Here is a 142,433-nt window from a genome sequence, read left to right as displayed (position 1 = left end):
TAACAAAAGACAAAGCAAAAGTAGACACGCACATGATCGCATGTCACTCACAGCTCCTGTTGATGGCTTATTCATATGGAACCCTGGGCTGTGAACCAAATATTTGCACACATTATTCATCCCACTTTCCTCACAGCCAGAGTGTTGAGAAATAACCAGACACCATTGTGTCTGCACGTGTGTGTGTGTGTCTGTGTGTGTGCTCTCCCATCATTTTACAAGCTCATATTCACAACCACACACGCCCAGTCACCAGAGGGCCAAGCAGAATAACACAGCAGGGTGGGTGAATACCCTTGCAGGTGTCTTTCTAATCTGTGTCTCTTCATGTGTACAAATGATTTAGTTTAGCTCATCTCATCCTCACCTATAGCTGTTTTTATCCAATTATTAAACACATTCTACACACTTTCTTTTAGAATCATTGACAAAATACAGTTAGATTTAAAGTTGTGTCCTTAATACTAAGAAAAATCATCCCCTAATCTTAGGTATGCAGGTTTAACAAGAGTTACACCAACACTCAGGAAAAATAAAAAATGGTATGGGAGTCACTGTTCAACCCATTAGTCCTGATCTAACAGGAGTGTACTTGTGTCTTCAGGGGATGCCTCAAGTGTTAAGGGGTTCAAATGGGTTATTTTAAAATTCTGTTGAAAAATGTGCAGTAAGTTGTGCAGGTTAAATCCATGTGCTCTGCAGTAAAAAATAAAATAAAAATACCAAATAGATACTTTTCCACAGCAGTCAATCCTCAAGAGGAGTCCCAAGGACTAACTGAACATGTTTTTAATTTCTGGCTTTACCCCCTTCTATTCTTATTCAGCGGATGATCATCATTTACATAAAAATGCCCTCGAGCTCTATCTTTTCTTCCCCTTCTTCTGACACAGTATTTAGAATTTGACCTTATTTCTTCTTCTGGGGTTTTGGGGAAGAACCCTCCTGACACACCCTGTCATCCCTTAACTCACACAAACACACAAACTCCCTTCTCACCCCACCGACCTCCAGGCAATGCACCTGGGTACAACTCTCACACATGTAAAGACACATAGATATATGTACTCACACACACACACACACACACACACACACACACATTCCCCACACATATACATGGACAAGGACATAAAGGCGCACATGTATGTCCTCACACTCATAAAGTAGGTCAGTCCAGTCTCCAACAGCCACTCAAGATTGTTTGTTAAATCCAGTGTTTGTGGTCATTCATTGTCAGGTGGTCTCCCATTAGGTCTTATAACAGCTACAACACCATGACCACCTGGGAAATGACACACACACACACACAGAAACACACAATTTTAAAACCTCTGAGAGGCGCACAGCAGGATTGATCTCCCTCCGCGGTATTGATTGGCCAACCCCCAACTCAGACCAGAAGATACCAGCTGTGTCAAGCCATTTAGTTCCTGGAGCGTCCGTCTCCTGCGTGGAAGATGAAAATAACGATGCTGCGAGCTTCTCCTCTCTGAGAAATTCTGCCGACTGCAAAAGGGCAAAAAGTCCACAGGGACACAGTTACTGCAGATGAAGACAGCTTCAAGCCATCTTTTAACCCCTACCCTGGTCTTACTAAATGTGTGTGTCCAATGCCGTTTCCTGTGCAATTTATAACATGTAACTCTACGGAGAGAGTGGACATACAACAAATGCAAGCAACTCTTTTTAATAATAATGTTGTTAATTTGTCTGTAATTTACATTTAGAATTTACACACACAGAGCCTCACACAACTGGTAATATCATCGTTGTCGTCGTCGTCATGATTTATACAAAAATCAGTAAGTTTCTTTTGCAAAGCTACAGCTTCAACATAAAACAATCTTGCTTATAAATCTTTACCAAGAATGATAAAAAGTTAATTCAATGAACTATCTGAGATACTTCACAGTTCAGCATCATACATCTTTTACTTTCTGTCCTCTTTAAAATCTGATTATATTGCTTCAACTAAAATCAGGGCAAAAAATAAAATTTTCATTCAAACCAAAAATTGTCCTTACAGATGAGGTGAAACTTTGTAAAAGCTCATTTCACAGAACTGAGATTCAAGTAAAGAGGGTTGTGTGGAATGTTATCAATTGAATATGCTGTTGAGTAATTAGTAAATAAGTTACTTTTCGATGATCAATATGTAAACTATGATATCATATTAAGTAACTTACACCATAATACCGACTCATATCCAAATAATTAGCTGTACTTGCTTTCCAGTAACCTCAAGCTGCAGAGTTTAGTTTTCCCTGAACCCCTGTCTGTTCCTTATTCATTTAATGTTTATAACCTAATCCCATGTGTAGAGACTAATATACAAAGCTTATACAAAATACCATCATTTTCTTCATTGTTATCATGTAGGAAAGTAAGAATTCCTGTTCCTTTGAACCAGCTTCACTTTGGAAGAAATTCTAAATGAATTACATAAACATATATTTTACCAGGCAGCATGTGCAGTAAATCACATTCAGTCGCTTGTGGCATTGCAAGAATCTGTGCATATTCAGCAAGCATGCGTGGCAATCTGAGAGCCCATTTGTCATGATAAATATACCTGAAATATACCTGGATACAAAGATAGGACCAATGTGTTCATTTTTTCTGCGCAGCTGCAGCTTCCCTTTCCACCTCAGCTCTTCAAACATCTCTCTGATGTGACAGACTGCTGTTTGGGTCTGAGACAGCCGTCCATTTCTCCGATGTCCAACTCAGCATGTCTCTCTGCTCTTCTGTAGTGTCTCTCTCCACACTTTGCCCTCTCTGTATTTTTGACAAGCTGGCGCACTCAAAGGGACTTTGTCAAACTGTCAAACTTCGTGAACTATAGAAACAGAAATAGATGTAGGGAGACTGAGGAAAGACGGAAGGAAGATGAATAACAGGAATACGAGAGAAGTGTAAAAAAAAAAGAAGACGACAGATTGAAAGTGTGGGAAAAGAGATATGAGCTCTCTGTGGTGAAAGACAATAAAGTGTGAAAGATTCTTTCTTTGCTGGATGTCCTCCCCTCGGGGCAGTGCGACAGAGAGCGCTGGAGAGCCCCAGTTAAAAGAGGAAAAATGACAGGAGCCATTTCTCTCTTTCTCTCTCTGCGGCTCTTCAGGGTGAGGGTTGTGTGTGTGTGTGTCAGAGAGAGTGAGTATGAGGCAGACAGAAAAAGCAAGACAGGAAGCCCTTGGGGCCTAGTAAATCAGGCCTGCAGTGAACAGGAGAGTCCTGGAGGATCTTGCGTGAGAAGACAGGTGTCCGTAGCATTCTGGGTCAGAGGTTATGGTCAGACCCACCAGTCATCTCATGCAATACACACATCCACACAGGCTGAAAGTACCTCGAAACAAAACCAATTTCCTCCTCTTGTACCCCTTTACTATGTCACAGCTCTCTGCTTCATATTTGGTTTTGCTTTTAAACGTGAGATACTGCTGTGATCAAATGATGAGAACAAACAGCAATGCCAGCCGCTTTTGTAAACAGTTTATCATTGATTATTCCAAAGCGTATTGTGTTTCACAGTGTTTTTCTTTTAGTTTATACAGAAGCGAGGATGGCACCTCTGAGCGCAATGTTTCCCTGACAACATTAGCATAACAATATTTCACAGGCAGGAGTTATGGAAATGAAATAAGATATTGTTCTTTCATTTTGCAGAATAGAATTCCTTCAAGACATCCAGTTATTAGATACGAAAAATATAGATTAAAAATGGGTGGAATGAAGGTCTGTCAGTGTCCAAGAAATCCCATCTTGGACACCGCCTCTCTACTGTCAGTGTGTGACTGGCAGTGTGTGTTTGCTCAGACATAATCATAATCTTTGAAAACTGAGCCGTCAGAACAGAATTGGAAATATTTTCAGAAATAAGTGCAAATAAATCAGTTTTAGTGTCATTTCAATATAATGATTTAAAAAAAAGCAATTCTTTAAATGATTTTTAATACTACAAGTACGATTAATGATCATTGTAATAAAAAAAACTACTTTTAATAATGATTACTTTCCATCAATGTTCCGAAGCTATGCATTCAAGCTTTTTTAAGTTTGCAAAGGTCCCGTATTGGATGGGCGACTCTCGGATGCCTGGCAGAGTGGTGGTTAACGCCGTCGCCTCACAGCAAAAGGGGGCTTGGTTTCAAGCTGGGGTATGCACATTGAAAAAAGCACATTGAGTTGCCTGTGGTATGAAATGCGCTATATAAATAAAGATGCCTTGCCTTGCCTTGCACGTTCTCACTGTGAATGCATGCGTTCTCTCCAGGTACTCCAGCTTCCTCCCACCATCCAAAAACGTGCCTGTTAGGTTCATTGGTTATACTGAACTGACCCTAAGAGAGTGTGAGGTTGTTTTTCTCCTCTGTCTCTGTGCTGGCCCTGTGATGGACCAGCGACCTTTTAGGTTGTGTTCTGCCTCTCACCCAAAGGCAGATGTGATGGGCCCCGGTGACCCTGACCTGGATTGGTTGCATTGATTTTCAGCTCTCTCCAGTGGTGTCAGTGGAACTTAGGTCTCATTTCTGGACAGTTTAAAGGAGTCCAGAACACTCTAGTGTTCTGCTGCTGGATGCGTGCCTGAGATCTTTGATTTCTGGCCCATTGTGCGTTAATATTTCTTGGAAATCTTCTGATTTCTTCAGTTCTCATTTAGCAAGGGAGCTGTCTCACATTAAGACAGAACCTCAACTATGTTTTGCTGTGGTTAGGGTATTCTTTTCCTGTTTTTGTCACATTTACCGAAGATCTCCACTGTGGTTTTCTGTGTCCTTGACACAACACTATACCAGAAATACTGTGGCTTTTCTGGGAAAGTTTTTATTTGACATCATCCACCTTTTTGTGCCTTTTTCAATAGTGTTGTCATACTTGGCGTCATACTAGGTTTAGTGTGCAAACCACCACCACTTAGTGTCCTCCAATCAGCCTGAAGCTTTTTAAATGTCTTGTAGTGCTTTCTAATAATTCACACACACTTTCATAGATATTGTGCCTTCTTAGCATCATATCCATTAAGCTTCTTAACGGCTGACTATGCAACAATTTTTGATAAGGTTTGCAAAAACAACATCAGAAAGTAAGGTGGAACAGCATTGTTGTTCATGTGAGCTGTAAAAAGTGAAATTAAAAGAGAGGCTGCTGCCAGTTGCGGGAAAAAAGGAGCAAATCAGAGACATAAAAGCTTCTTTACCAATTATTTCACAGCTGTTAGGTTCTAAAGCACAAATAAACACATTCACACCACTGCACAATCCCACACTGCAGGTGTCACATAGCAGTATGTCTGTTGCACAGATAAGTACAAAGACAGAGCAGAGAGGGAGGAAGTTCAGACATTTGAACGTTTTTACAGTCCTCACCCCCACACTCTGAGATGTAGTCAAAACACCCAAAAGTTTGTAGCACAAAAATGACTCCGACACAACAAAATAAGTGGAAAACACAGGCAGAATTATAATTTGTTTGATAGTTTGGTTCAGTTTTAAAAGCATTTGTAATGCTTTTAGACATCCTCCTTTTTTTCATGGTTGTGAAAAAGAAACTGGAAAAAAACAGCCTGGTTTTATGCAGTAAAGCCACCTTTTTTTCAATTTAGGGCACAAGAACACTGAGTACATTTACATGATGATGGGAAAAGTCTGACCAAAACTGGACTTTTAAACTAATCAAAACTATATGAAACTCAGCTTCTCAAAACTGGACACACACATACAAATAATGCAGTTGAGGGTCGAATCAATCTGCATGTAAATACTCTGAAAGACTCAAATGGGCCTAAGCGCTCCACACATATTTATTTTTGTAAAATCAAAAAAGCATATTAATACAGCCTTATTTCTGTTAAAGGTGCTCTCATTTACATATTTTTCTGTTTCAATTGTCAGACGGGTAAATGTAACTGAAACTCAGTCCATTAAGACTACTGTGCAGTACCCTGTGAATTAGGCATCTCATCTCATCTCATCTCATCTCATCAGGGTCACCTAAAGCATTTCCAGGCTGTTGTTCTGCTCTAATAAAATCATAATTTTATAACCGCAGATTCATCAGACAAAACACCATCAAAGTGACCCAAAGACAAAGGCTGTGCAGTGAATTTGGCTATACTTACGTACAACGTTCCCCACAGAGGAAGTTACAAGCAGTAGAGTGCCTAAAGTGTTTACTCACAAAGTCCATCACATTTTTTGTGATAAAGTCCAGCTGGGTACCTGCAGCTCAATTGCTCAATATGCCTTCCTTGTTGGGACAAAAATCAGGTCTCAGTAACATACATTTTTAATTTCATGTTATCGTGACGTAACAGAATTACGGCTACGTATACAGGAAATGAATGTAAGTCAATGGAATGTCATCTGAAGACATGGATACACCAGAGTGTATGTAACTGTGCCCTCCGCCCTTCGCGTCCTTTTTTTCACCCTTACAGATGCAGAAAAATGAAACACACACACAAGCTCAAACTGTACACACACTGAAATACACACATACAGAAGTCAAAAAGTGAAGGGTCCTACAGAGTTCATAAGCTAGTGAATAATAAAGGCTCCACGCGGGTCTGGGTTGTCTGTCTGTTGTAAAGTTGGCCTGTCTGTGACATGAATATGATTTTTCCTGTGTATGTGTGTGCATGTGAGTGCATTATTACACATGTGTTTGAGTGTGCTCTCTATGGTAACAAGATGAATTATTCACTGCTTACAGATGAAGAAGCATTTAGGCTCCCAAGAGTAGTGTTCAGAAGCAGGCCTCACCTCAATCCACCTCATCTCCATCGTCCATGTGTCCTCTTGCTTTTTCCCACTCACCTCCACCACGCAGTCAACAACATCTCCTGTCTTGAATTTGTTGGTGCTCACGGGATGACTTTGCGCTTTTTCAGGAATGTTCCAGATCAAAATGTTCTGTTCTTGCAGCTCCACATCTCTGCCTGTCTGATCCCACTCTTCTAGTTGAGAAACAAAGAACTGATGGTGAAAAATCTGAACAGAGATTCAGTGAGTGCGTCTGTATTAAGCTGAGGGATGGGTTTCACTGCTTCCTCTTTGGCTTTACCATAGCTGAATTAGCATCACTTCACTGACTAGACTCAAATGTACAGAAATACCCACACAAACGCAAATCATTAAAAGCCTAATTCAATCTTCTTATATGCATAGAAAAGGGTACATGCAAATACACAACAGACACACACTTATAGACACACGCATTCACAGTGAGCTAAAACACAGTTAATATACACACTAATCAAGCTCCTATTAGCAGAAGCAGGCTTTCACACCTGAGGACCAAACTCCCTTCATCTAATTGGTCCACTGAGAAAACGACTAAGCTTTTCACATCTGCAGGGATATATGCACACAACACACACACAGGCACACGCACACAACACACACACACGCACATTCATTCTAAGCCAATCAGTGAGGAGCTCCTTGAACAGTGTGCACAATTCCATCCTTTCCTTTATCCATCCCTTATCCCCTGGTTCATCCCTCGCTTTCAGCTCCATCGGTCCCAATTACCACAGCCAGAGACCCCAATCCCTGGAACAGGACCTAAACACACTCTCAAACACACACACACACAAATATAGTGCACAACCTGGTCTTCACTTTTTACCCTCTTTTAGCCAATTTGTGTATTTCCTATGTGCTTATAGTGTTTTGCTAAGTATGTCTGTCTGTGTGTGTGTGTGTGTGTGTGTGTGTGTGTGTGTGTGTGTGCGCGTGTGTGTGTGTGTATGTGTTTTTGGAAGAAGGTGGCTTGCCATCCAGAGCAGCCTTTGTGCTGCATATTAAACCAATATGCCTGTTTAAAGCCCATTTAAAGCTGTTCTAATCCTTTCCCATTGCTATCCCTGACAAACCATATACAGCATGTATACACATCGAAAGAGACACACACATTTCTGAACGGATATTGGTGTCCAGCACTCAGCAACACATTTTCTCCTCCGTTTACACCAGCAGGCAGAGAGAGAAAAAGAGGGAAGAGATGGAGAGGACCAAAGACTTGATTTCTCACGCATGCACACGCATACACATAATCGCACACTGCTGCAAACACTAGTTTGCTGTTATCTTCGGTCCCAGATGGGCAACTTGCCACCCAACCCTTAAGACCTGGTGCTTTTCTGTGTGTGTGCAGTTGCAGAGTTTATGCCATTAAAAAAAAGCCTATTGCCAGCAACAAGCCAGGGGCAGCATTGGCCAGTGAGCATAGTCCTGGAATATGAAGGGAGCTAACTTTTCACGCACTCTCTGAATGATAGGCTCACTTTAGGAGACATGACATTAAAACCTAACAGACACATCCTAAAACAGACAGTAAAAACCCACCAATGTAGCTGCCAACTGTTCCAATATGCCCACTCGAATGCATGACTGCTGCTGTAGTAAATTTCTGTTTAGCCATTTAGGTTTTTTTGTGTGAGTTACTGCGTCTTGTATATGTTAGCAATATAGATATCTGACCACATTTTTTAAAAATAGCACTACAAAGTGCTCAGCTTGTGCCCGAAATATATTTTTAAAAAACGTAACAACTTTGTCTCTGTCCAGAAATCTTAAATCTCAGTTTTTCAGGAACGTATATGGAAAAATTGTTTCGATCGGTTTCAGAAAAGTACCATCTTTTGTCCGCCAAACTAAAACCGCACTGCCCCGTGCATATGTGGCTCATCCTTGTCACATACTGATTAGATGTAAACGATAATTGGCCGATCCTCATCCACTGGGCTGTAAATGAGCTACAAACTTACCTCTACAAGCTAGGTATGTCGGACTATGAGGAAGACAGATGGCTACATCTAGAGAAGAGCCAGAAGCAGTTGGTGCTAATGCTGCAGCTAACCTGGGGCACTGTGCAACATGCAGTTGGTGATGTCTTTTACAAAATTGCCAGCAAAAACCATCTAAAGACCGAGTGTCTTTCTTACAGTTATTTATACATCTTGCTCTAAATAAGGAAGGCTTTGATATCAAGGTTCTGACTTTATTAAGTGCTCCCATTTTCATATTTGATCACAGAGACCCCCGTGCTTAACAACAAAAGAGTTCAGGTACTGAGTACTGAGAGCTAACACTTCAGGTCTGCTGAGAAGGGAGAAAGTTTTACTTCTGTAGAGAAATTAGTGACAACAAAGATTGACAATGTTTTAGGCTAACCAGGTCTTGATTTCCAGACAGAAAAATGTCCGTTGAGTTTTTCAAGTGTATTTTGTTTTGGGGGAACATTCACTCATATACAGCACTTCTAAATCTATGCAGTGTTACAGGCTATTCAGTGATTTTTTTCCTCTATCATACGAATTCCAACACTGATGGATGCATAGTTCAGTGTCTTGCCCTTGGACACACTGTGGTCTAGAGAAGCCGGGGAATCAAACCAGCAATCTATTTGGCAGAAAACTGCTCTTCCTCTTGAGTTACAGTGACACCCGAGTAAATCATTATATTCTAAACAATTCCGACATCTCTACGGCCAGGGTCCAAAAATTCATACCAAAATAATCTTAATGGCTAATATCACAATAGGCTGAAATAAATAAATATAAAATCAAATAGATTTTATTATAAGCTAGAGGAAAATAAGTGTTATTTCTTGTTAGTTTGTTAAGCCACATAACAATGAATAAGGAATAACTGAAGCATAAAAAAGGCACTAACTCAAGGAATGAACCAGTGTTCTCTCTACACATAAGAGACATTTTGGCAAAAAACAGTATTAAATTGTATTTTTAAACACTTTCAGTTTATCCTCCTTTTCATCAAAGCCTCATCACAAATGGTGTCCATGGAATGATCGCAGTCAAGAAGCCATTCTTAAGGAACGGAAACAGGGAGAAAAAGCTGAGGTATGCTAAATGACACAAGATTTGGACTGAAAATTTTATGGCAACAGATCTCATGGAGTAATGAATCCGCCCCAGACCGTGGACCTCAACATTATCAAAGCAGTGTGGGATCATCGTGACAGAGAACGGCACAAAAGGCAGCCAGCATCCACAGAAGAGCTTTGAGATGTCCTTCAAGAAGCCTGGAGAACTATTTCTGATGAATACTTGAAGAGATTATAGGAATGACTGTCTAAGAGGATTCCGGCTGTGTGGAAGAATAAAACTGGTCATATAAAATATCGACCTTCAAGCTTGTTAGAATTGTACAATTTGTGTACAATTCAATGTCAATATTAAGTGTTTCGATAAATTGCTGCTTCTATTTAATGTTTTTCTGGCAATAAATGAGGGGTGGCTCAATATTTTTGCAAACAACTGCATTGTATGTATACTGTGCGACCTTTTGACGGTCACATTGTCAGACCTTTTTTGGAAACCTGCTGATGAAGTTTGATTATTTTGAAATTTCAGGATCACGGTCATGACAGCATCAGAATCTGTCTCACCATGCTTCAAGCTAGGTTTGTGGCTAAGACACAGTAGTTCAGACCAATCAGCAGCTATTGATTTGTTTAAGGTGTGGCAGCAGTCAACAATGTTGGCTCCAGAAAAGCTATTGCAATACCATCAATTATACCTGAACTGGGAAGAAAAAGTCTCTCAAATGGCTTTGACAGGAGTTAGGTTTATCATCTGGCTTTATCCTTTGGCTGCTTAGTGCTTTGTTTTTCTGTTTGATTAAAGTTTGATACAGCTAATCATCTAGTCTAAATAACAATAATAATTTAAACATTATGATGAAGGTAAGGCAAGTGGTGCTAAAGCTTATGATCATTCAAAATAATAGTAGAGACAAGTCTGTGTGTGTGTGAGACTAAGTATGTAACTGCATTTATGTAATGAGGCATGTGTTTGTGACTGTTTCCTCACTAAATGTATGAATGAGACTGGAAATGTGTTCAAATCTCTGTTTGTCCACGGCTGTTTGGTGCGATATTTCCAGCTATGGTTTATTATTGTTGTGTGTGTATATTGTGTGTGTGTGCCTTTGTGTAAAACTGACCAACAAAAGATATAACTATTTGAAAATATCTCTGCACTCTTGAGTAATCATTTATGAAGGTTACACCCCCTGCACAGGTTTCAAACATTAATGCGCCTACACACACATTCCCTTTACAAGCGCACTCACATTGAAATAGGTGTGATTTAAAAAGGCTGGGGCCTGTTTGAAGAGCTGCTTCAGACACATGCATCCCAAATAATTTCAATGCATTTCAATGAAGAGCCCTCAACATGGGCACAGCTGTCAAGCACACATACATGTATATAACACATATATTACAGTTTATATCATTGTATTTCTATCCACAAAGAATGTGGTGTGAAAATACTGCGGAGATAGACATTGATACTAGATGCAGAAGGCTATATAGGCCTCCTAAGACCAGATTTAGGTGGCCATATAGTCCTTTAAAATGGTGAAGGAAGTGACACACCAACAGCCAGCCCGTTCTCCCACTGAGAATCCAGACAATCAACCAGAACCAGCAGTCAGAAAGTTTCATTGCACACCAGAGCCATAAACAGTCCATAAACTATTCCGCCAATATAACAGCATTACAACACCTGAAGAAGATCAAAGACGGCAAGTTAATGGTTTCCATATACTGACTCGATCGAGTTACTGAACAGAAACAAGGATGCCTGGATCAATCTCATTACATAACTGATTCCCATCTCTTCATGTGGGCAGTTTTGCCATCTGTGGTTCCACTCAGCCCAAATGGTGTTAAATGCAAAAGATGTTGTGTTTTTCATCTTGATGGAGAGTATAAAATGCCTAAACACTTATGGATTAAGATAGGTAACGTGTGTGTGTGTGTGTTTTTTTTTAACAGTTTAGGACACTGAGCATTTCAGCTTAATGTCTGAATGAGATGAAAGACCTGGTCATTTTCTTTAAAAGTCATGACTGTACTCACAATTGGTCACAACTTCTAACATTCACATATCGCTTTCAATGACACAAGTCTGAAATCCATTCAGTCAAATTTCAGGATAAGCACAGACAGATAGAGGTGGGTCCAAATTTGGTAAATAATCAACTACTCTGAAGAATTTTACAGAATTTATCTTTGTTTTGTTAAATTACTTTCCTACCTCGTGTTTTTTCTCAATGATTATTCAATGTTAACACCTGAGACAAATTAACTGAACTGAATAAAACATATTCCTTTGAAATCCCTGCAGATACCAGTCAGCTATGAAGCAGCAGAGACGGTGAGCAATGGTGAAGCAAAAGAGAAGGTTTGTCTTGATTTGACAACAACTCTGCTCATTACTGTAAGTATGAATAAAGCTTTGCAAGTTAGAAGATAAAAGGAGTCCTTTATCACATCATCTGTTTTTGGATGTTCACATCCACTGCTGAATTTTTTTACCCATGCATAACTTTCACGGGTATGTCTGAATGAAGCAATATGGGACTTTGACATAAAAGTGAATGATTGATGATGATGATGACTAAATGTTATCGGTTTATGAAGCTGGCCAAGTTATGTATTCATTGTTTGATGAGCCTTAAAAGGACTCATGGAGAAGGGCAATTGGATGGGTTGAAGTCTGACTGGGCCGTGTGGTACGTCAACAACCTGAGAGGGCCGGATGGCCTTGATTTTTTTTTGGAAGATAAAAAGAAACAACCATATTTAACAGGCCTGACAACCATACCATGTTTACCATTTCCTCACTTCAGAGAATCCAAGAAGGATGTGAGCGGAACAGAGGAAAAGATGAAAGCATCACTTGTTTCCGAGATAGAGAGTAGGTCAAAGACATCATTAGTCGAGACTGCAACAGACGAACTCTTACGCACATCAAAGACACACTGTTTTCTGGATACTAATGCTATTGCTAGCAGGAGTTGTGGGCCTCAGATGCAGTCACTGAGCATGCATTAAGGAGAGCATTACTTGTTTCTGGCATACACACATAAAAACAGGAACATTTCAACCCAAAAGAAAAAAGTAAGAAAAGAGGAAGAGTCAAGGGTAACAGGTATGGAGAGGAAGCAGGAGTGAGAGATTTGTGTGCACATCTATTGTCCAGCTAGCACAAAGCTACAAAATACGGGCCACCTCTGTGACCTTTTCCTCATGCATCAAGGTATAAATCACTGTAAATTGTGTTTGTTCACACTAATCTAACCTTGGTGAAGCATGGAAATGTGAAGTCAGCACTTACTTCCACATAACCTTTTAAACACACACACGGTTGTGTGTCCATTGTGTTAGAGAACTTCAGATTGACTTATATTAATTTCCTGGAGACTTAACCCCACGGAAGTTACTTAAGCCTTACCTTATGGCCTAACCTTAAACCAAGTTTTCACAATCTATGCTTTCTTTGTGTCTTCAAAAGGAGCAAGTCCTTACAATGTAAACGTGTCAATAGGTTTATGACCTGACAACATGAGTAATACAAGTACACACATATAAATGTAAACTTGGATTCTTTACTCTTTAAATTCTCAGTTCAGTCACAGGTAAAGCTTCGATGTCCACCTTTAGCATCCCAAAAATGTAAGAAAGACTTCTTTGTGATTATACAAAAGCATTACACTTGAATAAAGAATATGCTATATTTTGCTTCAACTTTTACCGAAGTGATGCAGGTGCAGCAACACCATATTGTACAAGCTATTTGATGCTTTAATATTAACACCCACTGTTCTATCTCACTTTCCTTGTCCTCTATCCTTCCCCCTCTCTGCATGACTGCATGGTGTAATCCCATTCAGGGCAGAGGAATGCTCCGATGTTGTTCTGGTGTCTGAGTCTATATACACAACCACTGCACTGGAAAAGCAAAGGATAGCAGCTCAGACATATCCACACAAACTGAGGCTGTACTAATATAAGCACATTGCGGAAACACACACCAGAGAGGTGGAAAACCACCAGAGAGGGAGTGATGACAAAGAGATGTTACACCTCTCTGTCCCCCCTCCTCCCCACACAACTCTCCTCCCTTCCCCCATTGTTCATTCCCAGACATCAAGGTCGGACCGTGTTACAAATGAAGCACTGCTTCACCCCACTCCTATCCACTCTATAGACGCATAAACACACACACACACACAGGCTGGAGAATGCCTGCTGCTGTAACTCGTTTCTTGCTGTGACATCATTAATGCAACATACTGTCCACACTGACATCATTAATAAGAACCAGGGAGCTGACTCTACCTTAATGGCTCTCTAAATATGACAGGCTTGACATATTGACCGTGAGGTGGTCCTGTGTTGGTGTGTGAGAGCTTCTACATGTCCAGCAGAGAGGGCAGCTCACACAGTGCTACCTGATTTAAACTGCAGGCTGATGTTTGCAGGGTGCAAGCAAATGTCATCCTGGGCAGGCTCCCTGCTTTTTTTCAGCAATTAGGAAAACAATTTCTGTCCCATCCTGTGATGCATCAGCACACACCTACACACTAATACACACTCAGAGACTGGGCCTGTTCCCCCTTTGATGGCCTACACTGAGCTGAAGATGGATTGTGAATAATTAGGGAGATAATTGCCCAGGCAGGGGAGAAAGAGAAGATCAATGACCGATCTTTAAGTGAGGTTGTGTGTGTTCTCCAGTGAGAGCGGAAGGGTGAAAGTTGAAGGGCAAATATGTTTCTTTTTTTTGTTTTTAAAACTATATGCGGTTGGGTTCAGTTGCGTTTAAAAATGTTGCAAACACACTCAGAAATGTATATGAAAATAAAAGCAGTGGTGGGGAAGTCTTGGAAGTAAAAAATAAAATCGGTTTGAAAGCAGTGTGCACATAAAAGGCAACACTGCTATGGAAGAGTGTTTCATCCCGTGTCTTTGTTAAGCCTGACATCAGTGGAAACAGACTTCCTTGCTTTTGTTTGGCAGAGAGGAGAGATGGAATAGAAAAACCAAAGAGATGCAGTTGGGGCGGCAGAGTGTGGCAGGTCAGACTGCACCTGCTAAGCAACGGATATATTGTCATGGCAAAGCTTCTTCCCCCTCCTGTCTCGCTCCATCTCTGACACACACACCAACACACAAATCTATGACAAAAGCTTGATCAGAGCCTCCTGCTTCCTCTTCAACTTTTTCCAAATCTTCATCTCTCTCACGCTCCCGTTGCTCTCCTTCTGTGCTCCTCTTCTTCCCTCCTTCCTCCCCTCTCCTCCCTCAGACAAAGGTGAGCACATGCCAGACTCACAATCAGACAGGAGCTTGGAGCTTGCATATGATTAGTACACACACACACACACACACATACATACATACACGATGAGTCGCCTCCCATGGCAGCCAAACAATGAGCCCTTACTGACATTCATCTCCATCATATTTATCTACTGGCAGACTACAGAAACGCAGTCAGCCATGCTATCTGGGATGTCTTTTCTTTTCATTCTGTCTGTATCAGACATTTGCATTTTCAGCACACGGCTCTATTCACAGTGCCTGAATCTGGAATCATTCATTTAGTATCTGGTCTACCAATAAAGGCAAAACATCTGGGACAGCATCAGTGTCTTAACTATTTATAGAAGCTGGTCTGCAGTGCATATTGTTAAGGGTTATTTTAAAACATGGATCTGACACAGAGGGAGGAACAGTCTAACAGAGGAGGAAGAGAGGAAGGATAAGAGATATGTATTAAAGACAGCAGGGGCAGCTGTGGGTGTGATGCTGTACCAGATAGGCAATCGCAGGTTGAAGCCTGGATCCGTCAGATACATCTCCATATGAAAAGAGCTCTGTGCCTCTCTAAACACCGTGTATGCATCCGTAATACAGCTCAAACACAGGACTGGGAATTCACCCAGAGCTTCATGTAAGTGTGTAAGCAGGTGCTCAGAGGACAAATAGTAATCAATCTGAATTTGACTTGTCCTGTCTCCAGCTGGCACACATCTACCATCACAATCATTTTTTGAGCCATTTCAAACAGATAACAAAGGAACTGGGAGAACTGGGTGTCCACGCATGTAATTGCGCAACTACAGTGATATTAAGCAGTGACGTTATGACGTCTGCATTAGCTTTTCACAGCATGCTTTCCTGTTTGGATAATAGAGAGAGAATCCCCAGCAGTGCAGGTCTGTGTATCTTTGTGTCTCGCTGCCTGTGGGTGGATCTCAGACATAACAAGGGCAGCTTACAGTAAAACTGGCAGCTGAGTGACAGCTCAAGTCCAAAACATGAAATATGTTATGTCTCAGCATCTCCTGACAGATGACACGCTGGGGACGGATAGTTAACTTTAATGGTTTGTTTAGTTTGGAGGTCTGTTTGTGTGCACGTGTGTGTTTATTTTGAAGCGCCGGGGCATTAAACTCACAACAGGGCTCTGTGGGTTGATGACTTCACGCACAGTTAATTGGCCAACTTGGTTATTTCCTTGCAACACAAACCACAGCAGCCTGACCACACTTGCCTTTAGAAAGACACACCTGCTCAAATCTAAATCTAAACATAAAGTCCGCTTGTGCCAGATGTTACTTTCTCTTTCTTATATTGTGCAGATGAGAAACACTGTCATGGAATCTCCTAAAGACAAACAATTCTACTTTTTAGCCCAGAAAATATGTCTATCTATGATAGAACGACATCAGAGCGTACAACTACCGCAAGCAGATAGTTCCCTCGAAGCTTCAAATGGTGTTTTATGGATACAAGAACTTCCTGGAGCGTTTTCCCCCACACTTTCAGCTCTAAAGGCTTATGGAGCCGTAGATTTCCAGCTTTGAAATATTTTCTGCAAGGTGACACATTGAGATTTAAACATTGCCAGCAGTATCAGAGGAAACTCTATCAAACTTGATGGGGAAATGGCTTTTTCAGAGTAATAAAATGGTCACAGATGAAAAAAAATAAAAAAAATAACCACACATGGTGACAGAGTTGAGAAATAACACCATTATGCCTTCTCGGCAGAACACAATGCGCCATAATGGAATAATCTGCTAAACACATTAACTGAACATTATATTGTCACAAGGTGGTTGATATACTATTAACAACTAGCACTATTACTGAACTGCAGGGGCATTGTGATCGTCAGAGGGGGTTGTGCTTCGACAGAATTTAAATTCCTGAAGGGTTTCCGGGCACATACACCTGCAGGGACACACAAGAGTGCAGCTTATTGGTTGCTTGTGTTTTTGCCTTTTGTGTCCATAAGCAGATCTGTCAGGACAACAGAACACAACCGTCTGGCAAACCCAGTTATCCTCCATCCACAGAGGAAATGACCTGGGCCAGGCCATCTGTGAGTGGAAGTGTGTGTAACAGTGTGTGTAACAGTGTGTGTAAGAGTGTGTGTAACAGTGTGTGTGCGTTTGTATGCGTTTTAGCAAGTAAGAGGGAGCAGGATAGGGTGGGGATAAGAGTTTGCCGTTGATGCTCATGTGTTATTCATGAGAGCAAAGAGAATTTGTGGAATAAAAGCTCTTTCAAACATTAAGCAAAAAGAGCGGGCAGCAATGTATGGAAGGGGGGGGGGCAGATACAAGGCTGAAAGTATGACTTCAGTTGGCTTTTCTCTGTTTTATCTTTCTCTCTCCATCTTCTACTCTATCTTTTGTTTCCATTCTGAGACTGTCAGACAGAAGACAGCAATGTAAGGAGCGCCCGTCAAGAAGAGAAGGGCAGGGGAAGAATAGGAAGCAGACGGGGAAGAGCTTAAGGAGTGTTAAAGGAAAGGAAAGGAAAGGAGGGGGGGGGGTGAAGGTGTAAGGAGGGGGTACTGCGAGGCAAACGGGCTAAATGAGAACACATTTCAGAAAGAAAGGTAACATGTGAGACTGCCATCTCTTTGTTTCAGTCTAAACAGCGTAAGAAGAGCACTGACAACAAATTAGCTTGATTTTCCCTGGATTTGAAAGTCTTCCAAATGAAGATAAACAAACAACATCATACAAATATCAACATGCAAAAGCAAAGTAATATACTTGCAAACAAAACCAGGTCTAGCCAGACATGATTGTGTCATTGCACCAACCCTGATGTATTGTTGCAAGCAGCCACCTGCGCTTTTTTGCTCTTTTTGCTCAAGCTTATTTCCAAGTTTATAGTGTGCCCTTTCGGAGCTGCTGTAATAGAATTGTGTAATTAATTAAAATCTCATTAAATTTCAGCAACTAACTCTCTCTCTCTCTCTCCATAATGGAATTTTTAATTGCAGTGATTGGTCCCAAGTGATTGCTGCAGGGCGTGTGTGCATGATAAATGTTCTTGTTGAAGTTTTTCCACGTAAGAAAACACTCACTGAAGTAATCATTCACTGATAAGGCTAATCATTTTCTAATGCAATTTTCATTATAGAGGAACTCCAGTGCGTTTACTCTTCAAAGTCTGTTTATAGGTCACAGGGAGTCCTACCACATACAGTATGTGAAAAAAAAGTTGCACACAACTTTTTGTTGCTTCCAAGAGAGATGCATAAGTATCTGATGAAATGATTCCTGATGAAATAAATGGGCAGTAAAACAACAACAAAAGAAGCTTGGCCGTTGTGTTCTGTTTTCCTATAATTAATCACGGGAACAGTAGCAACAAAATCTAAAGGATAAATTCAGATTGTCTAGATTTTTGCTTGGGTGGCAAGAGAGTGAGATATACACGGTGACGGGAAAGAAAAACAACAAAGATTGAGTTTTAAAAACAAATACGGAGCAATTTGTCAGCATGAGACTTATTTATCATAATCATAAATTACTATGCAAGCCACTTGAAGAGTACACAGACCTAAAATTGCATTATACAAAGGTCAGATTTCATCAGGGGTGTTAATGGCAACAAGTTGAAATGGAAGACAAACGCTTTGAACAACAATGGTCCCTTTTTTTTGTCACACTTATGGTTTTACTATCAATTATGAATCCTAATGATATAGGAATGCAGTTCTGATCCAGAGAAGTCTTCTTTAAAGACACGCAAATAACAATACTGGTTAAACCACCTCAAAAGCACCTCTGCCTTTTTAATCAGTGAAATGGAAAAGTTCGAGTCTGTGGTAATGAATGAGGCGGCAAATGAAACAAACAGCCCTGCTTCAGGCGGCGTGGACTATTTTTCCATTTCACTACCACCAACAAAAAATGAGTGCATTAAACCTGGGGCACAGCGAGAGTGTGTCTGTGAGGTCAGTCCCATATAAGTGCAGCAGCAGGTGCCTGCTACACTACATCACACAGAATTACGCATTCAGTCATACACACACAGATACACACGCATACATGGTTGAGCAGACACATCCTGAGGTCTGACTCCTGGGCTTTGCGCCGCTCATTTCCTTAAATCACCTTTGGGAAAGGCAGATACAGTGAGACTTTCCATTTTTTTTATTTTTTTTTTAATTGTGTGATAATTCACAGCAATTAGCATGTTGCGTTAGCCGTAAGGGGCACCATAACCGATATGTACACTATACATGAAACCACGGAGGTAGGTCAGATGAGCGTAGGAGCTACAGATTTACTCCACGCAGATGTCTGTCTGATTAAGATGATACAGTGTTATGCTGCTTGGTTCTGCCAGGGGGGTCTGGTGAGGACTGTACTACAAGCTCTCTGATTGGCCGGCCTCTGGGTGACCTGGAGCGTGTGCGAGTCTTGAGATGACTCCAAGGAGAGCTGCATGTGGAGTCTGATATTCTGGGGTCGCAGAAAAAGCATTTGGGTTCGTGTCGACATTCTCACTTCCACCCGAAAAAGTGGGACAAAAGGGGCAGTATGCCATTATTCAGGAAAAGTGTGTGTCTGTGGTGTCTTCTGTGACAAATGTGCAACTTCTCTGTCATTACAGTACTTTCAGGTGGATCAGTGCTGCTTTGTTTCCCCCTTTAAGATCCTTTCACTGCTTTGAAATGACATCCCACTTCTATTTCCCTCAATTCTTAAACCAGTAGGGGTACCTGCAAATAGAAGTCAAACATGATATAACCTATTGTGAATCTAAAAAGGAGGTAAATGTGCCCACTGATAAAACCATTTAACAATATCAAGCTGAGCCGTTTTTCTTTTTTATCGAGCCCCGAGTCTCCCTCTGATTGGGTTGTTTAACACGCTGTCAGGAAACACTTAAGTTCCTGAGCTGAACCAGACAACAGCAGTATATCAAAATATATATCTATCTATATATATATATGTAATATATATAACACGGACACATGCCACATAAGCGGGACAGGGTGGAGAATGATGTCAATATATTGTTACATGGAACATCATTACCAGAGTGACGTGATTGTGGGAGTGCATGAGTGATGGCCAAATTATGTTGTGCAGCCATCTGTCAGAGCAAGGAAGATAAACTTTCATCTCTGTGGATGTAAAAAGTTCAGTCTTCCAGGAAAAAAGAGAAACTGTATGTACGGACGAATTGTCAGAGATAATAAAGGGAAGATTGAACTGCAATATTTAAGTTTCATTCCTTAGTCTCACTTTGGGAATTAAATTCTAAAACATGATTCGTGTTCATTTTAGGTCCATAACTTGCAGCATGATTTATTTATTTCTTATTTGAAAAAAGGGACAAAATTAACATAGTAAAGTTTTTAAAGTTTCAGTCAACACTTGGTAGCTACAGCCCTAAGATTTACAAAAAGCCTCAACTAAAAAGGCTCCATTTGTCATCCTCCACACCTCCAGCAAACGTGCAGAGTGCAGATTTTCAGTTTAGCTGTGTAGTGTCATGTTTCTCAATGGTAGTAACAGAATGAATTTTCCTTTTCTGTCCCTCACTCAACTTTTATTTTATTTTAGAAACCAGAATGAAATAGAATACATAAATATGTCATACACAAATCCTTAGAGTCAAAGGGAAGCTGCTCATCACGGACAAGTTTGTTTATTGCCTGTCTTTTATGTTGCATTAAATGTTGGGCATACAAAAATAATATAAGCAACATGAATTAAACTGTACATTTTACATGAAGAAGAAGTGGCCATAACAAGTACCCTTTCAAGGAACCCCTTATAAATACAATAAAATGTATTGCCAGGTTTGCCAAAAATACCCAAATGATAAAACTTTGTACACCAGAGTCTTGTTTTATTCTTCTACACATATTAAACGTACCAGTGAGAACCTGATCATGCAACAAACTTTTTTTGACAACCTTAAAGACCACTTTGTTTCATATCATCCCACAAGAGCTCCTCAATATCAGAGTATTGGATTGGTTGTTATTACCAGATTTTCCAAGACCAGAAAGGGAGGCAGAGCCTTTAGTTTTCAGGCTCGCCTACTATGGATTCAGATCTCTTTTCCGCTTAAGAGTAAGCTTAAAATTTTCACTAAATTTGTTCATCTCTGTGTTTCTTCTTTTCTTTTTGCTTGTATTTACACTTTTACTACTTTTGCTTTTTGCTATTACTGTTAACAATAAGGTTTCATTGCTATTTGAATATTGTTTTAGGCGTGTTCTTAATCTTTTAATCTTTCACTTGCATTACAAATGTTGGATGGGGCTCACACCATGAATACAAGATAAAAAGATGCTCACCAATGCTCCACATACATAGGGATGATGTCCACCTGGTGACGGCTTGGCTATTTGAAAGCAGCTGTCTCACTTTAGATAAAAGAACATAAGGCACATTCTTCTAGGTTTGCATTTTTCTTTCCTTTACTTCTTTTTTTTTTTTTTCAAATCTACGTGGTCTTCTGGTTTCCCTCATTGGAAAATATACAAACTACATTCCACACTGGCAAATTATGTCTTCTTGAGCAGGCACAGATTGTTCATACTGGCTGGCATGGAATTTGTCTTTGTGTTGTGTTCATGTGCTTTCTTGTTTCTTCAGATTTCAATGATGCAAAGAGATCCACGGGTGCCTCTAGTTGGCGCTGGTTCATAAGAGCTGGAAATTGATAAAGAGCTGATTTTTAATTTTTTTAATCACAATTCTGGGTACAACTACGTATTTACTAATGGCCAACACGACTGACAAACAATGATAAAAGAGAATCCCTCAAAAAAACAGAAAATTGCAGATGAAACATCATTGCAGCGTTGGTACGAACAATTTATTTATCTCCTGATATTACATAGCAAACGTAGCTAAGCAAGGATCACAAAACACTGACTGTCAGAGGCTCAGTTAAAGATTCAGTAATGGGTTGCTTCTTAGTCAACAGTGATCACTGTTGACTAAGGTTGAAAATGCAGTCGTGTGAGTGAAAGCTAATCCGACATAGCTGAAATGTTGTTCAGATTTCTGACTACAGAGATTTCACCAAACTGATCTTTTTTTTTTTTTTTTTTTTTTTTTGGCATAATATTAAGCAAACTCCCTGTTTCCATCCATAAACAGGCACATCTCTATCTCCACACTTGTCTGTCCACTGGACCATCCATCTGAGCGTCAAACTACCCCACAGCCATGCATACATTCACGTAAACATTCATAGAATCAGTCTATTTATCCAGGCAGAGCTGCTCTCTCCTGGGAGAGGCTCAGCTGGCTGCTGCAGCCTTCAGACATGTTTTAATAGTGAGCCGGAACTTTTGGCTCCTCTGGTTCTCCTGAGATGCACACACACAAGCATTGGATTGCATATATATCAGCAGTAAGGACATAACCAATGCCTCTATCTCATTTTTATTCTTTTGTTACTTATTCCTTGTATTTTAATTTAAAAAAATAGTTTCTGTTACACTTTTCATTGATTGTAGGTAGAGGCTATTTTCCCTCCGTAGCAACCTTTTTTGTCAAGTGCTTTCTTTTGTCCCTTAATACTCTGCTCCCCTTGTCTGTTTCTTCCTCTTCCTCCTCATAAACCTTGCCCCTCCTCTTCCTGTTCACGCACCATTATTTTCCCTCGATTTTAGACACTCACATTTCCCCAATTTCAGTCTGTACTGTCATCCTGCCCATAATGAGTGTCTTCGTGTAAATATGTGTGGACAGGATGTCTTACTGAAAGATAGCAGAAAAAGTTAACTGTGATCAGCACAGATGGAAGGACACCTGCTCTGTAATGATGTTTTGCTCACTGTCTCTTTCATGGTCTCATGCAAGCGCTCAAACACCCACAGTTATCTCAGAGAGGCAAACCTGGCCACAACATGAAGGGACATCCTCCTCCTCCTCCTCCCATGAAGCAACAGACAGAGAGTGACTGATGGGGAGGAGTGGGAGTCAGATGAAAGGACAATACTGAGCCATGGAGGCAGGTCCAATGAGGGGAAGAGGGGTGGTGAGAGATGGAAAGTGACAAAGAGGGAGAGACAGGGTGTGGTTCACACATTTGGCAGCTAAAACTAGCTGTGATTAATCCTGCAGACTGGCCTTATCTGTGTTCAATTGTGTGTTTGCCTGTGGTGATTGTTGTCCTGTGAGGCTGAGAGAGCCAATCTGTACAGCTACACGGTAGACAGGGAAACAGGTATGTAGGCCATGAAACCCTCGTAGTCCACTAAAGGGGCCTGAGGCCTGCCGCTGAGATGTGTGCAGATGTGATGCTGTGTTTGAGCTCTAGTATGTATTTATATATTATCCATAGAAAATACTAGATTGATAAATATCTAAAGCATTGAATTTAGGCATTGACATGATTCCCTTAAAGGTATTCTACCAGCTGACAGATTTAACATTTGGACTCTCAAGCTGATGCTCTTTATGTGGCCTTAACATACACAAAGATGTATGATTAACAGTTTAGTAGTCACTCCAGTCTGAGATAGATAAGGCTTCAAATTCAAATGCTGCAAGTAAGACAACTAAAACTCTTACAAAAGAGGATGGAATAGTTAGACACATTGGTAAATATGTATAGTCAATCTACTGCCACTAGTAAGCAGGAAAGTATGGCGCCAATCCTTTTCATCCGTCCTTCCAGCTGGTGTTACCAGCAGGTTTCCTAAGCAGCCTGACACACAGACTGGAATCTGAGGAAAACTGCTTCTGTGTCTAAAAATGAACTAAATCTGCTTGCTGGCAACAATGATACTCACTAACAGACCCATTTGTGTGTTTCAGGTGGTAAGACTGAGAAGGGCATGACTGAACCCAACCAACATTGTCCAGCACATACATTTGTTGTTTTTAACACTTCATTGTTGTTTTTTTATTTAAACCAAAAAAGAAATAATGTGTCGGCGAGCTTTGAAGTTTATAGTTGGCAGATTTTTATATTTGTTGGACAAATGAAGACAATTAAATCAAATTTATTAATCATATAGTTACATTCAAAAATATATTTGAATGTTATTCACGCTGGAACAAAAACAGCGTAGCGAATTTTAAATTACAGAGCAGTAGCCGTTGATTTAGCCGATGTGATGAAGCAATGTTTGGTAATTGGTTTTCTCTGATAGAAACTGATTAAATACAAAGTGGTGGAGCAGTTTTAGGCAAATAATAGTGATATGTTGCTTTTATAGGACCCTTAACTTCTAAATTCCTCCAGACACGAATACATTGTGTTGGTAGTGTCGTAGTCCCATATTTGTGATTGGACCACACATGCTGCAAGCACATGCTCAAGAAATGACCGAGAAAAACTAAAAATATTTGTCAGTTTCTTATGGAACCCACATCAAAGTAAACAGGAACTGACATTAAAGGAGAAGTTAGTTTTTTTTAAACCTGGACCTTATTTCTGGCATAAAATACGTTCATCTACTCACCAATAACAGTTTGGTGAAAGTCGGCATCCTTCAGAAGATATTATATCCCTCGAGATTAGCGTATATCCATATAACGGGAGTGAACAGGGCATAGAAAATACAGCCTCTAAATAAGGCATTATCTGTCTGTATCTCACCAATACTTTAAGCTGAATGAATGAATGAACGTGTAACTATTGCACTGTTAGCTCACAGCTGCCATGTTGTTGTTATCCGGGGCTATCGGGGGGCTTGTAGGAAACTTTCTACACACGAGTCCAATAGGATGTCCACGTTTAAAAAAAAAAAAAACTTCCCCTTTAAGTCAGACATGGCAGAGTCATGAAAAAGCTGGTCAATTTTCTACATAAACTACCTTGTGCAGACTCTTGATCATACATTACTAACATCAGCATATCCAGTGGCCAGAAATGAACAAATCAGAGGATTTTAATCATGGATATCAAGAGGTTGGGAAGTTCCACATATTGCAGTACTTTCAGTAGCACTTTAAGTAAAAGTATAACTGACTGTTGTTCAACATTTATGAGCTACCCACATAGTTATAGAAACAGAGTTACTCAAGAAACTTTCTCCATGTCACTATTGTTTGAAGAAGTGTCAGAAAACCCACCACCACCCTGGGTTTTTGCGGCAGACAGACATAAACACACAATACACAAGCATAAATGCTCGAGGGAGCGTAGGACACTCATGTAGGCTAACCTGTCGGCTCTGCATGAATTTGAAGTTTTAATCCCTTTATTCTACATTGTGTTGACATAACAGCAAAGTGGTTTGATCAAAGCTAGTTATTAATCCAGAAACAACACCACATGCCAATAATTCAAAGTTGTTGGTGGTGTAAGAGTAACACATTGATATGATGTAACCTTTCTCAAACAGAGGTGAGATACTGCTGGGTTAGATGGGAAGATTTAGTCTTATTTTTCAATGTTTTACACGCTGTATGCTAAGCTAAGCTAAGCTAACCACCTACTTGTGATTTACAGCTCAGATATGAAAGGTTTATCAGACTGGAAAGAAAATAATCCATCAGCCTAAATGACTGTAGGCTGCTGATTTGGCACTATGTAAATAAAACTGAATTGAATTGAACTGAATTGTGCAGTTTTACCATAAAACTATAGCTTGGTGTGTTCAAAGTAGACAATTGCTTTCAGCTTGTGAATAATTAGTTTGCATTTAGCTTAAGTGGATTTTTCTGCGGTGAAAAATGACAGGAAGAGGTGGTGTGGTGAATTTTCAAACAATGGGTTAGATCTAAAAAGACACAGAATAGTACAACCCAGCAGGCAAATACACAGCTAAGCCCATTACCAGTGGTTCAGATGAGGTTCCCGGCACCATCCATGTCAATGAGGGGAACTTGAAGCACAAGTGGATAAAAATACACACTGACATTCACTGTGTAGGCACACACACAGACTAAGCAAATCAACAAGGACACCCTCACTAGGAAAATCTGGTAACTCAAATACCCACAATTGCACGCACACATCCCTATCTCACTTTATTCACTTATGAGCAGATTCACTATAACATAGCCTACAGGTGTCATTAACATTTCAAACATGGAAAATTATGCAAACACCCTGCCATGCTGTGGGGTTAAGCAGCTCTGCCTATTTAACACACTCCTCCGGCCGCTCAAATGGAACTGTTTTCTCATCTGTCAATGTTTTGCAAAAACAAACATCTTGTCAACATCATGCACTTTCACATTTACATTAGTACACACAGCCAACGGGAGGATGAGACAGACAAAAAATAGCGCAACTAATGCTGCGAAGGAAAACCAATTTCGGAGGAAAAACACACACTTCAACATCTCACATATGAAAGATGGTATCAATGAACGTTTTCTGCTCCCATCATCTTTTCTGACCTGCTTGGATAGACTGTTCAACCCTTTGCCCAGCAAAAGCAATCTGCTCTTATTTTATTTCATCCCAATCAATTCTTGCTTGGATGAACTGACCACAGAGTGCGTGTCTACGTGCGTGTACACGCGTGTGTTTGTGTCCATCACGCCCAGTGGAGGTCTATATATATATATGTGCAGGGTCTCAGAATATGAGGTAATCAATCACATCACACAGCCTTAGATTAGAGCCACATCGATCTGGTCTCAGCTTTGACAAACAGCCTGACCCAGAATACGTCCACCTGGACAGGGCACACGCACACACACACACAAACACACAGCATCTTTTCTTTTTCTGCATTTCCTAGACGTCCCTCCCAGGAGCGTACACCACCACATCCACACATACCAGGAATATTTACGGAGAACCGCAGTCTCACACAGTGCGGTCCCTATGCAGTAAACATCCAAGGTGGGATGATTTTCCCCGTGGGTGGCTGTTCGTTTGTATGCCCCTTTCACTGTCCATCACCTTCCACTGCCTCTGTCCAGGAGAGTAAACATTGCTGTCGCAGCGTGACATTCTCCTCATAATTTTCAACTGACTTAGGAGTGTTAGACATTTTTCTACCTGTGTGAATGTGTGCACGTTTCATTTATTAATGCTCCATATCGTTCTAGGCAATGGTTTGTTGCTGTGATGAAGGTCCTTGCCTGAGGGGAGAGATACCAAATGGGAAAGGATCTGAGATGTGCAACGTTCACAGAATCATTAAGTCTGAGCTCATATGCCTTAGTGCATCTGAATATTCCTGTATGTGTGCATGTGTGTACGTGTATATTTGTGTGTGTGTGTGTGTGTTGTGCTTAACTAGAAATCATTAGCACTAGGAATGCGGTGAGGGTGTCAGAGTGTTATCCAGGCATTGTTTGAAGATCTCGAGCTGTCTACCCTGTAGTGCAGACTGCGTAAAATCAAAGCTCTGAACATCTAAGGATTTTGTGTGTGTGTGTGTGTGTGTGTGTGTGTGTGTGTGTGTGTGTTTGTGTGTGTGTGTGTGTGTGTGTGCGTGTGTGTGTGTGTGCGTGTGTGCGCGCGTGTGTATGTGTGTTCAAGTATGGGGACTTCTTCCAATGTGAAACTTTTCCAGCATCTGTGTTTAATAATCTGAAACACTTAAATAGTAAATCTGATTCAGTATCTAAATGAGTCTCCACAGTTAATCAAGACAAGTTGATTTGCAAATGCAAAGATGCTTTTCAAAATTAGATTATGGAAATGTATCTTAAGTTTTTATAAAAATTGAGATCTGATTTAAATTAATTCAACAAATGGACCACAGTTTAGGTGCTTTTTTTCAATATGTAGCCACTAGTTTTTTCTAGAACTTTTTTTTTTAGAGCTGTTTTCTTGTTTAGTTGATTGACGGATTAAGGAATTGATCAGCTCCAGGAGGCTTGCAGCTTTTAACCTTGCCCCACCCGAGTTTTTGTTTTAACTTTACTGAATAGAGTTCTGTGTGTAGATATAGCAAACAGATTGAGTGTAAAGCTGAAAAAAGTCTGAATTGGATCATACTGTATTGCTCTTTAGGTTTTTTTGTTCAATGTCTCTTTGTTCTAGTTTTCGATAATTTCCATGTTTTGTGTTTTAGGTTTGGCTCCTGTTGTATTTCGTTGAATTTCCTGCTGTTGTCTCACACTAAGTTACTGATTGCCACACACTGGCATTGACATCTCAACCAGGTTTCCTTTGTTCACAGACAGATACTTGTCTCCTTTTTTTTCATTGTTGCTGTGGGGGTAGTTTGGTTCTCTCTACACCAAGTCTTGCTCTGTTTCTGCCATGGTCAACTTAAATTTTGGATTTCTGCCTCTGGACACCCTGCCACTGAAGCACTTGCCTGTTTGGGTCATCTCCTCCCTAACTTCTTCACCACACCATGATACAAATTGCATTATTCTTTGATAGCATGTGTTTCCATAGTTCTTGAAATAGGAGTACCTCAGTGGGTTGCCGGACTACTAATGAGCCACATACTCTCTCTACACATCAGTGTCAACAAGGAAAACATTAAGCTGTTTTTACACTTTGGTTTTGAGTAGATTAAAAAAAAATAGTGATATCAATAATTTCATATAAAAACAGGTCTTTTTAAAAGTTTTAAAAAACAGACTGTCAAAGCTGATTGTATTCATCTTCTTTGGCTTGGTGTCATGAAGTTTTTCCTTACTTTGATTCTGGATGTTCATACTGTAGCCTGGAGGAGGTCAGCCTCAGCTGTGTCCTGTTGAGCAGCAGTTGAGCAGTGAGACTCACAGAGATACACAAGTGACCAATGGGGGTCTTCGGAAGGTGGGAGGATTGACCAATGAGAGAGCTGGACTGATTGGAGGTGATTTACGTTCCTGACATCTTTAACTAAATTACCCAGCATCCCTTGCGCTGTGATTGCTGTGATGCGCAGTCTCTGTTGGTGTGTAAAGTGTGTGTGCGGCTGTGTTATTTCACTTCTCCCAACTGATGCAGAACCACATGGTGGAACAAGTGAGAATCAAAACTAGCAGACGAGAAGAAAAAAAATCTCTGTTTTCGTGGATTCTGCTTTTGTCTGATTTCTGCTATCTCTGGCAGTCATCACAGTTAGCATGCCCACTGAACTGCAGGCGAGGCTTAGACAACATGTTCTTGGTTTAATGTACTAATCTCATTGATCGGATTGCTGCAGATTTTCATGAGCATATAACAAGCTTGTGTTTCCGTTTGATTCCAGTGCAAAATGATTTGACACAAAGATTTTCCTTCATATCAATTTGAACTATAATACATATTGATCTACGCATGCTCTGATGGAAAAATACAATAAAACTATGTTGACAAAGACTGAATCAGTGGTTTAAAGACATTAAGCTGAGATGGGTTAAGTCTTGCTTTGCAACCAGAAGTAGGTCATCTTAAAAACAATATGCAACCAGCAAGAATAAAGCAGGATCAATATGTGAGGATTTTTTTGTGGAAGTCTCTTTACTGAGACCAGCAGTGTTTCCATTACAGTTGAAAGGCTCATCTGACAGCCTGCATGATCCATTCCAGTTCATTTCAGCTGCTGCTCTCTCAGCCCTTAAAGACAGATAGTAGGAGACTGGCTCATTTCACGGTTGCAGTAGTTAATGTTATTAAACTAGACATACAGATAGATTCAAATGCACACATGTTCAGACACATGTGCAAACACACACCGACAAGATACAGCTACTATCTAATGGCCTGAGCATCCTCCCTCATAAATAGCAGTTTTCCTTTTCCCGTGACTCACACTCATTTTTAGCCCCTAAATGATGTGATGTGTGTGTGCCTTAGTGTGTGAGTACATGTTTGCACCACCGCTGTGACTGATGCCCAACCAATCTTTCAGTGATCCCATTACAAGAGTCTGACAAGCAAGGGTCGTGTGTGCGTGTGTGATGGAGAAGATCATCTTAGGACTGCTGTTAGTTAGCTGCACTCTCGATCACTGTGGCATGTTATTATCTGGCAAAAAGCTATGTTACATCATTCATGTTTACAGATACACACAAGCATATGTCTGAACACACATATTACCAGCACACAAACACATACACACAGTCATACAGATACACACTGATTTGTCTTTTTCTATGTATTATTCCTCCCCATCACCACCAAGCAGCAGCCTCCAGGCCTGAAAAATGCAGAGCCATCAAAAACTGCAGTTCCTCAAATGGCCACTCGAGGCTGGCTCAAAAAAGTGGTCGGGAGTCAGTCTAAGCAAACTGCTATGTTAAAGGGGAACTGCGGTATTTTCAACATTAAGCCTCTTTTCTGAGTCGTCTGCAATGTTTTAGAACCCCCCTCACCGCTTTTTTGATGTTTACTGCTGTCTCCGGTATTTGCCTAATTTTGATTCTTCTCAACCTGCTTCAGAATGGCAAGTCATGTGCAGGTCTAGAAAGGTCCGTAAAAGCACCATAAACGTCCGTTTTCAAAATAATCAACTCACCGGAGTGGTTACTGGTGTGCACTGGTAATCCATATCAAATTTCGTGGCGAAAAGTTGCTTCTGTCGTGTTTTATTTGGCAGCTCGTTCATGCTCGCACTATTTTCTTAGCGGTGGCGGAGTAATATCAATGAACATCCAGTACAAAATGTCAAATAAAACACGACAGAAGCAACTTTTCGCCACGAAATTTGATATGGATTACCAGTGCACACCAGTAACCACTCCGGTGAGTTGATTATATTGAAAACGGACGTTTATTGTGCTTTTACAGACCTTTCTAGACATGCGCATGACTTGCCATTCTGAAGCAGGTTGAGATGAATCAAAATTAGGCAAATACCGGAGACAGCAGTAAACATCAAAAAAGCGGTGAGGGGGGTTCTAAAACATTGCAGACGACTCAGAAAAGAGGCTTAATGTTGAAAATACCGCAGTTCTCCTTTAAGATGCTCAACTTTACAGCAGAAATAAACATAAAAGAAAAAAGAAAAGAAAATTTTGGTCTGTGTATCTAACACTGACGTTCATAACAACTTTTCAAGGGGGGAATATTTCATTTGACTCACTGTCATCGTCTATGGTTTCTGTTACTAGGTTTTGTTAGATCTTCTGGTTTTGTTTGGTTTGTCTCGGCTTTCTGAGTCAGTGTTTCGGTTTAACTCCTGTTCTGTGTGTGGAAAGTCTTTACTTTATTTCCGTGTTCTGCATCCTGTTTTTATTTTGCAGTCTTTTCCCTTCATCATCCCACGAAGTTTAGACTTATGCGCCTGTCACCAGGACCTAGTTTTCTAATTAACCCACCTGCATTGTGTCAGCCATCATCCTCCCACAGTGTATATATACACCAAGGTTCACATGGTTTCCACTGTCTGTTGCATGATCTCACTCTAAGTTTACTTTTGTTCCTTACACTCTCAGCTCTGAATTTTGGAATTTACATCCTAGAGAATTCCTGACACTGCAGCTTATTAGAAGTAATTGTTCTGATCAGGTGAGTTTTGTCTGTGGATACCCCTGCTTCCTCCCACAATCCAAATACACGGATTTTAGGTTAAGTGGTGATTATAAGTTGCCTGCACATGTGAGCGTGCTTGGTTGCTTGTCATGTTCGTCTCCGTGTTAGCCCTGCTACGAACGGGCCAAATGTGTTTGCCCATATGGGTTTCAAAGTGCAACTTGAAGGGTTAGGGTTTAGGGTTACCCTAAGCCTTAAATTATTCCAAAGGCAATACAGATGAACACATCACACAAAGTAAAAGAATGTTCACATTCAAATTGGCTAAATGCAAAGTCCACCTAAAGCCACACAGAGACTTGAAACCCATATGGGCAAGCACAGGTGGGGCCACCGTGGAAACTGCGGACAAACCCACAAGGGACCCTTATCTGCAGCCCAAATTTAAACCTTGTGGGCCCCACATGGACATGCTGGCTGGGGCAAGAGCCAGTTTGTGACACTAGGGATCGGCACGGCCTTGATTTTTCTCCCCGCGGGTGGTGAGCCCACCTAACTGATGCAGATACCCTCACATTTCAGCTCAACCACTTACATATCGACTGAGAACGATTAGAATTGTCTACCTATTCCAAAAAGAATCCCAAAAATACAACAGAATAATCCTTTATGAGCTGCAAAGTACTAAGATTGCATAGAACTAGGTATAATCCAGATGTGCCGACTGTGGTGAAATGTTTCACTGGAATTAGGGACAACTACAGAAATACAATTTTCCACACCAGCAGTTATGTTTCCTTGTTCTTTGCAAAAGTGAAACATCATGAATGTAAGTAAAAGGCAAACCCCTAATCCTAAGCCTTTTCTTTAAATGTCATCAAGTAAAAACAGCGAATAAAGAAGGTGACTATCATTGTATATTTATCATGAGCATGTCACAGCATTTATTAGAAGCACAATTTACAAAGCATATTAATTGGATGATTCCAAACTTTTGTATGACAGGTTAGACCTTATAGAAATAATACATATACATAATAATATGTGATGGAATTGAATCTTTTTTTTATTTCAAGACTTGAATTGTGATCTAAACTGTTTAAAAAACGTGTTTTGGATCTTGTTTTTATGTTCTTCTTCTTTACGGTCTTGGGTCCATGTGCTGATCTTTATATTCTTCTTCTGTCTCGTTGTTTTCTCCAAACCACGGCGGGATAGTCTTTTTCCAGAAGAGAGGGAATTGTGTTGGGTGTGTTTAAGGGGGGGTTTCAACAGACTGTTTAGGTTTTGTAGTTCTGCCTGAAATTGAGTCTCTCTCAGGTACGAAATTTGTCGCTGACCATTGATCTCCTGCTCCATTTGTTGTTACAGAGTGTTCTGCTCAGTTCTCAGCTGGTGGATCATCTGCTGGCCATTCCTTATAGTTTGTGTGTGAGAATGGATTTCATTGTCTAACTGCTGCCTCAGAGCAATGACATCAGTCTCATATTTGATTCTCAGGTCTTGGTATAAACTTTGGAAAGAATACTGTGCTGTCTCTTTCAAAGATTGTTTCTGGTGCGCCAGTTCCTGCTCCAAATGTTGTCGTAAAGTGTCCTGCTCGGTTCTCAGCTGTTGGATTTTCTCCTGGCCGTTCCTTATAGTTTGTGTGTGAGCATTTATTTCACTGTCTAACTGTTGTTTGAGTGCTTCAGTGTAATCCTTCTGAGCAGCAATGTCAGATTCATGCTTTTTGCTAAGTTCTTGGTTTGAAATTTTCATCTTATTTAGTTCCCCATTTAAATATGTCTCCATATCTCTTGAGGTTTGTTGTAGGCGTGTAATCTCCGCCATTTGTTGTTGTATAAACTGTTGGGCATTCTTCACAGTTTGTGCATGAGCCTTGACTTCCTCTTCCAGCTGTTGCTGATATGTTTCTGCTTGTTTGTTCAGTGCAAGAACATCAGCATCATATTTTATCTTGAGTTCTTGATATGCTAGCAGGTGGTCCTTCTCATCATGTGAATGCGTCTCCGTCTCCTTTGTAGCTTCTTGCAGAGACGCAGTTTTCTGCTTCATGCGTTGTTGTAGAGCGTCCAGCTCGGCTCTCAGGTCGTTTATTAAAGGATAAGACCGGTTTTTTGACATTGGGCCCTTGATTTCACATTATAACATGATGTTCTACTCACCCCTGCTTGTTGTTGGTCATTTGGAGCTGTTCCGAAGATATTCGAGAGGCGTCTGGCTGCTCTCTTGAGATATTCGGCCATGAAACGGTTTCCTATGGGCAAGCTTATACAGGCACAAACTATGCTGTTTATAATTTATTAATTACTCTACACTAGCACTGATAACGTGGAGGTGTGTCGCTTACTTAAAAAAATCCGGGTTATTGTAATTTTGATTTTTTTTGTCGTAAAGTGGGTGTTACTGACGTCCTCGTCGTGCTACTGCCACAGACAGCCCACAGACCTGCTGCCTGTTTATTCATTCGGCTAAAATTCAAAATTAGTAACCCGGATTTTTTTAAGTAAGCGACGCACCTCCACGTTATCAGTGCTAGTGTACAGTAATTAATAAATTATAAACAGCATCGTTTGTGCCTGTATAAGCTTGCCCATAGGAAACCGTTTCATGGCCGAATATCTCAAGAGAGCAGCCAGACGCCTCGCGAATATCTTCGGAACAGCTCCAAATGTTCAACAACAAGCAGGGGTGAGTAGAACATCATGCTATAATGTGAAATCAAGGGCCCAATGTAAAAAAACCGGTCTTATCCTTTAACTGTTGGTCATCCCTCACAGTTTGGGCGTGAGCCTTGACTTCCTTTTCCAGCTTTTGCTCAAACTGTTTTGCCTTCTTACTCAGAACAACAAAATCAGTTTCATACTTGCTGCTGAGTTTTTCATACGAAAGTTTGATATTCTTCAGCTCTGCCTGTAACTGCATCTCCGTAGCTTTTGATTTTTCTTTAAGGAGTTTGATCTCCTGCACCATTTTCTGCTGGGCATCTTCTTTCTCAGTGCTCGGGTCCTGCACTACTTTGTCCTTATTAGAATTGACCCCATTTACAGGTTCTTGTCGAAGTCTCTCAGCCTCCTTCTTTACTACGAGGATATCTGTTTCATATTTTAAGTTCAGCTCCTTGATGGAGTCTTTGGCTCTTTTCAATTCCTGTTTGAGAGCCTTGTTTTTGTCACTTTCCGCCAGGAGTGCAGTCCACTGATCCTGGGACGATGTTGCTGCTGTTTCAGTAGTATTATTTTTAGAATTGACCACATTTTCAGGTTCTTGTCGAAGTCTCTCAGCCTCCTGCTTTACAACAAGGATATCTGTTTCATATTTTAAGTTCAGCTCCTTGATGGCGTTTTTGGCACTTTTCAATTCCTGTTTGAGAGCCTTGTTTTTGTCACTTTCCGCCAGGAGTGCTGTCCACTGATCCTGGGATGATGTTCCTGCTGTTTCAGAAGTATCTGCTTCATCACAGTTCTGCAGTCTTCGTTCCCTGACTTTTTCTTTTGCCTGGTTTTTCATAACCAACCGTTTTTTCCGTTGAATCATATTAAATCTTAGAGCTTCTGCATGTTCTGACAGCTTGATTGGTTCTCTTCTCGACTGGTTGTCTTCTATGGATCTTTCCTTCTCTTTTTGCGGGATATTTGGCTTAGTCATTTTGTCTTGAAGCTTATTCGGCTCTTTCAATTTTTTATCTCCTCTTTCCTCCTTCTTTAGCTAATGTATTTATGCAAAAATTTGGGTATATTCGTGTAATTAGAATGTGCACAAAATGTACCAATGTAGAACTCCTGCTCACAACGCTAGTGTTTGTCTGAAATGATGTCTGCCCAAGTAGTATGTTCAGGTTCCAAAGAATGTGACATTGACCACTGGGTGAAGAAGTTTCAATGGCTGCTCCATTGTCAGCAGAGCACATGCAGTTGAAGGAAAACATACAGGTTTTAACAGAGATTTACTCCAATTCTGCCTAAAGGCAAACACAAAAGCATTCTGATGATTGTGATACAATGAAGACAGCTGACTCAGAATGCAGAGAGACTGAACACAAACTGAACTCCATTCTGTGGTTGGATTTAGGTGAAAGCACAGAGGTGTCCATCAAATGTAGTCACTTTGCAGTCAAATGGTTCTATTCTCTATCACTGTATATTAGGACTGGGCAAGTTAACTTGTTATTATCGCGTTAACTTGTTAATTATTTAACGCCGATAAATATTTTAGCGCGCATTAACGCAGGTTTTATTTTTGTAAAAGTCTGTTGAATGCATCGCATTCACACAGTTACAGCAAACACCACCAATAAGCTCTCTTAGTTTTATTAGGAAAGGTTCATTCTTTTCCTCACCTTCCTGCATCCAGCCTATTAGTCTGCATTTGGGTTCTCAACAACACACATTTGTGAATCTCTTTTAAATTGGATTAAAAGTTGGAGTTCCAGTATGTGACATTTAGGGAAATTTGTTAGCAATGATTAGTATGATATACATGGATGTAATTTAATTAGTATAATACTGTATAAATGTAAGAACTGTTGTGTTTTTATTACATTAGAAATTGTTGCTCACTCCATCTGCCATGTCATAGTGTATAGTCCAAAGTGGACAAACCATACGCTGGCTCTAGAGCTGGTCTTTCACATCTTTTGTTTTCAGCATAGCTTAAGGGTATGTTGGGATAAATGACTGTTTTTGTCCTGACCCTTGGCAGGTAGCTGTGTACTTGAACCATATCCAGTCCTGTGAGGCAGTGCTTGTATTTTCAATCTGTCGATGAAAAGAACAAAAAGTAGTGGCACAGCCAACTACACGCACCCTCTGGACAATATATGTATGTATGTAAGGAACTGGAAACTGGTATCTATTTTTGGTAAAAGTTTGTTTTTCAGCATTGAGTTATTTTTCTCAGTGGGTTACGTTGTTCCACAGCTATTATTTTTAATGGCCATCTTGAAATGAAAAAGGTTACTCTTAAATGTAACTTTACTCAACACCGATCACTACACAAACAATCACAGAACTTAAAGTTCCCATGGCATGGTATGGTAGTGGCGCTTTAAATGTGCTTGTGGAGGCTTCAGGATGTTATACCCCCAGGCGTTCTCAAAATTCACCCGAAAAACGCAGATTTGGCCTCTTAGAAGAAAGCCGCATTTCAGCGCTCTCTCCAGTGCCCTGCTTTCCTAATGAGAAGCAAGGAGGAGCGCGAGGGGTGTGTCATGGCTGAATGGGGGCGTGTCTGATTCTCTGTTTTGGCTCCGCGCATGTTAGCTGCCTGCTAGTAGGAAAAAAAAATAGAAATGGCAGGTGAGCAAACCATCGTACCTTTCGCCTTCGACCCGGAATCGGACCCTGAAGCGAGGCGCAGGCAGTTCAGCAACAAACTGCAGATCAGCAGCGCCTTCAGCAAAACGTCTCAGAATGGTGAGTTTGAAATGTTATGTCTGGAAACGTTTATAGTTGGGTCGGTCCGAACCACTGAGGTGCGCAGATACTAGCAGTGGCTTAGCCTACGGTAGCCTAATTAGAGCAGAAATTGTAGTCACTACATCAGGACTACCTAAAATATTATTTTTGCTTACAAAATGTATAAGTTCCCAACTTATTTTGCAATGTGGGCACGTATTTGCAGTGCTAACATTAGTGAGTATGGCTGCTGGCATCTCCAGTCTCTACACCAAGTAACTTTCTCAATGTCGCCTTGCATTGTACAACAGTAACACTGCCAAAGTATTTCCCATAGTACACATTGCCAACATGCAAATGATTCTCCACCCAGTGTTGACATAAGGGGAGCGATTTATAACCAAGTTTTCTAGACAAAAAGGTTTACATGCTGTAATATACAAAAAAAAAAAAAAACATACCTCATCATATCCTGACCAAGTGCTGGATCCAAAGTGTAACTACACGGAATGAAACTTATGCCACATATTTCTGTGTACACCTTTTTTAGTAGCCCATCTTCACTGGGAACAGCCAGCTGTGCGTTGCCCATGTAGTTATACAGTAGCCTATGGCATGCAAAAAACATGATAGTATTCTGACCAGCATGTAATTATTCTCATGCTCACCTGTTAACTCATTTACTTGCCACTAAAGATGTTTCATTGTTATATTTGCCGGCATTACCTGAAAACAGAATATCATTACACTGCCTTTTTTTTTTTTAAATAATAGGTGTCAATGTGGAATTTGCGAGATAATGCCCACAGAAAGGGAGAATAGATGCTGCATGGAGATCCCTCAGGTAACACTGTAAACATTTGGATCTACCTGTTTGGCAGTTTACGCCTGAGAAGAACCCATCGGTAAGCGTTGTAAAATAATCACTCATAGCCACATACATAAGAGTTTACAGTACACCCACCCAACAGAGCCTGATAATTCAACTATGCAGACAGTATGAAGAGTGTTTGTAGATTTATTTACAAGACATTATTAAAACACAATCAAGAATAATCCATAGGAATATGTAAATATGTACAACATAGCAATAACAGAAGAACAACAACATTCTCTTCAAGTGTCATTTTTTCTATCTGTTCTTCCAGGCGCTTCAGGTATTTGGCCTACAGGCAGTTTGTGGCGTGGTGCCGGGGCTTTTTGGGGTCGCCGGATCAGAGTGGTCTTTCCTGCCTGTGTGGTCCTGCGTATCCGTGCCGAGTACTCCGATGATGAAGGACACTGCACCGGGTTTAGACTGCCTCGCGTGTGAAAAATTAGGTCCATCAGAACATCCACATTCCCTTTTCACACAGAACATTCATCCACACTGTACACGCACAACATTTGTATATTTCAGTTAGTCATTTGTACATTTCAATGTTTATTTATATATTTATATTTGTTCTATATATATATTTATGTTTGTTTAGATTTCTATTTCTCACATTTTTTGTATTCCTATTTGTTGGAATTAACCTCAGTAAATTTGATAAAGGCAAAAGTAGTTGGACTTGAATTCTTGAACTTTTGAGGTCTTACCAAAGGTTGGCTTAGTCTTTTGACGTTTGACTGTCCACTCTCCCTTCTTGGATTTGGGAAAGGAGATTTTGAAGAGAGGTACACCGTCTGCTGTCTGGGCCTGTGGTCGGTTTGCATTTTCATTAAAGTGGATCGCTGCCAAGTACAGTCTGAAAGTACAAGAAACAATGTGTAAACGGTGTTTCTCACAGAATTTTCATTTGTCATGGTGGTGGGGGTTAGCTGGTAGAGACACATGCATCATCATGGGAGAGCATTTGAAAAGCTCTTTTCCAAAATGCTATAGAAGCTGTTCTCATTACTTTTTTTTTTAAATCTGATTTCAAGCATCAGGAAAGTGATATCAGCTGAGATAGCATTTGAAACATTTAAATGCTGCTTTTAATGGTAGTAACAAATAAAACAATATTTTTGAAAGTAGGTATAAAACATTTTGGAAAAAGCTTTTCATATATTGTGAAGTTTCATAGGAACTATGATCTGAAAACCCCCTAAAAGTATAAATTTTTTGGTAAATCAAATATAAATTACATTCACAAGACAATCTTTTCAGGGGACCTGGTCTAGGTGTTTCGTGCCTTATAGTGCTGGAGAAACCCGGCTCAATAATGACATTTCAGACTACAAAAACTTTCAACAACTACAAGGTAAACATCTCACCTGCAAAGCATTCCAATATAGGGAAAGACAACATTCTTCGGTGTGGCTGCAGTCCTAGTGACAATGGGCTCAGTCTGGCAGGCAGCATCCCTGGTCCGGGATGTCTGGACGTGAGCACTTGATGTGCAGGCCAGTGAAGAGTGAACCCGATGCAGACAGAGAGCACACATCTCATGGTTCGAAAGCCGAGCATTACACTCGTGATAATCTGACGTGTCACGACAGATTTGAAGTCAAAACTGTGTTTGAATTGACAGATACATAATGGTGTATGTTCGAGGGAAGTCAGCAAACGTTTGCTAAACACCCAGCCACAACACCCGATCACACACGAAAGACGCAGAAACGACTCAACGTTAAAAAAAAAAAAAGTCACCAAACCGTAACAAAGGCTTACAAAATATAAAGTCACCAATCTAAAGAAAGGCTTACAAAATATGAATTGTTATCGTCGGGCGGCATTTTCCGTGTAACAGACGTATTTAGCCGCAGAACATAACTAGACTTGCTTACCTAAGTATTCATGCTTTATGTAGTCCCCTACACGTAAGATACTTGGTCAAAAGACAAATGTCTTGTTTTACAACCAATTTTCCAAATCTAACCAGTTTAACAGAGTATTGGTTTTGTAGCGCAGTGTAGGTTTCATGGATAAATACCTCCACAGCTAATGTTGGCTAGTTAGCTGTCACCCATAAAGTAGCTAGCGGCTAGCAACTAATTATGACTTACTTGATCGGTGTGGGTAGCTGATGGACCGGCAAGGCTTGGCACTGATCCAGGCTTCAACTTCAGGTGTAGGGCAAAACCTGCCCTGTACTGTCCCAAGTTGTAAAAGCATTCCTCTGAAATGTGTCGCGCAAACACTGACGCTCTTTGGGACATGCATGGGCACCTGTCCCGTGTAAATGAAATTAGCCATTCCGTTTTCAAAGGGACAGAGGATGGAAGCGGAAACATATTCTTCTCTTCATCTTCACATCCTGGCACAGTACATTTCGCATGGTAAAGTCGTTTGGAAGCCATTCCTGTATCTTCTGTGACTGTCTTCAGTCGTGGCGAGTCTCGGTCTACTCCACATGAGTTGGGCGGGTAAGCTACAGGTAGTTTACCAGCAGTGGGTGGAGACAGAGGGCGTGGCGGAGAGAGGGGGTGGGAAATTTTGATGAGCTCTATCCTGGCATGACGTCATGCCAGGAGCCTTGAGTCAACGAGACACTTGGAGGCGCTCTGTTCAAAACACGGAGGAAATGCTGTACTGCTCAGTGAATACATTTCGCAATTTCTACTCACTGGGGTCACTAAAGGAGGCTAGAGAAACTCATTTTAAGGCTCAAAAACCTCTGAAAGTGATATTTTCATGCCATGGGACCTTTAACTGTTTGAGATTTTTGGACGTATGCAGTTCAATGCAGTTTCTCGTTTGGAGTTGACAATTGGTGATGTTTTCATATTTCCCTGTTTGATATAAAGCTAGATCTAGGAGGTAGCTTAGATTCAAACCTGGACTTGCTTGTGAATGCTAACCTAGTTAAACTTCAAGATGACAAATAATTGCACTTCTTAGCACATATCTAGTTTGTTTTTATAGGCTTGGACCGTTTATCCGTCAAGCCATTTTCCATTTTAAAGTTTAGTTGTTAATCTTGTAAAAGCAGCATCCCACAATTACTTTATGACATTGAAACCAGCCACATAAAAGGTATGATTATAACAACTGTGATGCATTCAGCACTTCTCACTGTAGCTTAACAGAGAATGCAAACACATATCACCGTAGATGTTATTAGATAGCAAAACAATGCATTTGTAAGCACACATCATTTTGAAAATGTCTTAAAATATCAATAAAACATGAGCCTAAAAGTACTGCACACCAGTCTTTATCTCTATGCAAACGTGACATCCCAAGGCTTTACTACTTCTGGCACTGCCATTTTGCCTGCCTGAAAATTGAGCACAGGTAAGCAAGTCAAGTATGCTCAGAGTGAGAGACATTTAGATGATATTGACTGTAAACCTACACACAAACAAACATAATCACATCAATTCCTAATACACTCACATATACACATAGGATATCACATGTTTAATGCTTTCTGTATATATTACACACTGATACGCAACCTGTTTTTATATGTTTTTTATGCTTTTTTGAACTGGAAAAGTTGCACACTTACAGTTGTGTCTACTAGTTTGTTTGTTTTTTCTCTAAAAACAGATCATATTGAACAGCACTTCTCTGACTGCTCGATCAAAGATTTCTATACATCCAAACAGTAAAATGTTTATAGAGGCAGAGGTAGAGATGATTAAGGATAAACTGTCTGTCACATGTGCCATTGTGTATCTCTGTCTCGGACCAGGTTATGTTTCCCCTCCTCACATTTCTCCTTAGGCCCCTCATTTACAAGCCACTTGTACTGGCACCTGAGAGTAGATTATTGTTTAGGAGATTGGCAGCAGAATGGGCAGAGAAAGTAGATCTCTTCTCCTCTCCTCTAATCTAATCAAATTTGATGTTTCCAAACACACAGCAGCTGGCTGAAGGCACAGTGATGATAACCCAGGAACAAAGCCCACGCTTGTTGTTGGAAACTTACCTAAGCTTCTCCAATTCCTGCTTCAATTTAGCATTCCCTCCCTGAAGCTTAGAGCTGGAACACAACAAGAAAGCAATTTACCGGCCTGACACTGTATGAGTGTGCGCTTACACATGTGCGTGTGTGTGTGCTTTACCCTCAAAATGGTTCATGTCTGTTTGTGGAGCAGACATCCTCTGTGGGCTGATGGGGGCAAGTCCTCCATGATCCCATGTTTACTCTGTAGAAAAACAGTAAGGGAAATTCAAACACCTGCAGACAGTGCAAACACAAACAACCCTGCAGGCCCTCCGAAAATACACCATCTTTTTACAAAGGTGCATCACATGTTCACATTGCAGATATACAACATGACCACATTATTTTTCTTGGTATTCTCTCTTGGTATTTATGTACAGTAATTATTATAAAATCTGTCAAATATGTTGATTCTGGAGGTCAAACTAAGATGAAGTGGTAGATATATGACAACCTTTAAGCTCTTGTACATTATTAAAACATCATAGGTGCTCCTTTTTCATGTGCACGTAATAATAGGGGAAGAGCCGATTACTTTGATATACTATGTGTTCATCAAACGTAGAGGTCACTTCAGTTTGTGCTGCAGAGGTCCTTTCATCACTTTGACCTACCCTGCTTTCACTTTCATCTTACACTAACGAGGGGCTCATTAATTTCTAATCAAAGGAGTCTTATGCACCGCAGGACCATAGATAATATTCAACTGTCCATACACAGAAAACTGATTGAATCATCGCATTTCAAACAATATGTCTGAAGAGCAGTGAGTGCTTCCATAAACGCAAAAGGTGGTGGGGAATCTGCCCCAGCCCACTTTTCAATGAGATGTACAAATATCTATGCAGCTGATAATGGGGTGAAATAAGGAAAAAAAAACAAATGGGACTGAAGACTGAAAAGAAAACTGCTTTGTGCTGAAGCAAAAAGTTCCCTCACCACATCTGGAAAGAAGACTGTTTCAGTGCACGTAGGTCTGTGTGCACACACACGCAGGAATGGCTGTTCCGCCACGTTCCAGCTAATTCCACACTCAGGCGGTTCCACACTCTCGCTCTATGCTTCCAGTCAAGCTCGGCTAACACCGTTGGCCACTTTGGTCTACTCTTGTGTGAAACCATCCAGACTCGGTGAAACTGATTACTGTGCCTGTTCGTCAAAGGCTGCATAACGAGAAAATTTGTGTCAAGACTTAAGCTCTGCAGCTGCTGAGAGCCATGGCCTTGAGCCTGTTCGATAAATCAATCAATCAAATGTCTACCTAGACCTATTGTAGCAGCAGAACATTAAGAGAAAGCTTATGAGAAATTGAGTTATGGGATGGTATGATGATTTAATCTAAATCAGACATGGTCTTTTATTACTGGTAGCCAATCAAGTTAGAGAGTTATCATGTGCTCTAGTTTGCTTCAAGCATGAAATGAGAGAAGAAAAATAGTTGAAAAAGTAAAGATGAGATGAACGGGATGATATGTGTATAGTTTATGCAGAGTATACGCACACAAGTCAAAACAAAGACGAGCTTTTTAACAAGTTTATAAAATGGAGCCTTTTATAAATCAAATTATGTGAAATTGTGTGCACAGTATTGGTCAATTGGGGGTCAAGGGGCATTCTGCTCCATTGCTGAGACTTGATATCTTAGCTTATAACTACATAACATATGAGGGTAAATGGCAGAATGCCTATTAAGACTAAAAATTCTACCTGTCTTTTAATGAAAAGCTTCTCACGTTTTAAAACATTATGCCTATTGATGCCTTTAACACACACACACACACGAACACACATACAAAAATCAGAAAACAATAGTGTTTGAGACAAAAGAAAGCAGGTTTGAAGCTTCTGTAATTTACTGGTGCTGCAGCGCCATCTAGCTTCAAAATAAAGAAATAAATGCCATCTGCAACTGCTGAATCACAGTCACGGTTTGTTGCTTACTTCTTAAAAGTAAAAGTTAAACATCTTTAGCATATATGAGTAACTTTGTGTGTAAAACACAGTGATGACATGGTGCAGTAAGGTTAAATACTCATTTGTCTAAATCCCTCACTGGGCATGGCTCTGTCCTACATTTTCTTTATCAGGATTTCAGTTTTACATGTCATGGGGTGATAGTATGTTTGGAGAAGCCATCTTTGTTTTACATATTTGACATGCAAGCTGTATGACTATGTGTAGACAGTATTGAAGAATACTCTCCCATCTCGTACACCAAGCAGGTGCTTCATTTAGGCTACTTTCAGACCCCCGAAAGAAATGTCCACCTAGAATTCTGCGCTCCAGCAACTCATGTCTTGTATAAAAAACGAAACAAAAACTGTGGTTATCACATCACCACTTTCACTGTCTCGAAAAATCAATCAGTCGGTGCCAGTGCAACTAAAGAAACGCAACTATACACACGTTTTGAACATGAAATTAAATGAGAGAGAACATGGTATTCATTAAAACTAATCAATACCTAACAAACATCTACACCCACGTAGGACCAGAAAAATGGGGGACAGGTAATGATGTTAATAATACATTTTAGTGAAAGCTCATTTCTAAACAGTCAAGGACACTGTACAAACAAGATATTAGAGAAAAACACAGGAATTAAAACATCATAATATATTAAAAATACACAGAGCGGAGCAATCAATGGAGGTAAGCACACTTGAACGGATGGGTTTTGAGTTCAGACTTGAACAGAGGGAGAGTGTCAGTATTGCAAATGTGGGGGGGTAGGGGGTCAAGATTGTGGATGGATGTGTACAGAAGAATTTTGACCTCTGTTTTTTCAGGCTGCTGCTCCACATTTACAGTAGCCGATAATGTAAAACAACCTACTGCCTGAAGTATTTGCATTAAGTTTATCATCTCCCTCAGGCTTCCCTAATGTTATCAGTGCACTACACTGTAGCCATGCACGCATCCAGGCCCCTGCTGGACCCGTGGAAGCTGACTACGTAAACTGAAAATTTTTCCATATCCTAAATGTACAGGTACACTTGGGCATAATTGTCCATAGACTCTGAACTGGATTTCTCATTTTGAAAAATACCACATCAGCCCCTTTGAGTAATGCTGAGCAATGTTACATTTATGCTCTGTGAAACCAAATACCTCATCATTGACTCCTATCCTCCGTGCATACAGGTGATCTGTGATGGAGGTCATTTGATTTCCAACATTGTGTCACGCCCACGGGACTCTGCCCATGTTTTTAGTTTAATTTTTTATGTGTTAATCATGTCTTAGTTTTTTAGTCCATGTTTAGTTTTTAGTTTTGCCATGTTTTAGTTTCCCTTCACTCAGTTCATTAGTTCATTCCCGTCACCTGTTAGTCATTGTCACCAGCTGCACCCTGTCTCCAATCACTCCCTTAAATTAATAGTATACTTCATATTTTATACATTTTGTCTTGTGAACAACTTTTCAGGCTCAAGTCTTTTCTTGCTTGAGTTCCTGCAGGTTCCAGTGCCTGAAAGGACTCAGTTTCTCCTGACACAGTGAGTGACCTACCTGTATACAGGGACACATACAGGTCCTTCTCAAAAAAATAGCATATTGTGATAAAGTTCATTATTTTCCATAATGTAATGATAAAAATTTAACTTTCATATATTTTAGATTCATTGCACACCAACTGAAATATTTCAGGTCTTTTATTGTTTTAATTCTGATGATTTTGGCATACAGCTCATGAAAACTCAAAATTCCTATCTCAAAAAATTAGCATATCATGAAAAGGTACTCTAAACGAGCTATTAACCTAATCATCTGAATCAACGAATTAACGCTAAACACCTGCAAAAGATTCCTGAGGCTTTTAAAAACTCTCAGCCTGGTTCATTACTCAAAACCGCAATCATGGGTAAGACTGCCGACCTGACTGCTGTCCAGAAGGCCATCATTGACACCCTCAAGCAAGAGGGTAAGACACAGAAAGAAATTTCTGAGCGAATAGGCTGTTCCCAGAGTGCTGTATCAAGGCACCTCAGTGGGAAGTCTGTGGGAAGGAAAAAGTGTGGCAGAAAACGCTGCACAACCCGAAGAGGGGACCGGACCATGAGGAGGATTGTGGAGAAGGGCCGATTCCAGACCTTGGGGGACCTGCGGAAGCAGTGGACTGAGTCTGGAGTAGAAACATCCAGAGCCACCGTGCACAGGCGTGTGCAGGAAATGGGCTACAGGTGCCGCATTCCCCAGGTCAAGCCACTTTTGAACCAGAAACGGCTGCAGAAGCGCCTGACATTGGCTATAGAGAAGCAGCACTGGACTGTTGCTCAGTGGTCCAAAGTACTTTTTCTGGATGAAAGCAAATTTTGCACGTCATTCGGAAATCAAGGTGTCAGAGTCTAGAGGAAGACTGGGGAGAAGGAAATGCCAAAATGCCTGAAGTCCAGTGTCAAGTACCCACAGTCAGTGATGGTCTGGGGTGCCATGTCAGCTGCTGGTGTTGGTCAACTGTGTTTTATCAAGGGCAGGGTCAATGCAGCTAGCTATCAGGACATTTTGGAGCATTTCATGCTTCCATCTGCTGAAAAGCAGCTTTTTCAGCACGACCTGCTCAGTGCCAAAACCACTGGTAAATGGTTTACTGACCAATGGTATTACTGTGCTCAATTGGCCTGCCAACTCTCCTCACCTGAACCCTATAGAGAATCTGTGGGATATTGTGAAGAGGAAGTTGAGAGACACCAGACCCAACACTGTGGATGAGCTTAAGGCCGCTATCGAAGGATCCTGGGCCTCATAACACCTCAGCAGTGCCACAGGCTGACTGCCTCCATGCCACGCCGCATTGAAGCAGTCATTTCTGCAAAAGGATTCCCGACCAAGTATTGAGTGCATACCTGAACACAATTATTTGAAGGTTGACTTTTTTTGTATTAAAAACACTTTTCTTTTATTGGTCGGATGAAATGTGCTAATTTTTTGAGATAGGAATTTTGAGTTTTCATGAGCTGTATGCCAGAATCATCAGTATTAAACCAATAAAAGACCTGAAATATTTCAGTTGGTGTGCAATGAATCTAAAATATATGAAAGTTAAATTTTTATCATTACATTGTGGAAAATGATGAACTTTATCACAATATGCTAATTTTTTGAGAAGGACCTGTATTTCCCTTGATCCTTATTGTTGTGACCTTTGAGTTAGAACTTCTTTTCATCTAGCATTGACACAGTAGCCGTTTAAGTTGGAGCAAGTGTAAGAAGGCTAAATGGACAGAGATGATTATAATTTTCCAAACGTTAGGCACCCCACTGTGAATATAAATGCATAAACAAATTTCTAACACTTTGCATGAACTGTGCAATAATGACAAGTTTGAGTTCAAGTTGTGTTGAATTGTTTAATTATCATTACATTTTCTCAAGCTGTGGAAAGAAAACAGAATTAAGTACAGTTCACACCACAAGCTTCTCCTTTATCGGAATTCATACTTACATCCCTCTCTAGTGTCCTAATCTCTAGCGTAATCTTTTATATTTTCAGTTTCTTGTATTCCATATCTCTTTATTGGACAAACACATTCCTTCAAAGGCTACTTACCACTGAAAATATTTTCCTGTACTTTACTTTCACCTGCTGCCAGGTACGCTTTTGGCTGTTAAAGGGGAACTCCGGGGCATTTGAAGCGCGTTTCCATTGCTAGAGGTTGTCAAATACTGATAGTAGGACACAGAGAGGTGCAAATCTGCGCTCCCTGTGTGGAGATTGCGCTGTTCGCACAGCATGTCATGCGAGGCTAATACGTGGTGGCTAAGGGGCAACTGCTAACCCTTCCACGTAAAACAACAACTTGCACACTGCAGAAACGTCACACCACTTTATAAACCATCCGACAATAAAGTCACAAGCCTTACCATCAAAACCATATGCATGGTTCTCACATTACTGGCATGGGGACGTTACAAAACAACTTTATAAACAGCATGTAACTCACCGGATAGTTGTAGGCTCGCGCATGTGAAAGCCCAAAAGAGTCGATGGAGGATAATCCCATATACAAAACAATCATCTTTTCTAGAAAAACTGCGTTCAAGTATTTAAAACATTACAAGAATATTACTGGGCATGTATTGTTGTAATGTTTTAAATACTTGAACGCAGTTTTTCTAGAGAATATAATTGTTTTGTATATGGGATTATCCTCCATCGACTCTTTTGGGCTTTCACATGCGCGAGTGTACAACTATCCGGTGAGTTACATGCTGTTTATAAAGTTGTTTTGTAACGTCCCCATGCCAGTAATGTGAGAACCATGCATATGGTTTTGATGGTAAGGCTTGTGACTTTATTGTCGGATGGTTTATAAAGTGGTGTGACGTTTCTGCAGTGTGCAAGTTGTTGTTTTACGTGGAAGGGTTAGCAGTTGCCCCTTAGCCACCACGTATTAGCCTCGCATGACATGTTGTGCGAACAGCGCGATCTCCACACAGGGAGCGCAGATTTGCACCTCTCTGTGTCCTACTATCAGTATTTGACAACCTCTAGCAATGGACACGCGCTTCAAATGCCCCGGAGTTCCCCTTTAAGATTGCGCCTGTTGGGATGTGAAGAATTAATATGTGGGTCACATACACAGGATAATATAGTCTAAAGTATGATGATGCGTGTTGATTATTAGGTTATTAATAAAGTGAGCAGGGACAGTATATTTGTGCTGCACATCTCATACAGAGACAATTCAGCATGCTTTATGTAAACAAATTATAACACAAAGGGGAGAGCATAAATACATGAGGACAGTAAAATAAATGTGTAACAATTGACAATGGTATGAAACTTTCATAACTTACGCATTTAGTCTGTCGGCAGTTGTTTGCCATGCCGTTTCCTCGCTTTATTGATCACAGCTAATTACCATTTCTGGTGATGACACTTTTAAAATCCTCATACAGCTCCATAAGCATTCTTTGTTCAGCTGGCGAAAAAATAACAGCTCTTGTCTTGCTCTACTTTTCTGCCATCTCCGTTTTTCCACCATCCACTCGTCAGGGCTTCTTACGTTCCTCGTGCACTCGCACATGCAGCTAAAATGTCTCGTGGGTCAACTTGAGGCTTAATTGGTAGATGGTGTTAGTTTAAGCGAGGCTTTCCTGATACAGCCTGGCTTTCTTTGGCTACGTTCGTGGAATACCCCTCTGCTCAGCACAGTTATTGTTTTATTTTTATTTATGTATTTAATTCAGAGGCAGCAAAGAGTGACCTGTCTGTCAAATGTGAGCCACTCCTCTCCCTCGTGTGATTTTCACAGCGTCACGCTGGAGAGGTGAAGGGCTGGTGCGAGAGACAGACGGCCATTTGCAGACAGAGCGTGAGGAAATGTGAGTAATTTCTCAACTTTAGTTTTTCTTCTGCTTTTCGATGGTTTAGGACAGCAAATCACTTGAAATGTGTTAATTTGTGTCCGTATTTAGTGATAAGTTGATGTTTTAAGTGTCTTTAATGTTATTTTGGTCGCGTTTTGTCGGGCGCCTTTATTAGCTTGTAACAAGCTAATAGGCTAATTAAATTCAAAACGCGACTGTTTGTTAAGAAAAATGCAGCCCGATCCGGATTCTTGTGTCCGTATTTAGTGATAAGTTGATGTTTTAAGTGTCTTTAATATTATTTTGGTCGCGTTTTGTCGGTCGACTTTTAACGGTCGCGTTTTGAATTTAATCATTAGCTTGTTAACAAAAAGGCGGCCCGATCCGGATTCTTATGCATACACTGTAAACCCGAATAAGTAAGCAGAACTTAAAAAAAGTGAGGCAATAAGTTACCAACATTTTTTTGAGTTCATAAACTTAAACATTTGAGTATGTCATAGCTTAAATATTTGGAGTTTATGTTAAACGTAATTTTAAAAAATAAAAATTCTTCAAAAAAATTCCTTCGTTAATAATTGGTCACACAGAACTTTATTGTATTAATATTCACATCTTCAAATGTCTTTACTTCTACAAAATACTATGCCATACTACATTTTGTATCAACAGCCTATTCCTTCATTGGTCATACACAACTTTATCATATTAATCAAACATTATTCACAAGCCATTCAAATGTCTTTACCTCTACAAAATACTATACTATACTACATTTTGTATAAACAGACTGCTTGCTGCAAAGTCTGCATGTTTTGTCAGAGCACCTGATTTTGCGGGGCTTGCTAAAAAAAGATTTGTCTCTTTTTCAATCGTGGAAAATATTTTTAAATACTCATCTGGATTGAAGCAGCAAACATTCAGTGTAAGACTTTAAAAAAACTACTTTATTTGATTCACAGCTGCTAGTGTTTTGACCTCGACAACCCAACTACATTTTTTTTTTACTGCAAACTTGCGACTAGTTAACTTTATAAAGAAGGAGTAATCGCTTGTTTGCTATGGGTCGGGACGGGACAACGTATTCAAAATATAAAATATTTTTATAGGACTTTTTAATGTGTGATTTTATAAAGGTGCATGTGATACCAACCTTGAATCGCAACGCACAGGTCCAGTGCCTGGTGAGACGCAGGAGGAGCCCGGCCAGGAGTCAACCCACAGCGCCCAGACCCTCCACGCCCCACAAGTCCTCCCTCGTTTCAAGCATTCCGAACACCGTCGGGTTATGTGGCCTGCTGCCAGCAAAGAAAGAGAATGGCTCCAGTTTGATGAAGATCTGGACCAAGTCCTTGATGCTACTGCAAGGGGAGATGCAGACCAGAAACTCCTGTCAATGTCTACGATGATCATCAACATCGGGGCTGAAAGGTTTGGCATAAAGGAGCAACAGCCAGCCAGATGCTCGGGGGAGCCAAACAGGCGGGAGTTAAACATCAGCCAGCTGCGGCAGGAGCTTAGACTGCTTGGACGTCAGTTTAAGGTGGCAAGGGAGGAGGAGAAAGCCGGGCTGGCAGAGCTCCGGAGCATACTGAGGAAAAGGCTCATCACCCTCTGTCGAGCAGAGTGGCATAGGAGGAGGGGTAGAGAGAGAGCCAGGAGACGTGCAGCCTTCATTGCAAATCCCTTTGGGTTCACCAAGAAGATTCTTGGTCAGAAAAGAAGTGGCCACCTTGCCTGCACTGAAGATGAGGTCAACAACTACCTCAATACCACCTACAGTGACAACGCAAGAGAGGAAGATCTTGGGCCATGCAGAACCTTGATAACCACGCCAGCACCCACCTCGACATTTAACATCAAGGAGCCAACTTTGAAAGAAGTTGAGGAGGTTGTCAAGGCAGCGAAATCAAATTCAACACCAGGCCCCAGCGGAGTGCCATATGTGGTTTACAAGAGATGCCCCAGACTCTTGAAGCGACTATGGACAATCCTCAGGGTCATCTGGAGAAGGGGAAAGGTGGCACAGCAGTGGAGACACGCAGAGGGGGTCTGGATTCCAAAGGAGGAGAGCTCAATCACCATCGAGCAATTCAAGATCATCTCACTCCTCAGCGTCGAGGGCAAGATATTCTTCAGTATTGTTGCCCGGCGCTTGATGGAGTTCCTCCTGAGGAACACGTATATAGACACCTCTGTGCAGACCCAAAGGTCCCAGGATGCATCGAACATACAGGAGTTGTCACCCAGCTGATCCGGGAGGCACGGGACGGCAAAGGAGACCTGGCAGTCCTTTGGCTCGACCTTGCCAACGCCTATGGGTCCATGCCACACAAGCTGGTGGAAACCTCGCTTGACCGACACCACGATCCAGGCAAGATCAAGGACCTCATACTGGACTATTACAGCTGCTTCAGTTTGAGAGTCACTTCCGGAACAGTAACATCTGCATTTCATCGGCTTGAGAAAGGCATTATCACAGGATGTACCATGTCTGTGGTATTGTTTTCCTTGGCCATGAACATGCTGGTGAAGTCAGCAGAGGTGGAGTGTAGAGGACCACTCACCAACTCCGGTATGCGACAGCCCCTCATCAGAGCATTTATGGATGATCTGACGGTGACGACAACATCTGTCCCGGGCTGTAGATGGATCCTCCAAGGCCTGGAGCATCTCATCCGCTGGGCCCGGATGAACTTCAAGCCAGCCAAGTCCAGGTCCCTGGTGGTGAAAAAGGGGAAGGTGTCAGAGAAGTACCGCTTCTCAATAGGAGACACCCAGATTCCATCTGTGGGAGAGAAGCCAGTCAAGAGCCTGGGCAAGATCTATGACTGCACCTTGAGGGACACTGCAGCACTCCAAGAAACATCAGAGGAGTTGGGAACCTGGCTGAGGGCAGTGGACAAGTCAGGGCTACCAGGCAAGTTTAAAGCCTGGCTTTACCAGCATGGTATCCTGCCTCGACTCCTCTGGCCACTGCTGGTCTACAATGTGCCAATTACCACCGTCGAGTGCTTCGAGAGGAAGGTCAGCTCTTTCCTGCGGAAGTGGTTGGGCCTACCACGAAGCCTTAGCAGCATCGCCTTGTACGGGAGGAACAACAAACTTAAACTACCCTTCAGCAGTCTGACAGAGGAGTTCATGGTTACCTGAGCAAGAGAGGTGCTGCTGTATGGGGACTCCAGTGACATCAAAGTCTCCTCGGCTGGCATAGAGGTGAGGACCAGCAGGAAGTGGTGTGCTCAAGAGGCAGTAAACCAGGCCGAGTCCCGCTTGCGGCACAGCGAGCTGGTGGGAACAGTGGCAACCGGGCGGGCAGGACTGGGGAGCAACCCTAGGCCTTCCTACAACAAGGCCAAGGCGAAGGAAAGGCGTCAGCTAATCCAGGAGGAGGTCCGGGCAGGGGTGGAGGAAGTCCGTTGCAGTAGGGCTGTAGGGATGCGTCAGCAGGGGGCATGGACCCGTTGGGAGGAGGCAGCAGCCCAGAAGGTTTCGTGGACAGACTTATGGCGATCTGAGCCACACCGGATCAAATTCCTCATCCAGACGGTCTACGATGTCCTCCCAAGTCCATCCAACCTCCACCACTGGGGCTTGGTTGAGAACCCACTGTGCCCTCTCTGCCAAAGAGCTGGAACGCTGGAGCACATCCTGAGCTGCTGCCCAAGAGCACTAGGGGTGTTACCGGTGGCGCCATGACCAAGTGCTACGGGTCATTGCTGAGGCCATCAGCACAGGAATTTCCACCAGCAAACACCTACAACCAACAACGCAGGCCATCGCCTTTGTTAGGGCTGGGGAGAAGCCACAGCAGCTCAGGAGCGAACCAGGGGGACTGCTGGCAACAGCCAGGGACTGGCAGTTGAAAGTTGACCTAGGGAGACAGCTCAAGTTTCCGGAGAACATTGCAGTGACCACACTCAGGCCAGACATGGTCCTGGTGTCGGAAACAACAAGGCAAGTGGTCCTGCTGGAGTTGACTGTCCTCTGGGAAGACAGGATAGAGGAGGCCTTTGAGAAGAAGAGGGCCAAGTATGAGGAGCTGACCAATGAATGCCGAAGCAGGGGATGGAGGACCCGATGCAACCCCATCGAGGTCGGATGCAGAGGATTCGCTGGCCAGTCTCTTATCAGGGCACTCAAGATGCTGGGACTGAAAGGACTGCAAAACAGGAGAGCCATCAAGAACATCAGTGACGCAACAGAAAAGGCGTCCAGATGGCTGTGGATCAAGCGTGGCGACCCGTGGGCAAATGCTCTTAAGACACAAGCCGGGACTTGATCACCCCCGGCTGGGTCCCCTGGGCGAGGGTGTCTGTTGTGAGACCCGAAACACCCAGTGAACCCAGGTGTCAACACTGATGATGTGTCTTAAGTTGCACAAAAGTGTATGTTAGAACGAATCGCGGTGCGCAATTTCAAAATAAGAGCGGACAGCGCGATTGAAAGAAAAAAAAAAACTTTTCAAAACAGCTCGTGGGCCAGAAATAGATGCCCAATGGGCCTAAAAAGGCCCTTGGGCTGCCATTTGAGTATGGCTGATATACACCAACACTGACTAAAACAAAGTAGATGTGTAAGATGCCTGTTAGATTACTCAAAACATTTTATTACACAAAAGTTAGGCTGGTAGCATTCATAAAATCTTATCCTATAGCAACAACAACAACAACAAAAAAAAAATCAAAAAAGAAAATTATTCAACCAGCTAATTTAACTAGCTAATTCAACTTGCTAGAATAACTTTCAGATAATTTTGTATTTGCCCTCCGGGCATCCACACTAATTAGCCTAGCCATGTAGCCTATAGCTAACTGGCGGGTTGACTTTGCATGCTACCTTGCTAACCAAACGGTTAACCATTTTACACTGATAACGTGACTCACTTGGTCCGTTTTAAAAACACGTTGAACCTCCAAAAACAAGAAAGTTTTATGTTGACTACTTACATTCACAACTCAATTATGCATAGCTGAGTGTTATCATACTCCAGTAGTCTCCCACTCTTCTCCTCGGCTCTGGTCTGCTGCTGCCTGAAGAGGAAGTGCACGCAAATCCTACGAAATAAAATATGGGAGTGCTTCCGGTGCAAGCGTTTTTTTTTTAATTCATTAACTAGCCAACCTTGTAAAATGCAAACTATTAACAATGAATTCTTTATAAACGTATATGTGTGTGTGTGATAATTTATACAAATCGATTATCCGATGTAATTGATTTATTCTTAATTCATTCTTAATTCGTTCTCGATTTTATTTATTTGTTCTTTCAAAATAAGACATAAATTCATGTTTAATTCATATAGTTTTAAGTAACTCTGAGTTAATAATTTCAAGTAGCAGTTACATTAATATGCAAAAAAGTTCATATTTAAAGTTCAACTTTTAAGAAGATTTTGAGTTTACACTACTCATTCCAATTAATTATTTTGAGCATTCGGGTTTACAGTGTATATAATTAGTTGTATCAGCTTGTCATAGCAGTCCGGTATATTTCAATATTTATTGAGCTAGAAATATTAATAATAGTACAAAAGAAACAACACAGAATGGTACAAGGACACAACATAAATAGGTAGATAAAGTGCAGTGGCAAGATGATGGTAATAATAATAAGGACACTGATGAGATGATGGTAGTGTTATCGCTATGAACAGCATATATGATAGAAGTAGCAGTATATAGTAACAATACAGTATATAATAACAATGACAATAGTAATAATAACAATTTAACACCAGCAGCATGTAATAACAAAGAGTACATGACTATACAAGATACACACCCTATAAATATTATATGATGGACAGTTTTTAAAAAGTTTTTTAGGTAATAACTATAGAAGAGACTATAGGATTAGTGTGTGTCGGACAAGGGGAGCGTGGCATCACGATGGCGGCTCAAAATCATTGTGATGCCAGTCAACCATCATGATGGACAACCCTACTTGCTGAGGGATGTTTCAGCGATGTTTTCAGAGACAATTCTCTCATCCTAGAATTATTTTTTCCTTTCCTTAGTTTTACAGATGACCAAAGCCAGGATTTGTGTGTGTCGGACGAGGGGAGCGTGGCATCACGATGGCGGCTCAAAATCATTGTGATGTCAGTCAACCATCACGATGGACAACCCTACTTTCTGAGGGATGTTTCAGCGATGTTTAGGCGAGTGCCCTATCTGTGGCATTGAAAGTATTGTCAAACACCTTCGCCAGTTCCATGGCCTCCTCAACAAGAAAGAGCGTCAAATCTTCAACAATCTGGCCACAGGCCGGATTGCCCTTTCCCCCTTTGCTCCCCTTTCCTCCTGCACCTCCTCCTCCTTGGAGCTGTCCCGGGAGGAGGAGGGAAAACGAGGGGAGGGGCAGCGGCACCACGCCTCCTCCACGGACAGCTCCGAGGAGGAGGAGGGACAACGAGGGGAGGGGCGGCAGCGCCAACGCCAGCAGCAGGATGACAAATTAGCGGATGAGCGGCGCCACGTCTCCTCCACTGACAGCTCCGAGGAGGCCTCCACCCCGGCTGCGGACTCCTCCTCCTCCGCTACTGAGGGCACACTAAGTGAAAACCACGTAATCACTGTCACACAAACGTCCAAATTCACTGAGCTCAATGTATACCTGTTCTCTCATCTATCAAATGGGGCCTCCCCGCCTCCGGAGAGGTAGAGGGGAGGTTTGACACGTAACGTGGGCAGCGCGGAGACTATGACGTCCACCGGCAGCCGCGCCAGACGGGAATGGTGGAAGAAGCAGAAAGGAAGGGGGCCGACAGGGCAGTTGGAGGAGCTGTGCCGAGCAGGTCCACATGTCACACCGGGCTTTGCCAAAAGTCTGCACTTAGTGGGGGACGAAGGCGAGCCGAAGCTGCCTGCGACTGCCCCAGACGCGGGCGAGGAGAGTTGGGTACGGCGGATGGCCAGGGCGAGACCGCCGCACCGCGCTTAGGTGGAAGGGTAGGCGTTCATTGTTCCGTCAACGCAAGCCGTGTCCAACGTATTCAATTCATTTTCAATGAAATCGGCCGATCGTTGTCGCCGTGCTCGCAAAGCATGCTGGGATTCCGGCACGGCGAGCGGGGGACAAAAAGTTGGGCTCGCTCGAAGTTTATGCAAATTTGCCACGGCAGACGGAGTGTGTTATCCAATGACAGTAGATCATGTGATCTCCTGTGTCGCAGCAGCAGCAGCAGCACAGCAGCTCTCCTCACTCGCAGATCCACAGCCATGGTGCAATATGAAATAATGTTCCATTGCTGACGATTTATACACATTAATTTCCCTCCAAAACTCAAATTTTTAGAGGGAGAAACTTCGGTTGGTTAAAATCACAAGTTATTTACTTTCCCCCGGAGCAATTCTACACGCCCCTCTGTACACACCCACTGTAGTAGCAACACAGCGAGACTAGGCATCCAATCCGGCGAGTCAAGTTGACGTGACGGAACAATGGACGCCTACCGTAAGTTCCGAGAGGGGCGGGCCCAGACCGTGATGGATCTACTTCCTCTGGACAGGTGTTAAAGGATAAGACCGGTTTTTTGACATTGGGCCCTTGATTTCACATTATAACATGATGTTCTACTCACCCCTGCTTGTTGTTGGTCATTTGGAGCTGTTCCGAAGATATTCGCGAGGCGTTTGGCTGCTCTCTTGAGATATTCGGCCATGAAACGGTTTCCTATGGGCAAGCTTATACAGGCACAAACTATGCTGTTTATAATTTATTAATTACTGTACACTAGCACTGATAACGTGGAGGTGCGTCGCTTACTTAAAAAAATCCGGGTTACTAATTTTGAATTTTAGCCGAATGAATAAATAGGCAGCAGGTCTGTGGGCTGTCTGTGGCAGTAGCACGACGAGGACGTCAGTAACACCCACTTTACGACAAAAAATCAAAATTACAGTAACCCGGATTTTTTTAAGTAAGCGACGCACCTCCACGTTATCAGTGCTAATGTACAGTAATTAATAAATTATAAACAGCATAGTTTGTGCCTGTATAAGCTTGCCCATAGGAAACCGTTTCATGGCCGAATATCTCAAGAGAGCAGCCAGACGCCTCGCGAATATCTTCGGAACAGCTCCAAATGACCAACAACAAGCAGGGGTGAGTAGAACATCATGTTATAATGTGAAATCAAGGGCCCAATGTCAAAAAACCGGTCTTATCCTTTAAGAGTGGTCAGAGGTACTCTGGATGTGATTGGCTATTGCAAACAAATGCTCTAGAGACTTGTTTTGCACTTAAAGTGAGTGATTCAAGTTTGTTTTCTTACTATTGCTCGTCGCGCATATACTTTTCCATTTGTTATGGGTAATAAACTTCTAATGTGTGAGAATAAATCCGCAAATAAAAAAGGCAATTTAAAGTGTGTGATGAGTGTGTGTGTTTACTCCAGCCTGGCCTTTCACAGACAGACACGCTCTGTGCTAAAGCACACACACACACTGTTTATACTACCTCCCCCTGGAATGCATAGAATCCAGCTGTTGCTGGCAACAGAAACTTGCCAGTAAATCTGTTTAACATACTGTCTGTTTTTCGGCTCTCCTAACATGCGCACACACCTGACCTTCAGATTTCATACGAGTGATTAAGTGTTACCATTAGCATCTCTTTAGATGTATGCCTTTCCATTTCTGATATAATACGGTATAATTGTTGCCTTTGTCGGAGATTTATCTGATGCTCTATGAAGGAAACTGCACAAATATCAACTGAGCAAGGAACCATTCAAAAAAAATAAATCACACACAGCAGCAAAATAAATATTCAAATATAGAACAAATTCAAACATCGACACAACCCCATATTGTGGATAATTTGATTAGTCAGAACAGGAAAAGCACAGGCATTACAAATAACATTAAGAATAGCCTCATTCTTGCTCTCACTGAGCCATGATAATGTGACTAACAGTGAGATAGATGTACACTTCAAGGTCCCTAATCTAACAATGTCTGTGTAACTTCATGTTCATTACCAAGAACAGAACATTGGGCCTCATGCAAGAACCGTTCGTACGCACAGATTTGTTCTTAAATCGTGCGTAAGAGTGATTTAACCTTCGTCTTGTGTTCGGGTCGGCGCCGACCCGTTTTTAGGTTTTAAATGCATAAAATAACCATATAAATTTGTTTGTTGCATCAAGGCTTTATGACTTTGTCAAGAACCTCTATTTCAACAAAATAAAACAAAAAAAATTGTTTTCACTAAATTATAAAATGCTCTAGTTGAAATTAAGACCTTTGTGTTGTTAGGGTCAGATTCAACCCAGTTATAAAAATAAGATTATAAAGCAATAATTAGAGCCAAAACTGAAATCACAAGTTCACTGTCAGCCAACACACTGCTTTTCATTTTGTGTTTGTACTAAAGTTCTATTGCTGAAAAAAAAGAGACTTTTTTGCCTTTTTCTTGAAGTAAATGTATGGGTCGAAACTGACCTGTAACACCATAGATGTTACTATAGTTACTATATGTTACTATAGTATTAAAATGAAAAAATAAATAAAACTAATTTATTTAAGAGATGTGTTCTAAATCCCCTCAGTAATAGTCAGGTGACATGACAACCTTTTATTTATTGATTCTCTTGAGGTTCATTTGACTTTTTTTTATTTTATTGAAATCTAGGGGTATACTGACAAAAACAAGGCCCAGGGGCCCACACAAAAAATATTAAAACCAATATTTTTATGGATAAAGAAGCCTAACAAGGTAACCAAGAGAAAAAAAGAAATTTAGAATAAAAATACGAAAATGTTCTTGCATGAGGCCCATTGTCTGTTTTCCACACATATCCAGACATATACATCTTGACCCTTGAAATAAAATAAATGTATACGATTAAAAGACCCATAAAATGTACTTTCAGTGACTCAGAGTGATTACACTTGATGACCCCATTGTTCGGTATCTTGTAGAAGAGTACTGCACACTGAGGATGTTAGTGAGATTATGCCCACTGCAGTAGGTAAAAGAAGGAGACAAGAAATATTTAAATAAAAGTGCTGCACACAGCAGCACCATATACATTTCTATTTGTCGATGGACATTTCGGCCTTCACTCACTCCTCAAGGTCATCCATGTTCTGATTATCATCATCATGGAGCTGTGTGCTTTATACCTAATAGGCCTCCTTCACATCATACTGTATTTTGACTGATGATCTGGGATCAGTTGTTCTTTTCTGTAAAAGACCTAATTGTTCTATATTTAATTTTTTGATTTTCATGTGAACTGAATACATGCATCTGTAACCCTGTTTATTGTGCTTCAAGCCAGAAAACCAATGTAAAATATGTCTAAATATCTAAAAACTTTTTTTCTGGTTAAAACCATATTAAATGACAAAATAAGAGTGTCAGTTGTGCAAACACAAACATATTTCAACCAAACATTTTATTATAAAATGTCATCATCAGCTTTTACTGCTGTTTACACTGTTGGGTAGATTAATCTGCAACAATGAACTGTATTTGATCAAATTTAAGGGTTTAGAGATTAGAAATGTGCTGAAGTCCTAATAAGGGTTGATCCATGACAGCAGCGACCACCACATCTGGGGTCCGTTTCACGTAGCAGGTTCAACCAACTCTGAGTCTATTCCTGATCTCTGAGTTGATCTACTCTGAGATAGAAAACCCTGAGTTTCCGGTTCCAGAAACGCTGATTTGAGTGAGGTTAATCAACTCTGAGTAAGTTCACCTTGAGTTTAGCGCGTGCACCACAACTTTAAAAAGCCAGCATCAATGGAGCCCCGATTCGACGAGTCACCATGGCAACGGGGAAGAGGAGGGGCTACGTTTTTCACCAACCTCGAATTGGAAATCTTAATGCGCTCATACGGCGAGTTTCAATACGTTTTTAGAAATAAGTGCAACACCGCTGCAGCAGCAAAAGTGTAAGTTTAAATGTAGTCCTTTGCAATCACAATAATATTACAGGGAAACTGCTTGAATGGTAGCCCATTCATTTATTTCATTTAGGTGCAATCCCGCAGGGGAGAAGCGCTCTTGGCAGCAGTTTAAGATGAAATATAAAAACATTGTTCAAACAGGTGAGACCTCGGCATGGAGGATCCTCATTTTGATCATGTTTTACACTGTAAAATAAATATTAAGTGGCTATTTGACTGTGCAGTTATTTTATTCCCAACATAATGCTGTTTTCACACACATAAACTGTCTTCTCATCTATATCATCCATCCATCCATTATCTATACACCGCTGAATCCGTCAGTCGGGTCGCGGGGGGGCTGGAGCCTATCCCAGCGGTCAATGGGCAAGAGGCGGGGTACACCCTGGACAGGCCGCCAGTCCATCACAGGGCCACATAGAGACAAACGAGACAAACAACCATACACACTCACACTCACTCCTAAGGACAATTTAGAGTCATCATCTATATCATGTTCTGTTAAATAATTAAGCCTATTTAAACTAACACAGACTTCTACTGAGCCAACAGAAAGAAGGCAAATGCCCGTAAAACCGGTGCTGCCCAGCACCGCCACCTCTAACGGGAGGGCAGTGGCTGAGGGAATCCCCGGAGGGAATCCACCCCCAAGACACGAGTGTCTTTATAAAATATAATAGGCCTATATATGTCTTTTTTAAGCCTATTCATACAAATATTTATTTGTCTTTTTTTTCTTTTGTCCCAACACATTCTGATGGTGCCGCTCAAAAAGATAATTGTCTGTCAATGCAAAAATCTATGCGCGGTCTGATAACCATCTCAGACGAATATTTATTTCTCTGCGCAATAATGCTGCACCTTCATCCACGGGATCGTTGTCAAAGGGATATGTTCGTGAAAAAAGTTGCCTCCTACTGTGCCTAATGGACTTCTAGAAGTAGAAGAACTCGCTCTGCTGACTGAATGAATGAGGAAATCAAATGGCGTGTGTGTCTGAAAGAGGGCGGAGACAGAAAGAAACTCAAGGTTTCTTTAATAAAACCTGGTCCCGACCAGGTTAGGTTCAGAGAGTCTGTTACTCCGGTAACTGACCGTGAGGTTAAGTTACCTCTCTTTGTGAAACAGGCTAGAGTTACCCCTCTTTCTCGGGGTTGAGTTACCTCCCTTTGTGAAACGGAAAACCCAGGGTTTCCCTCATTTCAGGGTTAACCTACTCAGAGTTTTCACTAAACCTGCTACGTGAAACGGACCTCTGAACACATCACACCAGTTTTAATATCTTTACACTGGCTTCCAGTCAGTCACAGAATAGATTTTAAAAGCCTGCTGATGGTTTACAAATCCCAGAACGGTTTAGACCCAAAATACATCTGTGATATGTTCAGAGAATATAAACCCAGCAGAGCTCTTAGATCCAAGGACTCAGGTCAGCTGGTCCAGTCCAGAGTCCAGACTAAACATGGAGAAGCAGCATTTAGCTGTTATGCTGCAAACAAGTGGAACAAACTACCAGTGGAGATTAAACTTTCACCAAATGGAGACATTTTTAAATCCAGGTTAAAGACATTTCTTTTCTCATGTGTCTATGCATGAAATATCTTTTAACTTATCTAGACTGTTGCCTGTTTTTAAATTCATTTAAATGATTTTATTTGTTTCTTTTTATATTCTTTTATGTATTTTTAATGCTTCTTGCACTCCCTGCTGCAATGCTTTTATTTTATGTAAAGCACTTTGAACTGTTTGCACATGAAATGTGCTATATAAATAAATTTGATTTGATAAATATGCACAATGATAAAACAATAACATACATTTATTAATACAAAGGCCAAAATAATGTGCAGGAGAGGAAAGGAAGCCCAAGGGCTTATATAACCCTCCCCCCCCCCCAATACAAAACACTAAATTAAATCAACCAATAAAAGAAAAGAAAAGGCAGAAAAGAGGAGGAGACAAGGAAAAATACAGAGAGAGAACAAAATCACAATTTCATTTCAATTTCAATTTTGCCTGGACAGAAGATACCTCACCAAACTAGACTTAAACATTTTGTAAGAGGATGAAAGCTTGAGACCTCTGTCTAGGGAGTTCCAGAGCTGGGGACCATGGAATTTGATAAAACATTTATGTCTGGAAGTTCTACAAAGAGGTAAAAGAAAGTTGTTCTGACCTCTTACTGAATATGAGTGAATATCTGATGATAACAGGAAGAACGTATGAAAAGTGCCTGGAATGTCTTGTTTACAATGAATGAAATTAAACATAAACAGAGATGTTTGAAGCATATTAATAGAAAAAATTGACAAGAGTCTGAATTTACTGAATAAAGGTGCAGATGGCGCCTGATTTGTAGAGTTTGAAATCATTCTTAAGAATCTTTTCTGAATTCGGAGTATCTGGTAAGAAGAATATGAGGCACCCCAAGCAATATTACAATATGTTAAATATGGATCAATTAAACTGTAATATAATGTCATGAGACAAGATTGATTAACTAAGGGAGCGACTCTTCTGATAATACCATAAGACTTCATAATTTTTTTGCATACATACTCAATATGGTTTCTCCAGGACAATCTTTCATCGACTAATATCCCAAGAAATTTCATACATGAGACTTGTTTAATTTCCGTGTTATTAATTTGCAGCTTTAAGTCCTGCTTAGGAAAAGTTTTATTTTTGTTTCTGAAAAGTATATAATTGGATTTGTTCACATTCAAAGAAAGCTTGTTCATCTGAAACCATTTTGAGGCGTATTCCAGTGTGGTATTAGCATTTCTGATTAGACATCCAAAGTCAGAATGAGATATAACAATGCTGGTATCATCCGAAAATAAAATGGACAAAGAAGAGTCAGACATTACAGCAAAATCATGAATGAAAATTAAAAACAAAAGGGGGCCAAGAATTGACCCTTGGGGCACACCATAGGATAGTTTTGCTTTCATAGATTCATGACCATTAAAGCAAACATACTGTTCTCTGTTACTAAGGTAATCAGTAAACCATTTGAACACAACATCTTGAAGACCATATCGGTGAAGTTTTGACAAAAGAATATCATGGTCAACTGTGTCAAATGCTTTTGAGAGATCTAAGAAAATACCAATAGCAAACATATTTTTATCCAGAGCAGTAGAAATTTGATCTATTAGTTGCAAAACAGCCATAGATGTTGAATGCTTTTTTCGAAACCCATATTGGTGTTTAAACAGAATATTATTATCATTAAGGTGTTTAATAACTCTGGAGTAAACTAACTTTTCCAAAACTTTGGAAAAACACGGTAACATAGAAATCGGTCTATAATTGTTAAAAACACTGGGTTCACCTTCTTTAAAGAGAGGTAATACCTTTGCCACTTTAAGATCATTAGGAACTACCCCAGTCTTTAGTGACACAGTTAAGACATGTGTTAAAGGTTTACTAATGTAGAGAACTACTTCCTTCAGCAGCTTGGCCTTGATTTCGTCGTGACCTGCTGCTGAATTTTTAAGATTTACAATAATGTCGATCACTTCCTTAACTGTGGGAGGTTCAAAGTTTTGCAGGGTAGGAAAGTGACCAATGATATTATCTATAGGGCATTTATTAGATGGAGAGATTCTCTTGGCAAAAGTGCTACCAACATTTACAAAGAAGTTATTAAATTCATTTGCTATGTCAGAGAGATTGGAGAATGTGGACTTGCCATCTGTAAATTGAGATGGGAATTTTGCAGGTGCCTTTTTCTTGTTTAATAGTTTGCTAATAATATTCCATGTATTTTTTATGTTTTTTGTAGATTCTTTGAATTTATCAGAGTAGTATTTCTTCTTTGCCATACAGAGTAAATAAGTAAACTTGTTTCTATATTTTTTTATATGTACTAGAGTTCAGTGGAGTTGGATTAGAAATAAACTTTTTATATAATCTGTTTTACTTTCTTGAGGATTTTAAGAATCCAGTAGTGAACCAAGGTTTATTAAAACCATGTCTTTTATTCATTTTAAGGCTCACAAGTGGAAAGCACTCATTAAATGCAGACTTAAACAGATGAATAAAAGATTGATAGGTTTTGTTGGCGTCCTGTTGACCATAAACATCATCCCAATTTACTTTTTCAAGCAATCCTCTGAAGCGTTTGACGTTATCTTCATTAAACTTGCGGAAAGTTGTTCTGACATTTAGAACCCTATGATTAAAACTATTGTTTGAAATGATATGGAATACAGGGAGATGGTCAGAAATGTCAGAGTATAATATACCTGAGTCTGCTGGATAATCAAGTGTGTTAGTTATAATGTTATCAATAAGAGTGGCTGTATTACAGGTCACTCTAGTTGGTTTGTCAATAAGAGGAAAAAAACTGGATGAATATAACACATTTAGAAAATTAACAGTCGAATGATTCTCAGTATTGATAAGATTGATGTTAAAGTCACCAAGCAAATAGCAAAGTTTACCTTCCTTATTAACAACATCAAGTGAAGCTGTGAGTATCTCATTGAAGGAATTAATTTCACTATGAGGTGGACGATAAATACAACCAATTATGACATTTCGACCTCCAAAAACAGGGCAAGACATTAATTCCAAAAAGATAGATTCAACCCCAGTTTCATTTGAGATTAAATCCAAATCTTTTCTTACTTTGAACTGATATTGATTATGAACAAATACAGCAACTCCTCCTCCAACTATTTCCTTCCTATTTGAAAATACTAATGTGTAGTGAGGCATATTATAAAGCTCAACACTTTCATCAGAAAGCCAAGTTTCCGTCAAGGCAATAATTGAAAATTCATGTTTTAGTGTTGACAAAAAATGCATAAATTGATCATTATTCTTAGGAAGGCTGCGTATATTTAAGTGAATTGTGGAAAAGACACTGGAATTGCTGGTTACATTGCCAATCAACATTTGAAATTCATCTTCATTATAATAGTTACATGAATTAGACTCTCTGCTAAACCGGTTAAAAAAATTAACATCAGGGTCATGAGAATCAATGCACTCCACATAAGTATAATTATTTGTAGTGAATGGTTTAAAAGATTCAATCATGTCAAAAAACTGAAAAACAAACAATAAAAAAATAGAAGTGAATCAAATGAGGTTAAAATCAGCTCCAGCGCATACCTGCTGGAGGACCGCAACTTCTGCTTACATGTAGTCGATGGTCAGGTGCACCTCAAAAAGAATCACCAGTACTACACACAAGTCCAGACCCAACTGTTTGTGACGGAGAGCTCCTACTGCGACTTTGTAGTGTGGACCTTGAGGAATGCTGTGATTCTGCGCATAGTTCCTGATAGTGCTTTTTGGAATGCACGACTACAAAAGGCACAGGACTTCTTTGTGAAGGTGGCTCTCCCTGAACTTGCTGTGCAATATTTCACTATCCCACCTCTCTCTCAAGCATCATCTGGTCCCAGCGTGCTACGGGAACTACAACAGCCACAGCCACAACAAGTAGGTGGGAAGAGGCCGAGAAAGAAGCCTGTCAAAAAAGCAGCCAAGAGAACAAAGGAAGTGTGGTGTCTCTGTGCCGGACCAGAGGAGGGGGACATGGTGGCCTGTGACAACCAGAACTGCCCAGTCCTGTGGTATCACTTCAGCTGTGTGGGGCTTGTGGACAGACCCTCCGCTGACACGCCATGGTTTTGCTCTTCTTGTGCTGAATAGTGTTTTTTTTGTTCTTTTGCACTAGTAACAGTATTATTTTATTATTATTGCTTGTTGTCAATGTTTACATGCTGGAAATTTTTATACTTTGAATGCACACATGTTATTTTGCAATGTTAACTTTTCCTAGAGGTATATTGCATTCTGCACCTTGCGCCCTTATTCTTTTTTCCTGTTCTGTTAATAAACATCTTTAAGCCATATCAAGTTGTTTCAAGCATTTATTTCAAACAAATTAAAAGTAATGAACAATGAGGAATGAACTCAAACAACACTTTTGCACATGTTCGTTAAGGCACAGCAAACAGTGACAATCTTATCTAAAGGCATTAGGTTTTCACCCTCACATTTGAGCAGCATGTGCACAGGTACAGTTGAATGTAAATATCTGAATTTGTTGCGCACAACACCAATCTCCCTGCTTGGCCAGAGCACCAATGGACTCAGCTGTGCGTACATCACTCCAAGTGTATGGTGAAAGGCATCGGCGACTGTTGTCCTGTGTACTCTAAACAGATGGCTGAGGTGCTGTGTTGGAAGGTCTAGTCTGAGGCGCATTAAAGTCAATAGGACAAGCTGGAAGGGTGAGAGCTTCTTCATCCGACCTTGAGGCAGATATGGAGTGAGGGTGAGTAGAAGTGTCTGGAACAATGCAAAGTTTGGAAGCCCCGTGTAATACTTCACTGTGTTATCGTCACCACTCAGAAAGTTCTCATTCATCTGATATTCATCAAGCTCCCTCTTCAGCTCTCTGTTTTCTTCCATAAGACTGTTGATAACATCTCGTCTAGATGTGCAGAGTCCACATCCCATGTCCTGGGCTGGCGATGGAGGCTGCTGCTGGTCCTGGGCTGGTGGCTGCTGCTCCAGATGCTGGGTCCTGCGCTGTACTTGCCGCTGATATCGCGCTACATCTGTCTCTTTAACATAATTGTGGCCTAATCGCAGGGATGGTGTCCAGTCAGGATGGTTCTCCAGCATCTCATATGATGGCTTACCTACAACAGAATAAATAGTTTATGAAAAAATCTATGCAATCAATGGCAAACCCATCACAGAACACATGTAAAATAAAGATAAAGCCTAGAGGGTAACGCTGCTCATGGTATGACAAAAGGGCTGAGGGGGTACACATTAGCCACATTTTCGAAGAGGCAACAGTTCGCTAGTTAGCTAGGCAGCAACGGTAACTTCGTAGCTTTAATGAGACCACAACATAAAGAGATTTTTAGAGAACGTACCCGAGTGAAAATGCAGCGAACACACTCTCATCGACGGAGGGTGCAATCGAAAGTAAGGTCCTTACCTAATGAAACAACCAATATTACTATGCCGTGCAGCTTGTACGAATGTGGCAGAAAAAAAGGGTTGTGTTTCAGTGGGCCTGGCTAGCTATGTCAGCTAGGCTGTAGATTAGCCAACAGTGGTTGAAAGAAACAGTGCATTAAACGAAAACTACTCCATCTGTAACTTACCAGAATGAAAATGCAGAGAACACACTCTCATCGACACCGGGATTGAGTGGAAAGTTATGTTTGGTCGTCTTATAGCAGCGATCCATGCTAGTCGACGACGCTTTGTTATCTCGGACACTTGGTCTCCGTGGGTGCGCCTCCAAGCAGGAAACCGGTAAAAAGATAAACCATTTACGATTTCCTCCCCATTCCTGTCACGGCTTGCGCTATTGCACCCCATGACACAGCAACGTGCGACCATAGTGGCAAAGACAATAAGTAAGATAGATAAACCAACGAAGAAAGTTCCAAGACCAGGCGGGAGTACGCCCTTGGCGCGCAGTGGAAAACAATGTAAACAAAACAGTTCTGCGCTTCCAGTATGGCCGCCGCTCACATAGTGACGTCACATGCCCGAGCCCAATGGGAGTGTCGCCACTCTCTTTTTACACCACTCTGGTAAACTGTATCTACTAAAAGATCATTTGTAGTGTTAAAAATGTTTTATTAACTGTTTTCCCCCTTTTTATTTCATTATCTGAACTATGTCGTTGAAAGAAAAACAAATGAAAAATAATAATGATAATAACGACGAGAAAGAAAAGGAAGTGACGTATCTTCCGGTCCCCTGATCTTCCGTCTTCCACGTGTGTTTACTAAAATGTGGGCATCCTACCGGTAGCTCAACAATTATTATTATTATTTTTGGCCTATTCGCTGTAACAGTTTTTGAACTGGTTGAAATATGGGGAAGTTGAATGTCGTGATATTGAGATACTTATCTCGAGATGACTTCCGAGTCCTAACTGCTGTAAGTAGCGAGCTAACTGATCAGATCTGTCCCGACAGAGTTAGCTTGTGCAAGGCTAACCGTGTTGCTCATAATAACTAACCCTGTGTGAGCTAACGATACAGTTAGAAAACGTTTTTTTCAGCAGCTCATAATCTAGTTGCTCTATAGGTGTTAATTAACATTATACAGATCTTGTATGAATAGTTCGCTGCTATCTAAGTATCACATGTAATTATATTGGCATTTACAGTTTGTGTGTTTCAGATAAACTTCATGGTCAGAAGTGTCCTGGGTTCCAGAATTAATAATAGCTATTAATTAGAAATTATAGCATCTTTTATTTGTTGTTTTTTAACTTTAAATGCCAAAACTGGATATGTATGGTTTATTAGTATTAGTGGTCCTTATAATCATCTCTGTTTCATATTAGCCCTCATTTCCTTAAGCTTTGGCATTGTAGGTGGGGGGAGTAAAATCATCAGTACGCTTTGGGTGCAAGAATGTTTGTTTCAATACACCAGCAACTTCAGAGATAAGTGTTGATTAAATCAAACAGCTGTTTTCCGAACTTTTAACATTTTCACTCACGCACCTGCCAACACTCCCATTTCTCTTTACTTTCCACCATTTAAAAGACCAAATGTCCATAAACTCCCATTTATTCCTTTATTCTAGAAAATGCCAGAGTATGCAGGGGCCTCTAAATTTATTATAAATGACATGTGTCTGCTTGTCTCCTACCCATGTTCACCATTTTAAATGCTCAATGAATTGACATGTTCTGTAGCTGTCATTGCTTGCAAATCAGCCAATCATGGCAGTCGAGTATTACACTTTGAAAGGTTCAAAACAACAATGGCATGTCAAGATATTTGTGTTCTAGAGACGAGCTATTTTGCTGTGTGATCATTTTCTATGATCAAAGAACTTGAAGCTAACCAAAAATAGCTCAACGTCACATATGTTATATTGTGAAGCTTCTTTTGGTTGTGTGGTCAAATTTTGACTTTTGTAGACCCCAACGTTGTAGAACTACTGAAAATATCAGTCTACACCAAGAATGTTAAACAGTGTGCACAACTACAAAGAAAAAAAGAAAAAGAAACCCCCACATGTGAATCTGACAGTAAACTTGAAATGAATGCATATTAACTGTGGTATGACTACCAGGGCCATAAAGAGAGGGAATGTGACCCAAAGTGAAGGACCAGAAAATGATTGCAGGATCATGTCTGCTCTGTGTTGTGCCAGTTCATTAATTAGCTTTGCAGCAGTTGTACCTTTGTTGAAATTTTTCATTGTTTTTTTTTATTTTTATTAATAATTACATTTGACTTCTTCTCTCTGTCAATTGTCCCTCACACAGGTTGAGATGGGGATGAAGAACCACGAGATTGTTCCTGTGAGTCTTCTGTCCTCCATTGCAAGCCTCAAACACGGCGGCTGCAACAAGATTCTCAGAGAACTTGTAAAACACAAACTTGTGGCCTATGAACGAACCAAGAGTAAGAACGCATGCAGACCTACTTACTTTGTCTCACGAGTTGTGATATAGACGATTGCATGTTGGCCATTTTTCTGACATGCTGTGTGTGTTGATTTTAGCTGTGCAGGGCTACAGGTTGAACTATGGAGGATATGACTACTTGGCTCTAAAGACCTTTTGCTCCAGAGAAGTGATATTGTCAGTTGGCAACCAGATGGGTGTGGGCAAAGAGTCGGGTGAGAAAAGAAACCTCAATTATGTAAAAGTTATTAAACTAAATAAAATGCTTACCCTTTCACCTATAATCGTAAGACGGCACTAAGAAAAGAATAGGAGCAAATTCAACAGAACGTTCCTCAGAAAACTTTGCACATTGTTCACTTAAATTCGACTATTTATACAAACATTTCTGTTCGCTTTGTGTAGACTTGTATATTGTGGCAAGTCCAAATGGGGAGCAGTATGCTATGAAGCTGCACAGGCTCGGTCGGACCTCCTTCAGGAACCTAAAAAACAAGCGAGATTACCACAAACACAGGAAGAACATGTCCTGGCTTTACCTCTCACGCCTCTCGGCCATGAAAGAGTTTGCCTACATGAAGGTAATGGGCCAAATCTAAAGAAGTCTGTAAGTTATGTGGAACATGACAAATGTCACCAGCAACTTGGGAGATCAAAGAAGCATTCATTTGGTGTTGTTGATTATTTTTGAGTGGTCTGCTCTTTCTTCCCAGGCACTGTATGACCGAGGCTTTCCTGTTCCCAAACCTGTGGACTATAACAGACACGCTGTAGTGATGGAGCTCATCAATGGATATCCTCTGTATGAAAGCAGGACACCCCTCTTTCTTGCCTTGCATTTAACAATACAAACAGTGAAGTGTAATGTGGTTTCCTTATCTAAATTGTGTGCATTGTCTGACTTTTGCAGGTGTCAGGTGCACGAGTTGCAGGATCCATCAGCTCTGTACAGCGAGTTCATGGAGCTCATAGTCAAACTGGCAAATCATGGCCTCATTCATGGAGACTTTAATGAGTTCAACCTCATGCTTGACGACCAGGACCACATAACTATGATCGACTTCCCTCAAATGGTGTCTACATCGCACACTAATGCTGAATGGTGGGTCTCTTTTTCAGATAAAGATAAAACGCAGCAGTTGAAATAATGTAACTGAATATGCGTTTCATCCTTTCTCATATTCAACCTCCGTCTGCAGGTATTTTGACCGTGACGTCAAATGTATCGTAGATTTCTTTGCAAAAAGATTCCAATATGAAAGCGAACTTTTTCCAACCTTCAAGGACATCAGGTAACTGCTTTTATTTATGTTAGTTGCGACAAATGCACTCATACGCGCTGTAATTGTACTGGAAATATACTTTGAACTTCTTGAGTGTTGACAGATTCCATTTTGTATTGTCGGCGGTCCTCAAAATGCATTTCATTCTCTCATCCCCTTTCATTAATACAGACGGGCGCATTCTATAGACGTTGACGTCTCAGCCAGCGGCTTCACTAAAGATCTACAGAGGGATAGTGAATTGCTGCACCCAGCCGGACCTGAGGAGGACAATTCCGAAGAAGAGGAGGAGGAGGATGAAGGAGAAGAAGAAGAGGAGGAAACGGATGAGGAAGAAGACGGAGAGGAGACGAGTGTGGACACCGAGGAATTTAAACATGCAATGCTGGAACTCGAGGGATTGAAAGTCAGTGAAACGCATGCAAACGCACAAGATCAAGAACGGGAAAAGACTGAGGTGCCATTCACAGCTGGAGGTGATGAAGAGTCTGAGGAGTTGGAGGAAGAGCTGAAGGAAGCAGAGGACGAGTGCCCAGAGCTAACAGAACTCTCTGCCTCCAACAAAGAGTTTAAACCTTTCAGGTAAACATAGTGGACTGATGACCCCGTAGGATTTTCGAGACAATGAGCTACTGATTTAAAGACTTTATGTTGAAATAACCCACTTGGAGCGGTGCAGAGCTGGCAAAAACTTCTAGAATTTCTAGAAACTGGACAGATGTATAGGATGATTTGTGTCAAATTTAGGAAGTTTGTTGTACAGATTACACAACTAAAGTAGACTTCTCCACAACAACAACCACTTGTGTTTTTCTTGGGCAGAGACTCAGACAGTCTTCAACAAATTGCAGAACATAGGAGAAGGAGAGCAGACAGCGAAGTCACAACGGGAAGCACAGGGAGCTGCTCTACCATATCACCAGTAAGTATCTCACACAACTGAAAGAAGCAAAGGGGCATTTTCATGGTACCGTAACAATTTACAACAATTCATACTTATTTAAATTATTTTTTTCCAATTTGAATCATTGCAATAACTGAAGCTGTCATAGTCTTTAGTAAGCAGAATGTCCTGTAGGTGTTGCAAAAGAGCCTCAACGTTGTGTTACAGTTTGCAAAAGAATTTGATTTCACAGAGAGCAATCCTTCGTAATGTTGTAGGCGGCTAGCTGGCAGACACACGTACATCCATCTGTAGTAACCTGCTGTTGTTGTGTGTGCTGTAGGACGTAGTCCGTCAGAAAGTGCGGAAGCAACTCACCAAACAGCAGAAGGCAGCACAGAGGAGACGTCTGCAGAAGGGAGAGGCCAACTTGGTCACCAAATCCAAAAGGGAGAACCAAAATAACATAAAGTCCAGCATGGAGAGCGCCGACTTCTGGGGATAAAAAGAACTGCAGGGATGAACACATGGAAACCGTGTCAGATTGCTTTTTGTTTGATTAATGATCATCTGTTGTGGTTCCTCTGCATCTTTGTCCAGAGAGGACTATAAACTTGTTATGATGGATGAAAGAAAACAACAGTTTAGTTCCATCATGATGAAATCGGAGAGGAATGACAAAGTGAAAATGAACTGTTCACGTTTCTCTTTTTGTTTTTATGAAACATCCTTTGGTCAGACATGAGGTCAGAACAGTTTTCTTTCCAACCACAGTGCATTACATGTTGCTGTAAATAGAGTCTAATGTAAATATATACCACTCATTATATGAAGTGATGTGACCGACAATAAAACTTTACATGACTGCCGAGGTGGGTTTTTTTTAAATTTTTTTCCTTTCCATTCAAAACAAAGACAAGTTAACAGGACATTAACAACCCTGAAGGTATTTTACATCATGACTTTGCGTTGTGTTGAGCTCATTCTCTTACATCCGTTACACCGTTTCTGCTACAAATGTGACATAAAGGTTTTCAACATGCACTTGCAATAGACAAGAAGGTTGTAAATGCACTTGCTCTTATCAAAGTTGATAGTCAGTTTGGGTATGCTCCTCAGAAAGTACGTAGTCATGTGGAGCCTTTGTTGATGCTCAACTCAAATGGCTATCTATTAGACCCACACAAGCTTGTGGGAGCGTGCACCTTTAAAAGTGCAAGAAACATACCCTCCCAAGTTTAAATACAGACTGAGGCGCTCTATAGGAAAAGATAAGAGAACTAAGTAGCCGAGAAACCACTTTTTTTCTCCTTTTTCTTTTTCAGAAATTGGCTAATTTATGTGGAAGCGGCTTTTAGAAAGACGGTGAATTCAGACTTGAACAAAAGCCATTCATATTGAAGAGGATGAATGGAGCTCAGACCCAGGCCTCAGAGGGTTCAAATTTGAGTGTGGAGTCAGAAATACCCCAACCCCCACATGTCCCGGCACCATATAGTGGATAGAGAAGTTTTTATGATGCCAGATACCAACATGTAAAGGAAGCATCAGATGGTGCTCAAACATGTTTTTCCTTTCTTCAGTATAACAGTGGTGCAGTCTGGTTCACTTGGCAACTTTGTGCAGGTCTTAAATTGTCCAGCTCTATTTGGGGATTAGCCAGCTGCACAGCCAGAAGGGAGGGGCTCAGCATTCCAGCTCTGCACCTCTGTGTGTGTGCATGTGCACAGGGAGTAAGGGGCCCTCAGAGCTAATTGGCAGGAAGAGTGACAAAGGTGGTCCACTTCAAAAGAGAAACCCCGGAGAGATGTTAAGCAAGGAGAGGAGGAGGGGAGTGAGGAAGTTTGGGGGTGTTGAAGGCTCCTTAAGAGTTTGAGTTTTCTTTAAAAAGTTCCTAGCCTGAGCTAGGATGACTGGTGGCTGCTGATCCTTAGAGTTATGTTTCGGTGGATTATTTGTATGAGGAGACGTGGACTGAGTGTGTTTGAGGCAGCAGATGAACTAAACTCTGGATGAAGATGAGTTATGTAGCGGCGGAGGAGAGCATCATGTCGTATCTATTGCAATGTGAGACTGACACCAGCCCCAAAGACTGTGAGTAACTTTGTAAGAAACTTGAAGGTTAGTTTTAACAGTAAATTGACACAAATTTTGTTTTCGATATCACTGAAAGTGTGACTGTTGTTACAACTTAGAATTGTGTTTATCACAAACCTGATGATGATGCATGATTGTACCAGAAGAACTTTGATATTTGCAAGCCTATGTGCTTCCAACAAGCGTCAGTTAAGCTATCCCTGCTGGCAAAAGCTGAGCTGCTGTGATTATGGAATATAAAATAAGCTTAAAAAGTTCCAAACTGCTGGTCTGAGTTAAGGGGTGTTTGCCTGTAGCTCTTTATTCAGATTAAATAAACACTGTCTGGGAATGCAGCAGTGCACAAGAATAAACGCTTTCATTGAATTGAACTTACCGTACATACTAAGATACTCACTCAAGAATGATTTCTAATTTAGAATGAAGTTGATACAGATTGGTAGCTTTCTTTATGTAAATATATTCATTTGAACCCTAACATGATCCTTCTTAGAAAGTATTAGCATTGTGACATCCATGTCTGTGCAGTGAATGTGGTGGCCATTCTTCACAACTTCTGGGAGCAGAAGCAGATGGGTCAGTTGAATGAATCATCCAGTGAATCAGACGGCTTTGGTGGAAAGACGGCCAGACAGGCAGAGACCCTGCTGCTGTACGTGTCTGCTCCTTCTCCTGGTCCCCCATATGTCTGCTACGTCACGCTTCCAGGAGGAAGCTGCTTTGGTAACTATAAGGTATGGCTGTCATCATCACTGCTGTCTGTCAGTAATATCCGACAAGCACACGCAAGTGATCAAAGGAGGCCACGGGATTTTCAGTGTTTTAGATGTGAGGGATGTTCCTGTTCTGATAATAAGCATAGTTATTGATTCAGATTAATCATTAGTTTTGAGACATGAACAGTTCTTTTTTGGTAATATCTCAATTCTGCAATTCTGCTCTGCTGTAGCACCAAGTACACAGTGCTCATCAGAACTAATTGTGCCTGTGTATGCAAACTATTTTAAATATCATTAAAAAATAAAAAAAAGAATAATAAAAAAATAAAAATACACTTTGTGTAATTAGACTATTTAACCAAATATCCAGAGATATTCAACGACAACTTAACTGCTTTTATATAGAGTAATCAAAAAATGATAAAACAAAAGGAGAGCTAAATAATAATTGCGCTCTTTTGATGAGTATAAATGACCTTCTCGAACAAAATTAATACAATTAGAACTCACCTGTGCATTGTTTTCATGGATTAAATCAACCATGAATGAATTATGTTTCTTTTCTGCTTAAAAAGGGGGCAGATTGTGTCCCAGTTTTTTTTACTGTGGCGATGAAAGAAGAACTGCCAAAGAGCATCACATATGTTATATTGCCTTGTTTTCACCTGCTCTTTCCCATCTGGATTTTTTTTTTTTTTTTTTTTTTTTACAGAACATCATTTAAATCATATTGCATATAATACATTAAAAAGTATTTTAGTAGGGTTGCATCAGTTGATCAACACAATATGAATGCCACTTTGAAAGTGCAAAAACGTTTTAATTGTGAAGCAAACAAGAAACGGAATTCAAGACAAGCATCTTCTCAATATGACGCTGTAACTGCTTTATGCCACATCTGGCATTCTCTCTGATAGACAAAAAGTTTGGTTGAAGTTCTGCTGTGGAGTTTTGGGGCTCCTTCAAGGGTTTTTATTCAAATTCATTTTTCTTTTCATGTCACTTCATCAATTTTGGCTGCTTTGTATTGGTACATTACATAAGACTTCAAAATACGTGTTTAAAAAAAAAATTTGCTTTTGTGAAACAGTGAAGATGCCTCCAGGATGTGGTGCAAAGACAAAAATTCAATGAGATTAGTCTGTGAAAGTTGGTGAGACACAAAAAATTCAAAAATCTTTCATACATCTTTACAGTTGTTTTGCTTTGTTGTTGTTCAGTTTAAAGTCTATGATGCATAGGTGGGCATATTATGATCCAGACAGCAGCCCCCAGTTCACAGAAGATCATGTGATTGGTTCACTGCGAATGCCTCTATGTTCAGGTCTCAGCAGTGATTTGAGTTTTGATCCCATGACTAGCTGTAGCGAAGTGTAAAATCATCAAACAAAATGTCGGAGTAAGTGCTTGCCCACATCCGCTGACCCTGAATTTTTTGCTTGAAATGACTAAACTTTTCATGTCATTCCCTTTGCGCTTTTTTTTCACACATTTCAATCCTTCGTGTTCATATCTCCTCTTCTTCAGGTGTGTGACACCCAAGCAGAAGCTCGCAGGGATGCGGCTCGTGTGGCTCTAATGAACTCACTTGTGAACGAGCTTCCATGTCGACGCATCGACCCCGAGTTCATCACACAGAGTGTGCAACAGGCAGCCAGAGAAAGTGCTGGAAGTGTAAGCCAGTGCAAACACGCCATATCATTACTATCATTATCAGCATGACCACTGACCCGCACTGTTGTCTGTGTGAAGGTGTCTGTGGACGATGCATGTGATTCAAGCACCAGTATAGGAACCTACAGTTTGCTGCTCCACTCCCACGTGGGAAAGACTATGCTGGAGTTCCAGGTAAAACAGGAAGCCATTGTGCAAAATGATATTTTTCTTCAGCTGGGCTCATAAATCATGTGGTAAACGTATGAACGATCTATTTAGTTAAAAGGACTCGGGCTTTCTGAAGCCGTCTTAAATGTTCTTTTAATAATCAGACAGAAAATGTAAGTGTTGTAATTTTACTTAATGAGTAATTATTAGTACAAACAGTGGATGGTAATTCTGCCTTTCACCGGAGTCATTTCACCCCGTGTCTGTTTTCACCATCAGTGTATATCCCTACAATTGATCTCTGGCAGGGAGTCATGGTATGAAACACCTAAAATTACTACCTTAGTTTAAATAAACTCATGCCTGCAGACAGGGAGTTATTAGTTGCAGGAAGTGGGTTCATTATCATTCCTGCTGCACCACAGCTCAGTGAGATGAGGAGTCTCCGAGCAATGCACACACAGTATGCTATACAGAGACTTAAATGTGGTCACACTAAAAACAGTACACAGCATCAACCATGAGCTGTGAACCATATTACATGTTTCATACATGCAGTCAGTGCAGGAGGCAGCGTCGTAAACATGTAGCACAGGAAACAGAGTAAACAGGCCGGCAAATCCAAAGTGAACCTCAACACAAGGCAGCTTACGTGTAGTTTTCCATCTGTGTCTCATTCGATCAGTTCGAGTTAATGTATACATTCTCACTGTTTGACGCTATTGTCACTTGCCCTTAACACATGGCATCTGCTGGCCCGATGGTATTTTATAAATCAGGGTGAAAAGTGCGTGAAACCTAAAATTTGGGACATCTTCTCAAAGCAATCAACCCCAGTTTAGGCTTGACTTAACGAAATTTCAAAATGTTTTCTTTGTCAAACTAACAATTACTGGCCTGGATGTTTGGGTTTGTCTCTCAAGTCTCGCCCTCATCTCTCTGTAGGAGATGATGACTATTTTCCAGCTGTTGCACTGGAATGGGACACTGAAGGCCCTGAGGGAACGGCAGTTCTCTCGACAGGTTCAAGTCTTGCCAACTACAACGCACATAGTAACAGCAAACTTTGATATAGCGTCAGAATCTGTGCTTCTACATAATGACGACCACCTCTTTTCTTTCCTCCTTTAGAGTGTGATTGCCTATTACTCTCAGCGAGGACTTGATGAGTACACGCGGAGCAGCATGGCTCTGGATTGGCTTGGACGAGAGCAGAGGTCACCGGGGCTTCTGGGAGCGGAGCTGCAGGTGGCGCAGAGGGAGCTGGTGCTGGCCCGGCGTCGCGGCATAGAACTCCGCTTCTACAAGGAAAAGACAGAGATCCTTAGCTTGGCTCTAAGTCAGGCATACATTCGCCACTCACCAGAAGTCGTTGGCCAGCCACCAAGTCACACATGCCAGCAAGAACAACTCCCTTTACACACATTATACAACCAGGACACAGAGGACCAGCCATACCCCCCCTGTAGCCTTTCACCAACCTTCTATAACAACACAACACTAACTTTTAGCACAGACATGCCTGCCAACAGTCCCTCACCAAGTTCCCAGCAGATTTATATGCCTCCAAATTACTCTGAACTGACTGAATAAAAAAAAGTTTGGCCATCAAATATTTCTGTCAGTTAACATTTTCACTTAATATGTCGCCTGTTACATAGAGCAGAACTGATTATGCATATTCATGTCTTCTGTAGATGTTATTGAGTTAAATCATTACAAAGGTTGCAGATGTTGTGTAAATGTGTATGTTTTTAATGCTGTACTAGAACTGTATCAACATTCTAACATCAATTGTAGTTTATGACAACAAAAATATGACTTGGAGTTAAAGTGTTGCAACTTTAACCACAAGGACAAACGACTTGGGTCAAATATTAGAATCTGTGTCACCAGCTGATACTTTAACCTTTTATTTTTGTGTGAGTATTTTATGTATTTTATGTAAGCTCAATTCTTTTGTCAATTTTAAAGTCCTTTATATTTTTTTAGCTGACGTAGGCCTACTATTTAACCCTGGACAGCTCCTTCTTGTGAAGTGAGAGCATTTCTTTGACATCATTTTTTTGCCACAGTAAAGCAAGGTACTGATTGACTATGTGACATGTTGATGGGTATGTAGGTTGTGTTTGATAATGTCAGAAAGAAAAAGAAAATACATGTTTGACATGTATGTATGTTGTGGTATGTGCAGTGAAGCAGGTCAGCACTTATAAGATCAGCTGTAAGAAACATCAAGAGCATTGGGAGGCATTGTAAAGGGGAAAATGTCCAGTTTATCATTGTAATTACATTTCATAATAAATCTTTTTTGAGGGTTACTTCTGCTCCGGATCAGTCATTGAGTTTGAATTCTTGCAGACTTGCTTTAATTCAGATATTAAAATATTCGGTGAATGATACACAGTTAAAGCTTACTCCAACACAAAACCGTTTCATAAGTTACTCAGTAAGTAAGTAAGTAAGTAAGTAAGTCAGTTGTTTTTTTGTTGTTTTTTTTGTTGTTTTTTTTTTCAAAACAGAGCAGCGTTTGCGTAAGACTACATTTGGCCATTTTCGGATCCCGTAGAGAGGTGGAGTAGTCATGTGATCACAGATTGCGATCGCGCAGTTCCTGGAACAAACAAAACAAAACAAATGGCAGCCGACTAGCGGAGGTGGCTGTTATCGCATGACATTCGCGTCAAAGTGTTTGGATCTTATTTTGATCATGTGAACAACAATACGTAAAACAATGAGCCTCAGGGGAACTCAGTCCTGAACGGAAATACGGGCGAACAGCTTCGTTTTAGCGTAGCTTAGCGAAAGTGAGTTTAATCAGCTGGGACTGGTTTCGTTTTCCCATAAATATGATCTCTGGATACAACGTTGATATTAAGAGACGTGTTAGTAGTTGCCTTGCTATCCGCCATCAGTGAATTTTCGTAACGGGAGTGTATTGTCTAGAGAAAGTGACTGTTTTTATTTTGACAACACAGCCAGCCTCCAGCTGCTTATCACAGGCAGGGTTAAGCTAACTATTTTAGCTGCTGGTTGTTTATCCGGAAAACATAGGATGACTTGTTGCTGTCAACGGATCAGCGTTTAGCAGTCGATCGTTTCAACCACCAGAGTCTTCGGTCGGACTTGTGACACGGTGATCCGACCCGTGTGTGTGAGCTGATGTGAGCAAGCACTTAAAATGGAGGCTGTGAGACCAAAGAAGACCAAAGCCAAAACCAGCGGAAAACCTCAGGTGATGACACCAAATACGGTACACTTATTCTGCAACTTCATCAGCTCTCCCCTCCTCCAGTGACAGATGAAATGGAGCCTGGTGAACACATAACTCGTTTGGAAAACTTCCAAGTGTCCACTCCAACATACATTTACTGTTTAGTTTAACAACAAAGCTCAAGATCAATAGATCAAACCGTGGTTATCTACAATGACAGAACTCGCCACTCGACGTTGAAAAATCATAATTATTCATTTCTGACACATTCATAACAGGGTTGGTTTAGTCACATACCCTTGGTCATATATATAGGCCTGTCATAATAACCGTTTTTTTGCTTGGAAAATATATTGTCCTAGAAATAATTGCAATAATCATAGTTACTGTGATTGTGTCATGATCATATGTTAGTTTATGTGGAAATGTGTAAAAAAAAAAAAGTAAATAACTAAAACCTGATACATAATATAACTTGGTTAACGGACTGTCTGCCACAATATTATGTTATGTTATAATGTGTTTGAACTACACTAGCAGGCCTCGTTACATGTAGAAAACTGTAACTCAAGATGAATTATTAGTCCAGGAATATTAATCCCATGTCTGATTGTTCATTTGTCTTCAGCTGGTCAGGAAGCAGAAGCATTCAGAAGAGGTTACAAAACCCTCAGCTGTCTGTGATGAAGCCTCCAGTTTCACGGACATCCCACTCAGCCTGCCTGATGTTCCTCTTCAGGATGCTAAGGACAAGCAGCAGGACCCCGTTCAGGTCTCAGAGACCACGGAACCGCCATCACAACTGGCCTCCGTTAAGCAGCCGACTTCTTCTGCACAGACCCTGTGCACATCAGAGTTAACTCAGACTCTACAGTCTAGTCTGAATTTGGCACCAGTGACACCACAAGTTGCAGCTAATCTGATGGAATCAAACAAAGAGGAAGAGGAGGATGGTGGGGTGAGAGCTCAGGGGACTGAGCTTAAAGCTGCACCACAAAGCATTGAGTTTGAAAGAGACATGCAGTCATGGAATCAGCCAATTGTTTCAGCTCAATTTGAGGTAGCGAGTGCCCCTGCATTGTACCCGTCTCTCCCAACCCTCGACGAGTGTCCTGTAATACAATTGTCAGATGAAGGTGTGAAAGGTTGTGAAAAGGAACCTGCAGTGTTGACACTTCCTGAGCAGGAATCTTCTCCTCCAAGTCTGCTGCCTCTGGAGTCCATAGCTGAACTTTCAAGGAGCAAACTGTACCCAGAATTACCCCAAACGGCTCCAGAGATGCAGGTGATCTCATGTATTTTTTGTGGGGGCTGCACAGTGGCGTGGTGGTTAGCACCGTCACCTCACAGCATGAGGGTTCCTGGTCCTTTCTGTGTGGACTTTGCATGTTCTCCCTGTGTAAGGTCAAAGTCAAATTTATTTGTATAGCACATTTCATGTACAAAACAATTCAAAGTGCTTTACATACAATAAAAGCAGTGCAGCGGGGAGTGGAAGAAGCATTAAAAATACATAAAAGAATATAAAGAGAAACAAATAAAATAATTCAAATGAATTAAAAACAAGCAACAGTAAAAGATACCGTGCACCTGACGTGGCATCGCTATCGCGGATTATGCACAAATTCACACCTGTTTTGGCATCGCTAGCACAGCGTATGTACAATTTCACACCTCTCGTGGAACAAGCAACAGTCTAAAAAAGTTAAAATAATTCAAATGAATTAAAAACAAGCAACAGTGAAAGATACCGTGCACCTGACATGGCATCGCTATCGCGGATTATGTACAAATTCACACCTGTCGTCGCATGGGCATCGTGGGTATGTGTGGGTTCTCTCCAAGTACTCCCATCTTTCCAAAAACATGCATGGTAGGTTAATTGGTTACTCTAAACTGACTCTTCGAGTGAGTGTGAGCATATTTTAAGTATAGAAAATGGATGGATGGATAGTTATTTGTGAGCAGGCCCATTACTGTGGCCTTACATCTGACTGTAATGTATGCTACATGCATTAAATATCTCTAATGTTTTTCCTCTGCAGGCCTTCTCACTGGAGCAGCTGAGTGTTTGGGAGCCAGGTGGAGGGTTGCGAGCATGGCTGGAAGGTGTTGAGATCTGTGCTGCCCAGTTTTGTGATCTGGCCCGGCAGGAGAACCACGAACTGACCGAACTGCTGCAGAACTATTGGCGCTGCCGCAGACAGTTGACCCAGTCGCACACGCAGCTGCACACACAGTCCTCTGACTGCAAGAGCACACAGAATCGCCTCTGGAGCTTCAGAGATGAACAGCTCACACTTCAGGTATGAGTTCTTATTTTTTTTTTTAGTTTGGGGTCGGGTGAGATGACATATTTGTCATATTTGTCCCAGAAAGCCACAACGGGCCTCTGTTGTAATGGCTTTTTACATTCTGTCCTGCAGGGTGTGTGTGCAGACCAGTCCAAAGTATGCGGATACCACCGTTTCCAGCAGGCAGAGTTTAGTCAGGCTGTTCTGGCTGAGCTCAGGAGACTGTTTGAAGCTTGCAGCGAACTTCTCCATCAGAAAGTGGTGCTCCATGCATACACTGCTCTGCTGTCACGCCTGCAGGTGGAATCCTACTTGTATTGCTTACTAAAAGGTGAGACCTTTTAAAAGTACACTCGTTTCAAACTTGCTATGCCTGTTCCAGAAATTCGTCTTCTTACCCATACTGCTAATGTAAGGTGCACACACATACATTTTTTTTTGCTTTCAGATTTCCCTGGCAGCCAAACACAACCTTGTTCTCTCCAACCTCTGAAAGAAGCCATCAGTGTCCTTTTTAGCTTCACACGTAGAGTCCTTGATGACACACAGTTCCAGACAGACATCCATCAGTGGCTGGAGAGATTGGTGAACACAGAACTGAACTACTTTAAAACTCATGTTCCACGAGTTTATATTTATCGTATGTTCTGATTTTTCATGTTTTCCTGATTGACTCTCCACTAGGTGGCCGTCTTGTTGCATTTTGGAGGGTCAGGAGAGCACGTTTACCTGCTGTGCCATCTTCTATGCTGTCCTGCTGGGGTGGGAAAGTGGGCTGCATCCTTCCTTCAGGTAAGATGGAGACACCGATCTTTCTCTTTTTATTGTTATGTCAGTTGTTTTACATACAGATAAGTAATATTTTGTGTAATCTGTGCCAGATTCAAGTTTGGGGAAACTCCTCTGGAGTGCAACACTTTATGCAGGCGCTGGCCATCTTAATGTCTCCTGCCAGGTGAAAACAGAACCCTCTACAGCAGTTCTTATCCACTGACTGAGAATGGTACGGTATGGAGATCTGATCTCCCTTCTGGCTTTTAAGAGTCTAACAGCTTGCCCCTTTGGCTTCTCTGTTTTCACTCAGACACCGTGCAGAGTTTCTCAGTCATATGAAGCCATGTGAGAGCCAGAGCTCAACAGCTTCTGGACCTGATTCTGGCAACTGGACCCTCGTCGATGAAGGTGGGGAAGAGGTAAGTGAGAGGAGGCACTGATTACATCCTGAGAAGGGAACCAAACTGACCAATTCACAGTTTTAGAACAGGAATAAAGGTAAGATTAAAATGGAGAATTTTAGGTGTACATCTAATCGGTTGATGGAAATAAGTAATATTCTTCACACTGATTGCATGCGAGCATGTTATGTTTTTGTCTTTGTAAGTACAGTGTCAAAACAAAGCAAGGAAAATGTACTTATGTAGAACAATTCAACAACAAGGTGATTTAAAAAATGTTTTGTGTGGTTTTACCTATTTTGATGCAGTCAAATCTTCAGTCTGCTTGTTTCAGAAGATGTAATGTGTCATCGAGGAGGTGTAGAAACGTAAACAATGACTTTTATGACAATCTTAATATCAGTCTGCTTACTTAAAGCCATGACTTCTAATTTTACTAATGTATTTCCTGGGAACCACTTTGTTTTCAAAGCTTTTATTATCAGTTTTATTGAGCAAAGCATAGTGTGTTAATCTTTACAACATTTGTATCTGTTTTTATCTTCTTGTAAAAGATACCATCCTCTATTTTTTCTCCACCCTTCTCAAAAATATTCAAAGAAGAGCCAAAAAAGCCTCTCAAGGTGTTCAGCAAATAAATGCAATATTTATAGTTACTGAACTTTAACTGCACTACCTTGTTCTGTGTACAGGATGAGGACCCAGACAGCAGCTGGTTGCTGCTCTGTGAGGAGGATCTGATCGCCCTTCTGACTCAGTTCCCGTTCCAGCAGCTCTATTCACACATGCTGGGGATGAGCAAGCTGGGTAAGAAGGTTTATCCGTCTGTCCTGTCTTGTGTTTGTTTCACTCATTACGTCGGCTGACAGAGGGCTCGTTTTTCCAGGTGTCTATGAGCCCCGGGCCTGTTCCAGTCAGAAGATGATGCGCGTGTTTGCTTTTGCTTCTTCTCTCATTGAAATTCTCGCCGTCGGCCTCCAAACCTACAACAGAGCGCGATACAGGCAGCTAGTCAAACGAATAGGACACATCATACGGTCAGTGCGCAAGTAATACAAGCAATATCTACTGTATATGCTCACTCTTCTCACGCCAGATCAAATAGTCTGAAATGTTTATTTTCTGTCCTGTACCTCAGAATGACAGTGTGTTATGTCAGTGATCACTGGGCCCAGTACGTGAGTGTGGCTGATGCTGGTGGATCCGGCTCTCATGTACACTCTCTGTCTCTGGACAAGCTGCAGCTGGAATACGATCATCTCTTTCTCAGAGCTGTTTTACATGTTCTCAGAAACAAAAGGTGAAAAAATTGACTTCAAGTTTACATCTCAACTTGAAGCGATTTACTTTCAGACTTTTCTATTTATCGGATGTGTTCCCCATTCTCAGGTTGGGCATTTGGTTGTTCATGTCTGAGATGCCGTACGGGACTTTATCCAGCTCCATGCTGTGGAAGGTCCTTTATGTTATGCAGTGTGCAGAGACAGCAGGACTAGGAACACTCAGCACTGCTGGTGACACACAATCCTGCATTCAAGCTCTCAGAGGTATCATTGTACACACTTAACCGGCATTAATATAATTTCATACATGCATTTTTGTTAATGCTTAAATGAAGCATTGCAGTTTCTTTTTCTCAAATACTTTCCAATGCATTTGGCAACTGTACTGCGGTGGAAAAAAAAAATGTATCTCTCTCAGCTTTTTGTTCTCTCTGTGACAGACCAAAAGCACCATGAGAGATTTGAGCAATCGCTGTGTGAGGTGAACAGCTCTGACGGCATCTCCCTCCTCACAGCACTGGCACACATGGCGACACCTACTCAGCACTCTGACCCCGCATTCATCACGAGCATAACTCTGCTGATTTACCAGGTGTGTAGAGGGGATTCAGGGTGAAATACTAGAATGACTATATACTTTACACCAAATGCACTTGCAAACTGGATTCCGCATTACCGCATTTTTCAACTTGACTCAGAACACAGTTTGGAATTACACTGGATTTTTTTTAGAAAGTCACTTTAGAACTTAAAAGTCATTTGTGAAGCTGTTTTTTTTTTTTTTTTTTAACTTCTGTTTTCTTGGTTTTTCTCAGGTGTCTTTTGTGAGTGTGTCTACCAGAGAAACGTACTCCAAGGTGGGGAGGGAGTTGCTGGCTGCCATAGCTACGGCTCATCCCTATGTTATCTCCGTGCTGCTGGAGAGCGTGAGAGAGACCATACAGTGTGTAGGAATGGTTGGTACTGCTGTTCTAAAATTGCATCAAGTGTACAGTTGTTAATTGTATCATTCGGCAGATGTGAAACCTTTGAGTTTTTGTTTTGCTTTACGTTAGGTGGCACTATACTTGTGTAAAGAGCTGCCTCTGAGTCTCTGGCAGCCGAGGACTGAGGAAATATGTGCGATTGGAGCCTGGTTGCTGCAGCATCCCCTGTCTGCAGTGGAGAACCGGTTAGCCTGTGTTATCCTGGAGGGCCTGAACTGGGGTCACGCACAGGTAGTTATGGGTACATGGGAATGTCTTCAAGAGACTCAACACAGTTGCAAGTTTGTGGATGTCTACCCCATTTTCTTTTGCAGGACGGCTCTTTGGTCCTGTCGTCATTTCTTCACCGCGAGGTGGCTCTGCTGGTGGCTGAAGCCTATCAGAAGTACCTTACAGATAAACCGTATAGTGGCCTCATCTCAGAGGGAATCAAACAGGTCACATATTCTCATTTTTATCATACACTCATAGTGGACCACTTTCATTATTTTATTCAACATCACTTGGCATATGGTTTAATCTTTTTTTCTATCTTTCTTTCTCTCTTAAGGTGTCTTACCTTGCCAGTGTCCTTCGTTTGGGTGTATCTCCCGAGGCATCTTTCAGTCAGTGGGCGTGGCAACTGTTGCTTAGGCTAAAGCTCCATGGCAATGCTCAGAACCCTAAAGGAGCCTGGTTGGTGCCTGCTTTGGCATCCAACCCACCTCCAGAGCTGACACACGCACCTAGCATGCATTCTGTTCTGAGAGCCGTAAAAGCAGGCATCCCAATTGGAAGCTACCTTTCCATTGCCATGACAACAGTGGGACATAGGTTTGTTATCACAGAGACAATCTAAAAAGTTGTGTGTGATTTATTTGTAGAATTTGAATTAAGTTGATATCATGATTTGTTTTTTTTGTTTTTTTATCCAGTCTGGAAAACTTTTGTACTGAGGGAGTTGGCTTGTTAAAAAGTCTGATTCAGTCTCGCCACCTGAGAGCTGCTGTACATCTGCTGGATAACATCCTACCTCCCACCTACCCTCTGAGCTTTTACCTGCTCAACAACTCTCAGTAAGCAAGAAGCAACCTTCATACAACATGCAGAAGCTGCAGCTTATGCATATCCTGACCTAACTTGTGTTTCTCTATCTGTTGTTCCCCGCCTTTGTCAATGCCAGGTTTGTAAGTTGTATTCAGTTATTCTTGCAGTATGACAGCGTGTGTCCTCAAGGTGTGGCACAGCAGGTCACACATCGCGTAGCTCCACTCCTCACCGGAACCAGCTATGGAGACAATGTCCGTCTGCTGAACAGCATGATTCAGGTATGTCATTTAGATTTAGAAAATGAAGGACCTAACATCTTGAGCCATCTTAAAACAATATTTGCATGAAGCGTCCTCAGAGTTACCTGAAAAAAAGATTAATACTCACCGTATTTCCGGATACATTTCACCCAGCGTTCATAATTAAAATATAAGGACTGAGGACTGAAACCATCTTAAGAAAACATGCAGGAACTTATTATTTAGGTTCTACCACATCAATATTTTCTCAGCTATAAAAAAAAAAATTGAAGAGGTGATGAAAGATTTCAGTAGAACAGTCCTCTCAAAAAAAAAATGTGTAAAGATGTTTGTAATTTATCTTTAAGAGTCACATCGTGGAAAGCTCACGGCCCGGTCGTGTCGGAGCTGAAGTAGTGCTGGAGTTTTGGGTGGGAATCCTGACTCAGCAGAACTTGTGGTATCGAGACAAAACAGTCCTATTCCTCATGGATCAGATTTGCTGTGCTGCCTTCACTCGCCACCAGGAGGAATGTGTGCAGAAACTCCTGTATCAACAGCACAAGGTATTTACTAGGTTTTGTTTGCTTTTCATAATCGAGGGAGTTCAGTTGGACTGTGAGTTATAGATCCCAAATTTAGCATATTGTAAACTGCCTTTAGCAGAAACTTGACATCTGTTTTCATACTTCGTGCAGGATGCCCTGGGTTACCATGGAGATCGGGGTCTGCTCTCCTCCCTGGTTGGTTGGATTGCTGGAAATGCCACGCCATCCTTCGTAGAGGGCCAGTCTCTGAGTGCAGAGGTAAGGGTCCCTAAAGCAACATCCGTAAGAGCTAATGCTGTTGATCATATTTGTGTTTGTCAGTCCTGACAGGCCCGCTGTTGTTTGTGTTGTCTGTAGGTTTGGTTTGCCTGGCTGGTGCTGAATATGGAGGGCGTGTTTGAGGAAGATTCTCAGCTGAGACGCTGTGTCGAGCATGAGCTACTTTCAGATTCCAACGTGTCACCAGATCAAGCCTTAAAGGTAGACGAACGCTTTAATCATGAATTATTGTGAAGATTGACTGAAATAAAACTGATTTACTCACGTTCTTAGAAAGTGTCCACTGCTCCTTTAGACTGAGGAATTACAACTTATTTCAAAATGCAATTTTGAGATGGCATGTGGAAGATACTGTTTAGTAATATACTTTGTGCCATTTTAATCTATATGATTAAAGACTGTTTGCAATGTCATAGTCTACAGATTAGTTGGGGAGAGTTTAGTTGTTTGGTGTCCTGCAGGTTAATCCTGATCCTGAGTCTTGTGTTTTGATCATTGATAAAGAGTGGTTTTGTGTCTGAACCAGAGAGTACAGCAGAGGCTGAAATTGCCAGCAGCCCAGTCCCTGCAACGGCTGCAGGTGTATCGCTGGGCATGTCAGGCCATAGCCACACCACCTGACCACCCCCTCCTTCCCCTCATCTGGCAGAAGTTCCTACAGCTCTACCTCAGACAGCCTGGACCAGAGTATGGGTAAGATGCACAATCATCACTATCCCTGTCCAGAGAAAACGGCAAAAAAGGCAAAACCCCAATTCTGTTCATCTCTGTGTTGCCTGACAGGCTCGCCGCTACGGGATGTATTGGCCGAAGGTTTTTTCAGGCCTCTTCTCAGGCTGCTTTGCTGAAAGATCTGAGGCAGAGAATACAGGAGGTGTCTGACTTCCACCACACCGCCAGCCAGGCCCTCAAGGTGCCCCCTCCGCACTCACCCTCATCAGGCACGCAGGGGGATGAAAGTCCCAATGACCCCAGGCCACCGTACCTCACCTCTCCACAGCTGCACACAGAGCTGGTCAGGTAGGTCGCTGATGCTGAGCGTGAAAACAAAAACATGCCATATTAAGCAAGAATGCTCATTTACATCCGTATACCTAAGGCAGGTAAGAAGAAATAAGAAAACACTAGAAGAGATCACAGAAATTCAGATAAAAACAAGAACAAATGCAAGTAGACACAAACCTGGGTACATAAAGCAATAAACAGTTTATATTGTACAAATGTTAAAATGGCTTGATGGTTCTTCAACCACTGTTTGATGCGAGACTTAAAGGGGAAGTTCTGAGCTGATGGTTTGTCTGCAGGTTGTTTGGTGTGTTTGCTTTGTGGCTGGAAGATGAGACCCTGCAGAAGCAGGAAGTGTACCTTCCCTCACTTCCTCCGGAATATGAACCTCACAGATTGGCACAGGTCATGCAGCAGCAACAGGTCAGCATGTCTTCATGTTTGTATTTTTTGTGTGCGTGTTTGTTTGAGATAAGAAAAAATAAATAAATATGAGTGAAATATTCTCATGTGTCGGTAAAATAAGTTGTGCATTATAGCATATCTTATCTTATCTTATATTTGACTGCCACTTTGTCATGTTTCGCTGTAGGAACTGTGGCTGGAGTATGTGGACCAGGAGCGTCTGCAGTATGATGAAATGGAGGTTTTGTCTCTGTGGGAAAAGGTGCAGAGTGAGCCAACATTCCTGCAGACCCAGAATCTGGACTTCACTGACAACACCAGCCTGAAAAATGGTACAGAGACTAAATAGTTTTTTACAATCAAAACATTAACAAACAGGTTTATAATGATCTGATAAGTAGTTATCACAAATGCAAAAATGTGATAGATACTTGCCAGTATGCTGTGTACTCTGCTTAGCTCCTGAGAAAGTTCCTTTCTTGCTGATATCAGTGAGGTCCCTCTGGTTTTGGCTGTGCTGACTCAGAAGATCAAATACAGTATATATACAATATAAAAATATACAGCAATACAATACATTTACAATTCTGTAAATGGTTCATGGGCTGAATTCTCTGCTTTAAACTTTGATCAAAACAGACATTGTGCTTTGTCCTTAAAAAAGCTCAAATGAAGCAAAGTTGAATTTGTTGAAGTGTCTTAGTAAGACATGAAAGTGAGCCAGCACACTCAAGAGCTGGAACTCACTTCATTGTGATTCTGTTTTTGCATGGCAAAAATGATGTGGATTACTTGATCTTTGTCCTAAAAGATGAAGACAAAATCTCAAAAGAGATTTGTTTAATGTTTGCGTTTTTGTGTGTCTATGTTCAGCAAGAGAGCGTATCCTGTCCAACCTTCAGAAACATCCAGTTCCTCATCCACCTCCTGGGCTGCAGCAGCAGAAGGCTCCGGTGGCAGAAGTTCCCTCCGCCTGTCTCACCGACGCTAAGGCTGCAGCCGAACTGTTACAGCAGGACCTCGGCATTTTGCAGGAGCAGGCCAGGTAGATGAAGTGGCATTCACGGACGTGCACATACTTGCTCCTACAATCGCGTTAAGAACAGTATAGAAACCCACCTGGCGTTTCTAAAATGCTTTTTCTTTTTGTCAGGATTGCAGTCGCACGGGAAGCCCAGCAGGTGGCAATGGAGCAGGAGCTGCTGGAGAGCCTTCCTTTGTTGTTTAAGAATCGACCAGAGCAAGTCAGCATGGCCCTGGAATGTAAAGGAAAGGGAGGGCAACCATGTCAGGGACCCGCGAACATCACCGTCACAGTACGATCACTCACACCGCATGCAGGCACATTTTACAGTGCTGTTTAGCCATGATTTTGTTAAACAGTACGTGTGTGTGTGTTTTGTGTAACTACGTAGTGTGAGCGTGTCCAGAGGCAGGAGGCAGTACACAACCAGATAACATCTTTGCGGAGGGACCTTAAGAAGCTTCAAACTGATGCTATGGCTCCTCCACCTCAAAGCCTGGCCCAGGCTGCCGTCCACACTGAGAACTTTATCACGTCAGTACTTAAGGGACTTGTCATCTCGACACAGAATAGCCATAAAGCACGTTTCAAATCGTATAACTTCTTATAAAACACATTTAAAAGAAAAGGAACAGATTATTTCACTTCAACGGGGTTGTTTTGACTCATGCCTGTTTTGTTTTTTTTATGTTCTCAGGGCTCTTGTAAATATGTACAAAGCCCAGAAAACTCCGGCGGTGAGGCAAGTTGGTGTGTCGGCTTTTTACCAGGTGGTCTCTTTTGTGTGTGAGGACACACTGCGACATCCCCCAACACGGCAGTATCTCTCATCTTGCGTGGAGATACTCGGACAGGTGTGCACACACCTCCCAAAGAGACATACTCACACACAGTACACCGAACAGAAAGATTTATATGCACAAATTCAGATCCACCCGACCTATAGCAAAGCGTTTCTAAGGAGATTTAACCGAGCACACTGCCAAAGGATGGTCTGCACTTTAGTATTTTGGCCATAATAATCTAAAATGGACATATATATAGTGAAAAAAAAGCAATCCTTGCTATATAAAAAAGATTAAACAGCATAAACTGGAAATATTTGAACTATTCAGAGCTACATTTATAAAATCCTGTTGGGGTTTTTTTTGTTGTTTTTTTCAAAGAAGCAAAACAAGTAAGGACAGCATTACATTCTTCTTCAACCACAACTACAGACTGAATTTGTTACCTGATTTGTAACCCATGCTACACCACACCTTGTTCACCAAAGCCCTTCTTCTTATGCATGCTTTCATGCATGAACGTCACATGTAAAGAAGGCACTAAGTCTACTGATATCTAAATTACACTGCATATTATTCCCTTTACTTTTATTCAAGTGTACACCTGAACAGGAAAAAGAAGACAGTTTTGAACAAGAATGTTAGATTTGATGTTCGTGCTGTAATTTTGGGGCGTGCACGTGTAAATGACGAAGACGATGGGCAACTTGCCTCCTGCAGGGTAGAACCTGAAATCATTTCAGTAGGATTAAAGATAAGGTACTTCTTTGATCGAAAAGGGCATCGTTGGTAATAGTGCTTTTTATTTGTTTGCTTTTATTTATAGGTGTTTATTCAGTTAAATGCAGACGAGTGTGGTCGTGTCCTGAAGACCATCCTAGAGCAGAGACGTCTTTGTCCTCTCGTCTCCCCCTTCTTCACTCCCAACGCAGCACCTGATCAGCTCGTCTTCCTTTACCAAGACGTGGTGACGTCCCTGCACCTTGACAGCGCTGATGTCATTTTCATGCTGCTCACCAAAGTTAGTCCACATGTAAATGCAGTGAAGAAGCGTGCTCGTTTACACCGCATTGACTCGGTTGTAATACCTGCTTGTGCGTCTTCCCCTGTAGTTTGATTTGTCCCAGTGGTTGAACGAAGCTCATCCCGTGTTTTCGGAGAGAACTCGCTTGCTGGAGTTGGTGCACGGAGCTCTCTGCGTCTGCGGGCGAGACCCTGAGCCTGAACTTCTCACACCTTTTCACCTATTCACCAAACACTGGACTATGCTTGTGAGGCATCATTTCCCAGACCATTACAGCGATTGCCTACGTCTGCTCATGACCAGTAAGTTATCCGTCATGATTTATTCATTCAAATCAGCAAATGCCATTTTATTTATTTATTTATCTATTTATACTTTTGCAGCAGACTGATGTTGTTAGGCTTTCAGAGTCTCATATATGGAGCACAGCGCACGTTTAAATGTGGAAGAGTCAATGTTCATTGGATTTTTATAGGTCATATGATTCCATCCGTGGTATTGAATAATGAAAATTAGCAGCTCAGTTTGTCAAGATGGGCAGAATGCCCTGCCATTGAATTAGATTTATATCGATTTAGCACTCAGTGTATAGCCCAGGGATTCGTACCTCACATTTTGTTTCCTCACTTGTAAGTTGCTTTGTTTCTGCATCTACCAAACGACTTGATATGCAGCTTCTTCAGCAAATTCTTATTTCCCTCTTGTCAGGTTCATCAAACCAGTTGCTGAGTCCAGAGTGCTGGAAAGTAACCCTGCGAGTGCTCGGCTGCTTACCTCCATCCCGCAGCGCCAAGAGCAAAGCTGAACAACCTTCAGCCTCTCCTTACAGATCCCCCATAAGCCTCTCTCCGCAGCAGGTAAGTGTCGACGCTGCTGCTGATTCAAACCCGCCTGCCTGTTAATGGTTACCATGTTCTATTATGTTAACTTGCTTCTGCTTTAATCCAGCAATGTTGTGCTATTTTTGCAGGTGGATGAAACGATTGATTGGCTGAGTGACTACTTCTTGCGAAGTCGTCTCAATAAGCCAGACCTCCGCAGTTTCGGCCTCTACTCTGCCTGGACTCCATACATCAGTGACGTCGTCTCCTTCTGGGAACATTTGATTGGTTCCCTAATCAATGTGCAGCTGAGCGGCTGCGCCAGAGAGTCAGTGGGCAGCAACAAAATAATGAAAGGTAACTATTGATTGTCAGATTACAAATAGAAGGGGACTTGTTTATAAGCCTTTCACCTTTGGTTTTGTGCGCATCCTGTTGCCTGTTTTATGAAAGTGAAATGTGTCTTTTCTTCACACAGCTCTGCAGGACTTGCACAGTAAACTTGTGAAGTTATTTAAGCCATGGATCTTTCCTCTGGACACAGGTGATGGCGGGTGAGTGTGGCGCAACATGTACCCAAACAACAGACTCTGGAGAAGGCAGCTCATTAAAGAAATCTCCATTATGCTTGAGATTTTTTTTTTTCTTTAGATGTTTATTTTCTTTTTCCTGGAATGAAAATTCCTCATAGCATTAAAGTTTTTTTTATTAGCGTAACTGATCCAGTTTCTGAGCTACATGATATATTACACAAAGCACAAGCCCAACGCTGCTCAGAGGGACAAGTATCCATCATTACACTGAAAAGACAGAAACAATAAAACTGAAGTGTGAACATCTGTGTCTTTCTGTCTCAGTAACAGCAAGTGTTACCCCTGGCTGGAGACAGATGCGAGCGCTGCGGGATGTCTTGTTGGTCTTTACGCTCAGCTTACTGACACACTTCATCACAAATTCAGAGGCAAGTTTTCAGTTCTTTTTAAACCAAAGAATACTGACAATACACATCCGCCTTTTACAGCTTTAACTTGTCTTGTCCATGTCACAGATCGTCTGCTGCCTGGTCAGAGAGGTGCGCTCTGGCTGTGTCTGATGCAATACTGTGAAAGCTGCACCTCTCCCCGTACGCCTGAGTACTTGCTGTACCTGCACCACACACATCTGCACAGCCTGCCCTGGAGACACCTGCACCCCGACACTCAGCTCATGCAGCAGCTCTTCAATGTGAGATACTCTGCCCTCCTAGCCTAACTCCCACTGCTCTGGACATGCATGGCACAGGGGAGCTTGTTAATTCCAGACCTTGGCCAAGCTTCTATTGTTAGTCCAGGTTTCCATCATTTTAGTCCCGGCATGCTTTTCTTGGAAGAACAAATTCTCTCAAGACCCATAAAGTGTATACAGTCTACCATGTAGAAAAAAATGTCTTTAATCGTAAACGTAAAATATAAATGAACTCATGGTAATAAAACTTCCTTTTGAAAGACTGATCAGCATATTCATTTATCAGTGAATGGTAAAACATGGGGTAGGAAGAATAAAAAAGCATTTTCCAGTGTGTACAGGAAAATAATCAATATTATTTACATTAATTCCTGTGAATGTTGCATCATTATGACATTTACTGCTACAACAGGCTGCCTGTCGCTTTTATAATTGGTTATGATGTGTTATTATTCTTAAGTGAAGTTTTTCAAATATAATCGAATATAGATATCAGCAGATTGTTATTCAGTGTTTGTTACTTCTCTTCATTATGTTAACTAATGTTTCCTCATGTCCCTCTCTCCTCCTGTTATCTGGAAACACAATCCCTTTTACTTTCTGGGATTTTCCAATCCCTTAAGAGCAAAGTGTGGATGCGCCAGTGGGAAATGCTTCTTTAGGAGCTGTGGGTGATGGAACATTACAACAATAGATCAGGAAAGGTTTTTTTGGATTTAGCCATTTTGGGTCCTTCATTCTTCCATCTCCCTCTCATCCTCAATGGGAGGAGGAAAGATGGGAATGAGAGATGTGATAATACATTTCAGCATAATGAGAAGTCTATTAATACCCAACAGGTTTGGTGTGTTTGGACAGTATAGATTTTTTTTATGTAATTGTATGCCTTTCTTTGCCTCCAGGTGGAGAGAGGAAGTCCCAAGAGCTGTTTCCTATTTATGGGAGAACTGTTATGCGAAGTTAACTGGGTCAGTGTCCTAAGTGACCACTTTCAAACACCTGCCAGCTCTACAATGTATCCAACTCTACCAGATGTGGGTACACAGAAGGAATCACACACCATGCTGGTCTATCTGCTATACATGCTTGTTTTTCTGGCAAAGGAGGAACAGCTCCTGAGTAAACAGGTGAGTCCAGTCTACTTTGGAGTCACATTAGGGTCAGATCTCTTGTCTCTTCATTCATTCATTCATTTTTTCTGTGTTTTCCTCCCCATCTCCAGGACCCCCCTTTGCTCAGTCTGCTGGTTCAGTCTACCTCTCTGCCCTGGCACCAACTGGACCTGTCCTCATACCAGGGCATTCTGGGATATGTTGGCACCCATTATCCACCCTCTCTGCTGCTCAGTGGTGATTCTGCACCTCAGCTGCTGTTGAAATCACTCCGTAGTGCTGCAGGACTCCATCCCCGCCCCAGTGAAGCTCCACACCAGGTTCGACACTGCAGGACCGTTTGTTTTATAATTAGAATTTCTCATTTCTTAATGTACTGTAAGGCCTGCAGCCACTGTAAATGGTCTTGTACCTTTAGTGTAGGTATCAGTGGAAATAACTCCTGATTTAGTTGTAGAAAATTCACCATTAGGTAGTACCTTGATCACTTCAGTGGATATTTTGTGACTCAATCAAAAAAGTCACTGGAACTGAATGAATATGATGGTGTGAATCCTTCATATCCATATCCTCTGTGTCCCAGACTGGCTTGGAATAGCCATTCTAAACTTAGACTTATACACTTTGGTTTTCGTTGCCAGCCTTGTATTACTTAGTAAAATCATGTTCACACTTAAATATTATTATTTTTTTTTTTAGTTGTGTAGTAACAGTTGCACATTTTACACACCAAACAATAGCATAGAAAAGGGCAACTTTAAGGTCAGTGTTTGCTTCTTTAGCTTTGCAGTCAGGCGCATGATAAATTGTGGAAAATAGAATGTATTTGTTTGGGAAGTTTGACAATGTTTTCTTTCCAATCAAGTTTGCAAGCTATTTCTTCAGTAAAGAAATCAGTTTTGGAAGGAAAATCCTTACTACTCAGTTGTAAATGAAGAAATGACAGCACATAAAGGGCTACTGACATTATGGATCTACCTTAAAAGTACTTTGATCTTTTAGGTTTGTTTTTTTTATAACTTGAACATCATATACATGTTCATAAATGTGCGTAATTGATTCATTTATTTCTATATAGCATTAACTAATTAATACAGAAAAAGAAAAATGATTTACATGGGTTTCCTGTTATCCTTCTTCTGTCAGGAGGAGACACTCAAGGCCGGAGCCTTTGTGTGCTGGAGTGTGCAGTCACTGGTGACACTGGAACAAGGAGGTAGCATCAACCTCAGCAGTCTGGAGGCTCAGCTGGAAACACTTCTGGAGAGCGTTGTCACATTCAACCCACCAGGTAAATTGTCCTCACCGCCTTCCTCGTCAACATCATCAACCACAGGAAATAAATTCTTTGCTCTCTTCAGCTCTACCACTTCCTCCCTTTTCCTTTTGCAGAGGTGGGTTTGGAGCAGAGGCACATGGCCTTCTGCAGTCTCTTCAGTGACACGCTGGCTTTGCTCAATGGAGTGGGCGTTTCAACGGGTGAGGCGCTTGCTGCTCATGTCATTACCTGGCTGGACAGAAAGGGGAGGGGCTTTCCGATTCTGCCTCTTCTCACAGCCTGCTCCCGTTGCCTTGCATCAGTGCGACACATGACACGTATCATGGAGGCATGCATCACAGCGTACTTCAGCCATGGTGAGAAACACGTTTTCCTACCTTTTTCATCTAAGTTAGTGCTGTACCTGCACTTATATGGTCAAATATAAGATTATTTTTTTCTCATTTCTTTCCTGCCAGTTTTAATTTAGCTTAGAAGCCAGTTTCTTTTTAAAACGTTTTACTTTTTGAAATATCTCCCTCTCGAGGGTAGTTTTAACATAATATTAATGACTCTGTGCCGTTGTTCACTTCAGCTGAGGAGGAGACAGTAGGTTGGGGTCCTGTGTTGGCGTCACTTCAGGTGCCTGAGCTCACAGTGGATGACTTCCTCTCCGAGAGCCAATCAGGAGGCAGCTTCCTGACGCTCTATGCCTTCATCTTGCAGCGCCTCAACACTGAATACACAGCAGCTAATGAGAGGAGGACTTTGGGCCTCATTAATACATGGACCACACAGGTCTTCCCCAGGTTTGACCCTCATTCAGTATGTCAGCTTGTATGATCTATCAGCTGTAGGCATTTTTAACGTGTTAATACGAAGGGTTTTATTTGTGTTCAGTGGTCCAGACGATGAAGCAAAACTGTTCCTTTGGTGGCACAAAGCACTCAGCCTCTCTGTGGAACAACTGCAGCCACAGGCAGGCCAGAGTGAAGTGTTGGGAGTCGTCATGGGTCTGATGAGGTTGCAAACCAGGCTCCTTCAACTGGGAGAAGAAAGACTGAATTCTGGGCTCCTGGGAGCTATAGGCCTTGGGAAGAGGTCTCCTGTTTCTAATAGGTGAGCTCAAGAGCATTTTATTTGTGCAAATCTAACCTGTTACTCAGAGTAAAGCAGTTAATAAACCTGCTTTTTTTTTAATGCATTCAGGTTCAGGGTGGTGGTTCGGAGTCTGGCAGCATTCTTGTCCATCCAAGTGCTAACAGAGACTGAGCTAAGACTCCAACCCACTTCTGACTTGCAGCTCTCGGCGAAAGCACAACAAGTATGCACAAAAAAACTGTAGTGTTTCCATTTTCTGGTCTGCAATTATTTTCTAAGAATAACTTCTTCTTTTTCTCTCTTTGGATGCAGATGTTGGGGATGTTAGAGGCCATGCCCAGCAGCAAGCAGTACGCTGACTTAGAAGAATCTGTGAATAAGGCTGTCCAGTTCATCCGCTACCCAGGACACTGTCTCAAAGATGGACCCCGACTGTTGGCCCTGCTAGTCAACTTTCTATACCCAGACCTCAGATACCTACATGTTATTCGTTAGCCTTGAATAAACCTGCCACATGTCGCAGATTTGGAGGACCTTGCACTCTCGTGGCAGATAGAATGACAGTAAACATCTGCGCTGCACATGCAAAATCTTACTGGAGCACAAAATTTTCTAGAAATGACACTGGTACTCAGTGGCTGTTGTGATCCCATCAGCGAGGGCTTTGCATGACAGAAACTGACAGTGTGACAAATACGGCTCATGAAACCAGTCAGAAGTCGAAGCAATTTCATCTTCGAATCTCTGACATTTTTAGCACTTTATTTTCTTCTCTTACGCTTATGCCATGTTGCTTTTTGAATATCTTGAACACCACATGTTCTATTCATGATTGGAAAGGATGTCGCTTTTATTTATTGCAGCCACAAACAGGCCAAAGTGAGTTGTCGGGAGTCATGAGTTTGTGAATCAGAATTCATGACTTTTCACGCCTGCATGTGGAATATAACAGAAAAAGATGAAGGGTCCACAGATTATTTGCAATAAGATGAAGGACAGATTTGATAGGCCTGTTTAGTTTAGCAGTACCTTTTGTAAAATGAGGTGGGGGGGGCATACATGTTAATTGTGTGATTCCAACTCTTTTAGAGGCATCAAGCTAGAATCTGAAGTGTCTCAATTCTAGGTACTTCTCACATACAGACACAGTGAATGCCTGAATGAAGTGATCATGCTTAGTAACAGAACATTTGCAAGTATTCTTCACATTAAGCCAAAAGTGTTGTCCTTGTTTCTGCCAAAGAGATTTTATTTTCATCTGCTCTGTTATTTGGTTAGTCGCATGAGTTCTGTTTGTTTGATTTGCCTCCGTTATGTCCAGGAAGTGCAGTGTGAAAAAGCACACACACTTTGATACACCAAGTACACTGTGTGCAACACCACTTGGCTTCCTTATAAAGTATTATGTGCAGGGTAATTCAGATGTCTAATGCTGCTGGTATTTCTCAGAGTGAGGGATGCAATGCTGCTGAGACTTGTGTGTAACTTGTTTAAGAATAAATGCAGATTTTAAAGTGGATCCACTGCACATTCGAGACAGTTTTCACATTTCATTGCTCTCATCCGTTCAGCACCTGTTTTGTGCCATCTTAGTAATAATCGAGCTGCACTTCAGCAGCCTCAAGCTTGCCTTATTGCTAGTGTTGCGTTGTTGCACTGTTAATGTCCAAAGCTTCTTTTTTTTTTTAAACAATAACAGATCTGGAATGGGTCTTAAGATTGGTGCAGGAAGGGAGCCACTGAGCCAAGTAAATAAAGTAGATTGAATGTTTCATCTCTGGTCTTTATCTGTTTATTGCAGGGTTGTGAGAACACATGTTTACATGCAGCCTCTGTGATTAATCTTAACTCCCAGGACAAGCCACATGTAGGCGCATTTAAGTGTTGGACTGAGCTGATTGGAATGGAGCTTATCAGGAATTCAAAGGCACAATACCCTGCAGCCTTAACAACAAAACTAACTGGTCTTAAAATCTGCTTTTTTCCATCCAAGATGCTGCAGTGGGTTAGACTGACATTACAGTTTTAGGAAGCTTCTACTGACAAGCATTATTGTACAGTAATTTGACTGGCATCCACATCCTCTTGTTGAAAAAGCAAAGGACACGTGTGCCTCTTAAAAAAAAAACCCCGAAAGAAGCTTTCACAGAGAGAGCTTAGGAGGGTGTTTTTAAATCAAATTATGTGCTTTTGTCTGCATTTTTACATCCAGCTGACTCATTTGACATCAACACATCTGCCAGGGAGAAACCTCTCTTCAGGCAACGGTGGTCTCTATGGTTACAGGACGGATGCAAGTGGGGAACGAGGTGGAAAGGGTGGGGTGATCTGAAGCTGTGAGACAGAGGAAGGGAGAGTGTTGGTGGGAGATGCTTACAGAGACTTATCGCTGCCTCCTATTTGCCCTCAAAAATGACTTTAGTGTGTTCCGTGAACCCCTCGTATGCTGCCCCTCGCTGTTTAATCAGCCTTCTGTCGTTTTTCACTTGAGGTGGGGAAATACTCTTTAAGTGTTCTGTGTCCAAGAAAGAGTTTGCTCTTTGATCTCGACCTCGCAGGAAGACGCATCCCATGTGCGCACTGCGTACATATGCATGTGCTCAGAGGAGCCATTGCAGAGACTATATTCCTGGCAGACGCATCACTGTCTGACAGATTCCTGTGTCACCATGGGAACCCAGCATCAAATCAGGAATAGTTGCTCCCAGACTGTTTCAATGCACACTCAGCATCAAAGTGACACATGGATGATCAGTCATCACTGGGAATTAGGATGCAGACATAAACTGCAGAGGTGTGATCACATTGTCTGAAAGATGACCAGTTATGCAAGAATTTCTACCAGTAATGGGTGAAAATACTTGATTGTACAGTCTGTGCGTTGATAAGGCACAGACTGGAGATCCAAGAAGACATCTTAACCAGATGGTTCACGCAGTGCATCTCTGCATGTTTTAGTGTCACTGAGGGCTGAGCATGAATAAAAGTCCACTGATGACCAGCTGCTTTTTTATGACAGCTGCACTGACCAAAAGCCCCTCCTGTATGCCAAAACACAGACACATACGCTGGACAAACAGGAATGTCTCTTAACATTCCTCTGTTCAGCAACAGCTAACAGCTCTCGACGTGCTCGCATTGTTTTGAATGTTTATATTGTGTGAGAACAAGTGTGCACAGTATGTCTGAGTGTGTCAGACGACTCCTCCATTGAGACACCCACTTTTCTCACACCTCCTTACCAGTTCGGTGACTCAAACTTAAGAGTCTGTATAGAGCATGATTGCTTCACCCTGCTGAGTGTACCTTCATTTGCATTCAACAGTAAAAGTCATCTTTAATGACTCACATCTTTACCTCTGGTGATGTTTTTTCTGAAAGCAGGAGAGGATGATTGTTGATCTGTTCTGGACTGAGAATAGCGATGAAGTAAGGCGGGAATTTTTGCTCTTTAGGGTAGACTTTTACAGTTTTCCCAAGGACCAAATCTCCCTGGAGTGAAAAAATAAAAAGGAAACTCTTCTTTGAGAGTACATTTTGTCCTGGAAGCTTGTGTGTTGATTAATTTCTAGTTTGTGGGACTAATGGTTCAGGGCCAGAGATGTTTGGGGGGTGTTGATAGTGTTAGACTGACGTCTCATATTTATCTAAAATTAGTGGCAGTGGGAGGCTGTATTGACAGCAGTCGGAGAACTCAGACCTTCGGGAGGTCGATAGGTCCATTTGTATGTGTCAGCTGGTTTGGGTTATTTTAACCAGTGGTAGAGGAAGTACTTCCATTGTTTACTTAAGCAGAAGTATTAACACCACACAATAAAGATATTCTGTTATGAGCAAACATCTTCCATTTGAAATCTAAGTAAAGAGAAATCATATAAGTATTATTGGAGAAATTCACTTAAAGTGATAAACATAATTGTACTTGATCCAGAGGAATATCTGCCATGATGTTCACATGATTATATATTCATGACTGGATGAATATTACCAGTGAATCAATGTAAAACTCTGTTTTATGTGATGGCAGTGACACGTCTCAAAAAGGGTGGGACACGGGCAACAAAAGGCTGGAAAAGTGGCACTAAAAAAAAAAACTGCTGAAAAAACACATGTTAAATGGCAACAGGTCAAAAACATGCCAAAGAAAAGAAGAAGAAAACATGCTAAACCACATACTGCATCCATTACAACAGCATATCTTTATAGTAGAAGAGTCTGGTTGCTGGACCGGCCAGTGTGCAGTCCAGATCTTTCACCAATTGAAAACATTTGGCACACCATGAAACATGAAATACAAGAGAGAAGATCCAGGACTGTAAAACAGCAAGATTTTAACATTAGACAAGAATGGGACAACGTTCCTCTCCCAAAGGTCCAGCAACTGGTCTCCTCGGTTCCCATATGTCAAGAGACGTGTTAAAAGAACAGGGGATGCTACACGGCGGTAAACATGACCGTGTCCCAACTTTTTGAGACATGTTATTACCATCCATCTCAAGATGAGCACATCTGAAGTGTTTTGTGTCCTCTTATGAATATAATACTGGTACAATGAGATCAAACAAATCATTGCTATTTTGGACAAGCTGATCATTCTACTGTTTATTTCAGCCGCAATAGTTGAAAAACAAACTCAAGGCCAGATTCATTTATAACAGATTTAACCTATAAACAAACATTTTCTTTCCATCACTGATATTAGCTGAGTAATTGTTAGAGAACGTGTGCTACTTAAGGACACACCCAGGGCTGAAGGTAAATCCTTATTTAGTGCATGTTACAATCTGCTGTAGCTTTAAGACATTTCTTATTTCGGTTTTGTGCACCATATACGGTATTTATTGAATATTCCTAAGTGATTTGTATTTAAGAAGGAAGCCATGGGGGAGTTTTTTTTTTTGGTTGAGGCCCCTCTGGCAGCGTTGAGTCAAGATTTGGGGGTTGTTTTGGTAGAACTACCTAAACTTAGAGTTTTATGAGGGGGCGGGGTTCATGATGGGGGTCTATAAGGCATTCCTAATGATTGTTGGCAACTTAGCTGAGGGGAGGTCCAGTTTTAAACTCAAGGATTTGAACCAAGGTCAGTGTTAATGTCACAAGAGGGAGGTGCGGATGGGATACGTTCAAGTGTTTTAAGTTAGGTTCATTTGGTGGTTTGGTGCTGGATGTATGCGATGTTTGTGCTGTGTCTTTACAAAGATAGAAGCTGGAGTGTGTGGAGTCACCATATGACTCAGCAGGGTTTATTCAGACTCGATTCAGGCACGACTATATGATCACGCGCATGAACATGCACATCTTATTTCGTAAATTAGAGACGCTAAAACATGACTCCCTGCCCCCCTGCGCAGTGGGCTGCCACAGCCCGCTGACCCTCCTGTGCCCTGAACGATCCTGTGGGAGTAGTAGAGAGTTAAAACAATGCTACTTTAGCAGAATGTTTAGTTCCACTTGATCCTGAATGTGTGCTTTTGAGCAGATCTCGAACAAAGAGTCCTGCTTGCTGGCTGGCTGAGGGGGCTGGGTCTGCTCTCCAGTCTAAGCAGCGATTTCCAGGCACAGGTCCAGGAGCAGCAGACTCGGTAAGGAATTCTGTTTAAAGTTGCTGTAGATCTTAAAGTACGGAGACCCCCGCCAGGAGAGAATCGATCATTGATTGAGAATATGTTTCCAGCCCATCACTTGGGAATAATGGCATTCACATGCTCGCATCAGCTGAGGTCATAGGATTATTCCCCCCCCCCCCCCCCCCCCCAATAGTGGTATAGATCTGGATGTAGGACGGTGGCACGCTGTATGTGTCCGAGGTGTTCCAGTGAAACGTCAGACGGACTTCAGGGTTTGATCAGCGGTTATTTCAGAGCCTGTGATCCTCCCGGCGTCCTGACGTCAATTTATAAGGACCCAGCAGGCAGAGCCGGGGAGGCAGGCAGACAGCGGGGCTGAGGGGAGAGGAGGAACAGAAAAGGCAGGAGGAAAGACAGAAAAGCGGACCATGTCGATCTGAAGCGTCCTTAATTATTAAGCATTCTGGTAGGATTTTTCTTCAACTCTCTCCTTCTGTCAATTCCTTTACAAGCTATTTTTTCTGCCACTTCATTTGATTTTCATTGTGTGAGCTTCTGTGTATGGAGTATATCCGTCGGGGAAATCAGTTGGCTGGTGTAAATGACTGGGTTGAAATTTGCAGGCTGTAAGGTTTATTTTTGGATGTACAGAGAATTGAACCTCTTTGTACTGGCAGCATATAAGCAGCGTGTTACACAGTCATAGATGGTACCAGGCATAGATTTCCTCCTCACCCTGCTCTCATGGTCAAAACTGGAGATTATTATGTACTGCTCATAAGTACTGGAGAACCACAGTGAAAGGGTCTGTCTGTCTGTCTGTCCCCCCGCTGGTTAAGCTCAGCAGAGGTGGAGGTAGATCATCAGCATGATCTGCAATCAATCAAGTGGTTTTATTTACAAAGCTCAAAAACATTGAAAGACAAATGTGTTGGAGGAACAAGATTCTGTAGCCATCAATAAGTCAGAGTTGAAAAGCAAAAAGAAGATGTAGGGAATTCCTCTACTCTAGTCTCAGGCTTACCTCAGCACTGCAACCACATCCCCATAGCAACAGTTAGTAAAACCACCACTCCGTGTTCCTAACATATCACTAAATAGACTTCACAGTAAAACCCCAAAGGGAAGCTCTTGGTTATACACGGCACCTTTGCCAGGTTATATATATAGGCTCTTCGTCTGGGCAGCGCCTGTCTCAGGGGAGTATTATAGGAGTCTTACTTGTATCTCACCAGTGACACGCCACAGCCTGAGCTGAAGAGGGGGATCCGAGTCCTAATAGTGCAAGTATGGGAAAGGACTACTACAAGATCTTGGGAATCCCCAAGGGCTCCAACGAGGAGGAGATCAAGAAGGCGTATCGGCGAATGGCGCTGCGCTTCCACCCCGACAAGAACAAGGATGCCAACGCAGAGGAGAAGTTCAAAGAGATTGCAGAGGCCTATGAGGTACTCAGCGACCCCAAGAAGAGAGTCGTCTATGATCAGCTGGGAGAAGAAGGTGAGGAGGGGGAGGGGGGGGGGGGGGTGTTCCTATCTGAGTTTCACCCTGTCTGACTGTCTGATTATTTAGTAAAATGTTTTCAGAGAGCAGGCAGAGCAGCTGTCTGTTCTCTGTCATTGAAGTCTTGTTAAACAGGCGTTATAATGGAATAAGCTGCTGCTGAGAAAACTCAGGGACAGATGTAATATCACAGAGGATAACTCTGGTGGGTTTGAGTCACTAAAGTAATAATCCTGCCTCTTCAATATTTTTTTGTGTTTATGAGCAGGACTGTGTGGGTTTGTTAATCATTTTCTTTTGTGGCAACCACACTTACCCACTCTAATATCTCAGTCGACCTCAGCTACTTGTGCAGTGTGTGTTAGCTGACAGACAGATGGCTAAAGATCATTACGTGGTTGAGATATGAATAGCAGTGACTGCTGTATTTTGCATTTGTGGGTGTTTAGTGCATGTGTGTCTGTTGGAAAGGAGTGAGTGTTTGTGTTTTAGTGTGTGTTTGTTGGATGGAGTGACCTGGTATTTCATGAGTTTCTCCACCACCAGTACTGTTGGAAGATCAGTGATGCTGTGGGATTTTTCCCGCCCACATGGGTTTCACTCTTCTCTCTGCTGATACCCACACTGTGTATTCTGAACAGGGTCCTAATGTGTGTCTTCTAATGGTGGGTGTTTGACCGTGGGCATGTGCGGTCACATGTTCTTATCCCTTTTTTCTCTTGCAGGTTTGAAGACAGGAGGCAGCAGCTCTTCAGGTGCTCCTGGCAGCTCAACATACCATTACACTTTCCACGGAGACCCCCATGCCACCTTTGCCTCCTTCTTTGGCGGCTCCAACCCCTTCGACATGTTTTTTGGCTCCAACCGCAGCCACAGCCGCTCCAACGGTTTCCACAGCAATGACCAAGAGCAGGATGTGGAAATGGATGAGGATGACCCCTTTGCTCATTTCGGGAGACAGTTTGGCTTTCCGGGAGGGATGAACAATGGCTTCCCAGGGGAGGGTCGCAGGAGGAGGGGAGGCCCGTCAGAACGCTTGGGGACCAGTCGAAAGCACCAGGACCCTCCAGTGGTTCATGAGCTCAAGGTCTCGCTGGAAGAGATCTTCCACGGCTGCACCAAGCGCATGAAGATCACCCGCCGGAGGCTGAACCCAGATGGCCGGAGCATGAGGACGGAGGACAAGATCCTCAACATCGTCATCAAGAAGGGCTGGAAAGAGGGCACCAAGATTACTTTCCCAAAAGAGGGAGACGAGACCCCTGAGAACATTCCCGCCGACATAGCCTTTGTTCTTAAAGACAAAGGGCATGTCCACTTCAAGAGAGACGGTTCCAATATCATTTATAACTGCAAGATCAGTCTGAAAGAGGTGCGCCTGTCTCTTTTAATCTAAACTCTACTCTTCTGTCTCTATTTGCTTTCTATTTATTCATTTTTGTAGCTGTGCTTGCAGATTAGTAACTGCTGCTTCTAGGGTTGGGAGTTAGATTCCCAGCGGAGTTGGCATGGCAGAAAGCAAATCTATGATCGTGTATTGATGGGTGGTTAAGGGTGCGTATTCTTGTGGTTGCTGATGTCAGGCAGGATCAGTGGAACCACAGCGTCTCTGCCACTGTGGTGTGAGAGAGGCAGCAGGAATGTGGTGTCCTTGTGTGACAGGAGCACAACCATCATCCAAACTTGTTCTGTGCTGCACTATGAAATCATATACATAAACACTCAAACCAGCACACAAGCTCTACACAGCAATAAACACGTATGCAAAATCACACATCAGCATCTTCAAGCATATTTGCAAACACTCGCAGTTAAAGATGGATTGTATTGTAACAGTGGTGACAATCCAGGCGGCTATTATTGTGATTGTCAGGACATTTAATTAACCACTCCGACAGTACGAGGGCAACGGGTGCAGCACAGCTTTAATGTTTCCAGTAGCATTGCCACTCACCAGCCAGCAAGCCACAGGTTGACCAAACAGCAGGTGTTCTCAGAGGGTCAGAGTTGTTGGTTCAAAATAGGCTTATACTGTACTTTGTTCAAAGAAATTTTGAAGAGTTTTCATGGAAAAGCTGCACTGACTCTGGAAAATCACCCCAGAAGTAATGCATTGGAAAACACCATTGCCTGCACACAGCAAAACAGTGGAGAAAAGAGCACTTTAGAGCGTGTTGAGTCACATCAAGTAGGACATTTATTCACTTAATCGAACCTGCACAGTGATTAGGTTTGCACTGCAGAAGTCCCACAGCTAAAACCCACAGCCAGATAAGAGACTTAGGTCTGATGCAGCTGAAGGCGAGATGGGGGAGAGAGGGGGATATGTGGCTGGAATGGAGGAGGTATCTGCGGAATATTAGGGAAGTGGGTCAGATGATTCAGTTTCCAAAGCAAATACAAGCTCATATTGCGCTGCTCCTTCCTGCTCTGCTTTCTCTGAAGATGTGAGTCTAAATGCTGCAGTATAAACATTGCACACTAAACAACCTACCACATACTGCAGAGTATGGCATGCATTGCACCAACAGATTACCTCCCCAAGAGGATCAATCTTTCCAATGATTAAAACGCTGCAAGCGCAGCTCAAACACACTGACATTTTGGAGATGGAAATATTTTGCTTCATTTTGACTTTTGGATGCTTCCCCAGCTATTTGGTTGCTCAAGTTTGTTTTCAGTCTGAAGCATGCCCCAGTGCGCAGTTAGTACAGCCAAAAGCGTTTGGCTATGTTGTGAAACCCCTGGAAGGCTTTTTTCAGCTCACAGTGTCCTCAGCGTTGATAGGGAAGAAGATATTGTAGCTCAGATTTGGCACACATAGCTCTCTGAAACCAGCCTGGAGCAGGATCTACGGGAAAGACTCTATATGGCATTAATGATGTCGCTACGGTGTGCTCTTATCATCCGAGGCTGAGCATTTCTCTCAGTTCAGCAGCAAACCCACACTCAAAGACGAGTATAGACAGCTAAATCCAGCTGTTGGAATCTAAAGGGAAAACAGGCAGCTTTTGAAGGCTCCATCTCTGCCATTAGGCACATAACTGTAGATGTGGATGTTGCATCTCTGGAAATAAGACAGCACAAGCATTTTTAGCTGCTGTTGTGTTTTAAACCTGCCACCTCACTTAGCATTAACAGCCAGCTTTTTTAGACAAGCTGAATTTTGAGGACACTTTGAGCTGGGAAAAACAAATCAAAGGATTCTACTTTTAAGAAAGCAGCAGTGATAGTTATCCTTAGGATATGGTCTTCGGGAAAGAATGCAGATCTAGAGAAGGATCTTACTAGTATAGCAAAAAGTGTTTGTTTGTTTGTGTCAGTCTCTATGGTGTTGTTGTCTGAGCTGAGGCTTATGCAATCAGTGGGCTCTCCGATCAGCTGGCAGTGTATGTCCAGCGTCATGGCAACCTGTCTCAGTGTGTAAGACTTGAGTTAGTCAATGGAACTGTTCATAACAAGAGGATGAACCACTAGTCCCTAACACAGTTGTCACACCATCACGTATGTAGTGGGTAGAACGACACTGATGGCCAGAAAAGTCTGTCTGACCTCTGAGGCAGCTGAAGTTCAATGATCCACATTTACATCCATGTTTGTTTGACAAGTCCACCAGACGAGACAAGAGAATCCACCAATATACTTAACAGAACACTTGCCAAATAGTGACATGGGTGAGGTCTTAGAGGTTAAGCACGTGCAAATGCAGGCAAGAACACGATTACATCTCAAGGGGTTGGTGGAATTGAAATCAATGGCATTAGCTGTCGTTTGTTTTTGGAAAAATTGCCGTTCCACTATTTATAAAAAAGGTTGCCTTAAGTATAATTTAGCTTTAGGAATTTGATCCTAGAAATTGCTAAGCACATAGCTTATTAGCAATAAGGCCCCCCTTGATATGATATACATTAGCCAGCCTCTTTTGAAATCATTAGAGTCTTGGTATCCAACCCACATTTACCACTTTGGTCAATAATCTAGAAATGCTATAGAGAAGTTTATGTTTTTTGCATTTAGCTCAAATAACTTGCTGTGGAGTCCAGTTGTTTGTGTCAAGGTCTCAAATAGCAACAAATGTTGTGAACAGTAATCCTGAATATTGAAAAGCAGTGCAGGACACAGATGCCCATTATCAGCAAAGAAATAACAGGAAAAAGGAGAGCAAGAGGGAAATATGGAAAAGGTCATCACCCAGAAATTACAATGTTTTTTTCTTTGAAGCACCCTTCTTCTTCTGATTTACATTTCTATACCTTCTTATTTTATCATTTGGTTATTTTAGGATTTTCCAAGTTATTAGTTTGGATTCTTTTTCTTCCCCATTCTCTTTATGACCATGTGGTCTTACACATCATTTTTCCATGCGTCTCTCTCGACAGTAACAACTCACTGACTTTACTATGTGTAGAGATTTAGTTTGTAATAGTTGCTACTATCCATTGAATAAGAAAAGTCAGTTATTTTCAAAGATATCTGCGCACTGAGGTGTTCATTTAAATAGTTGATTCTATTCACTGCAAATGTGGAGCCTGATTCTCCTTGGGAAACCCGTGACATCGTGATAACCACAGGTTTCTGTGTAGTTTAGCGCTCTCTACACTCTGACTGGATTCATGGGTCATTGTGGTAGGGAGGAGAGGCTGTGTGTGTGTGTGTGTGTGGATCTGACAAGTCCTCCAACTATTTACGAGCTCAGCCGATTCCCGCCTCCCTTCATTAGCCTCAGATATGAGACCCTTGCTAAAATTAGTCCCCTGTGCAATGCTGACACACTTACACATTCAAACACAGGCAGACGCAAACACATACACACACACACACACACACACACACACACACACACACACGCACACACACACACACACACACACACACACACACACAGAAAGAGCTGAAAACTTTTCCACTGCCAAGTCATGTTTCCCTAATGTTCCTGTTCCAGAGGCTGCTCTTTAGATCCTACAGTGCTGTAGTCGATGCTAAATGGTTTGTCAGGAAGTACACTCTTTTTCTTTTTCTCACACACATTAACACAAAGTAAAACAGAAACACATAAAGATTGCTCTATGATGACATACTGGGGGGAAGATAAACTCCAGCTTTACTTCATGGAAACATTAAGTCACTGAGATATTCATGGCTTTGGCATTTCGTTCCCTCTAAAGATATTAACCCTTTATATGTCCTCTCCCCTTCAGGCGTTGTGTGGGTGCACTGTGAGTATTCCCACGCTGGAAAACCGTGTCATCTCGCTCCCCTGTCATGATATCATCAAGCCAGGGACGGTGAAGCGACTCAGAGGGGAGGGTCTGCCTTTCCCAAAGAACCCCTCACAGCGCGGTGACCTCATTGTGGAGTTTTCTGTCCGTTTTCCCGACAGGATCCCCCCTCAGTCCAGAGAGATTATCAGACAACACCTCCCTCCGTCATAGGAAGATACACATTAAATCTTCCCACCACCACACACTCCGGACAAACCCCAGAAAATCGATCAGGATTTTATTTATTCACGTTTGTCTTTTGGTCCAAGCACACACATAAGCACCTGACGAGTGGAGCACTGCTGACGATGGGCTCAGCACAACTGTGGCTTTTACTGGAACTTCTTTTCTTAACTGTTTTTTATGGATTTGTCAGTGGTTTTATAGGCTGTCCAAGTCTCTGGTTTTGGTCTTTTTGTGATAGGATAAAACATGAAGCATTTTTTTTAAAGGACACTTTAGTATGATCTGTGTCCCCCAAAATAAGTTGACCTAGCATAGTTCACTTTAAGTCCAGCATTAAATGGGATTATTATCAATATTAGCGTGTCTAGGCTGCATCGGAAAATCTGGAAATGACAATCACATACTGTATATGCAGTGTAAGCTTCAATACTAACATCTGTATGTAAAATTGGTGCTTTCCCTTCTGAGCTGTCTGGCTGCTCTGCACTGAAGAGCCTTGCTCATTTTCTGACGGACATATAGGTGCCTTAGCCCAGTGACACACCGCATGTGTGAATGCACATACAGGTCACGCTGTAATAGATACAAACAGCCATGGTGACTGCACAACAGTAAATGCCCCTAAGTTGTGTTATACATTACCATTAGGAGCTGGTAATTTCAGAAAAACCACAGGTGAGCATTTTAAAGCCAATGTCATACTGTATGTAAGCGAGAATGTTTTTAGGAAAAGATTTGATACAAGATTGAGAACTTTTGTAATTGTATCTGTGTAAAGCACCAAACGATTTCAGGTTGGATTCCCCAGAGGAATGTCAGCATGGCTGTATTCTTTAAAATCAATAGTCGAGGTTCCTTTGACAGAGCCAACTTTTTTTTGTGTGTACATTTTGCTTACTCTATTGGCATTTAAGGGCCATGTCTCGGTGCTAATGTGAGCAGTGCCAAAAATAAACCACACTGGTGTCTGCTTTTGGGTTTCAAGGAATCTTTGTAGTTTGATAACTGCTTCTGGTCTCTCTTAACACTTGTACTTTGAGCTTTACATATGTACAGCTGTTTAGGAAACAGGTTCTATAACATTGCAGCAGCAGCTGTTCTGTGTCTCAGCTGCAGGGGATTCTGAAACCTCGGCTCCTCCTACTGTAATTTACAGCAATTATAAAATGTATGTTGAGTTTTTTGTTGTACAAAATACTGACAAAACTGAGATGATGGGCAAGACTTGAATGACGTCTGTGTGTGTCACTGTCCGTCCTGCCTCTGAAGGCCTCTGAGGACACTGAAGTGTGGCTGCAACCAGAGCACACATGTACTGCTGCTGCTGCTGAAAGACTCACTGTCACCGCTTATCTACGTTTTACAATATAGTATTTATTAACTTTTCAAAATGGAATAAATAAGCCAACTGTGTGAAGAAAAGTTTGTGTTATTTGCGTTTGTTCTGTAAGAACTATCAGCTACTCGTGGACATCAGCAACACAGCTATCGGTTTTAATTAGGATATGTGAATCACATAGAAATAAACCTGGTAATTCCTATCGTTACAAACACGGTCATAACAGTATCAGCTCTCCGATCAGCAGCAACCAGGTGCATCTTGATTGTTCAACATCTAAGCCCCCTGTATGTGTAGCTCAACACAGATAGGTGTCTGGAAAAAATGACAGACCCACATAATATATACTTTTTCATACTTTAGTTTGTAGATCACCACTTTTCTCATTATCTAACATCTAACTTTAATCGACAATTCACCAGCACACAATCACTACTGCTTTCCTTGCTTCTATCGGGACATTTCAGTGGGAATTTTGTATTTTTACTGCAGAACATTTATCTAAAAGCTGTAGTTACAACTGATCTTAAGATAGATAAGAAACATGTGATGTTCTAAAGTAATAAAATACCATAACCGTCTAAAGCCTAATAAGATCAAATTATCCAAATATCTAACAAGAGGAGAGGTCAGATTTAATACAGATGTTTTTCCTTTTTTAAATCTTTAATGATTTTCTAGTTACAGAAAGGGGGGAAATGCTGTTTTTGATTCTTTACATTAATTCTATTTTAACACAATTTTAAAGACATGGCCTTGTAATAAAGTTTTGGGTTGTTTTTCTTTAACATTGTTTTGTCACTGTTACTAATGAAGTGAAGCATCAGCTAAGATATCCTGAAATTAAGGCACATCTGTATACATATGATCACAAGAATGTGCACTGTCGTGATCACATAAACTGTGACGCCACATCTTGAACAAAATCAAAACAAGTATAAGAATTAAAACTGGTTTAGTAATGCATGTTTGCGTTTACTTTGTTTAGTAAGCACAAAGATGGAAGATCAATTCACTTTCCTCCTGGGTGACACTGGGATTTATGTTTAACTATGAGTACGGTGAAGTTTAGAGCTCTTCCATTAGTGTGTGTTGCAGATAAACAAATGGAAACAGACTTTGACCTCAACTTGCCAAACTTCAAAAAGACACACAACCCTCAACGGATCACTGGAACATCCATCAGAGCGACCCCAGGTATGAAAAGAAGTTTTGACTGACAAATGTACCTTATTCATTCTCTGTTTAATGTTGGCAGTGTTTGAGGATGAGGGACTTACACCCTGTGGTCTGCAGCTGGGTCAGGAGGCAGTCAGGTCAGATGATCTCTGTTATGAGACTCCGATGTTGTTTAACGGCTGCAGTGCTTCATGAACAAAGTGTGTGTGCCACATGGTAAGTATAAGTGAAATTAGGGAACCATGTGTAGGATGCCTGAGATCTGCTCCAGCAACACTGCACTGTGACTAATGGCATATAGCGCTATCAGCCATTTCTAGTTGTATGGCTGGGTTCACAGAGGGTTTAACTTATTCACTGAAAAGTTCCGCTCAGAGGGTGAAAAAAAAAAACTCACAACAACTGGGTCACCAAATGTTGGTTTGATGCCTGTATGCATAATGGCTACTGCTTTAAGAAAGACTCTTTCATGTGTGAATATATTGTACGTGCACAACCCCCTTCTGCACAGCAGAGTTAATGAATCCGGCTGAGTGATAACCAGTAACAGAGTATTAGGACTTAGTCATGATGACTGGATGGCCACTGTGCCCTGTTCCACAGGAGTCTAGAAGAGGAGACCGCAGACACTTCTCTGTCGTTGCCAGGTCCTCAGAGTGGAAACATGAGCACTTTTGTGACTCTCTCATCAGGGCAGAGGATGCCCATGATTGGGCTCGGCACATGGAAGAGTGCTCCAGGACAGGTAGAGCGATAATCCCACCCACAGGTTTGAGTTCGATTGAGCCTCACCGTGTTTTAGATGTTGTTGAAGCATATGACGTGTCTGTGCATTTTCAGGTGAAGCAGGCAGTGCTGACAGCTGTTGACTGTGGGTACAGACACATTGACTGTGCCGCAGCCTATGGCAATGAACAGGAGGTTGGAGAGGCTCTGGCTCTCCGGGTTGGTCAAGGGAAGGTGAGGAGCTACTTCATTTAGAAGTCAGTTTTGACAGTTTGTTCCCGTTTCCTTTCAAAATCCATTCAATTGTTTTTAACATTAGAAGATAAAGGCAGACAGCACACAATCGATCAACTTACTGGTTTATTTCATAGCGTTGAAGCTCTGCTCTGAATGACAAAAAAAGCCAAACAGTTAATGTCTAAAGTGAATGAACTGTGTCTAGTGGAATGTGTAATTTGGGTTTCAAGCTTAAAAATACTGGAATTACTTTAAGATTAATCTTGGTAGTTATGTCTTAATTTATCTGCTAACAACTGATTTCAACAAGTCCATTCATGTTCAGCTGAAAAACAGTTTCTAAGAAATAGTTAATCTTATATGTCGATGTTGGGTTTAAGATTAACACAAGGGTAAAGGTTAGGTAAAAGTTTTCCCAACCTGAAAAGATGGGGGAAATGTTTGGGTGAACATTACTGAATTCGGCTTTTTCATCGAATAATTCAGATTTCCCAAAGGGTCTCCAGGAACTTCCTTCCAGTCAACTGTTTGTCTATCTGTCGCTCTCTCCACCCCAGGCTCTGCCCCGCGAGGACGTGTTTGTGACCTCCAAACTGTGGAACACCAAGCATGACCCAGAGGATGTAGAAGAGGCGTGCAGAACTAGTCTGGCCCACCTTGGTCTCTCATACCTGGATCTTTACCTTATGCACTGGCCCATGGCCTTCCAGTGAGCGGCCATACTTTCAGTAGCCAAATATTGTCGCTCTTGAGCTGTTATTATTGGACTTAGAATCAGAGTGAAGGAGAAAATATTGTATCGTGTTACTGAAACAGTATGCGGATGTTTCAGGCGGGGTAAGGAGCTGATGCCTCGACGGGATGATGGAAGCATTTGTTACTCTGACACACACTACAGAGAGACTTGGATGGCCATGGAGAGCCTTGTAGATAAAGGTCTTGTCAAGGCTATAGGACTGTCCAACTTCAATGCCAGACAGACTGATGACATTATCAGCATTGCCAGACACAAACCTGTGGTGAACCAGGTACAGCTTTCCAACAGGACATGCAAACGACAAATCAGATCTGTAAAACCTGTAATTAATATTTATCTGTCATCCCACAGGTGGAATGTCACCCTTACTTGTCTCAAACAGATCTCCTGTCACACTGTCGGTTGGTATAATGGCTGCTTGACAGTCATCTCCTTTCCTCTTACATTAAAGTCATCAAAATAACCTTTTTATTGATAAAGATAGCGCTCACACTTCTGTCTCAGGTCTGTAGCAGTTTGTGTGACGGCTTACAGTCCTCTGGGCAGCGGAGACAGACCCTGGGCATCTCCTGATGAGCCTAGCCTTCTGGAGGATCCACGACTGGGTGCCATCGCCCAGAGATACCAGAAGTCACCCGCCCAGGTGATACTCAGGTAACAGAGGAAACTTCAACTTAACCAACTAAAAATCTGAACCGTTACACTGACAGCTCTGTGGTTAAGTGTGAATTATACTCACATGAACAAAAAAAACTAAATCCCATTATGTGGCACCACAGGTGGCACATTCAGAGGGGTGTAGTGTGCATCCCCAAAAGCGTGACCCCCTCCAGAATCCAGCAGAACTCAAAGGTGTTCGACTTTGTCTTATCACAAGAGGACATGAAGCTGATCGAGTCCTGCAACCGCAGCACACGTTTCATTGTTCCAACAGTTGAGGTGAGCCAGCAATTCCGTGAAGCCACATATCATTTTACAGCCTTCTCTTCCTCAGTGTGTTGAGCTTGATTTTTTTTTTTTTTTTAAATGATTTAAAGCCACAGCACTCAGACATATTAATGCACAGCCGAAGCACCACTCAGATTTCAATGGACCTCCAATACGGTCACCCCGTTTGTTAAAGCGAGATATTTTGGTCCGCGATGCGTTACAAATTGTGGTTTTATAACAAGTGAGCTTGTGTAACCACTTGGTCTTTATGCTCTACAGAAGGATGGCGAGAGAGTGTGGAGAGACGCAGAACATCCTCATTTCCCCTTCTGTGATCCTTACTGAGTCGACAACAAGTGTAATATCAGCCGTTTGGAGATGGTGTCAACCACACAGAAAATAAAAATCATTTACATTTCAACTGGAACTGAAGTAGTCACTTATTCCTCCAAGTGACATTTGTGACAATAGACAAAAGTTATTTTTCTGCTATTTAGAATTTGATAAAAGTAAAATCTCTTTAGTCACTTAGACAATGACTAAAATGCTTCCCAGCCCAGTTTACATACCCGACAAGATGTTTGCCATTCCGCTTCAATTATTATTTTTTTTTTTGTTAAATAAAGATGCCGAACATTCATGGACCGAGTTAAAAACTTTATCGAGCGCATCCGTTTCAAGCTTTTTAAATAAAAGGTGAAAATACATAGTCATTTAAAAAAAAAAAAAAAAAGAAAAAAAAAAAACCTTGCAGCTCTACCCAAAGCTGACAAAAATGGAACTTGACGAAACAAGTTTACACAGACACTCGTGACTCCATTTGGTGAGATTTTATTTTGAACAACATAACCTTGACAAATTTGTAATACATTATATGCTACTGTTTATCTTAAAAAAGAAAAAAAAAAAAACCAAAAAAAAAGAATAAAGAAGTCATCAGCAATGTTTTTTGTCTGTCACAGTCTAGCATAGAAACCTGTCGATATAGCCATTTATGTTTTAGATATACTGAGAACGAGGCCACTCAAAAAAAAAAAAAAAATGCCACCCCCCCACCCACCCCCTTCCCTTCAGTGGAAAGAACTATTTGCATCAGTCACTCACCTTCTATGACATTACCCCACCCAGATTAAAGTCAGGGCAAACCAGGTGGCTACATGCTTTCTCCGAGGGAAGAAAAAAAAAAAAAAAAAAAAAAAAAAAAAAAAAAAAAAAAATCATACAAAAGAAAAGAACACATGAAAGAAGCACAAAGTCCTAAAAATGTGGAATCTGGTGAGAATTTTTACAGGTGTGATCCCAGAACTGACCACTGTGGGGCAGTGTACTTTTATCCATAAAGATCATCATCGTTATCTTCATTGAACACTGGACCACTTCCAGTTCCACCTGTGCCGTGAGCTGGACCACTGCCAGCTGCAGTACTGGAGGGAAACCTGAACACCAAGAAACAAAGCCAGTTACCGGTAGTTCATCTTTTTTGATTACTTCAGTACGAATCATAATTAAAGACCAAAAAAAAATATATATATATAATAAATTCCACATTGCCATTTTTAAAGCTTACACAGCCACAAATGCTACGTGCGAGACATTAAACGTCAGAAAGTGTACCTGAAGCTGCCAAAGCCACGGCTCTGCTGCAGAGTCTGAGCAAACATCTCATATTTGCGAATATCATTGTCACTGACAGAGCGACGAGCAAATCGCATTGCTTCTTCAAAGTGGTCCTTCCTGATCTCTGGCACAGGATCATCCTCCTCCACCTCCTTTGGTTGGGGAACACACACACACACACACACACACACACACACAAAAGTTTATGTTTTGTTTTTAAAAACATGACAGACCAGAGGCAGCAGAGAGCAGGTGATCATCCAAATGATCAAAGATGAACAACAGGACAGAACAAGTAACTGACCATGGCTGAAGGATTGGTCTGCCTCTCCCTCTCTCTGCGGATCTCGTTCTCAATACTTTCTCTGATGGCCAGTTTACACGCCCGCTGGCAGATCTCTGTGAGATCAGCTCCAGAGAAGCCATTGGTCATCTTAGCCAGGAAGTCCACGTCCACATCCTTTCAAACAAAAGCAAAATACAGTGTAAAAACCATGTTTCCAAATCAATGGTCAATTAATTATAAAGTTATATAGAAGAACAGCCAGTTAGAGCTTGTCCTTTTTCTATAGAAAAGTCGCAAGTTTTGGACGAAGTCAGGATTCACCCTTAAAATAGAAAAGGGTGAACTTGCTTAAGAGACAACATGTGTAAAGTATTAAAGATGTTACGTAAAAATACACTATGGTAGGTAGAAAATTAAATACAACTGCATTAATAAAAACCCTTGAAATAAAATAAATTTAGTTCCAAACAAACTATCCTGCTGCAGACACTGTACAAGTCGTGGATTTGTTGGTTATGTGAATAATTTGTTGCATCATAGTGACCTTGCTGATGGGACTCTTGCGGAGATTGGCCTTCAGGATGCTGATCCTGCTCTTCTCATCGGGCAGGGGGATGTAAATGAGCTGATCGAGACGGCCAGGTCTCAGGATGGCAGGATCAATGATGTCTGGTCTGTTTGTGGCTCCAATGATGAAGACGTTCTTCTTGCTCGACATGCCATCCATCTCGGTCAGGATCTGGTTGATGACACGATCGGCGGCTCCGCCACCGTCTCCAACGTTGCCGCCACGGGCTTTGGCTATGGAGTCCAGCTCATCAAAGAAGAGAACGCATGGGGCAGCCTGCCGAGCCTGAAAACACAAACCAGAAAATGGTCTTACAAAGCAACGTAAAAATCCGTTTGCTGGAGAAACATGGGTTTATACATTTTTAGGAATGACGATAAAGTTCAAGTTTAACAGGAACCTGAACAATACCCTTACCTTGTCAAAGATCTCTCTGACATTGGCCTCAGATTCTCCAAACCACATGGTGAGCAGCTCAGGTCCTTTGATGGAGATGAAATTTGCCTGGCACTCATTGGCGATGGCTTTGGCCAGCAGGGTCTTACCACAACCAGGGGGACCATAGAACAGCACACCCTTGGATGGGGTCATGCCAAACTTGAGGAACTTGTCTGGGTGCTCCACAGGGTACTAAATTAAGGAGGAGGGGGCAACATTAGCACAGTAAGACATGGCATCTTAAATATGATATTTATAGGGACAAAAAAAAAAAAAAAAAAAAAAAAAAAAAAAAAAAAAGTGATTCCAACAAATATTCCATCTAAAAACTAATTTTTCATGCAACTACTGCTGAAGATTTGTGTTACATTCGGACTACTAATGCCGTTACGTCACCAAATATTTGCTTGAAGATTTGAGTTTTAGGTAAAGCAACTCAAATAAATCGACACACGACTAATAACAGCATTTTATTCACAGAGCTAATCTGCAATGGTCTGAAAAAGCTCTGTGAAATGAAGCCATTTAAAAAAAAAAAAAAAAAAAAAAAAAGGGAACTTTTTCTGATTAAATTAATATTCGAGAAGGAGTCTGAAATAGACTGTACTTCCTTCATATGGGGTGTAAAAAGAAGAACAGGAGAATAAATAATACTCCCCACATTTTTCCAGACCTCGAGAATGCTCATAATAAAATTCCAGTTTTCAAAAATATGCAAGACTCCAGGAATTGTCCAAATCATACCTGCACCAACTCCTGCAGCTCCCTCTTAACATCCTCCAGGCCTCCAATATCATCCCAGGTAATGTTGGGAACCTCAACAACCGTCTCCCTCAGAGCTGATGGGTTGCTCTGGCTCAGAGCCCACTGAAACAGCATTGATTATGTTAGTATTGACTCAGAGGGCCATTGCCAGTTACGCGATACTCTTCACTCCCACTGGATTTCAATAGATCACATTACAGGTTTACCTTGAAGTCATCCATGGTAACGGCAAGAGAGTTCATGACTTCGGCATCGATGGTCTCATCCTCAAGGTCTATCAGGTCCATCTTCTTCCTGATGGCCTGGAGAGCCGCCTCAGAGCAGAGAGCAGCCAGATCTGCACCCACGTGCCCATGAGTCTCATTGGCAACCTAAAATACAAAAACAAAATAGGTCCTTCTGCAACACATTTCATGCAAAGCATTATGGCCAAGTGTGTTGTTAGCAGTGATGTGAAAAGTAAATGTGAGTGGAGCACCAAATCCAACAGTTTATCAAAAGACATTCTACCTTAAACAGCTACATCTACTCAACCTCTGATTTAGGAAAGTAACGCGTTGTTGGTGGCAAAGTACGGGCACATACCTGTTCCAAGTCAACATCGTCAGCCAGCTTCATGTTCTTGGTGTGAATCTGGAGGATTTCCAACCTGCCAGTGGCATCAGGGATGCCAATGTCCACCTCCCTATCAAAACGCCCTGGAAGTGGCGAGAGGCCAAGCGCATGCACGTCAGTTTCAATAAGGCATACAAAAGTTACTAACATCTACATCAGACAATTCAAAAGAACGGTCTGAAATGAATTAATGCTGCAGAAGTAAGATTTGCTGGTGTACACTGGTATTACAACAAGTAACCAAGTATCAGAATTTGATGACTAGACAAGATACATATCCAGCGCTCTGTCAAAGATGTCAGGTACATTCAATCGTTTCTTTTATAAGGGTGGAACTGGAAAGATGTCAGTAACTGACCAAGTGGGCCCTGTACTTGAGAACTGACCAGCTAACAAAGTAAAATAACCACGAGCCAGCGGTTTCATTCAAAACAAAACCAGAATCAGTTAAAGCTGTTTGTCAAAGATTACACGTGATGTTGCAAGAGAATGAAGTCAAAAACATTTGTCATCTCAAAAGATTAAAAATAAAATAAAATTTAAAAAAAAACAAATTCAGGAAAACAAATAAATCGTTTTTTGTTTTTTTTAAAGAAAGAAAAAAGATAATTTACCAAATCTCCTGAGGGCTGGATCGATGCTGTTGGGTCTATTGGTGGCGGCCATGACGATGACATGAGCTCTCTGTTTCAGGCCGTCCATAAGTGTCAGCAGCTGAGAAACGATGCGCCTCTCCACCTCTCCGTGAGTCTGGAAAACACAACAAACCGTTTCTACAAATCATATGCAAGATTTCATCCAGACTTCAGTGTTTTAACCTAAACTGCATAAATCAGACTATGAGGTTCTGTGAGAGACAACTGTAAAAATAACTTTTATACAAGAATTATACACTTAGTGGCTCTGCAATTTCCATCTTTTTCCAAGGCCTGGACTTTGACAGAATTCTCAACAGATTTAAAAACACCCAGATGATAAACTGACATTGTACTCTTATCCCCATTCTGCCCAGCTTTGCACTCACCTTCTCTCTCTTTGGAGCAATTGCATCAAGTTCATCAATAAAGATGATGGCAGGAGCATTTTTCTCAGCTTCCTCAAAGGCCTTTCTCAGGTTACTCTCACTCTCTCCTGCCAGCTTACTCATAATCTCAGGGCCTGAAACACAGAGACCAACATTTAGATTTCAGAGGAAACTATTCTCTTCCATCCCAGCAACTATTGATCGGATTCTCATAAGTGATAACTAAAAATCGCTCATAAAAAGCAAAAATAATAAAGTTAATACCACTGGGGATGTATGGCCATCAGATGATCAAGAATTAGGCATGAATGCATAAAACAATTATTATTTTTTTTAAATTATGTGTTCACACCATTAATCAGGAAGAAGAAAGCTCCTGTTTCATTGGCCACAGCTCTGGCAATCAAAGTTTTTCCAGTTCCAGGGGGTCCATAGAGAAGGATTCCACGTGGGGGCTGAAAATGAGAGCACCAAAACCATCAAATACCTCCCTTTGGCTAATTTTACCATATTTGATATACAAACTATTCACAAAGACTCCAAAAGTTACCCAATGCTGTCAGTAACAAAATATCTGACTAAAGCTCATCAATATTTTCCTCTGGTTATTTCAACTAAAGTGTGATTACACAACAAGCCTTCAAAAGTTTTCAGATGGATCCGTTTTGGGCTGTAGAACTGGCTGTAATTTTGCACTTATCCAACAGTCCAACCATGTTTACTTTAAAATGAAAAATGAAAGTCAAAGCAGTGTGCTCATTTGCCCCTACACATTAAACAGATGGCTCACCTTGACTCCTATGGCCTTAAACAGTGCAGGGTGCCTGAGGGGCAGCTCCACCATCTCTTTAATCTGCGCCAACTGCTTCCTTACTCCTCCGATGTCATCGTAGCCCACCTCGTTCAGGGACTCCTCCTCATCCTGCGTGTTCAAAAACAAAATATTTCAAGTTTCCTTGCCGTTTACTTTTTGGTAAATGTTAACCCATGGATCTCTCCCATACCACGTACTGACCTCTCTCCTGATTGGCTCACCCTCACAGTGAATGACGGTGTCAGGAGCAACGATGCAGTAAGGGGAAGGGTCGGTCTCTACCACCTTGAACTCCACAGCACGCATGCCTCCTCTGACCAGGAAAATGTCACCTTCACGAGTTTAAAAATAAAATAAGAAACCCATTTAATACTCCAGTGCCACATTGTTTTGTGAAACTGAGTAACAAATTAAGAAATTCTTCGCCCTGACAATGGACGGTGACATTCACCTTTGCGGATTGGCCTGTAAGCCTCTAGGAAGTATGGCTTCAGGTAGACCTCAAACAGGTTGCCAGTAATTCCCTCTACTGTGTCATCGATTGGGAGGACATGGATCCTCTTTCCATACTTCACATCAGGACATGGCTGAATGCTGTGGAAGATATCATGGTTTTGTATTATTATTTTAAAGAAACTACAACACAAATGCATTTTTTTCCCCTCTCTCTCTCTCTTTCTCGCCCACCTGATGACATCACCTAGACGAACCCTCAGGTTGTTGCGGACCACCCTGTTCATGCGAACCTTTTCATCAGAACAGGTGTCATCGGACAACACGATGCACACAGTCTCCCGCCTCTTTTTACCCTTCATCAACACTGTGTCTCCGCGGAAGAGCTGCAGCTCGTCCATCTTGGTCTTAAAATGAATCAAACAATTTTTTGGGGTGTGAAACTCAGTTATCAACCGTCACCATCTGATAGGAATCGTATCTTTTCACAGAAGCAACGAACAGAAGCTTCTCAAGGTTTACCTGAGAGAGAGAGACAACACTGTTGTCTTCATTGATGGATTCATCAACCACCAGTCTGTTGGGTCTGTTCTTTTGTTTCAGAATAGCAGTTGCTAGATCATCATTTTTGGATCTATGAGAGACAGAAGACAAAATCATTATTGACATTAACATTATTTCTGTAAAAGGCAAGTATCTGTTGAGAGAAAAATGTGCAGGAATCCTACAACATCTTGTGAATAGTGACATAGTTTGTCACTATTAATTATTCCATAGTCATCTCCCTCATACACTCCTCTATACTTTAAAGTGGTATAATTCATTTATGACGTATCTTAAAGTGCAATAATTTGTCTCATGCGTTATGGCTTAAATTTTAGAAACATTTCATCTTCTCATCCCCAAATTCTCCCCCCTAAACAAAAATAGACCTCTAAAAAAGTAGTTGCTATAAATAACAATTGTACTGGTGCAAGACGATGGATTAAAATGACATCAAATTATTTATCAATGCGAGATTATTGCAATAGGTGATCCCTTTCCAATGTGGAGACAATAGAAGACTCCAGAAGAGCCATCAACATTGTTATGTTCAGAGTCCTGCGAAACAATACTGTTGATTACCTGTGAACTTTAAAAAGCAGTACATCTCTATAAGTGCACTGCAATTTGAGAGCAAAATAAACTTGCGCAGACAGACACGTTATTGACAATCGTTCATATGAGGAACTTAGAAACTCGTTTAGAAGCTTTTTTTCCCGGTACAAAAACTATAAACCTAAAATTTATGTCATGTGGTATCCCGTTGTATAAATTAGCTCCTGCTTTTAGAAAAATAAAATAATAATTCAGCTTTAGCAATGTATTGAGCAGTTGCTACAGAGGGGTCTTTTGAAATCAACTTACTCTGAGAAAATCTCTATGAAACCTTTGAAGAGTTTCTGATTTAGTCTCAAGGGTAAAACTACTGTGAATCCAGGACAACCCTTTGTTGTAGCTGTTTGAGGTGCATTTATTTCAACAATGGGATGAAATGATACTACTCAAAAGGAAAGCCACATAGATTTAATTTTTAATCGATGAGTAAACACTGGCCATCCTTAGGACTTAGTCACGAGCTCACAGTAGGTTGTAATTAGTAATGCGGTTTACATTGTTTATAGCATCGCTTCGCGAAAATACAAGTTTATTTTAATGTAAGTAACATACGTCCTTAATTCGCATACAAAGCAGAGGTGAATTCAACAAATATTGTGTACACCGGCATTTCCATTAAACATTTTAAATTACGCATTGACAAGCGCCAACACGTCGTTCACACAACTCGTCAATGTCGGCGGTTTAACGTTGTCGACGGAAAATATTACAGAATCATTCATATAGTTAAAAAACTGTAGCAAATAACGACTGAAACATTTATAGTTTCCGAGAAAGTCCATGGATTGTTTTAGTGATTTCACTTTCATGTTGACAGCATGCCAATGTTAGCTTTGAGCTAACCGGCTAGCGAGCAAGGCAACCCAGATGACACAGCAAAAGAATCTGGGGGAAAAAAAAACTTTGTTAGCTGGCATGGTCCCTCCTCTACGGATTCCCTTTAAAACTGCAGTGTGACTTTTCAAACGTCATTATAAACACCCGGTACACATTAAAATTAAGTGCCATTTCACTATTTATACGCAAAGAACGAATACGTCCCGTGTTGTTGCCGATCATTCAGAGTGACTCGTCAACCCCCATTAGCTTGCTTTGGTACACTGTGTAGGATAGCTGTAAGCTCACTGTGAAGGTAATCATAATATTGCCAACGGTTTACTTTCGTAAAACCGCTAGTCTGTCGGTCAAATCGTTGTCATATGCTAGTAGGATAAATATTTGTTGCATTTACAAAACTGAAGCCGAATCTTAAGGCAGGCTAATAACCAGTGGATAGGCCAATTCCTCAGTGTGATGGTGGATGGCTTTGGCCTTGACACTCTTGCTAAGCTAACGTTAGCAATCAAGCACGACTGCGATGACTGCGCTTTGTCAAGTCGCTGTCATACAACTGGCCAACTCAATATCGTTAATGGGCCAACGACAACTTCGTGGTGATAACGGATTAAAACAATTCGTCTGGATAAAATACATTTGCTAGTCGTTATTCAACCATTGGACTTAAGTGCGGAGGTTGAAGTAGCTGACCCCATTAGCTCCCCTGCTAGCAAACTCGGCTATGTATTAGCATTTGAGCTAACTTACTAAACTAATGGATTCTGAACTAACGTTACGCATTTTGAGGGCATTTGTTGAAAGCCGCTGTTTCAAAAATAATACATTTCACTAAATATATGAGATTTATACTTACTCCCCTCCCGAAGCCATGGTTATCCACCTGGATTGCTAGTAATAAATAAAGAAATTCTAGCTAAATGTTTAAAAGGCTTAACCGGTTTTCGTTACTCTATGTTCTCAGCGATGTCACACGAAAGAGCAGTCGTTTCCGTGCCTTCTTTACGGTTATACCGTGAGCTACATGAATTCCGTGATCTGATTGGCTAGAGCTAGTCCATCAAATGTGAGAACCAATCCAAAACCTGACAGTTTTTTGTCACCGAACGTATTGTGGAAGTTTGGCCAGTTACAAATGCATGGGAGGTCACATGGTTGTCAACTTTTTTTCTTATTGGTCTTTTAAACAACCCAATCAACCAATTACCGTTTACCGCGTTGACGTTAAAGAATCCTGAAAACATTAACTGGTCTGTTACTCATGGTAACAGTGAGCGTTCTCTAGTTTGGTACCTTCAAAATCGTTCATCTAGGCAAGTTTATATAGGGAAAAAATTGAAGACTAATTCCTTACGTTTTAATTAAGGGAGACTTCTTACATGAACTGGATTTTGTAACAGCAGCACAATATATACACTATCAAAAATATATTCTGTATATTAAATTTAAAAGCACAACCAGTTACACAGTGACAGTTTCCATCCCGGACCAGGTGGGCATACTCAGAGTTTTTGTTTGAACACTGGCTACCTTTGAAATATGCTTTATTTTACAGTCCCCATTTATTAAAGTTTGTTTAGGGTATGATTGTCTTTTTACAAGCCAGTCCTCTTCAAAAAATAGCAGGGCATTCTTCCGTTGTCTCCAGGCTGACTAGATGGGGTCAAGTTCCTGTATTCTCTGGCGCAGATCTGTGGAATCCAACAAAGGGCCCTGTTGATCTTCTAATGCGTACACGGGAAGATTCCTGCAACATAAAATTCATGCCAAGACTTAGAAGGAGAGAAGCATCAGAGCACAGTTAATCTGTTTATATCAAGAGATTGTTCAGAACCATTAGGTGCCCACATTTCATTTGGTCCTCAGCCTTCATCTTAAATAAATATATATTCCGGTTGTGTCGGGATCCAGCTGTGACTGTGAGGTCCTTTCACAGAAATGACTCTGCACTCATACTGTCTCAAATCTAAAGTATCCTCATTTAATTAGATTCCGGCTTATCAGCTTAGGTTTGAGTTCAGACGACAGCTGCTTCACAAAATCAATGTATAGCCCTTATAGCAGGCAAAAACAGCTTTTCGTCAAGTAAAATTTTAATTCCATAGTACTTTCAATTCAACAATATCAGTTGACCAAAGTGCTGTACGGGTTATACAAAATATAAATACGATGAACAGTCGCCAAATTAAGCAATAAATAGAGACTGAAACCTGCAAAGAAACAAAAAAATTACACAAAATTAAATCAAATTGTGCTTGTACCATAAAAGCACATAAAACCTCTTCGACAAAAACTAAAAGACGTAAAAAATAAATAGATTTGAAACGGGTTTTAATGCCATGAAGGGTCTGGGCAGCACTTAAATTTAAAGGTTGGCTGTTCTAGAGATTAGGGACCACCACCAAAAAGGCTCCATCCCCTCTGTTTTTTAGTCTTGATCTTGGAATGTAATTGGTCTGTAGACCGAGTGCTGTGGCTGAAGTTTAGGGCTGTATAAGTTCAGATAGGTTGCACCACACCATATAAACTCTTAAAACCAAGTAATAAAATCCCAAATTGAATTCTGGAATGGAGCCAGTGCAGGATGCTAGTACAGATGTAATGTGATTACGTCATTTCTTTCCTGTAAAAAGGAAAGCAGTTGCATTTTGTACAGCCTGTAGAAAGGATTTCTGTTTAGTTTTCATTGAGTACAAGGAAGTTTACAAATGTGAAAATGGCTCTGAAAATCACCTGCAAAACAATGGAAAGGACATATTATACTTTTAAAAAACACCAAAGAAAGTATATATGGTAAGAAGAGAATGGGGCAAAATGGATCTTTTCTGACAGATAAGACTGGAACCATTTAAGGGCTGTGGAACTTCTCGAAAATGCCATTTAAGTCAAGAAATGGCTGTAAATCTAAAAAAATGAAAAATAAAAATAAATATATACTACTTCATCTTAAACCTTTGACAGAAAAGCAAGCTTCAAAATAGACCTAGAGTAAGAAATAATGGAATCAAGATTACTTGTTTTGTTGCTGGGACAGAATGACAGAAATGAATCAGTTCAACAATGGGTGGTTTTTAGGCAGTGTTTCCCAACCCTGGTCCTCAAGGCACACTGCCCTGCATGTTTTCCATGTTTCCCTGCTCCAGCACACCTGATTCAAATGAATGGGTCGTCCTCAGCCTTCTGGAGAGCTTTAAGACCTGACCCAATTATTTGAATCAGGTGTGCTGGAGCAGGGAAACATGGAAAACATGCAGGGCAGTGTGCCTTGAGGACCAGGGTTGGGAAACACTGTTTGAAGGTATTGAAAACATCCTTAAGGAGATGGGATGGGATCCTTAATAAGGGACAGTAAGATGGCCGCAAATGCCATGTTAAAGTGAAAAAAAAGACACTGGCTCAAACGTCTTAATAAGTTCTCACTAAATATATAACATAATGATTTATTGTGGTCAGGAATAGATCTGTGAAAATTTTCTCTCCAAACAAAGAACGCCTTTACTCAAATCCCACTGCCAGACACAGGGTTTTGGTCCCATGCATGCATAATAAGTGTGAACATATGTGTTGAAATTGTAGTGAGGGAAGTGAGTACAGTGTCTTACTCTGGTAAGGATTGTGTGGGGAGGCTCCAGGTCTTTTCCCAACAAGCTGCTGCCTCCCGCTGTCTGCCAAGCCTCCACAGCACCTCACCACACCACAGTCCTGCACCCACAGCCTCTGAAACAACACGATGACATGTCCTGACAAAGGACCAAGCCAGTCATGAATGTGTACCCATGCAGCACACGTGTAGATGCCCACATTCTGTGACGCATATGTTAAAGGAAACGTGGATGCCGTCTAAGACAAACACTAGTAGCTTTTTCCATGTTTTGGTCTTTCGTTTTTGGTATCTGAAACAAACTATGGTGCAGGCATACAGCATACTGGGTGTGTTTATCATTAACTTTGTGTCCTTCCCTGACTTCTCACACCCTTACACGGGGACGGCTGGTAAACTTGGGCTAACAGGGCTCAGCCCTCCCTAGGTTTTTCAATAAATAGAATTAAGAATAAAAAAAGAAAAGAAAAACTTTAAACAGATTGTTTTAATCTTTTATGAAGCCGAGAGCAGCAACGGTGCTGAATGGTCACGAGACAAACACTAAATCTGTCTAAATGGGCAAAGTACTTACAGTCAGAGCAGAGCAACACAAAGTTTTATGTCTCTGCTTTGACAAGTAATTGACACGCCCCTTAATCTAACACTCATTTGGGCTAAATCTGATGGACTCGGGCCAATGACAGGAGACATAACGGCTAGTGAGAAGTAAAAGGAGCTTTAAAGATTTGTGATGTAGTTGAGCGACTAACGACACACAAACTGAGACTGTCTCTGCAGGACAAGCAGGTTTGCTTTGAATGTCACATCCTATGACATAACAATCAGATGATATTTTCTGCTTTATACGGAACGTATCAGCTCTCCGGAAAACAGAGGAGTGAGAAAACATCCTTATGGAGACTTCACAATTATGAGAACATACTGAATGTTTTCAATCTGTAAAGGGTGTGTACCTGAAAATGTTGAGAACAACAGGGTTGTATGGCAAAGTTTGCTAGTGTAACAGATCGGTGGAAATCATATGTCAAAAATATCCTTCCACTCAGCAGCACACATCCCAAAGTTACAGACCTGGGAGGACCTGTAAGCTGAGCTGGAGGTCTCTCAGGGCCTCTTTCAAGTGATCCATATGGGTAAAGCTGATGCCCCTTCCAGCTAATGACAGCCCTTTCAGTCTCTGAAGGACGCACAGATCCATTCCCCGCTTGACATCCATATGTGGACTGAGACTTTGTGGATGGGAACCTGTCAGTGACCATTTAAATTTTTTTTTTAAAAATCAACAAAGTAATAGAGGCTGGATGTGACGTGAGACGGAAATTTCTCTCTCCAACAATACAGAAATCATAAAGTTACTCACCTTTCCTTTTAAACAGCACCTTCACCAGCATGTTAATACACCTGTAAAGCACAATACCATCATGTGTGTTTGTTTACAATCTCAAAAAACTCGTGACAGAAGTAAAATCAGTTCCATCTGACAGACCTTGTGTAGTGGCTCACAGCTTGTTGCCAGTCCTTCAGGTGGGTGTAGCAGTGAGCCTGGAGGTGATAAGCAGCTGCAACCCAGAGAAACATTGCCACTCCATCTTCACCTTCCTCTTGCACATCCCTCGTCCCCGTCACACTGCTCTCCTCTGGCTCTTCCAGCACCACTTTCTCGGGCAGCAGCTCCAGTGTCGTGCTGATGACTTCACTGCAGAGCGTCATACAATCTGCAGGTCGTTGGGCCATGAGCAAGGCAGTGCCTGCCTCCAGGTAAAGCTTGGGTAACTTGGGGAGGGTGGAGACCTCACCCTCAGCATATACCTGAGTCAACATACAATAGATGCATGCTGGTTAACAGGCTCAGAAAATATTCCTTCTGAGAGTTAAAACATTAAAGCTGATGACAAAATGTTTCAGTAAAGGTGTGTCTGTCTCTCTTTTCAGACTTACTCCTAGTTGATCTTCTGAGTGAAGAGCAGCCAACAGGTCCAGATAATGTTCAACACCCTCTGACACTCTACGAAAAAACCACACAGAGTCGTTTCTCAGCCTTAGTTCAAAGTTTTAGCAGAGATGCTGATGGAGGAGACATGCAGAGAATCTGAGAGTCCATGCTACTCTTCCCACCTGCCATGGAGCACACACTTGAGGGCCAGACTGTGAAGGACACTAATGGCAGACGGGACTGAGAGCAGGCTGCTCAGTGATTGGCTACGGAGGAGTAAGGATGGTGAGAGGAGATGGGTACCAGCCACAGAAGGCTCTGTAGTAGAGGGTAACAATAAAGTCTGTGGCACAAGAAAGGTTTCATGTTTCAGTATCCAAGCATGTAACTGAATATGTGTCAGAGTGCAATTCAACAGCCAAACACATATAAACATAGACTATCGTTTAAAAGCAAAATGACAACATTTTTAAACTACTTGACCTTCAACTAGAAGCCTTTCGTCTCTGCAAAAGTATTCAGTGTTGAGTGCTTTGAATGCAAGTTACTCACAGAGTGCAGTATACGAAGAGCGTGTATCTCAGCTTGTGCGTTTCCCAGCTGCCTGTAGATCAGCGTGCTCTGGTAGAGCGCACACACACATCGGGAGTCTGTCTCCAGCGCCTTTCTGTAACACTGCAATGCCATCTGAGGGCGGCTCTGGAGACAAATGCAAACACATACATATTTACTGCAGGCAAACAAACCTCCATGCCGGTTCTTTGTTGTACGAGTATTGGGAATGTACCATGTGGGCGAGGCACGAGCCAGAGAGGAGGTGTGTGTATGATATTAGAGCTCTGGGAGCTGGCATGGCGTGAGCTCCCTGTAGACAAGACAGTGCCTCTGAACTCAAACCCTCACTCAGCCTCTCTGCACCTTAATGAAACAGAAAAATAGCAAACAGAAGGATGATTACTCAAAATGTCTTCTTATAACATCGCACGTGATGTTACAATGGTCCAGAGCATAAAAATCACTGATGTGTGGAGTGAAAAACATTGATTATCTTGTTCCACAGGGCACCTGTCAACAGATGAGCAGTCAGCTCTTGATGCTGAAATGTTGGATGGTAGAAGGACTGGGCACAGGGGTCTGAGTTGCTTTGACAAGAACCAAATTTTGATGGCTAGATTACTGTGACAGAGCTTTTCCAAAACAGCTGGTGTATCGGGGTGTGTGGAGTATTTAGTGGTTAGTGAATACCAAAACTTATCCAAGTGAGGGTAACCATGCTGACTCCTATCCACCAGTGAAACTACTTTAAAAAGACCAGTTAGCATCAGCATTGGGCCGCAAAGAAATGAAAGATGGGGGCTTGGCCTTATCATGCTATGAATGTCCAGAATGAGTGGGAGTTCTTTAGCTGGGGAAGGGTTGGCAGTAGGATGTTCCATAGAGAGAAGGCAAGCCAGTGAGGCTTTGGGCAACGTTCTGCTCAGAAAACTCAGGCCCTGGCATTCATGTGGAAGTTGCTTTGACACATATCATCCTCTTAAACATTGTTACAGGCCATGCACATCCATTCATGGTGGCAGAATTTTCTGATGGCCAGTGTTGGGAGTAACAGCGTTTAAGTATAACAGCGTTACTAACGGCGTTATTTTTCCAGTAACGGAGTAATCTAATTAATTACTTTTCCCATCGTTACAACGCTGTTATCGTTACTGAGAATATAAAGTGGCGCGTTACTACAATTTGGTTGTAGGTTTTAGGCTACACATCAGCTGCATGCTGCCTGGAGAGAGCAGGAGTGGGAATGATGACACCGTTGCAAATGCGATGATGATTGGCTGTCTCACTGCACGCGCTGACGACTACTACCAAACACACACAAGACAGCGACAATGGCGACGAGCCAGGGAAGTTCAAAGGTAGCGTTCTCTAACTGGAAGTACCGGCACTACTTCTCACTCGTGGAGATAAAAGGCAAGAATGTGTATGTAAGATGCACGCTATGCCCAGGGAAAATAACTTTATCCACGTCTGCCTCAAGTAACTCAAATCTAATGAAGCACCTCACATCAACCCATGCCATGCGAATATGACACTTGTTGCTTCTGCAGCTGCTAACCCAACCCCAAGCCCAAATGCAGCTAGAGTGAGCCCCAGCGAAGGAGACGGAGCCACTCGAAAACAAACACTCGATTTTTCGAATCAGAAACAGGTGACCACCATCACCATTTTATATTCAATATTTATGTTTTTATTTCTATGCATCATATGGGAGGCTGCAATCTATTGAGTTTAAATAAATACCGAATGTTCTAAATTACTGTATATAGTGTTTTTATTCTTCAATCAGTTAATATACACATAATTGATGTTAAAGATGTTATACAACGTAACAGCAACTGAGTTACTAACTCAATTTCTTTTTGGGAGCAGTAACTAGTAACTGTAACTAATTATTTTTTTAAAGTAACTTGACCAACACTGCTGATGGTAGTGATCTCTTTAAGCAGAATAACGTGCCCTGTCATATAGCAAACATTGCTCTGAAATTATTTAAGGAGCGTAACACAGAGGTTATGATGCCGACTTGACACACAGGTTCCGTCCATCTCAATTTTATCAAGCATCCGTTGAATGTTCTGGGAGCACAAGTGCAATCTTTGATGGTCCTTACAGAACTTCAAGGATCTGCTGCCAACATCTTGGTGCTCAATGTCAAAGGACACCTTCAGAGGTGGCATGGATTCTGTTCAATAGTCCGTTTTGCTTAGGAACCTTCCTAAGTGAGGGAGATAAATCTGGGAGTATCTAAGTTCAGCCATGACAACAGCTGCTCATCTCTAAATGCAATGGAAAGGAGCTCCAATGCTTCCTTTATGATCTCCTTTAGCACAGGATGACAACAATATTTTTTACATATTTTAAATATTTCTTTCCTTTTTTTAATCATTAACCTTGATAATAAATTAATATTCTATGTATGAGATAACCTTCATGCAGCAATGTGATGAGACTGAAATAAACAATGTAGTTTCAGTGCTGCAGACCCACATCACAGCTTGAATTCTCATTGCAGACCGGTCGGCAGTCCTTTTTCCTACCATGTTTCCTTGACTTCTTCCAACACAGTCAACACAAAGAGTTTAGGAAAAGATGACAAATATTGACTATTTGACTGGACCCTGTGTCTGAAGGACTATGAGCCCAACACAATATTAGACACATGGCTTTACAGCTGTGGCTGACTAGTGTGTGTTTATGTCCATAAGTGCATTAGTGTAAGGGTATTTCTACATTCTCAATTCACGAACCTTTGAAGCATTCCCTAATACCGGCTCAGTGAGCAGGCTCTCACTTTTACTTCCTTTAAAAGTCAGCGCTTGTAAATCAACACTCAAATGCATACCACATCATTCTGACTTCAGATAAGATTTCCTTCCTGAGTACTCATAAGTGATCAGATTACAGTGAGATAAAATATACCTAGATTATCTGTCTACATCATCTGTTTGTATTACAAAACCCTGACCAGAAATCCAGATATAAGGTTTAAGCTTCATTAAATATCAGTCTGATAATATTCAGGATGAATAACCTTCACCATACACCGAGAAAATGTTGCTAACCTTCAGCGATGGCAGTGGAGATCTTCAATATTTCAACAAGCCTTCTTGGGTCCATCACCAGTCTCGGAATGTTAGAGAACTTTTCTTTTTCCTCGTCGCCACAACCATTCCAACCATTTAGTGTCTCAAACAGAGATGACATCTCCTTCTGTGTAACAGAAAACGCAGTCATAGTTTTTTGGGGTTTTTTTCCCCCCCCATCTCTTTTGTAATGTCATATCTACAATAACAACATCAAACCTGTACTATTTCACAACAGAGCTGAGACTAGCCACAGGTGATGTAGTTGCATGTAAACCATATTGGAGTTCATCTGAATCTAATAGACCCATCATTTCACAAGATCCAAGACAACGCTTTGGTCCGCAACAGAGCGTAAATGAAAGCCATCTCGTGAGCATAAGCTGGACTGAAAAACTAGAAGATGCAGTTCCTTCAAACCTCATAAAGTGAAATCTTAATCTTACCTGAAATTCCTTGATAGTTTTAAGCTGGCAAGTAGCAAGCCATACTGCCCACTGCAGACAAGGAAGGTACAGTACAAACGGATGCAATGGTGCGTTTCCAACAAATTTGAGAGCTGTTTTCCAAAGCCAAAGAGGGTCTGATGTGCTAGCGTCACCTCCTGTCATCTGAAGAACTGAAAGAAACAAAGTTTCCAAAGCCCTCAAAATAAGGCTGGAATTATTATATTGGTTTCTGTATCATCTACATACAGCTATACCATGATCTTAGGTAGCTGCCCACCTCTCTCTGTGGCCTGTGTGAGGAGTGACTCAGCCTCCCCAAACTGAGATTGAGCAATAAAGCACATGCAGACATTGTACACAGCTGAAAGCTCCATTTTAGCATAATCTGCATGCGGAGGGATACCTGCAGAGGAAGGACACAGGGAAAAGAGGATTAAGGCAAAAGGTTAATAAAAGAAACTAACTGTCTGTCCAGCTTAGCAGACTAATCATTTGTATTAACAGGGTAAAGGAGCACCTTGTATTTTCCTTAAAAGCTTGTGAAACTCAGAGGAACACCGTCTCACATTGGTATGGTTTTGGTCTCGGCACAAAGCATTTGGTCCTTCTAGCTGCTAGAATAATTCAAAACAAATTTGGTTGGAACACAGAATTTGCAACAGTCAGACAATATTTTGGGGTGTTACGTGAAAGTCAACTTTCATTCAGAAATTAATTAATCAGATACATGTAAATATATATATATATAGATATATAGATATGACAAGTTGAGTACGTGCAGTGTTATAGATGACACTATACACCTGTGTAGTCATACACAATAGCTTGGGTTTGAGAAACTTTTTATGAGCAGATCTTAAGAAAATATAAAGTTAGAATAAAACATTAGTTTTCAGTTAGATTTAAAAAAAAAAATGTAGGCACTAAGATTTGAGCTCTCAGATTAGAGTTACCCTGTTCTTAGACGAACCTGTGGTAGGTTTAGCGATGTTTTCAGTTTTTTAGTGGAGTATTTAAGTCACGATAAAACATAGTTTCAAGATGGCATCGTTGGCCAAGATCAAACTATCAAAGTTAACACAATAATATGGCTCTCTCAATGTAGACAGATGAAGAGTGATGTGCTGACTGTTGTACAGAGGCTGGCTGACGTTACTTACTTTACAATTATTTACCAGCTCGTTATTCTCTTGTGTCCACCTATCTAGTAAAGACACCGGATGATACATTTTCTTAGACATAGCGTTACTTTTAAAAAAACAAAACAAAAAAAAAACAGCCAAAGCGATACTTTTTTTTTTATTTCCCTCGTTTCCCAAAGGTGAGCTAACACAGGAAGTAAACATTAGCGGGTGTGTAGGCGCGGGGCTCTGCTGCCCCCAGTGGACACACCTATGAACTACGTGGGCAGTCTGCTAACTGTCCAGCAGGTGATGCTGTAGGCGGGACAAGTTTAGATGTTCTTCTAGAAATTTCACTCACTGGATTCTTATCAGCCCTCAAACTGTTAAGAGCCACTATTTACTTATGGCAAGTAACCTTCAGGAATCTCATACAGATAATTGCACTGCCTTAATGTATTCAGTTTTATTCAGTACTATGAATGTCTACCACTTAAGAATATCTCCCCATTGTGGCATGCTGCCAGACACCCATGCATACATATGAAAGCACACACACAAACAGGTGTAATGCAAGTAAACACATTCCTAGGACTTAATTGTATTACAGCTGAGTCATACCTGAGATTGCCAAGAGAGCCATTTTTCTAGATATCCCCTTCAAGGTGACTCCCTCTCCTCTCTCACCTAGTTCTACTCTTCTTCTTTCATCCCTGTCTGTTTGTTATAATCCCTCCATCACCAAGTCAACATGTTCTCTAATACCTGCAATGTTCACTGTCTGCCTTCAGCACGACATCCCTGCTCTTCCTTTCTTTCTGTGTCTCAAATCACTGAAAGGTCTAAATATATCCTGATGGAAAAACAAGGGGAGCTCCTGACGGTCACTGCTCCACAGCATGCATCTTCAACACTTGCATCTACAAAGAGCTGCATGCACGCAAAATATCATTCTCCTGTGACAGATTTCCCTTTTATTGGGATATTTTGCTCTGTATTGATCTTGATCGTTTCCATCTCAACCTCCCCATCCCTCTGCAGTTGTTTTTCCATCTACCCCTTCAAGGACAAGGTTGGAAAGAGTCTCCTTCCTCTTCTCTCACTATAATTTCCGGTGCCAAACTTCAAAAGTTTCAATAAATATTTGGCTATAATGTCAAACGTGGAGGTGCAGAGGAGCAGATTATGTTCACAATATAACAAATTACAGTTTCAGAAATTGAGTGGCCTGTCAGTATTTGGAAGGTCTTACTTTGTGGAAGAACTGCATATGATGTTAGTAAAACTAGCAGAAAAAGTTTTTCTTTTCCCTGTTTGTGATTCTAACAAACTATGAAGGAGTTTTGAACAAAACAAACATAACACAGGAAATAATCTGCCCACTCTGCTTTTATTATATCTTAATCTATAAAATGGAGGAAGGGAATGTGCATGTTATTTCTATCCTGCATGTCCTTCAGCCCTCCTAACATGTGAGATGTGGTACATAATACACAAGGACTGTATGTATTTGTGTAAAACGTGATCAGACTCTTTGTTCCATCTGCAAGATTTTTGAGAGAATTTGGACTAACACAACGCAATTGTTGGTGGACGCACTCAGGGCAGTGTCACTGCATTGAAAAACACTTAGAGAAATAACTGTGTGTGGATTTGCCTATTCTTCACCACACATCTCAAGAGAACGGCAAATACACTATTTTCTGAACTCTGTTAAGGTATGCAGCGCAAACTCAGTCACCCTGAGTCTGAGTAATCAATAAGTGCTGTACATGCTCTTCAGACCAGGCCCTCTTTTCAGAGCAGCCATCCCTTTACATCAGCAGAGATGGCTCAGATTTTGTGTTAATGCTGTATCATTGTAGCATAAGTTACATCCTGATGTACATTCTCTGTGAAACTGCTGTTAATAGTGCAGGCGTTGTTGGTTTTTCATACAATGGTGGTGTGTCTCACATGCTTGACCTGCAACCAAATCTGAACAACTGTATATGAATTACTGCTCAGCAAAACGAAAAAACTAAATTTAAAAAATGGAAGAATATATGTATTTTTCTTTTAAGTTTTAAAAGGGAAATGAAAAACTTTGAGTCTCTCTGTGTGTGTTTGTAGAAAGAGAGTGAGCTGTCAATGGCCCAGCAGTTGAGGTGAGCCCCAAGAGGGATGATCTGCCAACTCACACTGCAGCAGTGAAGCTACATAGAGCATCAGCAGAACACTCTGAACACCCACATAATCAGTTCACAATGATTGTACCAACAGCCTCTAAAAAACATAGCATCGCATTTTCAAAAGCTTATAAAATAATTAATTAGAGACCTTTACAAATAAAAAATAATTAGATAAGTCACAAAGGGGCCTAAACTGATGTCCAAATCATTTAAAGTTTATGATTTTCCCAGGTGTTATTTGAATATGCAAAAAGGAGGTGATGCATGAGAAGTATAATGTATGTTATAAAGCCAATACTGGGTTAGTTGAGTCAGTAAATTAAAAGTTGCCTCACGAACATCTTAAGTTAAAATACAATTCAGCTTTCCCTCTGCAGGCAGTAGTTTTCTGAAGAAAAGATGTCTCTTTAAAAAGAGCGTGTCGTAGTGCTGACTAGGGAGTTTTCCCTCCCTCCTATATAAGGCCAGCCTTTCCCTCTCTGCTGCAGTCACTTCTACTCCGGCACAGCCAACATGAGTTTTACGGTTGACCACCACTTCATGGGCCCGGGCTCGTACCGCAAGGCTCGGCCCGCCTCTGTGTCCTCCAGCGGCTTCCACTCCCAGCGCCGCCGCCTCACCTACAGCCAGCCATCCTCAATCGAAAACTTGGAGACCTTCAACGGTGACATGACTCGGAGGAGCGAGAAAGAGATTTTGCAGGCTCTGAACGACCGGTTCGCCGGCTACATCGACAAGGTGCGTAACCTGGAGATGCACAACCGCAACTTGGAGGCAGAAGCAGCAGCGCTGCGGCAGAGCCAGGCCGGACGAGTCTCAGTTGGGGAGCACTACGAGCGTGAGCTGAATGACCTGAGGGGTCTCCTGCAGCAGCTGACCGGGGAGAAGACCCGCGCAACTCTGGAGCACGAACACCTGGAAGAAGACATTCAGCACTTGCGGGTGAGGCTGGAGGATGAGGCGCGGAATCGGGAGGAGTTGGAGGCTGCAACTCGCGCTATGAATAAGTATGCTGAGGAGTGCAGGCTGGCACGACAGGAGCTGGACAACAAGCTCCGCGCCCTGGAAGAAGAGGCAGGTTTTCTCAAGAAGAACCACGAGGAAGAAGTGTCGGAGCTCCTGGCGCAGATTCAGGGCGCGCAAGTGAGCTTTGATATGAGAGACATGCTCAAGGCGGACGTCACCAGCGCGCTGCGAGAGATCCGCTCGCAGCTGGACACCCATGCATCAAAGAGTGCAACGCACGCGGAGGGATGGTTTAAAGGTGAGTTTGATTTTTTTGTTCATATATATATATATTCTTAAATTAAATCAAAATAAATAATAATAAGAAAAGAAATTTAAGTTGCGCACTTTTCAACGCAAAAACAATGGTGGTTCTCTGTCCAAGGTGCTGAAGTCCAACGCCCGTTGGACCGCCTTATTTTGGCCAATGATTCAATATGAGAGATCAGCATTGTAATTATTACACTTGATGACCCCTAAATCTTTGCGGCATATTAGACGCTGATTTTTACATATATATCGCAAATCGTTATACCAATTTGAAAAACCACAGACAATATCAAAAGAGACTGAGAATGTTGCTATTAAATTAACGCAGAGAAATTAAGTTAGCCACAGATTTTTCTTTTAATCCTCTGCCCTATAGCTTAGTTGGTGATCCTTTTCTATGGCTATCACTGCCACAAACTGATTATTTATTTATTCTTAGCTAAAGCACCGCAGGGGTTGTGTGAGGGCAGCAGTTTTGGGAATATAACTAATTTGCACTCAGGCAGGGTGTAACAGTGGATATGTGATCTTGACTCTGATCCTCTGTGTTCCCTATTGTGTTGATGGATTTTACTGTGAGCCTCTACAAACAGAACAGTTCTTTTCAAGGACACTGCGTGGCAACAATCACCATCTCATAAACGATGAATCTTTAGCTACTTCTAGAAATGATGGTCTTACTGAAGCAAGCCACTAACTGAGACGTCAGGCTTCACTCCCTGTAAGAATGAGATGCACATAGTGACTCTGACCTTTATGGTGCAATAAATAAAAAACTTTGAGAGCGAAGAAGGTTTGATGTTTGCAGCAGTTTAAAGGCCTGTCAAAGGATTAATGGTCTGCACCAACTTTTGCAGTGCCTTCACATGCTGATCTGATCCAGACTGTGAAGGGAGCAAGCTGAATGACCTTCTCTGTATCAAGCTGACTGCAGCAGCAGCTCATTCATGATTGGAAGAGAGAGGAAGCTGAGTCAGACTGACAGATGGAAAGTGTCAAGGTTACTCAGGCTCCCAGTGGGGACTGTCCGCTCTCAAAGACAGGACTGGTCAAAGGCCTTAAGATGAAAAAAAGTCTAATCCGTGCACATAGATCCTTGATTTCTCTTTGCATTTTTATTTGGTCTGCATTCGATAAGTCGGTAAGTTGTTTTCAAAGACGCTTTTTTTTGCTCTTCCTGCAGTGCGCATGGAGCGCCTGTCTGATGCTGCTAAGTCTAACCAGGATGCGATCCGTGGGAGCCAGGAAGAGATTTCAGAGTACCGCCGTCAGCTGCAAAGCCGCACAATTGAGCTGGAGACTCTTCGGGGAACCAAGGAGTCACTGGACAGGCAGCGAATGGAGAGTGAAGACAGACATCAAGATGACCTCAACTCACTACAGGCAGGACATGAATACTGAACATGAACATGAACATACTGATTCACACACAACCTGTCAGAACCTCAGCATTATAGATTTGACGTGCAAAGCTGTGTTTTCATTCTGCAGGAGACCATCAATCAGCTTGACAATGAGCTGAAAACTACCAAATGGGAGATGGCCAGCCAGCTGAGAGACTATCAGGAGCTGCTGAATGTGAAGATGGCCCTTGATATTGAGATTGCTGCTTATAGGTTAGTCAAATAAAACACCTATTTGAATTGATTAATTGATTTTGTAATGTCAAACGTTCCTAACATTTTCATTGTCTGTGTCTTTGAAACAGGAAGTTACTGGAAGGAGAGGAGAATCGCTTTGTGTCAGGTGGCCCTTCATACTCCTACCTGGAGAGCAGAATCTCCACCCACATGAAAGTGAAAAGTGAGGAGATCTCAGATACAGTAATTGTGGAGGAACAGACCGATGAGACACAGGTGACAGAGGTGACAGAAGAAGCAGATGAGGAGGAAGAGGAGGAAAAAGAAGAGGAAGATGAGGGTGATGAAACCAAAGAGGAGGAAGGTAAAGATGAGGAAGGAGAGGAAAAGCAGGAAGAAATAGAGGGAGAGGAAGAGAAGGAGGATGAGGAGGAGGGAGAAAAAGTAGAGGAAGAAAAGGAAGAGGAACAGGAGGAAGGAGAAGAGGGCGAGGAAGAAAAGGGTGCAGCCACACCACCAAAGTCCCCTCAGTCCAAATCTCCTGCTGTCAAATCACCCGAATCTAAATCTCCAGAAAAGTCTCCAGAATCCAAATCACCAGCAGCCAAATCCCCAATGCCCAAATCCCCAGCTAAGTCTCCTTCAGGAGATGAATCCAAATCACCTGCTAAGTCTCCTGCAGGAGATGAATCCAAATCACCCGAGTCAAAGTCCCCAGCCAGTAAATCCCCTGAATCTAAATCTCCTCCCCCCAAGAGCCCTGAACCAAAGTCTCCAGAGAAAGAAAAGGCCAAGCCTATTGATGCCAAAGACACACCCAAAGAGGAGAAGAAAGAGGAGAAGCCACAGCCTGTCGAGGAGGAAAAGAAGGAGAAAGACCAGCCTGTGAAGGAGGAGAAGAAGCAGGAACCCAAGGACAAAGAGCCAGAGAAGGCAGACAAGCCTGACACAAAGAAAGAGAGTAAAGCAGATGAAGCACCAAAAAAGGAGGAAGCTTCAAAACCTGCAACCCCCAGCAAGGCCTCCGAGGACAAACCTACCTCCAAGCCTGAGCCTAAAGAGAGTGCTCTCCCTGCTAAAGAGGAGAAGCCTTCTGCTCCGAAATCAGAGAAGGCCGAGCCCGAAGCAAAGGCAGCTTCTAAAGCAGTACCTGAGAAAACTGAGAGCAAGAAAGAAGAGAAGAAGCCTGAAGAAAAGCCTACGCCCAAAGTAGAGCCTGAGAAGACAGAGAGCAAGAAGGAAGAGAAGAAGCCAGAGGAGAAAAAGGAGGCTAGTAAAGAAGAGAGTAAAGAGGTGAAAGAGGGAGCAAAGGCGGAAAAAGCTGAGAAACCCTCTGAGTCCAAGGAAAGCAAGGAGGAGAAGGCCAAGAAGTAAGACTTAAACACAGTGTTTAAGCTCCAGAGCAGAGGAGGAGGAGATGCCAAAGAACTACGAGGGAGGGAGGTCAGACAAAAGCTTAACAAGTATATAGAGCAGGAGAAAGGAGCTGGAAATATCCAGCTGTTAAGATGGGCACTTTGATGCCCAAAGCAAAGCAGGCAACAGTATGTAAGCAATATTGATTTCTGTAGCAAATAATCCCCTGCTCCCTGTGTATGGCCACTACATATCCCTGAAGCTTCTCATGTATGTCTGTAATGAATGCAGAATGCTCTAAGCTCTTTATCTGAATGTGACAACTGCCCTTAATGAATAACAAGTGCATTTAAACTGAATCCTGATGGGGGCAGCAGGGTACTGCTGTGCCCACAAAAGCCTTCAAGGGTAGAGATGTCAAAACAATATCACGCTGAAGACGGTGACAAATAATTAATATGAAATGTATATTTAAGGAAGCAGAAATATCTATGTTATATTTGCAGATACATTAGTAAGACAGACTTGAATTTTGCTTGTTGTGCACCTTAATCCGGCTTCTCCTGACAGGTGAACTGTGGTGTCTCATTCTTCCAGTCTGCAATGCTAGGAAAAAGATGACTGTGCTATGTATAAACTGCTGAGAATATGCAACATGAAACAGTAAATAAAAAGCGAAAACTCAAACACAAAGAAGCTTTGTGGCGTCTTCTTAATATGTTTATACTGCAAAAATCTGCAGGACAGGAACCTTTAGAGGAGATTTATGAAGCGTCAGTGATACTCATACTAGGTGTGAGGCCAAAAGGTAAATGCTGCGAGTTACTGCACTGCATTGCGGCTAAGGAGAGGGGGAGCTGTGCCCACCCAGTTTAGCAGCCAACGCCCCCTTCCTCACATCCAACAAAGCACATTCATGTATAAGTCATGAGCAGTATTGCCTGCTTGGGAAGAACGGACTGAATTTGCCACTTTTTCCCCCAAAACTATCTCACTAGAAAACGGGGGCATATCAGAGCACTACTTGAATAATCTTCTTACATAATAATAGGCTCAAAATCCATCCATCCATTTTCTATACCCGCTTAATCCGTCGGTCCGGTTGCGGGGGGGCTGGAGCCTATCCAAGCGGTCATCGGGCGAGAGGCGGGGTACACCCTGGACAGGCCGCCGGTCAGGCTCAAAATCATGGAATTAAAAACTACTAATCCTCCCTTACATGTTTGGTCATGACTTGCAGATGTGCATATTTAGTTGTGATTTTCATTCATTTCTGCATTCTTTCCTAAACAGTATATTTCAATAAGTGGGGAGAAAAGCAACACATTCTAACAGTCAATGTCAATCTAAAATAAAGCAAATTGTTGAGTTTATGCCACTGAGAAACACTCTTTTACTGGCACCACAGAGCTTGAAGTACAGCTATAAATATGGGTGTGTTGTTCAAAGGCTGTGAGCTGAAAATGTTCTAAGTCAGATTGAAACGTCCTCTCATGGTTTTTGGGCGTATGACCTTTCTCTATATACAGACACTGGACACAAAAATTCTAACTCACTGCATCACAGGGACGGCTTTGTATCAAAGCTGCAGCAAACAGACCAACTTCAAAGACAAATTCATTCAAGTCAAATTTAAAAATACAGCTCTCGTAAGCCCCTCCCACCAGACAAACACAGTTATTTGCATGGTTGATGCATGCTAAAAATAGATCAGCATCCATGGCACTCAAGCCCCACTCCTGTCAGCATTGTCCATTTAACCCTTTCATACACCACACCCTACAGCTTCTGCTTTTTTACTCTACCTCAGATCAACTCATTAGGACGTAATTACATAAAAATTCCCCAACACAGGCTGCATTTTCTAAAGCCTGCTAATCATGCTGAAAGGAGAAATCTACTTTTGTCTGAGACCACTCAAATTACAATATGCTCAGAGGTTATGGTACTTTAGCTCAGTGATGCAGGAAAATTACTGCCGTTCTCAGCTTAAATGGGATCAGCCACTGAGTTACAAGTGACTTTTACTTGTGCTGCATCCAGTTCATGTAGAATTAGATCATCACCACCGTCATATATGGG

General features: G+C 41.6%; 8 protein-coding genes, 2 long non-coding RNA genes and 1 pseudogene across 12 annotated transcripts; 8 read left to right on the top strand and 3 right to left on the bottom strand.

Annotated features, from left to right (window-relative positions):
* The first annotated feature begins 36,633 nt into the window (after positions 1-36,633).
* On the top strand, positions 36,634-38,018 carry LOC142382926 (uncharacterized). Its single transcript, XR_012769963.1, has 3 exons — positions 36,634-36,845; positions 37,602-37,732; positions 37,976-38,018. It is a non-coding gene; the product is annotated as an uncharacterized LOC142382926 (long non-coding RNA).
* A 7,529-nt stretch (positions 38,019-45,547) lies between these two features.
* On the top strand, positions 45,548-53,282 carry LOC142382753 (uncharacterized; annotated as a pseudogene).
* A 12,519-nt stretch (positions 53,283-65,801) lies between these two features.
* LOC142382925 (uncharacterized) lies at positions 65,802-67,435 on the bottom strand. The gene is made up of 3 exons (XR_012769962.1): positions 67,074-67,435; positions 66,840-66,904; positions 65,802-66,596 (listed from the first exon to the last, which is right to left on the bottom strand). It is a non-coding gene; the product is annotated as an uncharacterized LOC142382925 (long non-coding RNA).
* A 249-nt stretch (positions 67,436-67,684) lies between these two features.
* Positions 67,685-72,389, top strand: riok2 (RIO kinase 2 (yeast)). Its single transcript, XM_075469061.1, has 10 exons — positions 67,685-67,863; positions 69,212-69,350; positions 69,451-69,567; positions 69,758-69,933; positions 70,066-70,154; positions 70,263-70,454; positions 70,552-70,644; positions 70,807-71,217; positions 71,458-71,557; positions 71,862-72,389. The coding sequence occupies exons 1-10, from the start codon at positions 67,798-67,800 to the stop codon at positions 72,021-72,023; spliced, it is 1,545 nt and encodes a 514-aa protein (XP_075325176.1). The 5' UTR covers positions 67,685-67,797; the 3' UTR covers positions 72,024-72,389.
* A 958-nt stretch (positions 72,390-73,347) lies between these two features.
* Positions 73,348-78,468, top strand: LOC142382923 (protein limb expression 1-like). 2 transcript variants are annotated; one of them, XM_075469059.1, is made up of 6 exons: positions 73,348-73,612; positions 74,144-74,349; positions 75,862-76,008; positions 76,087-76,182; positions 77,104-77,181; positions 77,290-78,468. In XM_075469059.1, the coding sequence occupies exons 1-6, from the start codon at positions 73,531-73,533 to the stop codon at positions 77,749-77,751; spliced, it is 1,071 nt and encodes a 356-aa protein (XP_075325174.1). In that variant the 5' UTR covers positions 73,348-73,530; the 3' UTR covers positions 77,752-78,468. The 2 variants fall into 2 exon arrangements, with proteins under 2 accessions (XP_075325174.1, XP_075325175.1); XM_075469060.1 differs by having other exon boundaries at positions 73,566-73,639.
* Positions 78,469-78,751: 283 nt separating this feature from the next.
* epg5 (ectopic P-granules autophagy protein 5 homolog (C. elegans)) lies at positions 78,752-98,736 on the top strand. Its single transcript, XM_075468080.1, has 45 exons — positions 78,752-79,393; positions 80,001-80,657; positions 81,418-81,678; positions 81,799-81,997; positions 82,115-82,251; positions 82,351-82,458; positions 82,548-82,621; positions 82,751-82,859; positions 83,534-83,648; positions 83,728-83,878; positions 83,980-84,141; positions 84,231-84,388; positions 84,565-84,716; positions 84,940-85,080; positions 85,180-85,341; positions 85,425-85,547; positions 85,661-85,923; positions 86,025-86,165; positions 86,273-86,417; positions 86,747-86,944; positions 87,077-87,184; positions 87,284-87,406; positions 87,732-87,898; positions 87,989-88,225; positions 88,510-88,633; positions 88,803-88,947; positions 89,489-89,660; positions 89,769-89,931; positions 90,031-90,173; positions 90,337-90,493; positions 91,251-91,445; positions 91,537-91,750; positions 92,157-92,305; positions 92,419-92,626; positions 92,748-92,823; positions 93,127-93,230; positions 93,318-93,493; positions 94,396-94,620; positions 94,716-94,925; positions 95,752-95,896; positions 95,998-96,240; positions 96,459-96,672; positions 96,764-96,982; positions 97,073-97,187; positions 97,277-98,736. The coding sequence occupies exons 1-45, from the start codon at positions 79,340-79,342 to the stop codon at positions 97,457-97,459; spliced, it is 7,725 nt and encodes a 2,574-aa protein (XP_075324195.1). The 5' UTR covers positions 78,752-79,339; the 3' UTR covers positions 97,460-98,736.
* Positions 98,737-102,359: 3,623 nt separating this feature from the next.
* On the top strand, positions 102,360-110,903 carry dnajb5 (DnaJ heat shock protein family (Hsp40) member B5). 2 transcript variants are annotated; one of them, XM_075468082.1, is made up of 4 exons: positions 102,360-102,546; positions 103,767-104,031; positions 104,760-105,406; positions 109,233-110,903. In XM_075468082.1, exons 2-4 carry the CDS (start codon positions 103,821-103,823, stop codon positions 109,464-109,466), a joined length of 1,092 nt encoding a protein of 363 aa, XP_075324197.1. In that variant the 5' UTR covers positions 102,360-102,546; positions 103,767-103,820; the 3' UTR covers positions 109,467-110,903. The 2 variants fall into 2 exon arrangements, with proteins under 2 accessions (XP_075324197.1, XP_075324196.1); XM_075468081.1 differs by lacking the exon at positions 102,360-102,546 and adding an exon at positions 102,814-102,997.
* Positions 110,904-112,663: 1,760 nt separating this feature from the next.
* akr1a1a (aldo-keto reductase family 1, member A1a (aldehyde reductase)) lies at positions 112,664-115,110 on the top strand. The gene is made up of 8 exons (XM_075468079.1): positions 112,664-112,744; positions 112,840-112,959; positions 113,520-113,671; positions 113,795-113,990; positions 114,071-114,120; positions 114,224-114,373; positions 114,499-114,658; positions 114,929-115,110. The coding sequence occupies exons 1-8, from the start codon at positions 112,664-112,666 to the stop codon at positions 114,992-114,994; spliced, it is 975 nt and encodes a 324-aa protein (XP_075324194.1). The 3' UTR covers positions 114,995-115,110.
* Positions 115,111-115,464: 354 nt separating this feature from the next.
* On the bottom strand, positions 115,465-124,201 carry vcp (valosin containing protein). Its single transcript, XM_075468077.1, has 17 exons — positions 124,078-124,201; positions 121,752-121,863; positions 121,464-121,636; positions 121,228-121,370; positions 120,978-121,108; positions 120,753-120,884; positions 120,315-120,417; positions 119,963-120,096; positions 119,553-119,688; positions 118,909-119,021; positions 118,530-118,694; positions 118,303-118,425; positions 117,538-117,750; positions 117,097-117,405; positions 116,571-116,726; positions 116,264-116,418; positions 115,465-116,085 (listed from the first exon to the last, which is right to left on the bottom strand). Exons 1-17 carry the CDS (start codon positions 124,092-124,094, stop codon positions 115,980-115,982), a joined length of 2,421 nt encoding a protein of 806 aa, XP_075324192.1. The 5' UTR covers positions 124,095-124,201; the 3' UTR covers positions 115,465-115,979.
* A 92-nt stretch (positions 124,202-124,293) lies between these two features.
* fancg (FA complementation group G) lies at positions 124,294-134,229 on the bottom strand. The gene is made up of 14 exons (XM_075468078.1): positions 134,009-134,229; positions 133,366-133,462; positions 133,126-133,251; positions 132,846-133,018; positions 132,379-132,526; positions 129,546-129,676; positions 129,311-129,457; positions 128,941-129,101; positions 128,764-128,830; positions 128,312-128,634; positions 128,186-128,226; positions 127,897-128,070; positions 126,824-126,938; positions 124,294-124,968 (listed from the first exon to the last, which is right to left on the bottom strand). Exons 1-14 carry the CDS (start codon positions 134,192-134,194, stop codon positions 124,875-124,877), a joined length of 1,983 nt encoding a protein of 660 aa, XP_075324193.1. The 5' UTR covers positions 134,195-134,229; the 3' UTR covers positions 124,294-124,874.
* Positions 134,230-136,620: 2,391 nt separating this feature from the next.
* LOC142382337 (uncharacterized) lies at positions 136,621-141,047 on the top strand. The gene is made up of 4 exons (XM_075468076.1): positions 136,621-137,404; positions 138,599-138,798; positions 138,907-139,031; positions 139,124-141,047. Exons 1-4 carry the CDS (start codon positions 136,654-136,656, stop codon positions 140,367-140,369), a joined length of 2,322 nt encoding a protein of 773 aa, XP_075324191.1. The 5' UTR covers positions 136,621-136,653; the 3' UTR covers positions 140,370-141,047.
* The last annotated feature ends 1,386 nt before the right edge of the window (positions 141,048-142,433 follow it).

Source organism: Odontesthes bonariensis, chromosome 6 (genome assembly GCF_027942865.1).
Source record: "Odontesthes bonariensis isolate fOdoBon6 chromosome 6, fOdoBon6.hap1, whole genome shotgun sequence".
NCBI classification, from domain to species: Eukaryota; Metazoa; Chordata; class Actinopteri; order Atheriniformes; family Atherinopsidae; genus Odontesthes; species Odontesthes bonariensis.
This window is presented reverse-complemented; position numbering and strand designations above follow the sequence as displayed.

Coding starts and splice junctions, on each gene's coding strand:
- fancg (XM_075468078.1), bottom strand. CDS start 134,194: ATGTTTACTTCCTGTGTTAGCTCACCTTTGGGAAACGAGGGAAATAAA. Junction 129,677..132,378: donor CTCCACTGCCATCGCTGAAG/GTTAGCAACATT, acceptor TGTTTCATTAAG/GTGCAGAGAGGCTGAGTGAG. Junction 128,831..128,940: donor AAGTGTGTGCTCCATGGCAG/GTGGGAAGAGTA, acceptor GTTTTTTCGTAG/AGTGTCAGAGGGTGTTGAAC.
- vcp (XM_075468077.1), bottom strand. Junction 121,371..121,463: donor CGTCTAGGTGATGTCATCAG/GTGGGCGAGAAA, acceptor TATCTTCCACAG/CATTCAGCCATGTCCTGATG. Junction 120,097..120,314: donor TTTCTTCTTCCTGATTAATG/GTGTGAACACAT, acceptor TCTGTGTTTCAG/GCCCTGAGATTATGAGTAAG.
- epg5 (XM_075468080.1), top strand. CDS start 79,340: ATGGAGGCTGTGAGACCAAAGAAGACCAAAGCCAAAACCAGCGGAAAA. Junction 82,252..82,350: donor ATCAGTGGCTGGAGAGATTG/GTGAACACAGAA, acceptor ACTCTCCACTAG/GTGGCCGTCTTGTTGCATTT. Junction 85,548..85,660: donor TCTCAGAGGGAATCAAACAG/GTCACATATTCT, acceptor TTCTCTCTTAAG/GTGTCTTACCTTGCCAGTGT.
- akr1a1a (XM_075468079.1), top strand. CDS start 112,664: ATGAGCACTTTTGTGACTCTCTCATCAGGGCAGAGGATGCCCATGATT. Junction 113,991..114,070: donor ACAAACCTGTGGTGAACCAG/GTACAGCTTTCC, acceptor GTCATCCCACAG/GTGGAATGTCACCCTTACTT. Junction 114,374..114,498: donor CCCGCCCAGGTGATACTCAG/GTAACAGAGGAA, acceptor GTGGCACCACAG/GTGGCACATTCAGAGGGGTG.
- riok2 (XM_075469061.1), top strand. CDS start 67,798: ATGGGGAAGTTGAATGTCGTGATATTGAGATACTTATCTCGAGATGAC. Junction 70,155..70,262: donor CTCATCAATGGATATCCTCT/GTATGAAAGCAG, acceptor TGACTTTTGCAG/GTGTCAGGTGCACGAGTTGC. Junction 71,558..71,861: donor GCTGCTCTACCATATCACCA/GTAAGTATCTCA, acceptor TGTGTGCTGTAG/GACGTAGTCCGTCAGAAAGT.
- dnajb5 (XM_075468082.1), top strand. CDS start 103,821: ATGGGAAAGGACTACTACAAGATCTTGGGAATCCCCAAGGGCTCCAAC. Junction 104,032..104,759: donor TGATCAGCTGGGAGAAGAAG/GTGAGGAGGGGG, acceptor TTTCTCTTGCAG/GTTTGAAGACAGGAGGCAGC. Junction 105,407..109,232: donor GCAAGATCAGTCTGAAAGAG/GTGCGCCTGTCT, acceptor TCTCCCCTTCAG/GCGTTGTGTGGGTGCACTGT.
- LOC142382923 (XM_075469059.1), top strand. CDS start 73,531: ATGAAGATGAGTTATGTAGCGGCGGAGGAGAGCATCATGTCGTATCTA. Junction 73,613..74,143: donor TGACACCAGCCCCAAAGACT/GTGAGTAACTTT, acceptor ATGTCTGTGCAG/TGAATGTGGTGGCCATTCTT. Junction 77,182..77,289: donor AACGGCAGTTCTCTCGACAG/GTTCAAGTCTTG, acceptor TTCCTCCTTTAG/AGTGTGATTGCCTATTACTC.
- LOC142382337 (XM_075468076.1), top strand. CDS start 136,654: ATGAGTTTTACGGTTGACCACCACTTCATGGGCCCGGGCTCGTACCGC. Junction 137,405..138,598: donor CGCGGAGGGATGGTTTAAAG/GTGAGTTTGATT, acceptor CTCTTCCTGCAG/TGCGCATGGAGCGCCTGTCT. Junction 139,032..139,123: donor ATTGAGATTGCTGCTTATAG/GTTAGTCAAATA, acceptor TCTTTGAAACAG/GAAGTTACTGGAAGGAGAGG.